Source organism: Moschus berezovskii, chromosome 6 (genome assembly GCF_049115385.1).
Source record: "Moschus berezovskii isolate FMDL1 chromosome 6, NW_MosBer_1.0, whole genome shotgun sequence".
Classification (NCBI taxonomy): Eukaryota; Metazoa; Chordata; class Mammalia; order Artiodactyla; family Moschidae; genus Moschus; species Moschus berezovskii.
This window is the reverse complement of record NC_142465.1, coordinates 113,990,435-114,102,045: the sequence shown is the minus strand read 5'-3', so window position 1 is coordinate 114,102,045 and position 111,611 is coordinate 113,990,435. Positions and strand designations below refer to the sequence as shown.

Below are 111,611 nucleotides of genomic sequence, written 5' to 3'. Positions count from 1 at the left end.
AGAGTCTAAGCAAGATCCAGAGCCCTGTCCCAGGCGGGTAACGGGCGTCCAGAAACAGCTGACCTCAGTAGCCATCCCCAGTCTAAAGCCTGGAGCTCCGTGTCCTGCCCCTAAGGCCTTCCCCTGGACTCTGGAAGCTGGACTCCCTCTTGCTGACTTTGGCTGGCTCCCTCCACCAGCCAGAGAAGCCCGGCTCCCTCTAAGGGTACAAACTCCCACTTGGGGAAGCCAGCTCTCTATCCCAAGCACTCAGTCCCTGCCAGGTCCAGGCGAGTCCCAACACCTGGAAAGAAGGCGGCAGAGTGACCGCTTTTGCTCCAGCTCAGCCTCTGCTGATGCCCAGGAAGCTGGAATGCTTCTCCTGTGAAGGGGACGTCCCCCCACCACCTCGAGGATGGCGCATCCCAGGGTTAGAACCCAGCCTCCGTCACTCAATTCCTTGGGAACTGCGGCTTCTTGTTTTCAGTCACTTTGGCCACAGAGAGATTAGATAACATAATTTAATTTTAAAGAGTAGGATAGAGAGGAAAATAGCACAAAAATACAGCGTTGCCGTGGAAGGCTGGCGCTGGCTGCCGAGATGCTGAAGCCAGAGGAGGTTGTGGATCTGGGGGAAATGAGCATTCTTTAAAGGAGCAAGAGGACGGGCTGGAGGGCACAGAACCAGGACAGCCTCTCATCTGAGACCCCCAACGAGAGGGCGCCACACCTCAAACAACGACGTGAGGGGACGATGGGATGACCTCCGTCCCAGGAGGGTGAGGCTGGGCCCTGGACATTTGGGTGTTAAGTGACTGGAGAAAACCCAAAGGCTTCCGTCACCCCCAGACCTCCCCTGCTGTGTAGCACAGGACTGGCCTGGAATCCACTACGGTCACCTTCCTACTGCCAACCCAAGGGGGCCTGTGCCTTCTGGCCCCATTATGTGATGCTCTCTCCCAGGACCTGATCCCTCTGTTTGGCTAAGAATACCCTCAGCCACATTCCCCTCTTCTGATGAATGGGGCTCCCCCTGTTCTCCAAACAGATGTCTTTGGGGGCCTTCATTTTCTCCGTCTGCTGACGCTCTTCAGTTCATCCAGCTCTTTCTCCATTAAGTGGGATTCAGCAGTGGTCTCCGAGAGCTGGAAGAAGAGCAGCAAACCATTAGAAGACACGGACGTTTCACAGCCATGACTCAGGTTGGCAAGGTCAGCCCTGTGCACTGGGAAAGGACCCCTGGCATTTCTCTAACGTTGCCAGCGCCTCCACAATGGGAACCCCTTTGAAACTGGGCAGAGAGTAACCTCTTGATGACCCAGGGCCTCAAGTGCTTGCGGAACATTCACCATCCATTCTCTCATCATTTTTGATCACCTAAGATTGTGTGGCACTCACTGTGTTAAGGACACCAGGTTTCAGGGGATGAAAAGTACAGATATTGGTGATTTCAAGGCTAAAGGACTAAGATGCCTCTGAGTCGTGGCTCACATAAAAATGGTTAAAAAAGAACGCCTCTGCCCTCATCAGGATCCCTCACTTGTCTCTGGAGGAGAGGGCGGAAGACGCTGCAGACAGGAATGGAGAGACACAGGCTCCAGAGGTCAGTGACTTCTGTGAAACAGAAGAGCTGTACTTCCCGAGCCAGATGCTATTCCCAGAGCTTTACGTGTATTATTAACTCAGTAATGAGGTGGATCCTCTTTTCGGGCCCATTTTACTGCTGAAGACACTAAGCTTCTTCACACAGAGTAGTTAAGTAACTTGTCTGAAGTCACACAGCCAGGGGCAAAGCTGGGTCAGGGACCCAGGCAGTTTAGCTACAGACACGTGCTCTTAACCACGACAGGCTGCTCTCCTGCCTCTCGGTGAACCTTCACAGATGCCTCTAGGTTCAACAGGCTGTTGGGTTTTAAAAGCCGCAAGAAACCAATGCCAACAGGCAGTGTGGCTCTCCACAGGTCTTCGCCGGGCTCTGGTTAATGGCTGCTTGGTGCAGGTCTCTGGAGCAGACTGTCCTTCACTCCTGAATGCCTTCCGACCGCCATTCCTCCCTTTATCTTTCCTTAAATATCCCTTCCCTTGATGGGCTCCTGACTGGACAGAATGAAGCTCTTCCCTTTTGCGGACGCCAGGCCTGGACAAGACTCTGATCTCTGTCCTTACCCTGAGGCACTGCCGCCATGTTTACTGTCCTTCTTAGACTCTGAGCCCTGGAGGGTGGGGACTGTGTCTGCCTTGGTTTCGTATCTTTGGATTCAGAGCAATGTGCCTGGGCAAGCTGGCACTCGAGAGCGTGGGCTGACTGAAATGACTCGTGGTGAAGCTGCCCAGGGAAAGCCAAGGCATCACCCCCCGGCCGCCCTCCTCACCATGTCCAGCAGGATGTCCACCTTCAGCCGCAAGAGGTTGTTCTCTTCTTCCAGCTGTTGGTTCCGTCTCCGCAGGCGCTGAGCCTCCCTCCGGTCCACACCTCCACTAACCCCCGTCTCTGGCAGAAGGGCACAACCAGCGGTCACCAAGTGTGGGTTGCCTTCCACCACCTTGCTGGGGCAAAATGGCAGGAAATGCAGCCCACCTGCTATCCACTGGCCATTTTCAAACTTCAGGCTCTGCCCGGCCAGGTTCATGGTGGGGGTTCCGTAGTCAAGGCCCAGTTCCACCTCCCGCGTTGACCGGTCCAACTGTGGGTGAGACATTCATGCCGGTGTCAGGCAGCCGGAGTACCCGGGCTTGTGTTCCAGCACCTCTTCTGCTAGCTGGGAGGCCCCCTGCATGCATTCAGTTGCATCAGACTCTTTGCGACCCCACCAACTGTAGCCTGCCAGACTCCTCTGTTCATGGGATTTTCCTGGCAAATACTGGAGTGGGTTGCCATTTCCTCCTCCAGAGGATCTTCCTGACCCAGGGATAGAACCTGGGTCTCCTGGATTGGAAGGCAGGTTCTTTACCCCTGTGCCACGTGGGAATCCCCGACTATGTGACCCCCAATAACTCATTTCTTTTTCTCTAATCATAACTCAACACATTTAATAATATTTTTTCAAATAAAGTCAGAAAATTAAATAAGGTACCAAAAAACTTTTAAACTATAAAAGTACTGCTTTATGTAACAGGTGTTTTCCAGAAAAATCTATATATGCTGAAATTTGCAAACTGAATTATTTCATATCTATAGGGCATTTGGCAGTTTAAGAAGTCTCACTGTAAATTTTTTTTCAAGTGAAAAATCCTTTTAAAATGTAAGCCTGAGCCATCACTTGCTTCCTATGGAGCTACATATGTCCTGGAAAAGGCATAAAATGCTAAGTCCCAATTAGTGGTAGCAGGTGTTCTTTAATGTGTTTTTCGATGTTTCTACAGCTCACTGAGTGCCCACTGTGGGCCAGGGCTGGTACTGGATATACAGAAATGAATGCAAACCCTTTACCCTGGAGGAGCTCAGACACTGCCTTTGGAGCTGTGGCAAATCCTTTTGAATGTTTTTAATGTTGGCAAAACATCATCCTTTGAGAATGAATTTGTCCCCACACGTGACTAAAAAACTGATTCCTGGCCAAGTCTTGGGAATCAACTGAAGTCAAATTGGATAAGATCGTTTGGTCCCCAAAATCATAATGAGAACGACTGTCTTTTAAGGTTCTTGAACAGCTCTGATAGATTTTCAAATTAAGACACGTTTTCGGCAATAGCAATGATATGAATTAAAAGGATACCCTCCCACGAGGATGCCTCTGGAGGACCACACTTCCCATAAGAGGCAAGGCTCGAGGCTCTGTTCACACTGCACACCACTGCTGATACTCACATTATGCAGGTTGGAGAGAGAAGCCGACTTCCGAGGGGGCGTCTTCTTTGGACTAAACGTACTTCCAAAGAGAGGCATCTTCAGCCTGATGAAGGAAAGGTCAATGCTCCCTTCTCCCAGGTTCAGAAAAAGTCAAGGGGTACAGAGTTGGATCAGTGACATTGTGCCCCTATCCTAAAATCATGTAAACACACATTCTATCACGTGACCATTAACTATCCTGGTGACAACTCCCCTGTGCTGAGTGCTCACGATGTACTAGGCAGCATGCTCAAACCTTGGCAACATCTCAGTCCTCACAATCGCCCTTGGTTCAGCTCCTCTGAGTATACCTATCTGACAGATGAGGTTTAGAAAGACTCAGGGCCTAAGTGGGAGCTGATATTTGAACAAAGGTCTGTGTATCTAGTCTATGTCAACCACAGGCAAGTGCCTAACTGGCTGGTCTTAAGTTTTGTTAAAAACTGGCATCACTAGATTTATAGTCCAGACCAAGGCCCTAGAAGGACTCTCAAGAGAGTCCTCTGGACAGCAAGGAGATCAAACCAGTCAATCCTAAATGATATCAACCCTAAATATTCATTGGAAGGACTGATGATGAAGCTCCAATACTTTGGCCACCTGATGAAAAGAGCTGACTCATTGGAAAAGACTCTGATGCTGGGAAAGATTGAGGGCAGGAAGAGAAGGGGGTGACAGAGGATGAGATGGTTGGATGGCATCATCAACTCAATGGACATGAGTTTGAGCAAATTCCGGGAGATGGTGAAGGACAGGCAAACCTGGCGTGCTATAGTTCATGGAGTCGCAAAGAGCTGGACATGTCTGAGCGACTGAACAGCAACAAAAGGTGTGAGACCCTTACTCCTGGACACTCACAGCTGGGGCAACAGCTTCCACACATACTCCATTTTAAAGAAATAATGACCTTTTTCTGGGAACTTGTCTTTTTGCTTTCTTATTGGTTTCTTTTTGATTAAAGAAGTTCTTAATTTTAATGGGATCTGACTTATTAAATTTTTTTAACGATTAGTGGTTTTTATTTCAGAAATTTTTGCCTACCCTAAGGTCATGATATTTTCCCATGTTAACTTTTGGAAGTTTTCTTCTTTCAGCTTTCACATTTAGGACAGCCATTCATCAGCAATTAACTTTTGTATGTGTTGCGTGTGTGTGATTTGCTCAGTGGTGTCCGACTCTTTGCAGCCCCATAGACTATAGCCCACCAGGCTCCTCTGTCCATGGAATTCTCCAGGCAAGAATACTGGAGTGGGTTGCCATTCTCTTCTCCAGGAGATCTTCCCAACCCAGGGATCGAACCCTGGTCTCCTGCATTGCAGGCAGTCTCTACCATATGGGCTACCAGAGAAGCCCAATTTTAATGTATAATACCCAGATAGCTTAACAAGATTCCCTCTAAGAACTGTAGAATGATGATAACAATAAAGAAGGCACAAGTGAGCAAAAACAAAGCAGCAGAGCTCTCACCTTCCTACTCCCAGGGATAAAATCTTCCTTTCCACATTACGAGATAAAATTGGTAATGAGTTTATCATATCTAGCAAGAAATTGGCCAAAAAGAGAGGGAACTTCTCAAGACTACTTGAAACAAGGCTTTATACCAACTATTATTAAAAAATAATTCATAGTAGGTTTTCATCACAATTAGCTAGACATATATTTAATAAGAACACAAAGAAAAAACTTTGTACTGTTTTCAGTGATGTAGAAATTAATATCAGTAAAATTAATGACAAAAGTTTAGAAGCTTTACAATATAGATATACATATATGCATAGAAGTATATGTACATATGACTTACAAATAAAATACATAAGACACTTGGGGTGTGTGCTCATGAGTTTTACTGGTGTGTGTTTGTGATTAAAAACACAGAGATAGGAAACAGACTTGTGGACACAGTGGAGGAAGGAGATGAGACAAATTGAGAGAGTGGCAAGAAACACATGCATTACCATATATAAGAAAGATAACTAGTGGGAAGTTGCTTTATAACAGGTCAACCCAGGGCTCTGTGACAACCTAGAGGGTTGAGATGGGGTAGGGGGTGGGAGGGAGGTTCGAGAGAGAGGGGAACATATGTATACTTATGGCTGATTCACAGTGCTGTGCAGAGACCAACACAACACTGTAAAGCAACAGTCCTCCAAAACCAGCGGTAGACCCGCAGCCTGAGAGATGGCATTTGGGCTGGGGCATAACACTTTAAGACATGGACAAACCAGAATGTTTCCATCTTGCTGGTGAGCGGGATAGCAGTGGGGACCGAGACGCTGAAGATGTTTGAAGCTGTGCTACTATGTCATCCGAAACACCGTGGAAGGCCCTGGCACTGTTTCTGTGGGAGAAAAGAAAAAGCACGGAGAGGGAAGACAATTACTCTTATGTCCACAGAGGGCAGAACAGCAAAGAAATAGGAATATCCAGGGAGAATGATTCTAACCCAAAAAAGAAAAGGTCATAACAAAAACTAACTAACTAATATCACTTCTTGAGTATCCATGAGAGGCTGGACCCAATGCTAGGGACACTGCATATATTTCTTTTATTCCTTGCAGGAATCCCATAAGGTAATTTTCCTGTCTATACCAGAAATGAGAAAACTAGGGCTCGAAGAAGTTATCCAGTTTTCCCAAGGTTCATAGCCACGGTCAGTTGGCTAAACATGTATACCAAATTATCCTTGTATTAATAACTGGTGGGGTACATCATAAAAAGAAGTATTTTCATCCATCACGGTGGCAACATTTAAGAGATCAATAATGCCATGTTGGTAAAGGTATGGAGACAAAGTACTCTTGGTGGAAACATAAGATGCTATCATTTTTTCCATTAGGCAAAACCTAGTAAAGTTTTTTCAGGTGCATAGTTTTTGGCCAGCAAATCTACTTGTAAAAATTTATCCTCCAGAAAGAACTGGACATGTTCACACAAATATTCTCTGTTGTTGGTAGCAGTCAAAAGAAAGAAACAATGCAAAAGGTCTACCAATGGTTGGTACAGCCAAATACATCACGGCACATTATTATAAGGGAGCACTAGATAGTAAGTAAAAACTAAGAGACAGTCACACTCTATCATTAAGAAAGCAAGTGATAGGGACCTCCCTGGTGGTCTGGTGGTTAAGACTACACACTTTCAATTCAGGGGGCATGAGTTCGATCCCTGATCGGGGAACAAAGATTCCATATGCCAATGGCATGACCAAAAAAAACCAAGCAAGTAACAGAACAATGTACATATTATAATCCCACATGAGAAGACAAAAAGAAAAAAAAAAGCAAGAATATAGGTCTCTAAATAAAAAAGATTTGGAAGGATAAACACCAAACTGCACACAGCGGTTAAATCTGGCAAAGGAAGAAGGATGGCTGACTTATCTGAATTTGCTATTTTTAAACAGATTTTTTAAATTTTAACTTTTTTAGCTGTGTTTGGATCTTACTTTCCCAACCAGGGATGGAACCCGGGCCTCTAGCAGTGAGAGCATGGAATCCTAACCCCTGTTCTGCCATCCTAATTCCTGAATTTGCCGTTCTAAAGGTTAAAAAAAAACCCAAAATGGCCAAATAGTGGCAATTTCATGTTATAATATAAAGTTATTGTAAAGAAATATGTTTGTGGATTTAATGAACTATTACAATGATAATATATTCACACGTAACTTACGAAAGCAAACCAACGTACAAAAATCCAGATAAGAAACAGTCCCTGCCCCTCCAAGCACCTGGAGACATCTGAAAAAGGAAAAATAAGCCAAGCTGTTCCTGCAAAGCCCACAGTGGTGCTAAGAACACTAAGGCTGAGCATGGCACCTAGGCACAACAGGCCGAGTTCTAGGCCCAGTTCTGCCTCTCAGCTGCCAGCTAAACTCTGGCCAAGCTACTTTAGTCTTCCAGGTTTTAACTTATTGCTAACTGGGTGGACTTTTGCAGAAGCTAATGCCTATGGCAGGCGATTTGTTATGTAAGTGAATACATCTCTGGTCAACAATATTCAGGAAACAAAACCTCTCTGGTAAATAATGTGTTCACAAGGGCACTTCACCCATGACCTCACTAATTCTTGTAACACTTAAGCCAATGCCCATCATCAGTATATTACAGACAAGGAAAAGGAAGGGTCTGGACTAACTTTTAAGTCAGATGCACTCATCCACAAACAACTCTGGCTGAGACCCTGAGATTCTGGAACATGAGTGTGAACCAGGAGGTACCAGCTCTACCCCTGGCCCCAGGCAGCCCTCTTTCCAGTGAGATTCCCTGAAGAGAGAAGGGTCAGCACAAAGGAAGTGAATGGACAGCATCTGGGTTCCATCGGTCACTCTGCTGTTCACCCCCAGTGGGCCCCTGCACTTACTTCTCTGGGCCCCAGGCTTCTTTATTTACAATCAGGGCTTCCCTGCTAGCTCAGTTGGTAAAGAATCTGCCTGCAACGCAGGAGAACCCGGTTGGATTCCACTGGAGAAGGGATAGGCTATCCGCTCCAGTATTGCGGCCTGGCGGAAGAAGATCAAGTAGTTTTTTCCCATCTACAGATCAGAAAACTGAGGCTTAGAGAAGTTAAGTAATGTGCCTCCAGTCACGCCGTGGGAAGGCGGTGGAACTGGGCTTCAAATAAGGTCTACGCCTCTGCGCTGATGATCGTAATCACTTCTTCACTATGCAATGCTTTACTGTTTGCAATGGGCCACAAAATAGAGTATCTTCTTTTAATCTAAGAAGAAAGTGAGAAAGAAGTCTCTAGCTTTCACCGGAATCTCAAAGACTTCAGAGCCAAGCAAGTACGTGCCACGCAGGTACATGGCCACCACGCAGGGCTGTTAACCGCAGAGCGTTCATTCGCGCGCTCTCGTTAATTACCTCCGTCGCTGAGCTACGAGGGGAATTACCACCCCAATCTACAAACGAGGAAACACACTACGAAGAATGCGTGCACGGCCTGCGGAGAACCCGGCCCCCGCCCGCTGCTCCGCGCCCTCCGGTCGCTCCAGCTGCCGGGAGGCCCTAGGTCCCCTGGGGAACGCCGGTGTACCACCCTTTCTCGGACCCTCGGGTGATGCCGGGCTCAGAGACGTACCTGACGTGCCCCAAAGTCGGGGGTTCCAAGCAAACCCCCGACCTCCCGCCTGGTACCCACCAGCGGCCGAGTCAACCGCGGCCAGAGCGAGCGCGGGTGTCGCCCGGCCGCCACGCGCATGCGCGGGCGCAGCCCCGCCGGGTTCTACCACCGAGAGATCTGGGGGTACCCGGTGCCGCGCGGTCCCCATCGCGAGCCCACGCCAAGCGCCAGAAACTCTTGAGGACGGCTCTTGACATACTTAATAGACTCCACAGAGGCAGTGTCTTCTGGAGTCACTTGGGCTATAGGCAAGGTCTAGAAACCACACTCACTCTCCCCGCAAACCCCTTGGTCTGGTCTCTCCCCCGCCTACGGGGACCGTCGCCATGGTAACGGCGTGTCACGGATGCAGGCGGAGCTCGCGTTGCCCCCCATTGTTGTGGGAAAAGGTGCAGGTACCGGCTGTGGCCCGCGTTGCCCGGAGAACGTCAGGACTTACAGCAGCAAAATGGGCCTCTCCCAGACGTCCCGCCTCCTCTTCCTCTTCCCAGATCACAAAACAAAGGGTACCCCTTCCTGGTGGATGTGGGGGGCAACAGGTCTCGGGTGTCCCATCCAGAACTTCACAGGGTCCCCTGAGGGCCCCGTGGCGGAATCGGCACCACCGAGTTCCGCGGATTCCGCCTGCAGTCTTCAGGTAAGATGAACATGACCGTGACCCTGCCTTCCCACGCCCCATCTCTAGTCGGCTTTGACAGGTGGGGGAGACTGAGGCCAGGGGCCGCTTCAAGGTCGCACCGTGAGCAGGGTGCAGAGAACTACTCGAGAATAGACTCCAGATCTCCTAAAATCCTAACTGTGTGTTTGATAAACAGTCCATTTGATAAGCGAAGAAACTCGGACTCAATTCAAGGGATATTTACTGTGTGCCTAGTGAAATGCACCAGGTCATCCAACCAATGAGGGGTGGGACCCATGGGTCTCTGGCTCCAAGTGCAATTTTCTTCCAACTACACTGGCAAGCCACTCCAGTACTCTTGCCTAGAAAATCCCATGGATGGAGGAGCCTGGTAGGCTGCAGTCCGTGGGGTCGCTAAGGGTCGGACACGACTGAGCGACTTCACTTTCACACATTGGAGAAGGAAATGGCAGCCCACTCCAGTGTTCTTGCCTGGAGAATCCCAGGGACGGGGGACCCTGGTGGGCTTCTGTCTATGGGGTCACACAGAGTCGGACACGACTGAAGTGACTTGACAGCAGCAGCATACCTTACTTCATTGAAAAGGGGAAAGTTCCATGTCCTGGAACCAAACTGCCTGGTCTAACCCAGCACCATTCAATGAAAACGTAATGTGGGCCGCATACATAATTTAGAATTTTCTCAGAGCCATATTTTTAAAAAATTCTTTTGAAAATCAGGTGCTATTACTATGAATAATGTTTATTTTCACTCATATGTCCCAAATATGATCACTTCAACGTACAATCAATATTTTTTAATTTATTCTGCTTTAGGTTTTAAATTTTAATTAACTAAAATTAAGATGTTAGGACTTCCCTGGTGGTCTAGTGGCTAAGACTCCACGCTCCCAATCCAGGGGGCCCAGGTTTGATCCCTGTTCAGGGAACTAGATCCCATGTGCCAAAGCAAAGAGTTCTCATGGTGCAGCTAAAAGGTCCCACGTGCCGCAAGGGACCACGTGCCACAAAGATTCCCTGGGCTGCAACTAAAACCTGGCACAGCCAGATAAATAGAATAATTTTTTTAAAGATTTTAGTAGTTTGGTCACACTGACCAAATTCCAAGGACTCAATTGTCACATGTGGCTAGTGGCTACTGTGATGCACAGGTCTAGACTTTTCCTGCCCTTCTACTCTGTGCCCCTCTGCTTGGATGGTATTTCCCTTCCTCATTTATCTGAGTAACTCCTGTTCTTCCTTCAAGTTGTGACCTTGACGAGGTCGATATCCACTATTATGTCATCTCTCACAGCACTGTGCCCCTCCCTTTGAAACAGCACGTGTGCTCAGTTGCTAAGTTGTGTCTGACTCCTTTGTGACCCCATGGGCTGTAGCCCACCAGGTTCCTGTGTCCGTGGGATTTTCCAGGCAAGAATACTGGAGTGGGTTGCCATTTGAAGCAGTGGTCAGTTATAATTCATGATTCTGAGGTGACACTAGTGGTAAAGAACCCGCCTGCCAATGCAGGAGACCAAAGAGACGCGGGTTGGGACGATCCCTGGAGAAGGAAATGGCAACCCACTCCAGTATTCTTGCCTGGAGAATCCCATGGATAGAGGAGCCTGGTGGGCTACAGTCCATGGGGTCACAAAGAGTCAGACACGACTGAAAGCAACTTAGCACTAGCACATAATTAATTAACGCTTGTCACCTCTAGTTGACATAAGCCCCATTAGGGCAGGGATCAAGTCTGGTTTAGTTCATCCTGTCCCCCAGTAAGAATGAATTGCTGGTTCTGTTGGACAATCAGTAGGTAGTCATTTAATGACTGAAGGCTAAACTGAACAAAAGTCTGCCTAACTACAACCTCAGCATTGTTTTAACTTAACATGTTTAAGTTAAAACATTTAACTTTAAACAAAGGACTTTCAAATCTCAAGTGCAAGAATATGTGCTCCATGAGGGCAGAATGCTTTTTTATTCTTCCACTCATCTGCCCCTAATATACAGCACAGTCCTGGACACAGGGTAGGTATTCAATGAAGTTAGTGTTCTCCCCAAGTAGTGACAGTAAAAACTTATCATGCTTCAGATAATACTTATCCTAAAATAGTATGATGAAAAATTCAGAAATGAACAGAGAATTTTAATTGTTTCTCTTAAGAAGCATAATATTCAGTTCTCCAGTTAGATGTGAGTCAGTCAGTTCAGTTGCTCAGTCATGTCCGACTCTTTGCGACCCCATGAACTGCAGCATGCCAGGCCTCCCTGTCCATCACCAACTCCCAGAGACTACCCAAACTCATGTCCATTGAGTCGGTGATGCTATCCAACCATCTCATCCTCTGTTGTCCCCTTCTCCTCCTACCCTCAATCCTTCCCAGCATCAGGGTCTTTTCAAATGAGTCAGCTCTTCACATCAGGTGGCCAAAGTATTGGAGTTTCAGCTTCAACATCAGCCCTTCCAATGAAAGGTTGAATGAAAGCAAGAGGCTTCTTCACAGAGTCCCCCTAAGACTGGCTTTTCAGAGAATGTGTTTAATTTTCCAGTTCATGTTTGGGCAGGGGCGTGGAAGAAAACTCAGAAGCGCTGTATGGCTAAAGGCTAGGAGAAGTGTATTGGCCTGGGCCAACCTTTCCTACAATCAAGCTGACTTGGGACAACCCAAATGGATAACCTCTTTGGCCCAAAAAGAAATGAGATCAGTTAGAAAGGGACTCCGGGAACTTCCCTGGTGGTCCAGTGGCTAAAACTCTGATCTCCCAATGGAGGGAGCCTGGGTTTGATCTCTGGTTGGAGAACTAGATCCCACTTGCTGCAGCTAAGAGTTTGCATGTCACGACCAAACCTCCCGCATGCTACGACTAAGACCCAGTGCACCTAAGTAAATAAAATTTAAAAAAAAGGAATCAAATATTGACTGAACCTACTTCCTAGAGGGTAATTTGCCTAATGAAGAAAGATGCGGAAGCAAATTCTTCTAGTTCAGGATTGTAAGTGCTGTAATAGTTGCAAGCAGAATCCTGACCTTCACAGAGAAGGTGTGGTACTAATGGCCTGGAGTAATTCAACAAGGTTTTCTAAAAGATATATCACCTGGGCTGATTGAATGGGGGCAGCAGCATGTACAGAGCCATAGAGCTCCCGGCATAGCTGGGACCAGGAAGAATCTGAGTGCAGCAGGCGTATAGGATGGCTGGCTGGGGGGAAGAGAGCAGAGCAGAAGGCAGGAACCAAAGGAGAGGAAAGGAGACTGTGGTGAAAGGGCACCTGATTAATTTTTTTTCATCAAACTATACCTTTTCTCTCTCTTTCCATTATGTACGAGCTTCTTGAGGGCAGAACTGAATCTTCATTATAACCAGGCCTATACCCCCAGGCTCTGGACAGGGAGGACCCACAGATGGTAGTGATAAATTCCTCCTGGCTAGTAAGCAAGGACCCCAGAGAGCAGTCTGGCCAGCATATTCCAAATCCAGGAGGAGAGGTAGTGACGGGGACAGCTTCTGGAGAGGGAGCAGAAAGCCTCAGGTCTATCAGGAGCCTCATGCTGAGGGAATGCACCGCCCACCCCAGCATCGTAGAAGCCCAATATCTGAGAGCTGAATAGGGTTCTAGCAACCTAATCCACATCTCTGACTTTATAGGTGAGGCTTAGGCAAAGAAATTTGACTGCATTTCTAGTTTGAAATCTGACTTGCTGGATGGTCTGGAGCCCCAGTCTTTTCAGCACTCTGGTCTCCTCTGGGCTTCCTGGGTGGCTCAGTGGTAAAGAATTCGCCTGCCAATCCAGGAGACGAGGGTTCGACCCCTGGGTTGGGAAGATCCCCTAGAGAAGGAAATGGCAACCCACTCCAGTATTCTTGCCTGGAGAATCCCATGAACAGAGGATCTTGGCAGGCTACAATTCATGAGGTCACAAAAGAGTCGGACATGACTTAGCAACTAAACAACAACAACAGTCTCCTTTTGTTTATTTATTTGGCCTTGCTGTGTTGCTTTCAGGATCTTAGTTCCCCAACCAGGGGTTGAACTTGGGCCCCTGGTAGTGAGAGCATTGAGACCTAACCACTGGACCACCAGGGAATTTCCAAGTCTCTTTATTTTTAAAATTAGGATAATTTTCATCAGAGGGTGATGGTGGGGATCAGCAGGTAGAAAGCAAAAGTGTGTATGCCTTGAAGTTTTCAGTTAGGAATGTGGTACATATATACAGTGGAATATGCGACACCCATAAGATAAAAAAATATGGTGGCACAGTGGTAAAGAATCCACCCGCTAAGGCAGGAAATGCAGGAGACTCAGGTTCGATCCCTGGCTCAGGAAGATACCCTGGAGAAGGAAATGGCAACCCACTCCAGTATTCTTGCCTGGAGAATCCCATGGGCAGAGGAGCCGGGCAGGCCTTAGTCCATGCGGTCACAAAGAGTCAAACGTGACTGAAGCAACTTAGCACGCACGCTCCAGGCATTTTGTGTTCAGCCTGAGGTTACAATGCTGCACCTGCCTGGGGACCTCAGTTCCTGCACAAATCAAAGGTTATGTGTATCTCTGGAGAAACATGCACACACACGTATGTAAGGATCTACTGTGTAGCCCAGGGAACTCTACTCAATACTCTGTAATGACCTATATGAGAAAATAATCTAAACAAGAACAGGTATAAAACCGATTCACTTTGCTGTACGGCAGAAACTAACACAACATTGTAACTCTGTTCAAATAAAAACAAAAGAAGCAAAGGAAAAAAATAAAAAGAATGGGTTTCTCTAACAAGTCTTTACTCCCCATGTTGCATGCAGCGTGTGCCTCGCCATCAGCCCTGCTTGCGAGATGAACGTGGTTGAGCTTTCAAAGTTGGTTCTGTGCTTATTTCTGATTTCCAGGAGGCTGGCTGAACAGAGAACAAGACCATAGGGGAGGAATGAGAGGCTCTTAAATGTGGAAGCTTAACTGTTGGTCAGTGTACAAGGAAGTGGACGATGGCACACTTCAGGAGGTTGGATGTCATCAACTTCACCGCTTTGCCAATGGTGCCACTGGATGAGCACCTGGGTGTTTCCATGACTGCGCAGAATGCACTGAAGGAGGCCATGACGAGGAATCTGAAGGCCAGTGTGCCCTGTATCCTTCCATGGTGCCGTCTGCAATGAGGACAGCACCCCTGCACAGAGGGTGACACGGGCTCCATCACACACCACTTACTGACTTGTCTGTTACCTGTTTGTTGATTTTCTTCCATTATTTAAGCCCCACCTATCCTCTAAAAGAATTTGAGGCAGCGAACGAGTGTTTGACTTGAGTTTATTTTCCTAAGATAGAGCAGAAAGAGAACCAAAGGAAGACATGCTAGAGATATTTGTTGAAAAGATGGGGAAGAAGAGGGGAAAAAATGCTCTTTTCCCCTCATTGTCTCCTTTCCTTTCTACCTTCCAAAGAATTGAACTTAGAGATAGAAACTAAGTTATAGTCCAAGCCTCTGCCCTCAGATGAGTTAGCTGAGTACTCAACTTTTCTTTTTAAAAAAATTTTATTTGTTTGTTTTCGGCTGTGCCATGTGACTTGCAGGGTCTTAGTTCCCCGACTAGGGATTGAAATTAGGCACACATGGCAGTGAAAGTGTGCCAAGTCCTAACCACTGGACTGCTAGGGAATTCCCTTTCTTTCTTTCTTTTTAAAACTCCATTTGGGGGCTTCCCTGGTGGTCTAGTGGTTGGGACTTCACCTTTCAGTGCAGGGGGTGCGGTTCAATCCCTGGTCGAGGAGCTAAAATCCCGCATGCCTCACAGCCAAAAACCAAAACAGAACACAGAAGCAATATTGCAGCAAATTCAATAAAAAATTAAAAAAAAACCAAATAACTCCATTTGACCTTCCTAACTTGCCAGCACCTCTACCTAGGCCAGACTTTGCCCCTTCTGGCATCATCCAGACACTACCAGAATGTTCCTTCTCTGACTCTGGCCTCATTGATCCAAATCTCACTTCTGACCCTGAACCTTGTGTCTCAGGGACTCACAGAGTCCCATCTCTGGGGGACCATAAAACTCATGCAGCAAATAGAGACCATCTTAGGTTATAAATAAGTCTGTCTTTCCATTTTCTATAGGGCTCACTTACCTTCGAGTCATGCTTCTGCCAGCCGAGCTACGTGTATCTTTCTGCATCATCTCACTTTCCAGGCCTCTCCGAAACCCTTCTCAAGATGAGCACAAATGATCCCATGAGCATCTGCTTCAAGATCTCACTTTCCTGGGCCTTTTTCTAATGTTCCCTCTCTCTTCTTAATCCCACACTCATCGCAACCTAAGCAATCCATTTCACTCCCTATGATTTGTCATGTCTCTCCTTGGCATCTTCATTTGTCAAGTGTCCTCCAATTTGTAAGAACTCTTGAGGGTAATGGAAGTAACAGTGAGCCTGGCTTTACGTGAAGGCTGTGAGGAGTGATGGATTATGGGGCTTTTACAAAGGATATATCCTGGACCACTTGAGACGACGACAGAAAAATGCAAACGTAGAGAGGGTAATAAGAAGGGCCGTCAAACTGAGCAGAGGCTTCAACAATGATAAACGAGATCGAGATGCCCTTGGACCCAGGCATCCTTCACCTGAAAAATCTCTCTTAAAGGAATAATCCCAAATAAGGAAACAGCTCTCGGTGTGACTGTGTGCATCACAGCGTGATTTATAGTTGCAAAAAATATAAACAGCTTAAATATTCAATAGCCAAGCGACAGTTGTCTATTAAAATGCATTCTCTAAATGAATTTGTATACTGCCATTTGAAATATTACAAATATTATGGAAAATGATCGTAATAATGAGTGGGAGAGAAGTCAGAGTAGTAACTAACATAGGCATACACTGATATTACAATTATGTAAAAAGGTATGTACGTAATAGTGCTAGAAGGAAGTCTCCCCAGATCCTAATAAGTTGTTAGGGTGGTAGCATAACGGGTGATTCTTTTTATGTTTTTCAAGATGTCTAGAATATGGTTAATTTTTGTTTACAATTTTTAAAGCAGCTCATATAAGGCAAGATAAAAGAAGTGTGAGTGTTTGCAGAGAAAATAATGGAGTGGGAAAAAGCACAGGAAGGAAGTGAACTGCTATCTTGGCCAGGCTCCCTCAGCCTATTCTGTTTGTGTGTAATCATTACCCAAAAAGTTTCCTTAACAGGCCCGCCTCCAGTGTGCCTGGTTGGCTCCATTCAGCAGGTGAACCAGATGATTGCTGACATAGATCTGAGTGCCAACCCGCTGGTGCACAGCCTGGTGAGTTTTGAGTGCCAAGGTAAGGCTTCCAGGAAGAAAGGACCCTAGGGACCCCTTTATTAATTTGAAAGCACATTTGCACAATAGAAGTCTTAAAGACATGTTTCTTTAAATTCATAAACTTTTATTTTTATCTATATAAAAGTCCTATTTTTTATATAGGATTTGGCTATGGCAAAATCAATTTGATTCTTCCCTAGTCCTTATTTCAGTGGCATTTGCATCATAGTAAACATGTGAATATTTTTCTACATGTATCTTGGGACTCATTTGCAAGTATTTCTGCCAGATAGAGCCCTGGAAGTGAAATTTAAAATTTTGATGGATACAGTCAAGTTGTCTTTCACAGAGGTTAAGCCACTCTTTACTGAAGCTGGAAGAAGACCATGAGCTTTAGTTCTCCCTTACCCCGTGTCGAGCAGAGCCTAGAATTGAACTGTGAATAAAAGCAAAATAAACACACACACTATTTGGAACAATTTTGTTTAAGTTCAAAAGCACTCTATCTCTATATGTGTGCTCTGTACATGTGCATGAGGGTGTGTGTAGCTCCAGAGGCTTAGAATAAGACTGTCAGAGCTTGAGTTCCTGCTGCTGTACTGTTCTCTCACATTCTGACATTAGGTAAACTATTGAGCCTCTGAGCCTCAGCGTCTTGTAAAATGATGATAACATTGATACTATATCTACTTCATAGATGTATTGTTATATATACAAGAATTAGATGAGTTAAGTAAGTTCGGTCAGTTGTGTCCAACTCTTTGTGACCCCATGGACTGCAGCACACCAGGCTTCCCTGTCCATCACCAATTCCCAGAGTTTACTCAAACTCATGTCCATCGTGTTGGTGATGCCATCCAACCATCTCATCCTCTGTCATCCCCTTATCCTCTTGCCTTCAATCTTCCCCAGCATCAGGGTCTTTCCCAATGTATCAGGTGGCCAAAGTATTGGAGTTTCAGCTTTAGCATCAGCCCTTCCAATGAACACCTAGGACTGATCTCCTTTAGGATGGACTGGTTGGATCTCCTTGCAGTCCAAGGGACTCTCAAGAGTCTTCTTCAACACCACAGTTCAAAAGTATCAATTCTTTGGTGCTCAGTTTTCTTTATGGTTCGACTCATCTTAATAGATGAGTTAAGACTCTCAAAAACCCTTAGCTGGTGCCTGGCTCTCAGGAAGGACATTATATGTGTGAATGTGTAGGGAAGAGTCTGAAAGGATACATGCCAAATGGAGTCAGTTCTGGAAAGGGAATGGGATGGAAGATGGGTAAAGTTATTACTCCAAGTATGTCTGTAATGTTTGGATATTTTACAATAAGACTGTATATGTCAGTTCTGTGGGGCTGTTCTGATAATTTTAGAGCCAGCAAAATGAATATTATCCTTCCAGTAGCAGGATCTGGTGACTTTTCAAGGCTGCCCAGCATCGGCACAGCTTCTCAGCGTTCTTCACTGCCAGTCAGAGCCAAGGTGGGGCTGGCAGGAGCAACTGTGGGTCCTTGCGTGACCTGGAGGAAGGAGGGCTTTGTCCTTCCTGCTCCTCTGTCCAGGCAGCCTATCAGACCTGGCAGGTGCTGACTGCCTGCTGCCACGAGAGCCCTCCCCCCCCAGCGACCCTGCCCAACCTCTGTTGACCGCAGTGTGCCCTGACCTTTATACATCAGCCTTGACCACGGGACCACTCCTCCCACGTCAGCATCTGAGCCAGACTGGTGTCTCCAGGCTCCACACTGCCCAACCAGAGGGCATCTGGCACAGTATCAGACGCATAAAAAGTGTTCAGTATATGGGTAGTCAGTGAACCATCTCCTCCTGAGATCCAGACCCGCTGCCTGCTTTACACCTAGCTATGTCCTGTTTCTGTTCCTTCTCCCACGCCCCGAGTATGGGTTTCCCCTCCAGTCTCTGGCGGTGAACTTGCCTAGCTCTTCTTTCCAGTCTCCTTCCCTCAGGAACTTGTACACTCACCACTGCAGCTTCACCATTCACTCCCACAGTAGAGAGCAGGGCATCCCTTCCTCTGCCTATAGGCCACAGCCTCTGAAACGGCCTTCCTTGCACCCTCCACCCCAAGACCAGTGTAGGTGCCCCTTCAGGGTGCACTCTTGACACCTGTCCCCCACCCTCAGTAGCACTGATTACCTTGGTCACCTCGCAGTCACTGGCTTCTCCTTGCTAGTCTCTGAGCCCTTGGAGCACAGAGACAGGCTTTGATGTTCATGGCTGCATCTTCAACACTGGCCCAGTGTCTGACTTTTAGTAGATGCTCAGGAAATATTTGTGGAATGAAGGGTATGTTTGCAAATTTGAGCTCCTCACCTGTATTTCAATCTCAGGTTCCTAGTTACCTAGAGCAGTGATACCTAAACCTAACTGATCATCAGACTCCCCTGGGAGCTTTTTGAAAAACTAAAAGTGAAAAGGGCCAGGTGCAGACCTGTGTGCCATGTGTGCGCTCATCTGAATCAATACAGAATACCTCTAGAAAACCTCTAGAAAGCTATGCAAGGAACTAAGAATCTTGAGTGAGCAGTAGGAAGGAGACTTCTTACTGTGTTTGATTTTGTACCATGTAAAATATTTATGGTTTTAAAATTTTATATAGAGAACAATTCAGAGCCACAATAAATAAACAGTTCAAAACCCAATAAGGAATGATATTTATTGCAATAAGGAATCAGTTCAGTTCAGTCTCTCTGTTGTGTCCAACTCTTTGTGACCCCATGGACTGCAGCATGCCAGGCTTCCCTGTCCATCACCAACTCCTAGAGCCTGCTCAGACTCATATCCATCGAGTCAGTGATGCTATCCGACCATCTCATCTTCTGTCATCCCCTTCTTCTGCCTTCAATCTTTCCCAGCATCAGGGTCTTTTTTAATGAGTCAGTTCACATCAGGTAGTCAAAGTATTGGAGCTTCATCTTCAGCATCAGTCCTTCCACTGAATTTTCAGGACTAAATAAATATCTGTAATAAATCCATGTATCTGAATAATTCCCCACTAAGGCTGGTCACTAACCATGTTTGGGAGTTGCTTCCTAGGGAACAGTCCTACCTGTAGGTCCTTCTGTCATCTCAAACGCAAACTCAGGTCTCATCATTTTTGCCCTGAAACTTACTTTTCCTCCAGGATTCAAAGTTCCTTTCTGTTCTTTCTCTGTGGAAATCTTGTGCATCCTTCCAGGCTCTGCCAGTGTCAGCTACAGTGACATCCTGGTGGGTGGCAGAGGCATGGCTGTATTGTCACGTTGACGCTCACCCATCCGATTCATTCATCCATCGTGCCTTCTCTGATGCACGGGACTGGGGCAACAGTGTTGGTGCAAAGACTTACCAGTGTGACCCCTTCCCCAACAGGCCCACACACCTGCACACATTCCAGTACCTTTAGCTCATCTCACAGGCCAGGGCTGCCAGTTCAGGAGGAAGGTAGCAGGAGGCTGGAGAAGCATTTCACGGTTTATCAAGCTAAGGAGAACTGCCTCCTCCCTTATCCCCAACACTCGTACGCGACCTTTTCTGGCTGGTCCTCTCTGCTCCAGCCCATACTGATCCCACTCATTTGAATTCTAAACGTTTAAGACTTGTTCCATGTGTGTTGATTTGGTTCTCTGAATAGACTGGAAATTCCTTGAGGTCACAGACACAGAATCATACTTGGTTAACTTCATTATCCCAGCTTAGTGCTGGGCTGGTTGACAGTCAATGCACCTTGTTGGGTCACTGACATTCATTTTTCCTTCCTCTCTTTTATCAGGGCTGGGGGAGTGGGGAGGAGGAATCAGAGATCAAGAGAAATCCCTTGAGAGGTCGGGGTATGGTGATGATTAATAATAATAATAGTTCCTCTTTATTAAGCAGCTCCTATCTGAACGCCTATGGGTGCTAGTGTTTAAAACGCACCCAATTCTTTGTAGTGGTACCTCAGCCCTATAAGAGCGCTGGGAGGGAGGGGTTATTACCCCCTGTGCAGAGGCTTGACAGCAGCTTGTCACCCTGGAAGCCTGCTCCAGACTCTGTGTTCCTCGGGAGTGTGGCCAGGAGGAGGGGCAGCGTGGGAGAAGGTGAGGGTGGGGGACATAGTGGTGGTGACCCTCCGGGGGATGAGGCCAGTGACACACATGGCCACCAAAGCCCTGCCACCTAGCGGGGAGACAGCAAAGCCCTGCCACAGACTTTGCTCCAGGCCTCTTGCGAACCGGCAGGAGAAATGGCCTAGTTCCCGACCCCTGCCCTCCCCTCAGGTTTGCACTAAAACCCTAAAACCCCTTTTCTCTTTTGGTTTTTGAAGGCAATTGAGAAATATGAGATGGAGAAGAAGGCTTTAAAAAGAGAGCGAAGTCGCGGCGGCTTGGCAGACAGAGGCAAAACCCCTTTCCTGTAGACTTGGTGTTTTTGTGGGGTTTGGATTTTTTTTAGTGTCTAAAACGTAATTGAGTAGGAATCCGGAGTTTCAGGTGAGAGTATCTTTGGCCTCTTCTGAGAGAGCCTTTAATCTCACTTCTTGGCATCAAGCAAGGAAGGAGGGTCAATAACATTTCGAGACGACCTGCTGGGGGACACCTTACGCTAGGTGTTTTCATATGGATCCCCTTGTTAAAGCTTCCTAAGACCCCCTACCTGTGAGGCAGGTGCCTTCGAACGTGTTTTATACTTGAGAGAAGGTAAGGGGACCACTTGCCGAGAACCAGAAGGCTTGTCCACCGCAGGTCTTAGATTTTCCCCAGACTGACTTCGAAACCCATATTTTATCTGCTCCTCCTGACTGCTTCTCTGAGCTCAAAAGCAGTCTTATCAAATAAGGAGGGGAGTCTTAGCAAGTCAGCAACCCAGGCAAACTAATAGTGCGTATGCCATCTGGCTGCTCAGGATGAATGAAAAATCACAGGTATGCTTACCACACAGCCGTGGGCAGACCCCGTGGTTACTCACATCCTGTTTCTCTTCTTTCATTCTCTTGCAGAAAAGAATGAAGGAAAATCACAGAATATTTGCAAGGGCTCAGAATTCAGGAATGTCAAATCTTTCATTATCAAAAGGGTAAGGGATCTCTTGCTGGGTTGGTTTGTGCTGGGCCTGAACTACATTTTAATTCCAGCGAAAGGTCCCTTGGCACCTGGATGGTGATCATGTAGGAAAATGGCAGAGTACCTGTTTTAGTACCTGTATCTTAACCTATCTTAACGTCCGATTCAATGGACATGAACTTGGGCAAACTCTAGGAGATGGTAAGGGACAGGGAGGCCTGGCAAGCTGCAGTCCATGGGATTGCAGAGAGTCGGACACGACTTGGTGACTGAACAATACAAATGTATTTTAATAACTTTAGAATTTCTCATAACACCTCAGAAAGGTAGAATCAAGAGGACTCCAGAGGTCAGTTGTCCGTTTATCTTTAGAACTTAGAAGCTGTTTACCCTTAGAAACAACGAGTTCAGCTTCAGTTCACACAGAGCCACCATGCCGCAGAGCTCCCGGGGGTGCATTCCCACAGCAGTGGGGGTTTTGTGGGTCACTGCAGACATCCCAGGGAGCTGGCAGTCAGGAGCAGACAGAGGACCCGTCCAGCGTCATGCAGCTTGCTGGTGACAGAGCCCCCTGCCTCTCGCTCAGATACCTGCGCCTGGGGTCTTGCTCTCTCAGCGGCCTCTCTAGTAGCACTCTAACCCCATCTCAGAGCCGCCCCAGTTAAGATCCTCCTAAGTGCTGTCGCGTTGGTTGTGTCTGACTCTCTGTGGCCCCATTGAGCCTGTAGCCTGCCAGGCTCCTCTGTCCTTGGGATTTCCCAGGCAAGAATACTGTAATCGGTTGTCTTTTCCTCCTCCAGGGGATCTTCCAGACCCAAGGATCAAACCTGTCTCTTGACGCCTACATTGGCAGGCGGGTTTTTTGTTTTTTTTTTACCACTAGCGCCCTCTGGGAGGCAAGATCCTCCTAAGCTCCCTCTTTAAACTACCCAGCTCATGTGTATTCAAGCCTTTAAATGCTAGAGAATATGTTACCCTTTTTTCACATTATAGCCTGGAAAATTCCCACACAGCATACAGCCCAATAGTTGCGGGTCTACATCGAAACTGTCACACTCCCCATGATGGTGGCCGAGCAGGTCTAAATGTCCTGCCCGGAGTGGCACAGCCAGTGCATGGGGAAGCTGACATCTGACTCAATCAATGTAGTCAGTCACTCGGGTCTCCCACTGTCAAGGCCACAGCTCAGTTACCAAGGAACTCAGTCCCTCAGAATGCTTCCAGGAGGTGCCTTTGGGTCATGGTTATTGATCTCTTCCTCCCCTTCCTTTCTGTATTTTTACATTTTTATAGTCATATTTTTATCCTAAATTCCATATGTTAAGAACCATAAATGTGGGGTGGTCATATCCTTTGACCCTAATAGTGCCATTTTGAGAAATTCATACCAAGTTAATAACATCAAAGAGGTGAACCATATGGTCCCAGTTAGTAATAATATTAATTTGAACTCATCTGTGAGTAGGTAATTAAATTATAGCACATCTTGACAAGATATACTACTTTATATGATAAATTTGAAGACAGTGAGACAATGTGAAAAATCTAAGGGGATAAAGCAAGACATAAAAGTGTGCATGCATATATGAATCGTAAAATGATTGAAGTAACACATACGTATTTGTATACATGTGCTCAAAGCCTGAAAGGAAAATAGAAATAATGTAAATATCTGTTGGATAAGAACTGCTGGGATCACTCACACACTCTCATTTTCTTCAACATTCTCTAAGATTGTTAATATTATCTCCATGATAAAAAGGAGAAGATACTGTGTTGTTTTAAACTGTCATATGAGGGACCCCATTTTCATGTTCTGTTTTTGTCTTTAGAAAACAGCAGATAAAAATCTCCTGGCAGAGCTGTACCAGTACCCATCCTTTGACGACTCTAGGCCAAACAATCTTCCAAATGGGGTGGACTTCTGTGACTTGGTGGGCAATGTGATCCTGGCTGAGAAAAACCCCGTTAGCGGCAAGGTAAGAAGAGAGAGCCCTCTGGGGCGCCCGCCTGCATGGGACACACCGCTGTCCCAGTCTTATACCCCAGGGAACTGAGTCGGGCAGGTAAGCTGCTGAGGGCCACATGGTTTGCAAGTAACTGAGCTGAGATCAGACCGACGACGAAACCAACACTCTTTCTCGCAGTGCTCTGGGCTCCTAACCACACTGATCCCGTGGCCCGTGAGCGTAGCATTTGGAGGCCACACCCTGTGATACATGGTAATTAATGAGGCATGTGTTCTGTTGTCATTCACTAAGAATTGATGCTTTTGAACTGTGGTGTTGGAGAAGACTCTTGAGAGTCCCTTGGACTGCAAGGAGATGAAACCAGTCCATCCTAAAGGAGACCAGTCCTGGGTGTTCATTGGAAGGATTGATGCTGAAGCTGAAACTCCAATCCTTTGGCCACCTCATGCGAAGAGTTGACCCTTTGGAAGAGACTCTGATGCTGGGAGGGATTGGGGGCAGGAGGAGAAGGGGATGACAGAGGACGAGATGGCTGGATAGCATCACCGACTCAATGGACATGAGTTTGAATGAACTCCAGGGGTTGGTGATGGACAGGGAGGCCTGGCATGCTGTGATTCATGGGGTCGCAAAGAGTTGGGCATGACTGAGCGACTGAACTGAACTGAAGTTGTATATGGGTAACCTTAATTTTTTTCTTAATTAGACAGTACTTAGAATATTTAATTCCCATGCCCCATGGTTACCCCTTGGGGTGAGTCACCAATTTGGAGAGCTGGGTTCCTCAGGAAGGAGAAAAGTAAAAGTGAAAGTCATTCAGTCGTGTCCGACTCTTTGCAAACCCATGGACTCTAAAGTCCATGGAATTCTCCAGGCCAGAATACTGAAGTGGGTAGCCATTCCCTTCTCCAGGGGATCTTCCCAACCCAGGGATTGAACCCAGGTCTCCCGCGTTGCCGGCAGATTCTTTCCCAGCTGAGCCACAGGGAAGGAGGAAAGGGAGTATTCTAAGGCCCAGAAGAACCCATGTGTGTGTGATAGACGGTGCTGGCCCCTCAGGAGCTGGGGGATAGTTGTAGGCAGGGGTTGAGAGGGGAGGAGGCCCAGAAAATTGTCTCAGCCATCTTCCAGCTGTGCCTCAATGCCCCTCACAACTGCACAGCCCCAGGGTCCCCAAAACAGCTATGACCATGACCCCCTCAGCTCCTCACTGGCTCGCCACCACCAGTCCTGGCACCCAGCTTCCCAGACAGTCTCTTCTGTCTGTGCTTCTCGCTGCTTCAGCCACACCCCCATCCCGCTCCGCCCTCCCCCTCTCTCCCGTCCTTTCTCTGCCGCCGCCGCCTCCTCTTGCCCTCCTCCTCGTGATTCTTGCCCTGCTTTTTCCCTCTCTCAGGCTGTGTCTCTACCTCTGTTCCATCCTGCATGCTGACTTCCTGAGGGCAGTGATCCATTTAGGCCAGTCACTGCCCAGCGTGACAGTGGCGCTTGCTGGCTTCCAGTGCCAGGCTCCAGCGTGGGCTGCGGTCACTGAGCAGAGGGCTGCCTGTCACCAGGTGCTGCTGCCCAGGGCAGGCAGTGGGCACCGGGGATCAGGTCCTGGATCCCCTGCATTCTTTAGCAGAGAGGTGCAGGAGCAGCAGGCACTCACAGCATCACATTCTCCAGGGCAGGGTAAAAAGATGTTCACTACACAGTGTTTGTGATAACGAGGACCTGGAAGGCAGCGCATCTTGGTGATTAAGTAGCTCTCCGCACTCTCATTTATTCTTCTGTAAGTAGCAATAACAGTAGCCTCTACCTTAAAGTATTATTGTAAAATTAAATAATGTGCATAAGCACACAGCACAGCACTTAGTAAGGCATAACTTCTCAAAAAATGATCGTTTTCATTATCAGTGTTATTAGAAAAGTTTAATGATGGAACAACAGTACAGTCATTTTTGGTTTATATATCATGGACTACTTTGCCACTATATGAGTATTTATGAAGAGTGTATTTTAACATACTATGCTATGACGTTGCTGCTGCTGCTGCTGCTAAGTCGCTTCAGTCGTGTCCAACTCTGTGCGACCCCATAGACGGCAGCCACCGGGCTCCACCGTCCCTGGGATTCTCCAGGCAAGAACACTGGAGTGGGTTGCCATATCCTTCTCCAATGCATGAAAGTGAAAAGAGAAAGTGAAATCACTCAGTCATATCCGACTCCATGGACTGCAGCCTGCCAGGCTCCTCCATCCGTGGGATTTTCCAGGCAAGAGTACTGGAGTGGGGTGCCATTGCCTTCTCTGATGCTATGACGTTAAATGACGTTAAATGATAAACATCAGTACGTAAAACCCTGCAGTACAATGTTATGTCAGCCCACAAGAAAATCTGGGGTGAAACCATTCAGAGATACCACCAGCATTCTCTGAGTGATAAGATGGTAGATTTTTTTCTTTCTTTATTGAAATAGAGTTGATTTACAATGTTGTGTTAGTTTCAGGTATACGAGACTGTAGTTTTTTCTTCTTCCTTTTTCTAAAATTTAAAAGAGGAAGAAAGACATGGAAAATGGATGGTGTGTTTCATGGATCCACTGTTCCTGTGCCACCTTCCCCCCAGCCTTGTGCCCCTGACAGGCCCACTGACCCTCTCTGGAACCTGAGCTCTCGTTCCACGTGCTGTGTGGGTACCCCCAGGATGGTGACTGCTGTGCTAACTAATGTCCCATTTCTCAGGTAGCCTGGGAAATGTTTTCCTTAGACCTTAATCCCAAGAAAAACAGCATTTCCTGGAATGCTTTTAGTCTTATATCTGATGATGGCTCCTGCTTTTCTTTGGCTTTCAGGAAACCCAAGACAGATTTGTACCCTGCCGTTAAAAGGACCTTCTTCCATCTTGCTCAGGGGCCATGCCATTTTGCTTGCCTCCTCAAATCTCCTCCATCCCCTCCCTCTGCCTTCATCCACCAGCTTTGCCTCTGGCTCAGAGAACCTGGTGGTCACCCCTAGACCATGAGTTCACTCACTGAACCCTCACAGTCGTTCTGGAGGTCAGGACTGTCATCACCATCTCCATTTCCCAGATGAGCACAGACAGATTCGATGCCATTGGTCAGGGCCCTGCAGCTAATTAGTGTAAGAGCTGGATGAGAATCCAGGCAGTGCGGTGTCAGTCTGTGCTCTCCACCGCTCTGACTGTCCTGCCTCTCCAAGGAGACCTGAGGAATGGCAGAGAGGACTAACCGAGAGCAGGGCTCAGAGCGCTCTTTTCTACCAAGGGTGGCTTGCTTATGCACTCTGCCCTCGGCTTCTGTAGGCTTGAAGGGACTGCCAAGGAGTCTTTCCCTTTGCATCCAGGACACACTCTGTTCCTCCAGACGGTAAAAGGAGAGGCAGCCCGTGCAGTATCTCTGGGGCCAGGCTGCGTGCTTTTTGCTTTTTTTTGGCCGTGATATGTGGCATGTGGGATTCTTAGTTCCCCAACCAGGGATTGAACCCGCGCCCCCTGTATTGGAAGCACCAGGGAAGTCCTAGGCTGCCTGCTTTTGAGCCTCCCTGTCTGTATAAGCTTAGGCAAGAATTCTCACCTTTCAATCTTCACTTCCCTCTTCTGTAAATTGGGGATGACAGTTTCATCATTGAGCAGCAACCACAGAGACAGACGGTGACAAAGTGAGATGAGGAGTGAATGGCACGGGACGCATGGCAGTGCCCCCTCCCTCTTGAGCCTCCCTGCTCCTCCTGCATCCCACCCCTGCAGGTTGTCATTGAGCACCAAGAGCTGCGCGCCGCACCCCGCACCCCGCCCCGTGCTGTGCAGCGGCTTCCTGCTCCCCCTTTCACACACGGCAGAGTGCATGTCAGTGCTGCTCTCTCAGCCCGTGCCCTCTTCCCCGACCCCTGTGTGTCCACACGTCTGCTCTCTACGTCCGTCTCCATTCCTGCCCTGCAAATAGGTTCATCAAGATCATTTTTCTAGGTTCCATATATATGCCTTAATATATGATATTTGTTTTTCTCTGACTTACTTCACTCTGTATAACAAGCTCTAGGGTTTGTTTTTTTATTTTTTTGCTGTTTTGTCTTGGTTTGTTTTTTCCAAAAGTATTTTGACTTCAAAGATGATTGGCCAGGAGGTGGTGTGATTAATAACAATAAGAAGCCATGGAACGTGGGCGGAAAGGAAGGGTTTGAGTGGAGATGATTACGAATCTGGCAGCAGCAGCAGTAGTTCCAGGTAAATTTCAAAGAATAAATAAGTAAATAAGCAATAACAACATGAATTGTGTTTCTTTTCCAGTCTTTCTGTTCAGGTAGAGAATTAGAGAAGTTTCTCTCTTCCCCTTCTGTAAGAGCTATATGGCTGGATAGCTTCTGGTGGATCTTTCATGAAAGGTACCAGGTAAATGCAAATCTGGTTGCTTCTCTTCCTTGCTTATTTTTCTGTGGGACAAACCCCAGCCTCTTTTTTTTTTTTTTAATTAATTTATTTTTTATTGAAGGATAATGCTTTACAGAATTTTGCTGTTTTCTCCTTTTTTTTGTTTTTAAACCCCAGCCTCTTTAACGTGGTTTAAGAGCCCCTCTGATTCCACAGACCACCCATGGACCATGCCTCATCTGTCACCATCATCCTTCCCCACCCATACTTTCTCCAGACACCTCTCACCATGCCTGCAGCAACCCTGAGCTTTAGGAACTGGCCCCTGTCACGTGGCTGGTCAAGGGCAGGGAAGAGATCAAAGTCAGGACCTCCTGGCTCAGAGTTTAGGGTGCTTTTCTCAACACCCTGCCTCTCTGTACGTGTTCTGTAGATCCTAAAGCAAATTAGTATAGCATTTCATAAATAATATGAGATTAAATACCTTGTGAATAAGATTCCTAAAAATGAGAGAAACACTTAGTTCTCAGCCCTTGACTGTTTCAACAAGTAATTCTTGTAATTCCTTCTCTATTTGTATTCCTGGTAGCCAAAGAAGGAGGTCCAGAGCAAGCTGTTCGACCGGATAGCCCAGAACTATGCTTTTCTTTTGTTTTGTGAATCCAGGACCCATTACGAAGAGGCTCTCTTGAAAGTGAGCATCAACCACTATTTAGGCAAAACAAATCATATTAGATAGCTATTCACTGCTCGTTCCAAGTTAATGCCCTTAACATTCTTTCCATAAGAAAATAATTAGTAAGTTGTGGTATCTTCATATGCATGCATGCTGCATGCTAAGTTGCTTCAGTTGAGTCTGGCTCTTTGCCACACAACACAAAGAAGTCTTACAAATCAGTAGGAAAAAAGGACCAACGGACAAAGTACATAAGCCAGAAATTCACTAGGGAAGAAATACAATGGGGAAAAAAGTTCATGTTTGACAACAATCAAAAATATAAATTAAAATAGTAATCCTTCGATTCCCCTTTTTACCTGCTAGATCACATAGATTGAAAAGTGTGACTCCCAGGATTATGAAGGATACAGGGATTTCCCTTGGACGGTCTGAGTGGAGAGTAGATTGATAAAGATGTGCTGAAAGGCACTTACACCGATGAAACGTCTGCTTAGCAAGTCACTTAGGCTGTCTGTGTCTGCTTCACCATCCATAAAGTGGGGGTAATATTTAATAATGCCTCTCTCACCAAGTCGTCCTAAGGATTAAATGAGATCGTGTTTGTAAGACATCTGACATATCACCCAGCACTTGATGCACCCCCAGTATATAATAGCTGCCATGATTACTATTATTATACCATCTAATGCAAGTCATAACCTAATAAATAGTAAAAACTGCTTTCATTCATGCGTTCAACAAATTTTTAACTGCCTAATATGTGCCAGATACTGAGCTAACTTCATAAATAAATATAATTACTCTGTATAATTTGTAATGCAAAGTCTTAGAAACATGACACTATCTTGTCATGTTTAAGTAAATTTTGAAATGGCCACTCACACAGTATTATGAAGGTCACTTTTGGAAAAAAATTCCAAAAAGTTCATAATAACCTGGGGAAGTATTTATGTTATGATGTTAAATGAATAAAGCCAGATATAAATGTATAATCTGAGCCTGAGCATAGCTGAAAAGAAACAGCAGTACCACTTGTGCACAAAAAAACTCAGTAAGTAAGACTTAATATTATCTCTGGGATGGAACAAGATGGGTATGTCAAATGTACTTGTCATCTTTGAGCTACTCTTTGACCAGGTGGTAGAAAGGGCTGAGCCACAGACCATGTTCAGAGGAACTGGAGGAGAGGAAGGTTGCTGGCCAACACAGCACGGTGTTTGAGGTGTGGTCCCCACGTAGGATAAGGGGTCCACCTAGATATCTGGCAGCTGCAGATGGAAATTGCTCCCCTCATGGGACTTCCCAGGTGGCACTACTGGTAAAGAACCCACTTTCCAATGCAGGAGACGTAAGAGATGTGGATTCGATCCCTGGGTCAGGAAGATCCCCTGGAAGGAGAAGGCAACCCACTCCAGTATTCTTGCCTGGAGAATCCCATGGACAGAGGAGCCTGGCAGGCTACAGTCCATGGAGTTGCAGATAGTCAGACAACTGAAGCGACTTAGCACGAACACTAAGCGTGTGATCAGGAAGGTAGCACAGTGTCAGGCAGAGTGTTTTATCACAGGTCCTTTCTAAAGTCAGGGGCTCTTTTCTGGGTGTGGAGATGTCCAGAACATTGCCCGGGCTCCTTTCGCCCCCTAGAGGTTGCCGTCGCTTCTGAGTAAAGCCCTGTACACCAGCTTCTGCTGCTGCTTCCCTCAGTCCTGGTTCAACACGCACGAGTTCAAGTCTGACATCTGTAACACGATGAGCCTGTGGATTTCAGGTGAGAGGGGGCTGCTTTCTCCTGGGAAAGCCATTCCAGATACACGTCTTCCACCAGAGCCCAGGTAGGCTCCTATTTGCCATCACACCTCCTCATTGAGGCAGTTGTCCTTTTCTCTCCTTGACAATCAGGAAAGTAAACTGTGCAGTTAGATCCCAAGGAGTACCCATGAACTTGCTTCCTCAAGCAGTCTGAGACAGTCCTTGTCCCACTTTGTCCCTGGCTGCATCTGCAGGGAGCAGGTTTCAGCACAATCCTGCCAGTTAACCATGTGTTGTAGATGAGTGGACCCAGGAACCCCCTGCCGTGTGCTGGCCAGATAGTCCTACCTTCCACCCCCAGTGTGACCCCACGTGACCAAGGGTTGTCTCTCTCCCTGCAGCACACCACAGTGCCAGCTTGATGTTTGCTTTTCAACTATTTTTCAGTCTCCTTCCTCACTCGCCCTATCTCAACCCAGATATCTTCTAAAGTCATTGAAAGCTGAGAAGTCCCCTGTGGACTGCGTGCTGTGCTCAGTAAGCACTTTTTACATTTCCTCCTGTGTTGAGGATCACTTCCACGTCAGGAGATGTGGTCGAACTCACAAATCTCAGCATACAGTTGTATTTATAGCTAAGATTTATTATTGCAATGGAGTGAGGATACATAACCAGATCCTAAGGGACAGACAGGCAGAGTTTGAAGGAATTCACGTGCAGGCTTCCTCCTCCCATTGATGCAGAGCCCCTCATCCCGATGCAATGAACATGTAGCCATACGTGTGTGATGGTTCTGCCCAGATGCCCATTAGAGAAACAGTGCCCAAGGTTGTTATTGGGGACTGCTCATGTAGGCACCTGTCTATCATGCACCAAAATTCCAGGGAAGGAGATGGTGAGCATCAGCTACATTGTTTGATAAGCAGTCTAGGCCCCCTGAGTCGTTAGTGTCAGGGAAGAAAATTTCCCCCAGCTTTATTGAGATATAATTGACATATGACATTGTGGAAGTCTGAGGTGTACAGCGTGAAGATTTGATGCATGGATGTGTTGTGAAGTTTTTACCACAAGCAGATTGGTTAACACACCCTTCACATCACACAATTCCCAGTCCTCTGAACACACGCAGCACTGAGAGCAGGCGTCAGACCCGGCCCCCCCACTGGGCAGCCGTCTTGGACCTCCGCGCCGTCTCACCTCCCATTCCGACTCTGTCCTTCCTGTTCTTTCTTCCGATTCCCGTTTTTGTCCAAGGCTGTGCCGCCTCACCCAGTTGACCCCCAGAAATAAACCTCCTGTCCGCTTACTTTGTCCAGTGGAGACAGGAGCTTCGTATAAGGGCTCAAATTTTTTTAAGTAGTCTTTGGGCTTTTCCTTCCTAAATCAAAGAACTGAAGGAGATAGTGGAATTTCTGTACTGTGAGGATTCAGACTCCAAGAAATCAAGACTCTGAAACATATGGTTTCCTTAAAAGAAAGGTATCAGCCCCCTAAGCATCACCATTCGACATTTCAGGCAAAGCCATTTCTGGTACTGAACAAAGTACAATAATATGTTGAACAAAGCTTTACTAAGTGCCTGTTTATCGTGTGCCAGATCCAATACTAAGCCCTGGAGGTGCAGAGATGAATCAGACCCAGCCCCTGCCTTCAAGGAGTTCCAGTAAGAGCAGAGGAGACAGACAGGAAAAACAATGACAGTGCCTTCACACCTACATAGCATGTGGCAGGTTCACGCATCTGTGGTGTGATCTGATCCTCACACTGTCGGGGGGGCAGGGTTGGCCTCACATCTCCATTCTCCAAATGAAGAAACCAGTCTCCCGGAGAGGAAGTGGCTCATGCCAGGCTGCAAGGCCAGCATGGGTAGGGCTCATGCTGGAAGCCCAGTCCCCCCAGGACCAGTAGGGGTATCTCAGGGGCCTCACTCTTCTGTTTCCTGCCTCCCTTCCTCTTCTGCAGCAGTTTTCATGATCACTCTTAACTCCTTCTCAGGTATATATCCTTGCCCACACAGCTATAACAGCTGGGACTACTCAAAACTGGATCCAGAGAGGTTCCGGAGAGAAGAATTAATGTCGCAGAGGAGAAGACTGCTGAAGGGTAAGGTGCCAGCTAGGGATTACCATCCCCAGTGCCCGCTGCCACATCCAGCTACCACCTAGTCCAGGCAGTTGCTGCGCTGTGCTCAGTCGCTTCAGTCGTGTCCACCTCTGTGCGACCCTGTGGACTGTAGCCCTCCAGGCTGCTCTGTCGATGGGATTCTCCAGGCAAGACTACTGGAGTGGATTGCCATTCCCTTCTCCAAGGGATCTTCCTGACCCAGGGATCGAACCGTTGTCTCTTACGTCTAACCTGCGTTGGCAGGCAGGTTCTTTACCACTAGTGCCACCTGGGAAGTCCCTAGTCTGGGCAGAGCGGGACCTTAATACTGAAATCCTCCGACCTGGTTCTCTGTCAAGGCTCGCTCTCACATACCCTAAACTAGCCTCCAGCAGACATCGTGAACACCCAGGAAGTTCAAAGTAAAAGGAAAAAAAAAATCTCACCTGGAAATTGTCTTCACATTTAATGACATTTCAGTGAATATTAAATTTAACATCTTAAGAATTTGATAGGTTGTTCCTCTTTTAAGTGTTTAGTTCAAGATTTATTCATTTCAATTTTGCAAGGTTCTGAGTTTTTGTTTGTCTTTTAAAGCCAATGCTTTCTTTCTTCTTCTTGTGCATTGAGTGCTTGCCCTGTTTACCCTCTGCAGACATTATTTCCTTTAATTGGCTCATCAGCCCTTTGAATAGTTAGTATTCACTCCCTTTTGCGGGATCAAACATATTAGGTCATTTGCCCAAGGTCACTCAGCAAGTAGAATGACAGAGGCTCTGGGTTGCCTGATGCCAGTCCTCTTGCTGCTGTTGTAGCTTCCAGGGCTTCCCTGATGGCTCAGAAAGAATCTGCCTGCAATGAGGGAGACCAGGATTTGATCCCTGGGTGGGGAAGATCCCTGGAGAAGGGAATGGCTACCCGCTCCAGTATTCTTGCCTGGAGAATCCCATGAACAGAGGAGCCTGGTGGGCTACAGTCCATGAAGTCACAGGCGTCGGACCCGAGTGACTCTTTCATAGCCTCCAGGGAGGGGGCTCTCTCAGAGCTCCTGCTCTGATGTCACCCTCAAGACAAGAAGGAACTGACGAACTAATTTTTTTCCTCTTCCCTAGGAAGAGACATGTCTTTCCTCACTGCTAGGAGGTACTCTGTCTGGAAAGCCACTCAGAACAGGAGGACCTGCTGCCGTCATGTAAGTGTGAGGCCCACATCCAGACCTTTGGAGCCCCCTAAGCTTCAGTGACTTCTGGTTGGTTGCACATCTCTGCACTCTTTGCCCTGTAGGGGCCCTGGATCTGGGTCCTCAGGTCTGCAGGGATGAGTGGGGGCACTAAAGGGCAGCCGGAAGTGCCAGGATTGGAAGGAGAGAGGATAGGAAGCCATCTTCAGTGTAGGCTGCAACACGCGTATCTTTATATCTCCTCCTCCCTGGTGAGCCTCATCTCATCCAATAGCCTGGACATCTCCCGACACCTCCTTGCTCCTCTCCTCCTGGTTCCTCTTGCCTCCTGTGTAGCGCCAGGCACCACCACCCCTCTGCCTTCCACTTACAACACCCCACTTTGAGCTCCCTTTGCTACTACAGGAGGCTCCCGTCTGCCTCAGACTTTCATACCCCTGCAAGTTTTTCAAAACACCAATCTAATTACATTATCCTGTCCCCACCAACCCTAAATGCCATCCTCCCTCTTAGCCTTCCAGGCCTCAGAAGGGGCAAGGGTTCGATCCCTGGTCAGGGAACTAAGATCCTGCATGCCTGCCACAGGGCCTAATCAGAAAAATAGAAGAAAAAAAAGCAGCAGCAGCAGTCAGTAGGAAGGCCCTCACCTGCCTGCCCTGAGACCACCTGCCCCTGTCTGTACCCTTGCAGTCTGCTGTCTAGGAGGAAGGGCCCTCGCCCTTGTGCTTGGACCTCACCCCTCAGCTTCCACTCCTGCGCTTGGCACCGTCTTTTTCGCAGCATCGTTCCCCCCTCAGCACCCCCCCACAACCCCCTCGCCACTGTCTGTTGGTTCACTCCCATCATTGAACAGTCCTCTAGCATCTGTTGCCTTTACAGAGAAAACCCACTTTGTCTCTGCACCCCCGTTTCTTGCTGCCTGTCCCACAGAATTTCCTGAAAGACTCGTCTGCCCCGCGTCTCTTCCTCAGCCACCCCATGGTTCCTGCCTGCTTTGCTCCTCTGCACCTGCTCTGGCCAGCTTGGCCTGGCCCCCAGTCTGATCCCTCTTCTGGTCTGTTTCATATGGCTGGTTGCTCTCATCTCCTTGAAATCCTTTTTTCTCTTAGCTTCTTTGTCATCAGACTTTTTGGGCGTCTTCCTCTCCAGCCGGCTGCCCCTCCTCTTGTCTCTTGCCAGCTCCCCATCTCATCAGTCAGCTCTGTCCTGGCCCCTTCCAGGTGATTTTGTCTGGCCTGGTGGCTTTCTTTTCTTTTTTAAAATGTATTTATGTTAATTGGATGGTAATTACTTTACAGTATTGTGATGGTTTTTGCCATATATTAATATGAAGCGGCCATAGGCATTCATGTGTCCCCTCCATCCTGAACACCCCCCCTCCCACCTCCCTCCCCACCCCATCCCTTCAGGCTGTCACAGAGCACTGGCTTTGGGTGCCCTGCGTCATATATCGCATAAACTCCCACTGGCAATCTATTATACATATGGTGATGTATATGTTTCAATGCTATCTGTTCTCTCAAATCATCCCACCTACCCTCCTCTTCTCCCACTGAGTCCAAAAGTCTGTTCTTTATGTCTGAAAAATATGGAATGCTTCATGAATTTGCATGTCATCCTTGCGCCAGGCCCATGCTAAGCTTCGCTGTATTGTTCCAACTTTAGTGTATATGCTGCTGAAGCGAGCACGGTCTGCTGGCTTCCTGTATGCCAGTAACACCCAAATCTCCTTCCATACCCTGGCCATGCTCAGGACTCATCTGGTCTGTCCAACTGCCCTGTTGACTTTCCCAGGAGGCCCTCAACTTAGCAAAGCAGGGCCCTGGGAAGAGGACCCCTGACTCCCAGCCCGCGCGACACTCCTCTCCTGGCCCATGGCCGTAGCCTCTTCCTGAGCTCTGCTCTTTCACTCTTAGCCCCAGCTGCTTGCCACACAACGACCAGAGTGACCTTTTTCAGACACACACTGGCTGAGGTTGTTCCTGGCTTAAACCTCCCCAGCTTCTCCAGTGCGCCCAGTCCCCTGAACCCAGCCTGAGCTGCTCTGCAGAATTCAGCCACCTCCTCCTCTCCCTCCTGCCTCCTCACCTCCATCCCCTTGCTGCACTTGCTTCTGCCTCTGGGACACTCCAGGCCTGTCACCTTTACTGGAACATGCTTCCCTCAGGGTTCCTGAGGGAGAGGGCTGGCTCCTTCTTGCCCTTCAGATTCCAGTTTCCTGTCATTACCTTAGCGGTGTCCCTGCCCCCCCAGTCACTCTCTGGTATCATATTGCCTATGATTCCCCATACAGCACATATCATGCTCCCTGCTATTCTTTTTTTTTTCTTGTCTGCATGACGTGTGATTCCTAGTTCCCCAGTAGGGGTCGAACTCAAACCTCCTGCATTGGAAATGCAGAGTCTTAACCACTGGACTGCCAGGGAAGCCCCCTGCTATTCTTCCTGCAGGATTTATATGTTGTTCAGTATCTGTCTCCCCCTATTAGGATATAAACTCTATGAGGACACGACCTCTTTTCCTTTATCCCTCTTCTATCTCAAGCTCCTGGAATAGACTGAGCACAACGAAGATACTCAACAATTATCTCTTGACTTCATAGAGGAGGTCATCTATGTCAACTCTTCACCCTCTGCTTAGCATATAATATGCTTAGTCATTCAGTTGTGTCTGACTCTTTGCAACCCCATGGACTGTAGCCTGCTAGACTCCTCTGTTTATGGGGATTCTCCAGGCAGGAATACTGGAGTGGATTGCCATGCCCTCCTCCAGGGAATCTTCCCAACCCAGGGATCGAACCCAGGTCTCCCACTGCTCTATAAATGTCAGGAGGCTTCCCAGGTGGCTCCGTGGTGAAGAATCTGCCTGCCAATGTGGGAGACACAGGAGACTCAGGTTCAATCCCTGAGTTGGGAAGATCCCCTGGAGGAGGAAATGACAACCCCCTCCAGTATTCTAGCCTGGGAAAGTCCATGGACAGAGGAGCCCGGCAGGCTACAGTCCATGGGGTAGCAAAGAGTCACGAAGAGTACAACTGAGCATGCACACATGGTAGAAATGTCAGCCTCCAGAAGTACAGGCAGAGCAGGCACTGTGGGGGGACAGCTGTCACTCCAGACCGAGAACAAAATATTATTCAGTGTTTTTGCACTGCCTGTCACAACTGTGTCAAGCAAATGTGTTTTCTTTGTACTGGAATACATAAATCCTTCCTACAGTTATTTCAGAAACCCAGCTAAGAGAGTCCATTTTCTGCCCCAGAAATAGAAATAATCAAAAGCTTTCCAGCCTTAAAAGCAGCTGAAGTTTTCCTGGGCAAACCAGAATGGAGGGAGTCATCGAGTTCCGCGGTGGGGACCGAGCTTCTCTCTTGCTTTTAGCAGACACGCTTTCCCATCTGCTCAGGGAGATAGTTGGCTGTGTTCAAAATGTGCTTTTCAGTGGCAGCAATCTGTCTGGGAGTCCACAGTTGAACGGATGAGCGGCAGGTTTTAAGTCTTACCCTGTGGTACGCCCTACTCCAGCTTCATGTTGCAAATTTGCAAAGTGGGAATAAAAAAGCATCTAACTGTGTATCTGGCTTCCCCTGTGAGGCTCAGCTATAAATAAGGGCTCCTACTTTTAGAGACTGAGTCACTTGTTCACTTAATAAATATGGGAGAATAGTCAAATAAGGCACTCTATCAATCAGATCTAGTCCCTTAAATCTATTTCTCACTTCCACTGCATAATCATAAGGGATTTGATTGAGGTCATATCTGAATGGTCTAGTGGTTTTCCCTACTTTCTTCAATTTAAGTCTGAACTTCGCAATAAGGAGTTCATGATCTGAGCCACAGTCAGCTCCTGGTCTTGTTTTCGCTAACTGTATACAGCTTCTCCATCTTTGGTTGCAAAGAATATAATCAATCTGATTTCGGTGTTGACCATCTGGTGATGTCCATGTGTAGAGTCTTCTCTTGTGTTGTTGGAAGAGGGTGTTTGCTATGACCAGTGCATTCTCTTGACAAAACTCTATTAGCCTTTGCCCTGCTTCATTCCGTGCTCCAAGGCCAAATTTGCCAGTTACTCCAGGTGTTTCTTGACTTCCTACTTTTGCATTCCAGTCCCCTATAATGAAAAGGACATCTTTTTTGGGTGTTAGTTCTAAAAGGTCTTGTAGGTCTTCATAGAACCGATTAACTTCGGCTTCTTCAGCATTACTGGTTGGGGCATAGGCCTGGATTACTGTAATATTGAATGGTTTGCCTTGGAAACGAACAGAAATCATCCTGTCATTTTTAAGATTGCATCCAAGTACTGCATTTCGGACTCTCTTGTTGACCATGATGGCTACTCCATTTCTTCTAAGGGATTCCTGCCCACAGTAGTAGATATAATGGTCATCCGAGTTAAATTCACCCATTCCAGTCCATTTTAGTTCACTGATTCCTAGAATGTCGACGTTCACTCTTGTCATCTCCTGTTTGACCACTTCCAATTTGCCTTGATTCATGGACCTAACATTCCAGGTTCCTATGCAATATTGCTCTTTACAGCACCGGACCTTGTTTCTATCATTGGTCACATCCACAACTGGGTATTGGTTTTGCTTTTGCTCCATCCCTTTATTCCTTCTATAGTTATTTCTCCACTGAGCTCCAGTAGCATACTGGGCACCTACCGACCTGGGGAATTCCTCATTCAGTATCCTATCATTTTGCCCTTTGTTACTGTTCATGGGGTTCTCAAGGCAAGTATACTGAAGTGGTTTGCCATTCCCTTCTCCAGGGGACCACATTCGGCTGTGGTCCATGTGATTAGATCAGCTAGTTTCCTGTGATTATGATTTCAGTTTGTCTGCCCTCTGGTGCCCCCTAGCAATACCTACCGTCTTATTTGGGTTTCTCTTACCTTGGTCGTGGAAAATCTCTTCACAGCCGCTCCAGCAAAGTGCAGCCGCTGTACCTTACCTTGGACGAGGGGTATCTCCTCAAGGCCGCCCCTCCTGACCTTGAACGCGGAGTAGCTCCTCTCGGCCCTCCTGCGCCCGCGCAGCCACCGCCTGTTGGACGTGAGGTAGCTCCTCTCGGCCGCCGGCCCTGGCCTCAGGCGTGGGGTAGCTCCTCACAGCCGCACCTCTTTGCGTGGTTCGTTGCGCCGGGGCCGGCGTCTCTCGCGTCGCGTCTGCAGTGGAAGTGAGAAATAGATTTAAGGGACTAGATCTGATTGATAGAGTGCCTGATGAGCTCTGGACGGAGGTTCGTGACATTGTACAGGAGACAGGGACCAAGACCATCCCCATGGAAAAGAAATGCAAAAGAGCGAAATGGCTGTCTGAGGAGGCCTTACAAATAGCTGTAAAAAGAAGAGAGGCGAAAAGCAAAGGAGAAAAGGAAAGATATAAGCATCTGAATGCAGAGTTCCAAAGAATAGCAAGGAGAGATAAGAAAGCCTTCCTCAGTGATCAATGCAAAGAAATAGAGGAAAACAACAGAATAGGAAAAACAAGAGACCTCTTCAAGAAAATTAGAGATTCCAAGGGAACATTTCATGCAAAGATGGACTCGATAAAGGACAGAAATGGTATGGACCTAACAGAAGCAGAAGATATTAAGAAGAGGTGGCAGGAATACACCGAAGAACTGTACAAAAAAGACCTTCACGACCAAGATAGTCACGATAATGTGATCACTGACCTAGAGCCAGACATCTTGGAATGTGAAGTCAAGTGGGCCTTAGAAAGCATCACTACGAACAAAGCTAGTGGAGGTGATGGAATTCCAGTTGAGCTATTTCAAGTCTTGAAAGATGATGCTGTGAAAGTGCTTCACTCAATATGCCAGCAGATTTGGAAAACTCAGCAGTGGCCACAGGACTGGAAGAGGTCAGTCTTCATTCCAATCCCAAAGAAAGGCAATGCCAAAGAATGCTCAAACTACCGCACAATTGCACTCATCTCACACGCTAGTAAAGTCATGCTCAAAATTCTCCAAGCCAGGCTTCAGCAGTATGTAAACCGTGAACTCCCAGATGTTCAAGCAGGTTTTAGAAAAGGCAGAGGCACCAGAGATCAAATTGCCAACATCCGCTGGATCATGGAGGAAGCAAGAGAGTTTCAGAAAAACATCTATTTCTGCTTCATTGACTATGCCAAAGCCTTTGACTGTGTGGATCACAATAAACTGTGGAACATTCTGAAAGAGATGGGAATACCAGACCACCTGACCTGCCTCTTGAGAAACCTGTATGCAGGTCAGGAAGCAACAGTTAGAACCGGTCATGGAACAACAGACTGGTTCCAAATAGGAAAAGGTGTACGTCAAGGTTGTATATTGTCACCTTGCTTATTTAACTTATATGCAGAGTACATCATGAGGAACGCTGGGCTGGAAGAACCACAAGCTGGAATCAAGATTGCTGGGAGAAATATCAATAACCTCAGATATGCAGATGACACTACCCTTATGGCAGAAAGTGAAGAGGAACTCAAAAGCCTCTTGATGAAAGTGAAAGAGGAGAGTGAAAAGGTTGGCTTGAAGCTCAACATTCAGAAAACAAAGATCATGGCATCTGGTCCCATCACTTCATGGGAAATAGATGGAAAAACAGTGGAAACAGTGTCAGACTTTGTTTTCTTGGGCTCCAAAATCACTGCAGATGCTGATTGCAGCCATGAAATTAAAAGACGCTTGCTCCTTGGAAGGAAAGTTATGACCAACCTTGATAGTATATTAAAAAGCAGAGACATTACTTTGCCGACCAAGGTCCGTCTAGTCAAGGCAATGGTTTTTCCCGTGGTCATGTATGGATGTGAGAGTTGGACTGTGAAGAAAGCTGATCGCCGAAGAATCGATGCTTTTGAACTGTGGTGTTGGAGAAGACTCTTGAGAGTCCCTTATACTGCAAGGAGATCCAACCAGTCCATTCTAAAGGAGATCAATCCTGGATGTTCATTGGAGGGACTGATGCTAAAGCTGAAACTCCAATACTTTGGCCACCTCATGAGACGAGTTGACTCACTGGAAAAGACTCTGATGCTGGGAAAGGTTGGGGGCGGGAGGAGAAGGGGACGACGGAGAATGAGATGGCTGGATGGCATCACCGACTCTGTGGACATGAGTTTGAGTGTACTCCGGGAGTTGGTGATGGACAGGGAGGCCTGGCGTGCTGTGATTCATGGGGTCGCGGAGAGTCGGACACGACTGAGCGACTGAACTGAACTGAACTGAACTGAGTCAAATAAGACCTTTATAAGGAGGAGTCATCATCGTTGTTCTTATTTGCAAACAATGGAAGCTAATCCAGCTGCTTTAAACAGGAAGAATATAATAAAGAGTGTTCGTGGTACACGGTCCCCCAGGATGGGCCCGGGCATTAGTTTCAGAGGCCGCACCGCCAAGAATGACGTGCACTGACCGATGGTAGTGGGACTAATGCTCGGAACTCCACTCTTCTTTCCTTGAAAGGCCAGTTGCTCCTGTTGCAGTCTTTCCAGAAGCTAAAGTCTGATTGGTTCCTCACTTCCTCACGGTGCCCATTTCCATCTTAAAGTCTCAGGCAGGTGCATTGCATCTGAGAGCGAGAGCCTAGGTAAAATGTCTGCGCTCAGCCACAGAAGAAGCTGGGAGAGTAGCTGAAGTCTTTCACTCACTTTGGGGCCTGGGTCTTATGTACATGGAGAAAAAAAAATGAAAGTGTTAGTGACTCAGTTGTGTCCAGTTAACTCTTTGCAACCCCATAGACGGTAGCCCGCCAGGCTCCCCTGTCCATGGAATTCTCAGGCAAGAATACTGGAGTGGGTTGCATTCCCTTCTCCAGGAGATCATCCCAACCCAGGGATCAAACCCAGGTCTCCCTCATTGAGGCGATTCTTTACAGTTTGAGCCACTAAGGAAGCTTACGGAGTGCATCGAGAACGTGTAACAAATAACACCTCCAGGATGTGCCATTTGAGTTGAGAACCAAAGGACGAGAAGGGGTCAGCCATTAGAAAATGAATGAAAGAACCTTCCAGGAAGTGGGAACAGCATGTGCAAAGGCCTTGAAGCCAAAGTGGGGAATTGATGTATTCAGGGAACAGGGAGAAGGCCAATGACCCTGTAGCCCAGTGTGAGTATGGAAGAGGGGCAGGAACTGATCCTGGAAAAGTAGCAAGGACTGTATCCTGCAGTGTTGGCTCAGCCACAGTATGGTGGATGAATATAATTTCACTGCTACAGGAATGCACTGAAATAGGGGAGTGACATCTGATTTCTATTTTTAAAAGATCACACTGTCTTCTGAAGATGGAGAATGTGATGAAGGGAGGAGACAGGACTCCAGTTAGGAGGCTTTTGTAGTTGTCTAGGGTCGCAAACAGTCAGTCACGACTGAGCAACTGAACGGAACTGAACTGAAGGGCTTCCCTTGTGGCTGCTGGTAAAGAATCCACCTGCAATGTGGGAGACCTGGGTTTGATCCCTGGGTTGGGAGGATCCTCTGGAGACGGGAAAGGCTACCCGCTCCAGTATTCTGGCCTGGAGAATTCCATGGACTAGTCCATGGGGTTGCAAAGAGTCGGACACAACTGAGCGACTTCCACTTTCAAGGAAGAGTCAGTGACAGCAGGAGGCAAGAAGCAGAGAGGCCTAGTGTGTGTTTTGGGGATATTGATCTTTCAGGATGTGCTAATGGATGGCTTTGTGAGTGGGGTGAATAAGAAGGAAAGGGAGGAGTCAAGGATGTGTCCCAGTGTGTGGCTTAAGCAGCTGAACGGTATGTGGGGTTTGTGAGATGGAAAGTGTAGGGTCTGGGGTAGGAGACTATCAAGAGTTGAGTTTTGAACTTGTTAACTTTAAGATGCCTATGAGAGGCGCAAGTGGAGATGTCACATAGGTAGTGAAACATACTAGGCTAGACTGAAGGAGAGGCCAGGGTTACAGGAAAAAACAATTTCTACCCAAGTTTTTATATATTTGTGACAAAATATGGAAACTACAAGTGAGTGACCACCATGGAGCCACAGGCCAAGGCGGGAAGACATAGTAGGCTTGGTTCAGAAGAGCTAATTTTCATCTGGGTGAGGCCGCCTATCAGGTAGATGGCTGTATCAGTTCCAGGGCAAATCTGAGCCTTTGTGTTCGTGTTTGTGAAATGGGCATCATGGCTGCTATTTTTTTAATTAATTAATTTTATTTGGGGCTGCACTGGGTTTTTGTTGCTCACAGGCTTTCTCTAGTTACTGTGAACTGGGACTCCTCTTGTTGTGGAGCACAGGCTCCGGGCTCAAGGGCTTCAGTTGTTGCGGCTCCTGGGCTCTAGAGCACAGGTTTAATAGTTGTGGCACACGGGTGTAGTTGCTCTTCAGCATGTGGGTTCTTCCTGGACCAGGGATTAAACCCGTGTCCCTTGCACTGGCAGGCAGTTTCTTAACCACTGGACCACCAGGGAAGCCCATGATTGGTACTAATTCTTAAAGATTCAATCCAGGGAGAGGTGCTGTCCCATAAATTGTTGTCTAGCTATGTCCTGTCAGAATGTTTTCTCATTTTAACCAGAATTTCCTCAAGTTCCAGAGCAGAGGTACATAATGGTCATTTAACAATAATGACCCAAATTCCTGAAGTTCATTCCTGTACCTGCTGCTACCAGATCTGCCAAGCCCACGTCCCTCACAGATGTTTCTGGGCCTCCCCAGATTGAGTGTCAACAGTGGCTCGAAAGCTGGTCTTGCTGCCGCTCTGTCCCATCACAGCTAGGCCTTCAGTGTGCGGAATCCGAGTGGCGGGTGACAGAGCGGAACAGTCCCATCTCCACCGTGCTGCGGTGGGAAGGGGGTCCCAGAGGGGTCTTAACTTACGCCCCCATCCCAACAGTGCCTCACATGCTCAGAGCGGGGGTTGCTGACCAGAACACATGAGGGTGGGTGGGGAGATGACTTGGAGAGTCCACCATGTGCAGATTTTCTTTGTGTGTATCCTCCTAGCGTTTACAGCATCCCTGTATGGTAGGTCATTATTATCTTTATCTGACAAAAGGAGAAATAGACTGAAACTGGTGAAAACTTGCCCCAGGCCACATGACTAACTTCAGCTGACATAGAAAGCTGTCATTCTGAGCTCTTTCTGCATCATCCTTCTGCCTCTCCAACAAATGCGAAGGTCTAATGACTTCAACCAAGACCATCTCCTTGTGACTATTCTCCGCTTCACGACAGAACTTTCTGAAACCTGTAATCAATGAGCGTGATGCTTCAATGAGCTCTGGGAGTGTCTTTTCTCTAACAAATCCGAGTAACCACTTGGACACTGTAAAACGCAGCTGCTGTTGGACAACCAGCTGCATGGTGGATGGGAAGTCCTTTCAGCTTTCTTCTTCCCATTCAAATATCATATTTATGTAAAAGCAAAGTGATGATTGTTGAGGCTGGAGGGCTGTTTGTCTGCCACTTGGTGGGCCATCTGTTTAAGACTGCCAAACTCCTACTCATCTTTAAAGACAGAACGAAAATGTCTTCTCTCCTTGGAAGCCCTCCAGCTCTGCCCCAAACAGAATCAAGCACTCCCACTGGGGCTTCCTAGAATACTCTGCTGGTACTGCTTGTTACAGATTATCAACTGTTTCCCAATATTTGTTGTTTCCTCCCCATGTAGAAAAGAGAGAGACTTACTGGGTGGTCCAGGGGCTAAAACTCTGCATTCCCAATGCAGGGGAGCCGTGTTTCAATCCCTGGTCAGGAAACTAGATCCCACATGCAGGAACTAAAGATCCCCCATGCTGCAACTAAGAACAGGTGCAGTCAAATACATAACACACATAACATAATTTTTTAAAAACAGAACCTGTAAAGAAAAGGTTACATTTCCTTACCTTCCTTCCATCCATGTGTGACTAAGATCCAGTTAATGAGATGTAAACAGATGTGCCATGTGGCAGTTTTTGGGAGCCTTCCTAGAAAAAAAAGGAAGATTCCTTCATCTCTTTGTCGTTTTCTCTATTCTGCTGCTTGGAATGTGAATGTGATGACTGGAGCTCTAGTTGCCATCTTGGACCCTAAGAATGAAGGTCGTATCTTAGGAAAAGTGGAACAGAGCTGGAAGAAGTCAAAGTCCCTAAGATTTATCACAGGAGAAATAATGTATAAACCCTGAATTGCCTACCTTCAGACTGTTATATGGGAGAGACATTGCTACCTCGTTTGAACCACTATTAATTTCAAGCCTCTGTCACTCATGTGCAAACCTAATCCCGAGTTATATTACCTCTGTAACAAATATGTGGTAATTTCCAATTACCTTAGCTAGTTGTGGTTTCCTGTTATCTTCCCTGCTAGACTTGTAGCTCCTCTCAGCAGGGAGTAGGTTTCAGGTTTGGCTCAGTGCCAGACACATTAGCAGTTGCTCAATGAAATGTCTTCGGAAGGAGGTGTGGTGAGTGATTGCATAAACAACCATGCAGTGTCTGCAGAGCACTTCGACCATGAGCAACAACTGCACGTTGTATTCATTAGCTGACTTAGTCCCCTTCAGAACTCCGTGAGGAAACCGAGGCAATCAAGATGTTCATTGACTTGTCCAAGATCACAGGCCATTGTGACAGGGCAGAGACTAGAACCCCAGTCTGCCTCAGGCCCCAGCTCACGTGTTTTCTGCATCTCTTTTCCCCATGCTCCCAGGATGGAGGGCTGAGGTATTGAGCTGTGCTGAAAGGTCTCCCTTACGTGCCTTTGCTGAGAACAATGAAAGATACCTAAGAAACTGCATGTATACTTTTTGTATTCCTCTCACTACCAGTTTTACTAAATTTGTTCTTCTGTGATTTTTGTGTGTTTTTTCTCTCTCCTGGAGTCTGGTGATATGAATTCAACCAATGAGAGAGCCAGTTCTGCCAAGAAGAATTTAGTGGATTGCCCAAAAGGTACATTAACCACCCAAAGGGGAAATGTAGGCTTTTGATTGTTATTATCCTCAAAACCCTAGTTTCTTGTTTTGTTTTAAACCTAATCTGCTGTCCTCATTTACACTTATGGTTCTAGCCTTAGGTCTTGGAAGAAGTTAACATCTTATGAGAAGACATAGTTGTCTTTTCATTTCAGTTATCACTAATTAAGTTCTACTTTTGTGATAATGAGTTCAGCACAGTGTTGATATCTGTGGGGAAGAGAGATTGACGGCACTGGAAGAAGAAACCTAAGATATGATTACTGCTCCTTTCCCCCATCAGAAAACAGAATTTATTGAGTTAGAAACCTGTTTGTGCCTGGGTGTTAATTTATTGGGTGGGCCAAAAAGTTCATTTGGGTTTTTCTGTAAGATGGTGCAGAAAAACCTAAACGAACCTTTCGGCCAACCCAACACAAAGGTGACTAAGTGACTACATAGGTCAGTGCCATTAAAAGAAACTTCGTTATTCTCAGTTCTAGAAATGGGAGGCATCGCTTGCCATGCAGGGCTATGGGAGGAAGCTCCATTGTTGTCAGGAGGCAGAAGGGAGTAAGGGGAAGGCATAGGCCACAGCCTTTACTGGAATTTCCTTGGGAAAGTCCAGACATGACAGTGTAAATAGCATAAGATTGGCTATATTGAATAAATCTGGTGGGCTTCATGGCATAAAGGCTGTCCCTAGTTGTATGACACCTGGACCGGGTTGATTTAAGTCAGGAGAAATATTGGCTTGGTGTGAGAGTTAGATGCCTGCTCCTTGGAAGAAAAGCTATGACCAACCTAGACAGCATATTAAAAAGCAGAGACATTACTTTGAAAACAAAGGTCCGTCTAGTCAAAGCTATGGTTTTCCAATAGTCATGTATAGATGTGAGAGCTGGACTATAAAGAAAGCTGAGTGTCGAAGAATTGACACTTTTGAACTGTGGTGTTGGAGGAGACTCTTGAGATTCCCTTGGACTACAAGGAGATCCAACCAGTTCATCCTAAATGAAATGTCCTGAATATTCATTGGAAGGATTGATGCTGAAGCTGAAACTCCAATACTTTGGCCACCTGATGGGAAGAACTGACTCATTTGAAAAGACCCTGATGCTGGGAAAGATTGAAGGCAGGAGGAGAGGGGACGACAGAGGATGAGATGGTTGGATGGCATCACTGACTTGGTGGACATGAATTTGAGTAAGCTCTGGGAGTTGGTGATAGACAGGGAAGCCTGGCGTCCATGGGGTCACAAAGAGTCGGACATGACTGAGCAACTGAACTGAACTGAACTGAACTGTGAGAGTTAGATAAAGAAGGTGGTTCAGAGTATGGTCTCTGATTCATGCGGGAGATGTAAACAACTTTGGCTATTAGTTTGGCCCTGTAATTAATGGATGCCAAATAGACAAATACAGAACCTAAAAAAACTGTGTTAGAGCATAAACTCTTAAGTGTCATTCTAGATTATTTCATACATCATCAGTATTCAAAAAGTTAAGCAATCTTTTTTCTTGATGGAGAAAGGGAGGCGCAAAGAGGTATGTAAATTATATCTCAGTAAAACCATTAAAAAATGCTGGAGAAGACTCTTGAGAGTCCCTTGGACTGCAAGGAGATCCAACCAGTCCATTCTAAAGGAGCTCAATCCTGGGTGTTCATTGGAAGGACTGATGCTAAAGCTGAAACTCCAATACTTTGGCCACCTCATGAGACGAGTTGACTCACTGGAAAAGACTCTGATGGTGGGAGGGGTTGGGGGAGAGAGGAGAAGGGGACGACAGAGAATGAGATGGCTGGATGGCATCACCGACTCGATGGACATGAGTTTGAGTGAACTCCGGGAGTTGGTGATGGACAGGGAGGCCTGGCGTGCTGTGATTCATGGGGTCGCAAAGAGTTGGACACGACTGAGTGACTGAACTGAACTGAACTGAACTGAAATTGTATCTCAGTAAAACCATTAAAGAAACCCTCAAACTTGGGGACCACTCATTGAGAGGTATAGCTGCTGCTGCTGCTGCTAAGTCACTTCAGTTGTGTCCGACTCTGTGTGACCCCATAGACGGCAGCCCACCAGGCTCGCCTGTCCCTGGGATTCTCCAGGCAAGAACACTGGAGTGGGTTGCCATTTCCTTCTCCAATGCATGAAAGTGAAAAGTGAAAGTGAAGTCGCTCAGTCCTATCTGACTCTTAGCGACCCCATGGACTGCAGCCCACCAGGCTCCTCCGTCCATGGGATTTTCCAGGCAAGAGTACTGGAGTGGATTGCCATTGCCTTCTCTGAAGAGGTATAGAGGGGGTTCCAAATAGAGGTAAATATTTGTGGGAGACTTTTCAAGTCCCCCAAATCTACATATATATTCAATTCATGTAAACCTATGAGTCAAACAGGAAGAATTAAAGGAAATTAGAAAATATTTTGAACTGAGTAGAAATGAAACCCTTTTATAGTATGAAAAATGCTGTACAGTTTCTTCTGAACACTAAGCATTCCACAACTGTTTTAGATATAGTGGTTTTATTTTTTTCTGTTTGAGTTATTTGCACTTTGTAACTATTATAAATAATGCTGCTGTGAACATTCACATGCAAGTTTTTTGTGTGGACATATGTTTTCATTTCTGTTGGGTATATGTATACCAAGGGTGGAATTGCTGGGTCATATGTTTAACATTTTGAGGAACTGCCATACAGCATTCCAAAGTGATCATCATACATGTTTTAAAGGGGAGGAAAATACAATATTATATATACTATATATAACCAGATAGGTTTACAGTATATATTCTATATTTATTATTTATATTCTATATTTACTATATATATATTGTAAAACCAGGTATTTACAGTTTCAGTTGCTTTTCCTTCATTTCTGAAGTTCCAGGTTTCCCTCTGGAATCATTTTCCTTCTTACATCCCCTCCCCCCACCAAAAAACTCCTCCATTTAAAACAGGCCTGCTGGCAATTAGTTCTCTTGCTTTTCTTTCTTCCGAGAAAGTCTTTATTTCACCTTCATTTTTTCTGGATATAGAATTCTGGGTTGACAGTTCTTTTCTTTCTGTCTTTTCAATGTTGTTCTACAGCCTCTGGTCTCAACGGTCTGATGAGAAATCCACAGTCATTTAAATTCTTGTTTCCTTTTCTCATCATAGCTGACAATTCTGTTGATCATTTTTTGCTAATATTGTACTGACAGAGCATACCAATCAGACTCTGGTTTTGAGGAGACCCACAAAACAAGTCAAGAGGATATCAGCAGCAAGAGAACTTGAGAATATGCTTCCTAAGCAGGTGAGCACTTGATTGCAAGTTTCATGGTAGAGATGGCTTAAAAGGTGCTAGGAATTCTGGCTAGAAAATTTAAGTCTGTGAAAATGTCAGAGTAAAAACTGGGGTGTTTCTGCTGTAGACTTGGTTAATACAGTAAGGAAATCTCCTGCAGATAATTACTGACTGAAATGGGCCCAAGTTTGAGTGAGCATTTAGCCTGGATTTCTCCAGATTTAAATTATTTGCTTGAAACTAAGGAGCCTGGGTGTAATGGAAAGAGAACCTTGGGCCTCCGTTTCCTACTCTATAAAACGTGGACAATAATTCCTAGGTCCTGGTGTTCTTATGAGGTTTATCTGAGGTAGTGATGGTAATTAACACATAATGAACTATATGTCAGGCATTATACTAAACCTGTGAAGAAGGAAATGGCAACCCACTCCAGTATTCTTGCTTGGAGAATCTCATGGACAGAGGAGCCTGTCAAGTTACTGTCCATGGGGTTGCAGGAGTCGGACACGACTTAGCAACTAAACCACCACCACCACCATACTAAACCTGTGCATACAATATATTTTATTTTACTGTCACAATCCTTTGAAACAATTACTCCTGCTATTCTTCAGTTTATTAGTGAGGAAATTGATGCTCAGAGCATGCTGAAACAAAGACCCAGCACAGCCAAATAAGTGTGCATGTGTGTGAAGTTGCTTGCGAACCTATGGACTGTAGCTCACCAGGCTCCTCGGTCCATGGAATTCTCCAGGCAAGTTACTGGAATACTGGGTTGCTATTTCATAATGGCACAGACTGGCCCTCACTGGGAGATGGGGCTTTAGGAATTATGGGACTAAATGATCTATGAGTTCCCTTCTGACTCCAAGTTTCTGTGATCCCAGTGGGATCTTACTAAAGAGTACTGATTCCCAACTGGGGGCAGTTTTGCCCCCCAGGAGACATTTGGCCATGTCTGAAGGCATTTCTGGTTGTCAAAACTGGGTGTGGGGGCAGAGTACTAGATTACATGGAGACCAAGGATGCCGTTCAGCATTCTACAGTGCCCAGAACAGTCTCCCGCAGCAAAGAATTATCTGGCTCCAAATGGCTAAGTGCCAAGGTGGAGAGAGCCTGCTATAGATAAAGGAAATCTCGTTAAGCAATTAAAATGAATAGGATTAGGGACTTCTCTGGTGGTCCAGTGGCTAAGACTCCACCCTCCAAATGCAGGGGGCCCAGGTCTGGTCCCTGGTTGGGGAACTAGATTCCACGTGCTGCAACTAAAGATCCCACATGCGACAGCTAAAAAAGATCCTGTATGCTGCAACTAAACTCAAAGAACATGCTTCAACTAAGACCCGATGCAGCCAAATAAATATTTAGTAAATAAATACATGTGTTTTTTTTAATTAAAAAATAAAGTAAAATAAAACAAAGTAAATAGGATTAGAGAATAATATGGTTAGGTGCTGCTACAGCATTTATTCATGAGACAGAATTTTTGTCTGGTTAAATTATAACCACTTCTTCAAAATAAAACGTGTTTAAAAAAATAACAAAAGTAGTACACAGTCGCTACAGACGTTTTGGAGGAAAGACAGAGGAATATAAGGAAAGGAAACAAATCACTGTCAGCCCCTGCCTGTTCTCTTTCTTGATCTCTATTTCAGGATCTCAAACACAGAACATCCCAAACAGACCTCTTGATTGTTCTTATTGTGTCAACCTTTTCTTCCCCAGACTTTCCCAGCTGGGCAACTGGCACCTAACCCTTTAGAGTCATCCTTGACTCCCCTCTTTCTCACACCTACTTTGACTCCATGAATAAATCCTGCCAATTCTGCTTTTACAGTATAATCACAAACTCCATCACTTCTCACCTCTCTCCCAAATACCCAGCCCCAGCCACCAGCCCTAACTGAACCACTGTACAGGCCTCCTAAGTGCTCTTCTTGTCTCCATGCTCACCCACTGCAGTCATTTCTCCACACATCAGTTAAAGGGATCTTTAGAAAAAAATTAATCAGATCATGTTGTAACCCAGCTCAAAACCTTCCCAGTGGCTTCAGTCACACTTCGAAAATCTAGCTCCTTTCGGTGGCCCGGAGACCCCACTCCTTCTTCAGCTTCATCCTTTGTTCTCTTTTGAGCCTTGCGGGCCTGTTTTCCATCCCTCAGCCACACCAAGCTCCTGTCTGTCTTGGGGTTCTCTTGCACTTGCTGTCCCCTTTGCCTGGAACATTGCACAGATTTTCCTTCCATTGTTCAGGGTCTGCCAGGATCACTCCTCCTCAAGGCAGCCCTTCCTGACCACCCCATGGAAAAGATTCCTGTCCTCCCCAGTCTCCCATACCACCACCCACACCCCTTGCTCTGCTTGATTCTTAAACCTGAAGCCCTTATTATTCCATAGTATCATGTACTCTCTTACTTGTTGATTAGTTTATTGTTTCTCTCTCAACTATAATACAAGCCTTTAGGGCTGGAATGTGTCTTATTATTGGCTGATATGCCAGTATCTAGATCAGTGTGTATACATAGTAGTCACCCAGTATATATTTGCTGAGTGAGTTGCTAACATTTTAGGAACTAGGCTTCTGGTCTCTCATCTTTTTTTGGTTCATTTATTTCATGTAATTATATTTATTTCATATAATATACATATTATCTACCTAATTTTGTATCTTGATTTTTAAAATTACTATTGCATCTGAAACTGTATTTTAGTACCAACTCTTAGTAAACATTTTAATAGTGGCATACTATTCCTTTGGGTAGAGATATCAACATCTCCTTGACATTTAGATTATTCTGATCTTCTGCTGTAGTAATTGTCACTGCAGTAAATATCATAGTGCCTAAATCTTTTTTGCTTGTGGGGAAACTCCAATACTTTGGCCACCTCATGCGACAAGTTGACTCACTGGAAAAGACTCTGATGCTAGGAAGGATTGGGGGCGGGAGGAGAAGGGGATGACAGAGAATGAGATGGCTGGATGGCATCACCAACTCTGTGGACATGAGTTTGAGTGAACTCCGGGAGTTGGTGATGGATAGGGAGGCCTGGCGTGCTGTGATTCATGGGGTTGCAAAGAGTTGGACACGACTGAGCGACTGAACTGAACTGAACTGAACTGAATTTTCCTTAGGATAGCATCCTAAAATGAGTTCCTAGATAAAAGATATGAGTACTTTTACATTTCTTAATAGGTACCGTAAAAATGACAGTACCCTTTATTTTACTCCTCTCTCTTTCCTACTCAGTCTTACCCTGCTTGCAAAAGCCCTCCGCTGACTCCAAACCTCTTCAACATTTATGGGAAGAGCCCTCTGATTGTGTACTTCCTCCTGAACTACTCCACCCTGCAGCAGCATGGCCAAGACCTGTTGATGGTCAGGAGAGAAAGAACCAAGACCATCTCATATCCTTTCCACCGTGGGTTAGACACACATCACTCCAGATCCCTACTTCCCCTTCCCCATCCAACCCTTAGCACGGCACCGGACACGTAGTGGGGACCTATCAAGGGTGACCACTGATACATGCCTATGGGTCAGAATCTTGCTCATTTTAATTCAAAACCTGCCTCATTCTGTGTGGGACGCTGGGCAAGGCAGATTTCCCTGTGTGCAAAATCTCTTCCTATTTACCACAAAGAATGGGCTACTTAGGGACTCTAACATTCTTTGCAATTTACTAATGCCTCCCAGATGCTCACTGACCCCACAGTATATATTGATCAGGAATCTTGGTGTCTAGGTGTGTGTTTCTTCTAGCATCCTCCTCACACACATACACCCATCCGCAAGACCCATTAGAAAATTCCTGGCCCCGCTGACATTTATCTAAAGATATGGTCAAAACCCAGATCTTAAGAAAATGGGGGTGATAATGTGTTAGCGTCTGAGTCTTAGCTGTTCCCATAGAGGGTCAGAACATGGGATCAAATAGACCCAGATTCAGGAACCAACTCGACTGCTTACCAGCTGAGTGATCTTAGACAAGTTCCAGCTTCTCTCTGAGCCTCATATTTTCACCTATAAAATGGGGATAACAGTACCTGCCTCATAGGATTGTAATGTAGAGGTACAGCGCCTGGCAGGTAACAAATGACTGAATGAATGTTACCTGTCAGCATAGTACTTTGTTATTTATAAAATGCTTTCCCTTATATCACCTCATTGTTCTGTAAGGACAGTGTGGTGTAGTAGAAGGAGCCTGGGTTGGGGATACCCAGCCCTGGATTTGAGTCCCAGTTCAGCAGCCCACTGGCTTCAAGATCTCATGTGCGCACCTTCAACTCTAAGCTCAGTATCTTTATCAACTCATTCCTAAAATGAGGATAGTCACACCAAATCAATAGTGTTGTGACCAGGATTAAATGGCATAGAGCTGGTACTAAAAAAAGTAGTAACTATCATTATTATCATTAACATCATCTGAAGTAGGTATTATTATCCCTATTTTATCGATATGGCAATGGAGGCATAGAGGGTGACATGCATTGTCTGATGTCCCACAGCTTGTGATGAGTGTAACTGAGATTCTGACCAATTCCCAGGAGGGGAGGGTAGAGAGAACTTTTCAACCTATTAACACAAACATGAGATAGGGAATCAGAATTGGGCCTTCTGAAAGGAAAGGAAAGTTGGAATCCCTTTCTATTCACCACTTTGATAATAGAGTAAGAATTTTAGATGATAGTCTAAAATAAGCACTTCTAGGCCTTCCAGGAGCTTCCTAGGTGGTGCAGTGGTAAAAAATAAATCAGCCTGCTTGTGCATCAGATGCAAGAGATGTGGTTTCAGTCCCTGGGTCAGGAAGATCCCCTGGAGAAGGAAATAGCAACCTGCTCCAGTCTTCTCACCTGGGAAATCCCATGGACAGAGGAGCCTGGCGGGCTACAGTCCATGGGGTTGCAAAAGATCAGACACAGCTTAGCGACTGAGCATAACACACTGCCCTTCCATCAGCAGGAGGAGAGAAGGACTTTATTAAAAATGGGAGAGTGGCCGAGCCATGGAGAGGTTAGGCTTTTTCTTTCCCAAGCAGGCCACGATGAAGGCCATGGAGGGTTTCCTGCTCAGATTTCTAGAAGTAGGTCAGTTTCCCCACTCTGGCACCTCACCTCCCTCCTCCCCATGCCCTGGACATATCCCACCAACAAAGCTGAGTCAATACCAACTGATGGTGTGGGGTTTTCCTTGACATGAAAGCCACTGAGTCCACCCTGACCTACGCTGAGGTCATCAACCTGACACTGAGCAACATGAAGAAGCGGAGGGAAAACTTCCACCAGCTGAACTGGCTTCACTGGAGCGAGTGGAATTATTTTGACGAGTACCTGAAGGAGCTGCAGGACAACTTCCTCAGGTATTTAAGGGGCCTTTGAGGGAAAGAGGTGTGGTTTCAGTATTTGTCTGTTGCAGCATGTCACACTAATTTGTAACTGGGGTCCAGCCCTGTAACCAGTGCATTCAGAATGTAAATTCCACAATAACAGATACCAGGTCTTTTTTTTACAAGTTATTTTTTTTCTGACTGCAAAAACATTTATGCTCAATGAAAACAAAGAACCTGGAAAAACACCTACAGGTATACGTTCACATTGCCAATATTTTTCTATAAATCCATCCAGTCTTTTTTCCTGGGCACACATATCTATATCTCCAGGGGTACAACTGGTGAATCTAGAATAAGAAATTCTATAGGACAAATAAACTGGTTTCTTCAGCACATAAAAAGCAAGGAAAATAGAAGAGGAGGGAGGAGGAGCTGTTGTTTAGAAGACACTGGAGAGAGATATTAATCAAAACATTGTTTGGATCCTGACTTAAATCAGCCAGTTGAGATAATTATCTCAATTATGAGATAACTGGGGAAATTTGAACATTGACCTGGTTTTAAGTGATATTTAGAAATTTATTTTATTAGAGTGTTCCTTTCTTAAAGATATTATAACAATTTTGTAGTTATTTTTTAAAGAGTTGTGTCTTAAAGAGATATATCATGAAGTATTTATGGCTGAAATGACACAGTGTGTAGGATTTGCCTTAAATTAACCCATTTGGCATGGGGACAGGAAAGCAAAGGAGATAATAGACAATAGATGAATCAAGATTGACTTCATATTGATAACTTTTGAAGCAAAATAATGGGTTCAGTTCAGTTCAGTCGCTCAGTCGTGTCCAACTCTCCGCAACCCCATGAATCACAGCACGCCAGGCCTCCCTGTCCATCACCAACTCCCGGAGTTCACTCAAACTCATGTCCACAGAGTCGGTGATGCCATCCAGCCATCTCATTCTCTGTCGTCCCCTTCTCCTCCCGCCCCCAACCTTTACTTTTATATATGTTTAAATTTTTGAACAGTCTTTATTGTTATTCCATAACAGTAATGGAAGATGACAAATGCCCATGTGGAATATTACTTGTAGGTGGGCTAGGACTCTTTGGGAATGTCAGTTACCACTTGTTCCCCTAATGTGCCTTCCTTGTGGCTCAGTCAGTAAAGAATCCGCCTGCAATGTGGGAGACCTGGATTCAGTCCCTGGGTTGGGAAGATCCCCTGGAGGGAAGGCATGGCAACCCACTGTAGTATTCTCGCCTGGAGAATTCCCAAGGACAGAGGAGCCTGGTGGGCTGCAGTCCATGGGGTTGCAAAGAGTCGTACATGAGTGAGTGACTAAGCACAGCATCTGTAATGTAGCATATCTGTTCAGAGCACTGGCATTGAAGGTGGACAGACTGAAGCTGCAGGTACAGCTCTGTCTCACCCTCTCTATGAATTAGGTCCATCATTTAGCCCATGTGAGTCTTGGATACCCCATCTGTAAAACAAGGACACTACTAATAGAGTAGTTGTGTGGGTTAAAGGAGATGTCTAGGTTGGTACCTGGCTCACAGGAAGTGCTCAGCAAATCTCAGCTTTTAGAGGTAATACATGTGACCTCATTCCCTGAAAACTGCAGGATCCAAAGCAGCACCAGGTCTCGGAGTTGGAAAGTTTGCTACTGGGGAGGCCTAGAGCAGTGTTACTTAGAAAAAGGCAATCCAGGGACTTCCCTGGGGTCCAGTGGTTTAGAATCTGCCTTGCAGTGCAGGGGATGCAGGTTTGATCCCTGGTCGGGGAACTAAGATCCCATATGCCTCAGAGCTACTAAGCCTGTGTGCTGCAACTACTGAGCACACGTGCCACAGCTAGGACCCAAGACAGCCAAACAAATAAAAATTAAATAAATATACAAAAAAAGTAAAGGCAATTCAGGAGCTGTCTTACAGGGATCTCTGCTCTAGGTGGAGGAAGAACCTAGTTAGCACATGCAGTTGGAGCTGCAATGAAAGAGCAGGATCAATTGCTGCTGCAGAACTTAGTTTCCTTGTGAGTCAGAGCCATGATCCTTAAACTTATATGGGGGCCAAGCACCCGCAATTCAAAACACCCTTTGCAGAATTTTATGAAATGTTTCGACATATGATCCTGTCATATAGCTAAAGAACCTCTTGCTAGTGGAAAATAGGCACCTAAGACAGGTATTGGAGAAGAAAATGGCAACCCACTCCAGTATTCTTGCTTGGGAAATCCCATGGACAGAGGAGTCTGACACGCTACAGTCCGTGGGATTGCAAAATTGTTGGACATGACTTAGCAACTCAACAACAAGACATGTATAGGCCTCAAAATCCCAAGAAGTGACAATATAGGAAATACTGCTCAGTTGTTCAGTAGTGTCCGACTCTTTGTGACCCCGTGGACTGTAGCCCGCCAGGCTCCTCTGTCCATGGAATCTTCCAGGCAAGAATAGTGGAGTGGGTTGCCATTTCTTTTCTCTGGTAGAAAATACTATCAAGGATTTATGTCCAAGTTTTCCTGTTAGAAAATGTCATCACAACAAAGACAAATGTGGTTTGCTGCTTGTCTGTCTCTCTACTGCAAGCAGAAGCTGGCTTCAGAAGGTTAGGAAAAGAGGATGCCAAAAGTGAGAATGTTGTGTCAACATGATTTTTTTCTTTTGACTTGGGGAAAGACGTTGGAATAACCACTGGTTCAGGCCAAGGTCAAGGGTAGTTTCTTAATACCAGTCTTTTTACATCTATTCCATAACAGCAGAGAAGTATATGACACCATCTTAATTCACTTGAATATATTTTTATTGCTATTTTGACTGCCTTGAATGTCCATAACTTGTTTCTTCATTGAATAGAGGTCTACTCACCTTTCAGAGGTCAGCTGGTATACTTCCCAATTCCACTGAAAACCTCCTCCTATCATAATAGCAGCAGCAGCAACTGACATTTTCTGAGCACTTCCTGTGTATTACTACCAGGCCCTGTGCTAATCGCTTGACCTATGGTAACTCAATTTATCCTCAACATTATACTCGGTTCTATTATTACCATGTTGAGATGAGTACACTGGCAAGGAGAGGTGAAGTAACTTGTTCAAGGACACAGAACAAATGGCAGAACCCCAAACTAAATTCCACTTGCCTCAAGTTCATGCTTCAGCTTTCTCTCAGATGGTTGGTTTTCCTCACCTGTCTTCCTAATTTGAGTACGTTCCTCTGAGTCAGGGACAATGTCTTATTTCTCTGTACCCACCAGGGCTGTATGACTCCCAGCACAGAGCAGAAGCTTGGTGACTGAGTTGCTGCTGTGTGGCCAACTTTCTGCTTCAGTCAGCTGCTCTTGACAGATGTAATGAATGAATTTGTAAATATCTGCCACTTTTTCATGTGAAGATAGAGTAAAGAATAAAAAGATAATGCTGACTCTTTAGTCTTTTTCTATGTGTCTTTGTGATTTCCCCACAGGGAGGTGAAGAATATTGATCAAAGAGCGAAAGACAAAAAAAAGGCAAACCACATGTTCATCCAGGCTTCAACCTTCCTTGAGGACACTCCTGAAAAGAGATCTAGAAGAAATTATCAGAGGGAGACTGAGTTTATTTTGAGGTTTGTTTGAACAAAGACCATAGGAAAAGTAGAAATGTGAACACTGTAGGAATTCTTAATACATAGAAATATATATATATAATATTTTTATATTATAAAAGTCCACTCACTTTTATGTGTTAATCATTCGGTTCTCACTTTATTTTTATTATTATTAATTGGTTGCAAAGAGTCGGACACGACTGAGAGACTGAACTGAACTGAAGGGCTACCAATGACCTTGTACTTCCTCTATGCCAAATACTTGTACTTTATGAACTGTTTAAGTCAGAGCTCTTAGGTTGCAAGTGCCACAAAACCAACTCAAACCAGCTTGAGTGGAAGGAAAATCTCATGGTTTTTGTAACTGGAAAGGCCACAGACAGTGTACTGGCTGCAGGCACGATAGACCTGAGGGCTCAAAGTTTTCAGATTCTTTTTCTTTAAAAATTTTTTAAATTTATTTATGTAGGCTTTACTGGGTCTTTGTTGCTGCACGTGGGCTTTCTCTAGTTGCAGTGAGCAGGGGCTACTCTTCATTGCAGTGCAAGGGCTTCTCACTGCAGTGGCTTCTTTAGTTGCAGAGCATGGGCTCTAGGGCACATGGGATTCATTGGTTGCGGTGCTTGCAGGCTCTAGAGCACAGGGGTAGGGGGCGGCTCAGTACTTGTGATAGTTGTGGCTCTTGGGCTTAGTTGCCCTGAGGCATGTGAGATCTTCCTGGACCAGAGATCCAACAGGAGTCACGTACATTGGCAGGCAGATTCTTGTCCACTGGATCACCAGGGAAGTCATCTCCCTTTCTTTTATGACCCTCTGTTCCTGTGTGTTGGCTTGCTTTTCAAGCTACCTCTGCCCTTGAAAGAAAAGACCCTGATGCTGGGAAAGATTGAGGGCAGGAGGAGAAGGGGACGACAGAGGATGAGATGGTTGGATGGCATCACCGATTCCATGGACATGAGTTTGGGTAAACTCCGGGAGTTGGTGATGGACAGGGAGGCCTGGCGTGCTGCAGTTAATGGGATCTCAAAGAGCTGGACACGACTGAGAGACTGAACTGAACTGCCCTTGAAAGAAAGAGCGCCAAGAACAGCCCCAAGCCTATGTCCTTATAGCATATGACCTGAAAGAAAGAGAGACACCCCCTCTCAGCTTCCATAAACTAAGCCTCATAAAAGTCTCTGATGGTGATGCTGAAAGCTCAGCCTCTGAACATCAGTGCTGAATTGAACCTCAGAGACAGAGTTTTGGATGAAGTAGAAAAGAAGTGACTTATTGTTTTGCCAGGTGAAGCGGGGACATGGTAGGCTCCTGCCCTCGAAACTGTGTGTCCTAACCCAGGAGGATTTGATGAGTTTTATAGTAATTTCTCTTGAGTTTTCTTTGACCTATGTGTTGTTTAGAAGTATGTTGTTAATCTCCAAGTATTTGGGGATTTTCCAGCTCTCTCTCTCTCTGTTACTGATTTCCAGTTTGATTCCATCTTGGTCTGAGAGTAGGCATAATGTGATTTATCTTTTTTCAGATTTATTTAGGTATATGTTTTTGGCCCAGAATTTGGTCTGTCTTAGTGAATGTTACATGTGAGCTTTCAGAGACTGTATAATCTGCTGTTTGGGGTGATGTAGTGTATAGATGTCAATTACATCCAGTTGATTATTGGTATTGTTGAGCTCAAGTATGTCCTTACCAATTATCTGCCTGCTGGATCTGTGCATTTCCGATTAGAGGAGTGTTGAAGTCTCTGACTATGATAGTGGAGTCACCTATTTGTCCTTGTTTTCAAGCAGTTTTCCCTTGTGTAGCTTGATGCTGCTTTGTTAGGAGCATACACATTAAGAATTGTTATGTCTTCTTGGAGAATTGACCGCTTTATCATTATATAACGTCCTTCTTTATCCCTGATAACTTTTTTTGCTTTTGAATCTGCTCTGTCTGAAATTAGTATAGTTACCCTTGCTCTCTTTTGATCAGTATTAGCATGGTGTATTTTTCTCCAGTCATTTACTTTTAATCTATAGCCACATTCTCTTTTAAGGAGCATTTCCAGAAGTCCCAAACAACATTTCCACTTACATCTCATTGCCAGAACGTGAATGCATGGCTACAGCAATTTCTTTCTTTTTAATAAATATTGTTTTAAAAATATTTAAAATGTTCTTTTATTAAAATAAAAATGATTATGATTTTATAATATTAATGAGGTACAACTTACCATAACATTTGCCCACTTTGCCAGTGCAATTCAGTGATTTTAGTAAATTTACAGAGATTTGCAACAATTACTGCAATTTAGCTTTAGAACTTTTTCATCACCCTAGAAAGATCCCTCATGCCCATGTGTAGTCAATTTCTTTTAACTTCTCACTTTTTAATAACCTCCTTGGAAATATCGTATAACATTACCAGTTTATTTCAAGGGCCAGACATTAGTCACATGGTGATGTTAACTTCAAAGGAGACTGGGAAATGTGTTGTTTTGTAAATCTGGGTACATTACCATCTTAAACAGAAACTGGCTGCATTGCTAAAGTGAAAAGGGAGAGTGGATGATGAGTTGTTAAATAACTATCTCTACCACAGATAGATGGTGTTATACTCTCCATTTCAGAGGTAAAGAAACCAAAGCATAATGATTTGGGAAATTTAATGAAGGAAAACTTTCAACCTTCTAGTTGAAATTTTCCTTCACACGGGGAAGGAAATTTTCCTTCCTTCCTCCACATTTTAAAAATAATAGCTTAGCTTGAGGCCCACTTGTTTGAGCCACGGAATCCTGTAAATTCAATGGTGACTCATTAGCAGTCTTTCTGATATCCAGATTAGATTCTCAGAAATACAAAAAGCCAACTAATCTAATTCACCAATATTATTGTTATTCCCTCAAACATGACTATCTTTCAACTACTTCTTTTTTTTTAATTGAAGTATAGTTGATTTACAATGTTGTGTTAATTTCCGCCGTACAGAAATGTGATTCAGTTATACATAAAACAAATTCTTTTTTATATTCTTTCCACTACAGTTTATCTCAGGATATTGAATATAGTTCCCTGTGCTATACAGTAAGACTTTGTCATTTATTCATTTTTATATGTAATAGCTTATATCTGCTAATCCCAAACTCCCATTCCATCCCTCCCCCACCCTTTCAGTTTACAGCTTTTCACCCTTCTTAATCTAGCTAACCCCTCAGTAACCCTTAAAATCCAGCTCAGACATCACCTCCAGGAAGTCTTCCCTGATTTACCCACTCAGGGTATTGTCCTGTGCTTTCCTGATGACATACCACAGAACATAGCGTATTCGAGTCACAGATTTGCTTGTCCATAGATTGAGATTTGTCCTTGAGGTCAGGAATACTGCCCTAGATGACCTTTTTTTTCCTCCAGCGCCTGGCATGCAACAGATCCTCAGACAATACTTAGAAGATGAATGAGGGAGTCATTGCCATGTGTTCAGCACTCTGCTTCAGTTATTTGCTATTGCCAGTATTTTGGCTGATTTATAAACTTTTTCTTTCAATACTTATCAAGATTCTAGTGAAACCTTTGAAGAGATCACACTGAAGTTTTGAGCCAATTTTTGTTAATGTCTTTTTTGTTTCCCCCAAGGAAGGAAAAGGAGGAGAGGGATGGAGAATGGAAACAGAATTCGACTGACTCTTCCTTCTCACCATCAAGCACTGATGAAGTCTCTTCCCTGTAGGAACTTGGAAGCTCCTACAAAATTTCTGACATTCCTGCTAGCAGGAGAACAAAAACAGGAGAAAATGAAACTTGTGGCCAAAGACTGAGAAAGAGAAATAAATATTCCCAGGATAGGGGAAAGATTCCACTGTAGTTTTTCCTAGGTTGAGTGAAAAGCAGGAGTGGGGAGATTTTTCCTTAGGTCCCTGCATTTACTCATGCAATTACTCTTTTACCCATTATTTTACTTAAAATATTATAGCTAACAATATTAAGTGGTGATTCAGATGGTAAAGAATCCACCTGCAATGTGGGAAACCTGGGTTCTATCCCTGGGTGAGGAAGACCCCTTGGAGAAAGGAATGGCGAACCACTCCAGTATTCTTGCCCAGAGAATCCGTGGACAGAGGAGCCTGGAGGACTACAGTTCATGGGGTTGCAAAGAGACAACTGAGCGACTAACACTTTCACTTTCTTTATAATAATGGCTACCAATTTACTGTTTACTCTGTGCCAAGCAGTAAGCTAAACACAATACAAACATGTACGTGCGTGTTCAGTTGCTAAGTCATGTCTTGATTCTTTGTGACCCCACGAACTGCAGCCCTCCAGGCTCCGCTGTCCATAGGATTTTCCAAGCAAGATAATGGAGTGGGTTGCCACTTCCTTCTCCAGGGGATTCCCAACCCAGTCGGGAGCAGCAGAGACAAAGACTCAGAGGCAGCCAGTAACATGGCAGGAGGTCAAGGAAGTATGTGAGGGGCTCTAGGAGAGATGAGTCTGGAGAAGATTCCTGGACAAACCATGAAGGAATTTTCTTTTCTAAGCAAAACCACTTTAGTATCTAAGTGGTGGGAATCCATGAACCATGTTAAACAGGGAACCACATGGCCACATTTGGACTTTTCAAGTCCTGGTGGCAGATGGTGGGCTACATGATGGAATTATGTATATACTTCAGGGGATTTGCAAAGTCTTCCACAAGCATCTACCTCTATGTGAAACCCTGGCTATCTTTTTGATCAGTAGTCTCCAAGCTTCCAGAGAAGGCAATGGCAACCCACTCCAGTACTCTTGCCTGGAAAGTCCCATGAACTGAGGAGCCTGGTAGGCTGCGGTCCATGGGGTTGCTAGGAATTGGACGCGACTGAGTGGCTTCACTTTCACTTTTCACTTTCATGTATTGGAGAAGGAAATGGCAACCTACTCCAGTGTTCTTGTCTGGAGAATCCTAGGGATGGGGGAGCCTGGTGGGCTACCGTCTATGGGGTCACACAGAGTCAGACACAACTGAAGCAACTTAGCAGCAGCAGCAGCTCTGAGCTTTCTTGATCTTGTATCTCTCTTAATAAAACATTTATGAGAACTCAGCTAACAGCTTGTTACAAAAATTGCACTATTCCAGACCCCCTTGCCTATTCCACAGCAACACTTTCCACTTTCTTAACTGATTGCTTTGTTATTTGTTTTCCTCCATATGTTTAAATACCCTGGTGCTCTTGATTTTCCAGTGTTAGGCATTATCTATTGAATTCTCACGATGAAAGGTGAGGACTAGACTCACACATGCACACACTTTCCCTCTCCCATCCTGCCAGTGTGTTTCTGTTGTGATTTTGGCTGGTTCCTTAATCAGTATTATTATACCATCAACACCATTGCCATGAGCTACAGAATATACTTCCGTTGTTTTTATTTCTTGCAAAACTCTTTGCTGTCACTGGAACTAAGTCTCTTTTTCAGTCTACTTGTTTTCTTTCTTTCCTTTTTTAATATACCTATCACAGTCTATCTCAAAATTCTCCCAGTACATTCAGACACTTTACATAATTTGTCAGTTTCACCTCCATTTCCCAGCCTTTTGATCTACTTCACTCTAGGTGGTTCATTTCCAGGCTGTTTATATAGTGTTGGGAATTCCTTTCTTCATTCTTTTGATCATATTGGTTTTTTAACCTACTTCTTTTTGTGTCTTTATGGTTCACCCACGGAAAGGTGATCAAGAAGTCAAATCCAATGCAGAAAAATGAAATAGTCTTTCTTATCCTCTCACCTTCCATCTCACCTGCATGAATCCTTGTCTAAGAATCAAAAGAACTTTTTGGATGAAATCTTCACGTGTTGTTGGATTTACTCTAGAATAGAAACAAGAAAACAAGAAAGACTACAATAATACATTTAGTCATTCCCATCCATAGGACAAAGAATATTAAAGTCCACTCCTGCCTGAGCCAAAGTCAGAATTTAAATTGGCATAAAGTGACCTCATTCATTCATGTTATTTGCTTACTAATTCTTTCATTCACTTGTTTATTAATAATAACACTATGGAATCTATATAGGTATGTACTATATGTATCATATAATAGTAATCATAGGAGACATCATTTCTTAAGTACTTACTAAGTGCTGAGTACTCTAAGTACTTTTCAGACATTATCTCAGATTTAACCCCTTTCCCTTCTTCGCCCCTAGGTGGGTGTTGGTACCTCCATTTCTTTTAGGAGGACACTGGGGCTTGAAAAGAGGTTGAGGAAGCATTCACTCGGTATCTATCTTATACCATGTTTGCACATACCAGGTCCTGTTGATACAGAGATGAATAAGACATGGTCCCTGACCTTAAAGAGTACACAGACTACAAGAGCGAGGAAGATGTGTAAACCAATAAATACATTAAGGCTGTGCTAGAGATCTGTGTGGAATCCAAGAAAAACCAAGCCCAGAGAGGCTTCACCAAGGCTCAGAAGTACAGGGACCACTGTGTAGAAGGACCTGCAGTTGGACTGAGGGGCTTGGCCTTTATCATATGGGTCTCAGGGCACAAGGGAGTAACCTGGTCTGTGTTAGAACAGTCTGCCCAACCCAGCCAAGAGGGGAAAAAATCAAGCAAATGACTGCCTGAACCAAGAAGCAATTAAGTACATTCTTGGAACAGATGGTGTCTCCCTTAGATAACATCTTCACTTGAACTTGAGCGTAATTCTAGGTGACCCCCTTGGAGAATATTAGCCAGGTAAAGAAATGGAAGAAGGGTAAAAGGGAAGAGTTCAAGCTTTGGACCCAGAAAATTCAGAACTTTGGATCCCTCTTCTGCGTCATAGTAGATTTATGACCTTAGGCCTAGTAGCTTTTGTGACTTTTCTGAACTTGTTTTCTTGAATGCAGAAAGGGAATGTCTGCCTAGGAAGGTAGTGTTGTGTTGGTTAAATGAGATAATTTATGCACAGTTCCTGGCTTGGCATATTTTACTTGATAATTGCCACCAGCTATTGTTTGTTATTATCATTACTGTTAAAAGGTATACTCTTCTCCTGAAACCAGGACATGTTGAACATGGAAGCTAGGACATGTCTTTCAGGATAATCCTTTGCACAGCTTGGATCCCAGATCATGCCTGCTAGGACCCCTTCCAGAAGTTACTGAGGACTCATAACCATAGGCTTCTTGGCAGTTCAAGATGAAAAGATCTGTCTCTACCCTTTGTAAATATTAGAAGGGAAAATTGTGGTGAAGAATTCTTCACACCCTTTATACAAGGGGGAGGGGATAAAGCGCCAAAGGGAACATTTAAGAAGCACTAGCTATAATATGGAATAAAGCAAATGAGTAATTATGTAATACCCCCATTCTGTCATTCCTACAGCATGAAAGTAAGGAAAATCAGATGTTAAGCTAGAAGAAATTAAGTTAAAATCCTATGGTCCTGAGTTTGATTATGAATTGAGGATATATTTTATCTTTAGTTAGTTACTGTTAGTTGCTCACTCCAACTCTTTGTGACCTGATGGACTATAACCTGCCAAATCCCTCTGTCCTTGGAATTCTCCAGGCAGGAATATTGGAGTGGGTAGCCATTCCCTTCTCCAGGGAATCTTCCTGATCCAAGGGTGGAACTTAGGTATCCTGCATTGTAGGCAAATTCTTTACCACCTGAATCACCAGGGAAGCCCTGTCGTTAAACAAATAGTTGCCTAAGGAATGAGTGCAGAAGTGGCTAAAGAGGGTAGAGAAGGAGAGGAGGAAGAAATTACAAAGGGGCCTGAGAAAACTTTTAGGGATGGTGGTTATGTTCACTGTCTTCATTGTGCTGAGGGATTCACAGACTTTAGATATGTTCAGTTTCTTGTATATCATTTATATCTCCTTAAAGCTTAAAAAAAACCCAACTAACTCTGTCCATTGAAATGACTTGGAAATGAAGACTAACCCAGTAGTAATGACCTAGACTGTGGTTTTGAAATACTATTTGCACTAAAAGGATACAGGGATCCTTGAAGAATGGTCTGGTTCCAGGTCTAGGGCAGAAAAATCATGAAATGAACTTGGAACATCACCATCCTAGATAGCAAGGAAGCTACCAAAGATGAGAGTCCTGTTAGAAAGCCTCGATAGCCAACTTAGAATCCCATTGGCTAAAGATGGGACAATCTAAGTATAATAATAATAGTCATGGACTGAAGCATGTCAAACATGTTTTCACCCACATATTCATATCATTACTTAAAATAATTGGTCACCATTGAAAGATGCTAGGGGACCAATTTGTTATTTTGAAAACTAGCAAATAAAGGAAACAAATCAGTATTTATCATGCTATTCCCATATGAACTGTCAGTTTCAGTTCAGTCGCTCAGGCCTGTCTGACTCTTTGCGACCCCATGGACTGCAGCACGCCAAGGCTCCCTGTCCATCACCAACTCCCGGAGCTTGCTCAAACTCATGTCCATTGAGTCAGTGATGCCATCCAACCATCTCATCCTCTGTCATCCCCTTCTGCCTTCAATCTTTTCCAGCATCAGGGTCTTTTCCAGTGAGTCAGTTCTTCGCATCAGGTAGCCAAAGTACTGGAATTTCAGCTTCAGCATCAGTCCTTCCAATGAATTTCAGGGTTAATTTCCTTTAGGATTGACTGGCTTGATCTCCTTTCTGTCCAAGGAACTCTCAAGAGTCTTCTCCAGCACCACAGTTTGAAAGCATCAGTTCTTTGGCACTCTGCCTTCATTGTAGTCCACATCAATACATTACTACTGGAAAAACCACAGCTTTGACTATACCGATCTTTGTCGGCAAAGTGATGTCTCTGCTTTTTAATATGCTGTCTAGTTTTGTCAGGGATTTCCAGGTGGTGCTAGTGGTAAAGAACCCGCTTGCCAGTGCAGGAAACATAAGAGACAGAGGTTCGATTCCTGGGTCAGGAAGATCCCCTGGAGAAGGGCATGACAACCCACTCCAGTATTCTTGCCTGGAGAATTCCATGGACAGAGGAGCCCAGCGGGCTACAGTCCACGGGGTCACAAAGAGTCAGACATGACTGAAGTGACTTTGCATGCATGCACGCTAGGTTTGTCATACCTTTTCTTTCAAGGAGCAAGCATCTTTTTAATTTCATGGTTGCAGTCACTGTCCACAGTGATTTTGGAGTCCGAGAAAATAAAATCTGCCAGTGTTTCCATTTTTTTCCCATTAGTTAGGTTCTCATTAGTTATCTCTTTTATACATAGTAGTGTATATATGCCAATCCCAATCTCCCAGTTCATCCCATCCATCCCCTTCCCCTCCTGGTATCCATACGTCCATTCTCTACATCTGTGTCTCTGTTTTGACAATTGGTTGTTTGAATGCTGTCTGGATATTTGATATTAAAAATTATTATTTTGGTGGTGTGATAATGGTGTAATGGATATGCATTTAATTTACAGATGAAATTATATGACATATAAAATTTCCTTAAAAACCATATGAAAGGGAGGAAGTGGATGGAAGTATAAGTGAAACAAGACTGGTCATATGTTGAAAATTGTTGAAGCTGAGTGATAGGGATGAAACATTTTACTTAAAAACAGTAAAGGCACTGTTGGGGACTTGTACTTTTCAGTGTATTTTTACAGGTTATGTTGTCTTCTCTCATGAAGTAAATGTGAATGAAGTAAAATTTTCCCCATTTTCACACTGAGGACTTTCTTGGTTGAAACCACCATTACCCCTGGTTTGGACTTTTACAGTACTCTGAAGCACTCACTTTGCCCTCCCTCCTAACTCCATTTCCCACATAGCAGCCCAAGTACTTCAAGTACATTAACCCACTAATTCTAATACCAACTCAGGACTAATACTATTCTTGGTTTTCAGATGAGGAAAATAAAGTACAAAGGTGTTTAAATAAATTTTCCCCAAGACCAGATATCTTGTAGATGACTGGACTGGACTGTAATTTGGGCTTAGTTACCATGCCTATGTGTGCTTACATCATACTTCTCTAAATGGAAAATAGAATCACATATATGAACATACAAGTCGGCCATATACTCATTTAGCGTATTGGCTGAGAGCCTGAACACAGGAGCCAGACGGTAAGCCTTGGGCTTGTTACTTAACCTTGTGATATCTCAGTTCCATCATCTGTAAATAGAGATAACAACAGTTCCTACCTCATGCTATCTCTGTAAGAAGTGGATATGTTCATCTGTGGAAAGCAGTTAAGTGATATGTTAGCTATCAACAAATGCTACCTTTGGTTTCTGAGAGTTCCTTTTCCCTAGTACCTTTCACTCCAGCAGAACAATTTGCAGCTCCCTAAATAAGCCTCTGTGTTCCCTGTGCCCTTACCCCTGCCCAGCTGGAAAATTATTCTTTCGGTCCCAAATAAAGGGTCACCACCTCTATGAGGATCTTCCACGGAGAGGTCTACATGGCTCCCATCTGTATCTATCCCTCTTACCTCACCCTGTTTGTTATTATCTCTTTCTTTATCTTCCCTACTAGACTCATTTCTCCTTGAGAGCAGAGACCTGTCTTTATCTTCATATCCAGCAGAGAGCTGTGTCCAAGCAGTGTTGAATAAATGTTGGTTAAATAAACGGTCACAAGCATACCTCTCTGGGCAGCTGTGTGCCAAAGTTGGAACCTTTTCAAATTTGGAAAGAAATGAGAAAGCCTCAAATGACTGATATGTATGTATGTGTATATATGCTACTGTAATTGCCTATAAACTTATCTATAACCCACAGTAGAGTTTTTGTTTGTTATTGAATCTCTGGCACCTAGCACCTAGCATAGTGTCTAACAAATTGTGTGTGTGTGTGTGCACGCACGTACATGTGCTTAGTTGCTCAGTAGTGTCCAACTCTGCGACTCCGTGAACTGTAGCCCACCAGGCTCCTCTGTCCATGGGATTTCCCAGGCAAGAATACTGCAGTGGGTTGCATTTCCTTCTCCAAGGGATCTTCCCAACCCAGGGATCGAATCCACATCTCCTGCATTGGCAGGCGGATTCTCTACTGCTGAGCCACCTGCGAAGCCTTTGTCAAATAGTAGGGATTCAATAAACATTTTTTTAAAATAAATGATCATTTAAAAGGAGATATACCCAATGAGATTCTCTTTTTGTAATGACCCTTTATTCTTTAATTCTCTACTAAAACATTTTTCAAATTTGAGCTCTTGAAACCAAGAATACACACATCTAGAGGCACCAGTTTGGAAAAACTTAACCATACATGGTGGAATTATAGGACTCTATTTGATTATAAGGTGGTTGTCCACAGAGGGGCAGTACAGTGTAATGGTTTAAAATTCAGGTTGCCCTGTAATTCCACTCTCTGTTCTCTGCTTCTTAGAGTATCATAAAATGACACAAATTTTTAAAATTTTGTGGAGAGCTCCTGGACTTGCTAAACAATTTGAAAAACTGGAAAAGCTAATTGACACAATTACTGTTTGGTTACTAATTGACACAAAGGCTTGGTCTGCCATGCTTTGTATCTAGGATAGGAAAGGAGCATTCTGCCATGAAGGATTTTTCTCTAATACAGTTTGTAAGTTTTTTTATGGCTTCTAAGTTTTATGTCATACTTAAAAAAAGACTTTTCTTACTCTGAGATAGTAACATTTTTTTTCTCATGCTTTCTTCTAGCATTTTTATTTTTCAGACTTAATTTCTTCATCCATCTAGAATTTATTTTAGTATGAGGGAAGGAAATGGCAACCCACTCCAGTGTTCTTGCCTGGAGAATCCCGGGGATGGGGGAGCCTGGTGGGCTGCCGTCTATGGGGTCACACAGAGTCGGACATGACTGAAGTGACTTAGCAGCAGCAGCAGCAAGGTGTGAAGCATGGTTCCAATTTTATTTTTCTTCCAGGTGACTACCTAGTTTGTTCCACCACCATTCACTGAATTCATTTCCTCACAAATTTGAAATACCACCTTCATTATATTCAGAATTTTTGTAAGATATTTAAGACTAGTCTTTTTTTGTTTGTTTTCTTGTCCTGATTTGAGTGAAAAGATTTTCAAGTTTACTTTTTAACCACCCCAGGGTTTTGGATTTTTTAAAAATAATTTTTTAGTTGTACATAGCCATCGATATCCTATTCAAACAAGATTTTTATACTCACTTCACCAATTTGTCATTACCAAGTTCATTTTAGTTTAAGTGTACTGCACACAACCTTCAAATATTATGAACATTTCTCTCTCCCAGCTGTCACTACACCAAACTACATATGTTATATTTCCCTAAATGATCTTGCTGTGCTCTTTGCAGCTCTTCTGTACAGTTGATGTCTCCATCTAACAAGTTGTTCAGAAGTTACTATAATTATATTAGGTGAGGCCCAAGGTGAAAGCCTATTATTGCCATCCAGTTCATCTAAAAAATTGGCATTAGTTTCCATTTAACCTGAACAGGTTATGTTTCTGGAAAATAACAGATTTTGAAAAACTATGGCAGTCATTTGTTAGCACTTTAAACAGCCCACCTGGATGGGGGTGGGGCGGTTAGTCCTACAAAATGCCAACTGCTATTGTGGAATTTTTTTGCTATTTATTCCAGCAAAGAATGATTCAGACAATGAAGAAAAAGGGTCACCCTGTACTAACTAGGTCTTGAACCCAAAGAACTATTTGTACGGATACTCATCCAAGACACATCACAGCCTGTACCTCAACAGATGCTCTTTCAAATGTTTCATGACTCTCCTCAACAGTCAGTCTCCATTTAAGGGGAGGAGTATGATGCTGCCACAGACAGCTCTGCTGGCATGAAGGCTGGCCTAAAATTTCTATTTAAAAGCTGGACCAAAATATGTTTGACTTCTGTTGGCTACTTAAAATTTCAAGTTAAGAGGAAGAAATATTACTCTCCGTCCTGAATGGGCCTTAGGTGCCTCACTCACAGACTAGAGTGGTAAATGGTATGAGAGTCACAGAGAAAGGAGCGAAATTAGGAACACTGAGGTATTAGGTACAGGTTATGAAGCCAGATATGAAAAACTTGGAGTGAAAAGCCTTGAGCAGAGAGAAACACCCCCCCGCCCCGGCCCCGCCATATTCGACCTCCTAACCCGAGTATCCCGATTAAGGTAAGTATTCTGCACGTCACCTGTCACCACGTCAGTAACCTCTGCTTAGCACCCCTCCCCTGCCTCACGGTCTTCCACCTCCTGATCCCTTTCCAGTGGCCTCTCCTCATCTCAGAACACGGCCACAGCTAAGGGCCTTCTCTCTCACTGCCCCTTGTTTTCACCTCAGCATCGCCTCAGCGTCCCCCTTCAGAGTCCTTTCCTGACCTCAGCATCTCCCTCCGCTCTAGAGACGCCCCAGCCTCCGCTCCAACCAAAGCGCCTCTCCTCTGCGCACTCTCTCCACCTCAGCGTCGCTCCCTCAGCCCAGCGCGCCACCCACACAGGTTCTTTTGCGGCTCCTGGAGGCCTTCCCGCAAGACTCCCCCACGGCCCCGCGCCCCCGGCCTTCTCCACGTCCAGGGCCCCGCCCCTCAATCTTCGCCCTGCCCTGCCTGGGGCCGCCCCCTACCGTCCTGGCCCCGCCCACCCCGGGCGCGAGCCCAGACTGGCGGTTGGGCGCCAGACCTCCTGGTCTCCGACGCGTCTGACGCCTGTCTAAGCGTTCTGGTTCCGAATCAGAATCCCTGAGGACTAGAAAGCCCTGGCAGGGGGCGGGATTCGAATACCTTGAGAACCGGGGGGAGACTGTGGGTACGAGTGGTGTGGCAAAAGGGGAAGGCGGGTGAAGAATGTGAGGGGAAATGGGGGCTTCCTTTCTTAGGTCGTGCTCGACGGTCGTTGCTGGGACCTAGGCTGATGGCTTTGTGCGTTTCGGCTCACATCCCTACCCCGTCGAGTGCTCTTGAGGGATTTCCAGAATCCTTGTTTTAAACCAAGTCGGACCTAAGTCTTGAAGAGGCCTCCTCGGGCCCCTTATGAGGGAGTCCTGTGTCAGGAAAATGGCTGGTGGGCGGGGAGGCGGAGAGGGTGACCTGAACCGTGCTCGCCAAGGTGAGGGACTGCTTCTGGCGCCTTAAGCCAAGATGTTTGGGAGCCCTACTTTAGATTCAACTGTTCATTCCATCAACTGCTATTCGAAAAAGATGGAGAACAATTTTTTATTAAGAAAGAAAGGACAGTCACGGAATTTGGGGTTACCATGTATATGATTAGCTATCTTGAGTGAGGGACCGCATTCCAGAAGATTCCGTTTACACTGTCTCCTCGTTTGCCTCTAATACGTTCTTGTACTAGATGGTAACGACCCTACTTCTGCCTCAGAAGTTTGTTCCCCACTGAGCTGGGCCCCAACTTAGTTTGGAATTCAGTGAGAAGATGAAACAGAGCAAAACTGATTATTTGGACCACATTTTCTAACAAACACAGTCATGCCTTGTAGATTCCTGACTTAAAGGCTTTATCTGCTTATTAGCCCTAATATTTTATCATTAGAAATATTAGATTATTGTTGTTTAGTTGCTAAGTCATGTCGGACTCTTTTGTATCCCCATGGACTATCCACCATAATTTTAAATCTTAAAATCATGAAGCTAGTTAATATTATAAAACGAAATACATCTAATGTTTTATGAAACAAAAAACTATGTTACAAGAGATCTCCTCATCATTCCAAAGCAGAAGGGATTCCTCATACATGAGAAAAATAGTATCTTTTTATTGAGGATAGACTTAAGTTCTAGGTGCCAGGGAGAATGCAAGGAAGACTTAAGGTCAAAGTTCTTAGACTGTTAACAAATATGAAAGTTTAATATCAATATTTAATTCTAAGATTCTACTTCTAAATAACCTTCCAAGACAACAAAAAAAGATATTGTTAGTCATGATTAACTGTGCTATAGGAAATCAAAAGATGATACAATGGGGCCGTTTTTGAGGAAATAAATGAAACTAGTCCCCTCATCCACACATACCACACCAGAAAAAAGAAATAATGCCACAGGCTTAGGAGAAATAAGATAGGCCAGCCTAGTTATGGAGAAGGCAATGGCACCCCACTCCTGGCACTCTTGCCTGGAAAATCCCATGGACGGAGGAGCCTGGTAGGCTGCAGTCCATGGGGTCCCTACGAGTTGGACACCACTGAGCGACTTCACTTTCACTTTTCACTTTCATGCATTGGAGAAGGAAATGGCAACCCAATCCAGTGTTCTTGCCTGGAGAATCGCAGGGACGGGGGAGCCTGGTGGGCTGTTGTCTATGGGGTCACACAGAGTCGGACATGACTGAAGTGACTTAGCAGCAGCAGCAGCAGCCTAATTATTCCAAACTAAATATTTTTTCTTGGGAAAAAAAAAGAATTTTTAAATTTAATTTTATTTATGTATGACTGCGCTGGGTCTTCCTTTTTGCCATCCTTCTCCAGTTGTGGCCAGCAGGGGCTACTCTAGTTGCTGTGGGCAAGCTTCTCATTTCAGTGGTTTCTTTTGTGTGAAGCCGAGCCCTGAGCGCATGGGCTTCAGTATTGTGGTGCTTGGGCTCAGTAGTTGTGGCTCCTGGGGCTCTAATATTTGTCTGATTATCTTTCTGGTCCTTGATGACTGAAATGAAATTTTAAAAAGTCTGTGGGCAAAGGATTTTGTCCTATATGATCTGTGACAACTTATATTTCTTGTTTTTCCAGAATTGATTATTTTTCTGCTTTTCACCCTTCAATATGAAGGAGGATCAAGTTGTGCTGGAAGAACCAGGATTCCAAGATGAAGAAGTATGCCTAGAATGTTGAAAGATACATAGATATTCAGTCATTCTACAAAAATGGAGTTCCTTCTCTGTTAACTACTACTTTTAGAAACTTAACTACTATTTTTATTTATTAGAAATAAAACATAGTTCTGGAGAGAGGCACTATTACAAATATGTAACAACTTGTTTGACAAGGGTTGCTAAGATTAGCTACTTAGCAGCTGGCATGAAAGTATTTTAATAATTTAACAATTGGTATGGCCATATTGGTACCAAATAACAGAGGAAGGAGTTCAAGGTCTGGTGGAGAAGACTGAGAAAACATATTTAAAAATAGCTTGTGTTGTTCCAGTCTTTTGGATTAAGATCTTAAAAAGTTTGGAGAGACTGTTGGAATTCCCCAGTGGTTTGGTGGTTAGGACCCTGTGCTTCCACTGCAGGGGGCTGGGTGCCGTATTGGGCTTCTGAGTGCTTTCAGTGTTGGCAGTGCTTTTAAGTATGCAACAATATGTTTGAAAAAGTATTATTGATCCTACCTCAATTTGTCTGCTGCTGCTGCTAAGTCACTTCAGTCGTGTCCGACTCTGTGTGACACCATAGACGGCAGCCCACCAGGCTCCCCCGTCCCTGGGATTCTCCAGGCAAGAACACTGGAGTGGTTTGCCATTTCCTTCTCCAATGTGTGAAAGTGGAAAGTGAAAAGTGAAAGTGAAGTCGCTCAGTCGTGTCCGACCCTTAGCGACCCCATGGACTGCAGCCTACAAGGCTCCTCCATCCATGGGATTTTCTAGGCAAGAGTACTGGAGTGGCTTGCCACTAGAGAAGCAGAATTTGAGGCATTTTTAAGTGACTCATAATGCTGAATTAAGTCTTTAAAATATATGAAACTGTTGGATATGAAGAATGAACACTCTTTTTTTTCTGTTCCATCTCCTTTAGGAATCTTTGTTTCAAGACATTGACCTGTTACAAAAACATGGAATTGTAAGTATTTTTTCAAGACTCTGTGAAATTGTCCCTTTGAGAGTTTCTCAGCCTTGACTCTATTGGCATTTGGGACCAGGCAATTCTTTCTTGTTGAGGCAACTGTCCTGTGCATTGTAGGGTGTTTAGTAGCATCCCTGATTTCTAACCACTTACTCTATGCCAGCAGCAACCCTCTGTTTGTGACAACCAAAAATTTCTCCAGACATTTTTAGGTGTCCCCAGGGGGCAAAATTGCCCACAGTTGAGAACCACTGGTCCAACGGAAGGCATTCAGAGCTATCTACTGAAAATTTACTTTCTGTGTCATGTGATTAGAGTAAATAATGTTGACAGAAATCCACACTTTAAGTAACAGCTAGATGAATTTCAGTAACAATCAGTTGACAGTAAAACTTCTCTGACATTACCCTTTGAAGCCCTCACATTTACTCTCTTTCAGTTGAATTTAGAAAATTAGAGCAAGGGAAAATGCTGGTTTTTTGGTTATGTAGTTATTTGCATTCTCCAAGGGTAAAGAAAAAAATCTTAAGAGATTTTTAAAGAACATACTGGTAATGAAGTTCTGTAGAAGAAGGAGCTGAACTGAGGGGGTGAATGTGTGATAAATTTTTTAGCTTTTCTATCAACAGATTCTTCTTTTGAATTCCTTGTTACATTGCCATGGTCTCACTAACATTCTTGGGAAATCAGGGCACAGCCAGAACATTTGGCAGCATGCTGGGTATGTTCTACTCAGATATTTCCAGAACATTTGGCTACATGGTGGGTGGGTTCCACCTGGCTGCTTGTGTAAAATTGGCATCGTAATAGAAGTAGATGGACATGAAAGCACATGACATAGTATGGGAGCCTTTCAGGCTGGCATTTTCTCAATCTGCTGTACCCATTCTTTTACTTACAGAATGTGGCTGACATTAAGAAACTGAAGTCAGTAGGCATCTGTACCATCAAAGGGATACAGATGACAACAAGAAGAGCCCTATGCAATGTCAAAGGACTCTCAGAAGCAAAAGTGGACAAGATTAAAGAAGCAGCCAACAAGCTTATTGTAAGCAAAATCCGTTCTTTGTTGTTTTAGCTTAAGCAGGCCCTTGGAATCTCTGTAGCCTTTCTCATTATGTACACTAGAAACTATTGTGAGAACTCTGAGTTCCTATGGATCACCATATATTATATGCCCCATGATACCTTTTCATCATGTAAGTTTCAAAGCAATAATTTCTGAAAAAAATGACACAGAGGTTAAGAGACCAGGAAAACTGTGAAGGCAATCATTTTTTACAAAACCTTTTATTTTTGTCTCCTTTTGTATCACTTTTTCCTTTTCTGTGCCTCTGCGTTTCCTTCTTTTCTTTTTCTTTTTTTGTCCAGCATTTGCTGCTTGCAAGATCTTAGTTTCATGACTTGGGATCAAACCCAGGCTCCCAGCAGTGAGAGTACCAAATCCCAACCACTGGACTACCAGGGATTCCTCCTTTTCATATTTTTTTACCTTCCTACTCCTTATTTTTTTGTATTATCTCCTCAAACATTGTATATATGGCTGTTGTGAAGCACTCAGCACTAAAGAAATTACTCTCTCCTGGTATAGGCATTTGATAAGAGAACATTGTATTTGAAAAAGACCAACAGTGGTTGGGTCTACATTTGTGCAGTTAAGATAGATATGACCAAGAATGTGCTCATTGCAGCACCTGAGCTCAAAGCTAAGTGAAACCTGTACTTCGTACCTGGGCCCATAGACTGTAAGAGACCTATGCCATGAAGAGGCTCCAAGCAAAAACACATGCCTTTGATCCAAGTTTTTGTGTAGCACTTTGGGGGCCACTGGAGGCAGCACCTCTGGGAAGAAGAATGTGTAGAAAGACCAAAGTGTCCCTCTTTGCAGAAGAGCAGGCTTCTCCTTTTCTCCATGTGTATAAGAGAGCCTCATTCTCACCAAGTCCTCTAAACTCTCTTCACCAACAGTTACCTGTTTCCTTCCAGATGCAAGTGTCAGTGTTGTCCTGAACTTGGAGAGGACACAACTGAACTGGTCTGAACACAACTCAGTTGCCCTATGTTCTGAGTACTCTTGGGCTGTATACCCACAAGGCAGTTCCGTAACTGCCAGGGTGTCTAATGAAGCCCTAGTGTAGTACCCAGGGTTTGGGATTTAAACTGCTCCCTTATAGCTCAAGGCATTAGTCTTCTTTCCTTTGGAAAGTAATTCTATTACCAAAGAGAAGAATCTTTCTCCTTCTCATGTACCCACTAATGCACCAACAGTCTAATCCTCTCTTAACTGAAACTGTTTATTCTTAGAGAAAGAGATTAAGATATAGAGGAAGAGACAGAGAAAGTTAATTTCATAGTACAGTGGTATGTATCCGAATTATCTGGAGTAGCTAATAAAGAACATAGAGGGCCAGCCTCATTGAATGAAATCAACTGAATCACTTAGTAAAGTACGAGTCTGCTTTATGCCATAAATGTATCTCATTTAACCTTTACAGCTTCCCTATGAGAGAGACACTATTATTATTATCCCATTTGACCCAAAAGAAGAAGCCAAAGTACAGCATGATTAAGTAGTTTACCCACATTACACAACTCACAAGTGTTAGAGACGTATTTTGAACCTTGGTAGGGTGGCTCTAGGGAGAAGGCAATGGCACCCCACTCCAGTGTTCTTGCCTGGAGAATCCCAGGGATGGGGGAGCCTGGTGAGCTGCCATCTGTGGGGTCGCACAGAGTCGGACACGACTGAAGCGACTTAGCAGCAGCAGCAGGGTGGCTCTAGAGCCTGTGTTCTTAACCATTATCTTGTGCTGCCTTCAAAGACAAATGAACTGTAACTTAGAGCAAATGATGACTCTGAGAATCAAATACATAGTTTTTGGCAGCATTTGAAATTAAGATATTCATCTTATATCTTTTTTGAACCTTTCCTTTTGTCTTTCTGTAGGAACCAGGATTCTTGACTGCATTTGAGTATAGTGAGAAGAGGAAGATGGTTTTCCATATCACCACTGGGAGCCAGGAATTTGAGTATGTATTCATATTTTTTATAACCACTAAGCACAGTCTTTGGAAAACTGCATTTCTTTTCCTCTATCTGAGTTGTTATTTTGACTATAAACAATAGAAATAGCTTCTTACTTTGCAGAATTTTTTTTTCCCTCAAACAGCAACTGAAGCAAATAAATTTTAGACTGCTTGTAAAAATGGGATTACCTTTCTTACACGAAATTCAGACCCAAAGTATAAGTAGTTTCTGAATCAGTCTGTATTAATCAATAAGTCATTAAAGAAATCAGTTTAACTTTTCATTTCCTTTTTATTCTCCATTGATCAAGGAAATTCCATTTCACTTTTGGTTTTCCTTAAAAATCAGTTGTTAGGGACTCCTCTGGTGGTCCAATGGCTATGACTGCGAACTCCCAATTCAGGGGAGCCACGGGTTCAGGTTCCACCCCTCCTCAGGGAATTAGATCGCATATGCCACAACCAATTAAAAGAACCTGCACTCTCCATTGAGGATCAAAGATCCTGCGTGCTGCAGTTGAGACCCAACACAACCAAATAAATATTTTTAAAAATTCACTTGTTAGAGTGAATATTTTAGAAGAAATAATCCAATGTTGTTTTTGCTTTTTAGCATCAGCAGTTTTAACTCCTCCCCACCTTTATTTTTTTACCATCTGATGATTCCTAAGACATCGCCACCATCTTCCCAATGCAAGTTGACTATAGTGTGTTTTATTTCCCTGCCTTAGTAGGCAGAATTACTATTTCATAAGTTAGAGAAGTTTTTAAGAGCAATTTGAACAAAGCAGTATTTCCCATTTCCTCAAAGTATTCCTCAAAACCTTGACCTCACAAAAATTACAAGAAAAAAAAGGAGTTTCACAGTCAAATATGCCTCCCAATTTGAATGTCTGCTAGGCAACTCAGACGTCACAGGTCCAAAACCAAATTTCTGATATTTGCCCCAGATTTGCTCCTCCTAAAATCTCCCTCAGCTCAGATCTCTTTCCTAATCCTCAGATCTGAAACCTTAGTGTCATCCTTGGTGCCTTTTTTACCCCCTCACACGCTAACTCTAATCTATTAATAAATCCTATCTGCTCTGTCTTCAAATATATTTAGAATAAACCAACCAGTTTCTTGAACAAATACATTATGAAGAATAGAAAAGAGGTGGAATCAGGGAGAAGACCTAGAGATTAAAAGGCCTTTAAAAGACATGTCACTTAATCTCAATACGTAGATCTTATTTTGGATCCTAATTCAAACACACTACAGGAAATAAGACATATAAGACTGAAAATTGAACACTTACTAGATAGTTGATATTAAAGAATTACTAATTTTTTAAATGTGATATGGTAATGCAGTTATATTAAGAGTCTTCATCTTGTAGAGATACCTACTGAAATATTTAGGATGAATTGATACGTTGCCTAATATCTGCTTAAAGTAATATGAAAAGGGAGGGAAGTGGTTGGCAGTTTATATGGGAAAAATTTTGGCCATGAGTTCAGGTTGATAATTGTTGAAGCTGAGGGATAGGTACATGATGGTTCATTATTATAATGTTTTTTGTCTACTTTTGTTTATGTTTGAAATTTTCCATAATACAAAGTTTATATGTATATTTTTCCTATTTGTATCTATATGTGTACAGAGAGGGAGAAAAAAATGTGAATTTAATTACTTCTCACAACCTTCACCTTTGTTACCTCACTGGTCTAAACCACCTGTTATCTCTTCTGGATTATTGATAATAACTTCTAAGTATCTTCCTTCCTTTAGACCTTGCCCCTACCATTTATTCTTCACATAGAAGGCAGGATAAATTTTTTTTTATAATTTTGTTTATTTATTTTTGGCTATGCTGGGTCTTCATTGCTGGGTGGGCTTTTCTCAAGTTTCTGGAAGCAGGGGCTACTCTTCATTGCAGTGCACAGGCTTCTCATTATGGTGATCTTTTTTGTTGCAGAGCACAGGCTCTAGGGCTCATGGGCTTCAGTAGTGGTGGCACGGGGGCTCAGTAGTTGCGCTTCCAAGGATCTAGAGCGTAGAGTAGGCTCAACAGTTGTGGCACCAGGGCTTAGTGGCTCTGCAGCATGTGGGATCTTTCTGGACCACGGATTAAACCCATCCATGTCTCCTACATTGGCAGGAGGATTCTTTTCCATTGAGCCATCAGGGAAGCCCCTGAATAATGTTTTTAAAACATAGGTCAGATCATAACACCCTTCTGTCCAAAACACCCTAATGACTCCCCAGGCTCATTCAGAGCAAAAGCCAAAAATCCTCTGTAATCTCAAATATAAGCTCTTATTTGTCTTCTGGTTTACTGTGTACCAACCATGCTAATTTTTTTGCTATTCCTAGAAAATGGCAGACACATTGCCACCTCAGGGCGTTTGCACTTAGCATTCCCTCTGCCTGGAACACTCTTTCCTCATTATGTACATGGCTTGCTGTAGGATTTTTCAGGTCTTTGCTAAAATGTCCATGTCTCACTAGGGCCTTCTGTGATCATTTTCTTTGAAAATTTATTTGAAAACTTCCTAACTTCATCCTCCGTGCCTTTTATCCCCTTTCCAGATCTAATTTTTATTCATACCATTTAATAACATCTGAAATACCACATATTTTACTTATGGTTATCGTCTGTTTTCTCATTAGAATGTAAGCTCCAGAAAGTGATGGATCTGTCTTTTTTGTTCACTGCTTTACTGCAGTTAGACACAGCTGAGCACTGAGCACATTCACACATTACTCCAAGTGCATAAAGCAATCTCTGGCACAAACTTGATGTTCAGTAAATATTTGTGGAATAGCTAATTGACTGAATAAGCAAATAGTGAGTAAAATATGTTGGGGAAGTACAATAAACTATGTATTTCTCTTGGAGATTTATACATTTTATTAAAGGGTCTGAATTCCTACAGTGAAGTAAAACACTTGTTTAACCTAGCATTGCCTCAAATTTTTAAAATCACAGAACCCTTTGTTCAAGTAACAGCTAAGGAAGAGTCTTTGAGAAATCTTGCTCCAAGACAAATTGATCAGGTACTTTCCTGGTGGTCCAGGGTTAAGAATACAACTTCCAAAGCAGGAGACATGGGTTTGATCCCTGGTTGGGGAACCAAGATCCCACATGCTGCCTGCATGCTGCGAGAAGAACCCACGTGCCACAGCTAAGACCTAACACAATCAAAATGAATAAATATTTTTTTAAAAAGACAAATTGGTCAAAGTCAGGTTGATCAAAATAATTTTATTCAAACGATGACTTGATATTCTCCAGTTGTTCTACCATATCATGGTTTAAGAATCATCTGGCTGGACTTCCTTGGTGGTCCAGTGGTTAGGAAACCTGCCAATCAGTGCAGGGAACACAGGTTTGATCCCTGGACCAGGAAGATCCTGTATGACACGGGTCAGCTAAGTCCATGCACCACAACTGCTGAGTCTGCATGCTCTAGAGCCAAAGCTTTGTGACAAGAAAGCCACTGCAATGAGAAGCCCGAGCATCAAAAATACTAGTGAGTAGCCCCACTCACTGCAACTGGAGAAAGCCCACGTGCAGCAGCGAAGACCCAGCGCAGCCAGAACAAACAAACAAATAAAAATTTTGAAATTTGGCTTAGAGAAATTATTACTCTATATATTACTTATATATTATTAAGTAATATATGTTGTTATTTATATATTATTGGAGCTTCCTTTGTGGCTCAGAGGTAAAGACTCTGCCTGCTGCAATGCAGGAGACCTGGATTCGATCCCTGGGTCAGGAAGATCCCCTGGAGGAGGGCATTCTCTAGTACTCTTGCCTAGGGACAGAGGAACCTGGCAGGCTGCAGTCCATAGGGTCGCACAAAGTTGGACACAGCTAAAGCGACTAAGCAGCAGCAGCAATATATATTACTACTTAATATATTTTTTCTTAAGCTGCAAGCCCACTTATAAATTTGGCAAATTTTAAGGAACTTTTCCAATATGGTTAACCAAATTTCCTTGAATATTTTAACTTATATTTATAAATTTATTATATTTCTCCTCAGAACTTTGCTTGTATAATTACTAAAATCTTTTCAATTACTTGAATGTCTTATAAATTTAAAGCATTGCAGGCAGATTCTTTATGATCTGAGCCACCAGGGAAGCCCCTATAAATTTAATAAATTAAACTTATAAGTATAGTGAGTCTTAGACACTCTTAAATATTCAAATACTGTGTATAAATTTAGCTATCAACTTAGAAACTGCAGCTCTATATCATTTAATCAATTACAGGCTAATGTGTTATAAATATCAAATTCTAACTATGAGAGTTTTCAAGTACCAAATATAATATGAAAATAGTAATCTGTGAGTTTGATTTTTGTCTCTATTTTAAAATCTTTCAAGATTTAAAAGCACTATTTCTATTCCTAATACTAAACTTTCCTCAGTTTCCCAAGGGAACAGTTATGCTATCCCAAGCAATTTGGGGTACACTTTCAGTTGAATTTGGGGTTCATTTTTTTCAGAATATTCACCAGAAATTTTGTCTTAGATTTTCCAGGACTATAGCCATTTCTCTAAAATTTCTCTAAGCCAAAGTTTTAGGGTGGTTTTTCTGAAGATGAAGAGGGACAAGTAAAGCTTCCTTTAATAGTTGGTAGACTTATAGAATCTCTAAATAAAAATCTAAATAAATTCTAAATATAGAATATGTAAATATGCCTTTCAAATGGAATGGTCTCTCCAGAATGTCCTTTAGATTTATGTGGGTCAGTATCTAGATTTTTTCTTTTTCTCATTGAAGTCCACAGCTCTCACTAAACTTGTGGACAACTTCCAACATTGCTTCAATTTACATTTAAGTTACTCTCAAACTATGTAAATGTACATCTGTTAAATTATCCATATCTCTTAGAGCTCTGTCTGATCTGTGACCATGTCCCAAAAGTCATGCTAATACAAACTACAAAGATTTTTAAAGTGCTCCTACCAGATCTTAGGGCAATTACTATAATTAATATTTGTTGTATTAAATGAATGAATGAGATTATTTAACTTTAGGTCTTTTCATATCAAGAATATATATCAAATGCACTAAATCACTGAGTTACCAATTAAGTACATGCTGTCAAAATCTGACAGTTATTTTTCTAACTGCTAGCAGTGCCTATCACATCTTTGAATATTTTCTATTATGACATGTTCTTCATAGAATTTGGCTTGTGTGAGATATGTCAATCATGGTGACAATCACTGGATTCTCCTAATATCTATTTTTCATGTTTCTCAGTACTTTAAAAAATTTGGATATTCGATTGACTTTTAGAAACAGTCCCAGCACAGTATGAAAAACCCAATTAATAACTAAAACCATTTATTCAAACCTCAGTTCAATTCTAAAGAATAATGAAATATAAGGCCTGCATAGCTCATTTCCTGTTGGTAGACAGGAGTGGGAACAGCAGGACTTATATAGATTGTTTAGTTGATCCCCCTACCCATGCTCAGTATAACCTGTGATCTAAGCAGGTGGGAAGCCATTTGTTCAGCCAAGAATGTGTGTTTATCTTGGATAGATAGAAAGATACATAGATCAGTTCAGTTCAGTTCAGTTGCTCAGTCGTGTCCAACTCTTTGGGACCCCATGGACTGCAGCATGCCAGGCTTCCTTATCCATCATCAACTCCCAGAGCGTACTCAAACTCATGTCCATTGCATCAGTGATGCCATCCAGCCATCTCATCCTCTGTTGTCCCCTTTTCCTCCTGCCCTCAATCTTTCCCAGCATCAGGGTCTTTTCCAATTAGTTGGTTCTTCGCATCAGATACATAGATAAAAATAATACCAATGATATTAGCACTTTCTCCTTTCTTGATATTTCTATTTCTGTTCCTGTTACTGAAGCTTACTTTCTATTTCTAGTAAGTTGCTCGGAGGTGGAATTGAAAGCATGGCAATCACAGAAGCTTTTGGAGGTAGGTAAAAGCTTAATATTTTGTTATATGAAAAATATATGTATGTATACACACCCATATCAATGGTAAATTGTATCTGTTTTGGCACTTATGATGAAATATCAGTTATCATAATGCAAGATCTTTCTGGGCTACAATTAAAATATTTTCCAACATTAACAGATGAGTTTTATTGACATTTTTCATCTTTTTATCTCTGATTCCTATAGAAGAAAATTTTTTCCTCTCATACCTTCAGAAAGTAGTTGTATAATGAGACTGATCTTATTAATATTTTTAAGAAATGCATATTTCAGGAACATAGAGAATAGATATTTCTCTTTGTTGTATCCTCTATTAAAAAAAAAAGTTGGGAATTCCTTGGCAGTCCAGAGGTCAGGACTGCATTCTCACTACTAGGGGCCAAGTTTGATCCCTGCTTGGGGAACTATAATCCCAAAGGCCTCGTGGTGCAGCCAAAAAGAAAAAAGAAATCCATGCATAGCTATTTTATGTACTGTTCCTGACAGTTCCATTATTTCCAGTCCTCAGAGAACCAAATCTGTTTTTTTGTTTGTTTGTTCAGTGTTGATGTTTCTGCTGACTTGGAGAAATAAATCTTTGTTTATTTCTTTTGACTCCCAGTCTTAATGGTTTGTTGTTTGGTCGCTAATTCATGTCCGACTCTTTGTTACCCCAAGGACTAAAACTTGCCAGGCTCCTTGGTCCATGGGAGTTCGCAGGCAAGAATACTGGAATGATTACCATTTCCTTCTCCAAGGGCTCTTCCCCACCCAGGGATTGAACTGCATTTCCTGCATTGCAGGCAGATTCTTTACCACTGAGCCACCTGGGAAACCCATTTGAATGACTTACCTTCTTGTGTGTTTATTAATATTTATGAACATATTTCTTGATTTTAATCTGTTGACAATCAGTAGGCCTAAACTGGTATAGTGGGGATGTTTTCCTCTAGAGAGTATTTGCTTTTGTTGGTAGCTCGGAGATACCACCAATTTGAGGATCACCCTGGGATTCCCCTTGAGGATCTCAGATCAGTGAGAAAACCCCAGGCTTTCTTTCCTGTGGTGGAGCCTTACACTTTCATTTATATGATTATTCCTAAGAAAAATTTGGGTTTTACTATCATCTAAAGGACAGTTCTGAAAAAGAAAACCTTTAAACAGTTCTTTTTATTACTGGTATTCATATATGCAGAATCCATTCATGACGTAGAGGCACTTCGTGTATGAGATTTGACAGTTAGAAAAGGAAACCATACTCTGAGACCATATCTAGTCTTTATGAAAATAATCTAAAAATTAACTATTTTTTTTCCTATGTTTCACAGAATTTCGAACTGGAAAAACCCAACTCTCTCATACCCTCTGTGGTAAGGATATATAACAACAATGATAGCAATAACAGTAATAATCATAGCCATTACTTACTAATCTACTTTGTGCCTGGTACTTTATATAATCTCATGTAATTGGAACAAACTTGCAAGGAAACTAAAACTCAGAGAGATTACTTAATTCCCCACGGTTATACAGATACCAGAGCTGGTCTGTGAATGTGTGATATGTGAGGTCATGTTGTATGTACTGTACTCTGAACACCTGAATGGAAATAGGGAGGAGGTAAATGGATATATGAATGTATATTGGTGGAGAGAGGTATTTGTTCATGGCCTCGATTTTTCTTATTCTGTCTTTTGTATATCATGTTTTTAAGAATATCACAGAATCTATTAAGGCTTTAGAATTCCTTACTTTCCATAGAGTAAGGGTGGAACTAAAAAAGACTTAAAATAAGAAGAAATATCTCCTTTTACATAAAGTCATTGTACTGCATTTCTTAGACCTAAGTAGAAGGAATATGGTAAGTGTTTAGTAAGGGGATTTTGGAATCCAAATAGCTCTACCCTTAATAGCTGCATGACCTTGGTTAAGTTGCTTCACCTTTCAGATTTTCCCCATCAGTAAAATAGAAATAATGATAGGGCCATTTTAGGATTGATTTGAAAAATAAATGAAATAATGGTGTGCTTAATGTAAAATAATTCCTTAGTGTTAATACTACATATAAAGAAAATGCATTTAAAATTATGCATACATTAATTGAAAAGTTACTTAAATGAGTTACATAGCGTAAATTATATTTGTGATTATTTCTTATAGGAAGAAAGTAATATTTAAATTCTACCTCTGTTATTTTTTTAAAAATATTTTATTAAAGTATGGTTGATTTACTATTTTGTACCAATCTCTGCTGTACAGCAAAGTGACTCATTTATGCACCTATATACCTTCTTTTCTATCATGGTTTATTGCAGGATGTTAAATGTAGTTTCCTGTGCTATACATTAGGACCTTGTTATTCTATTTCTGTTCTTTCAGTTCAGTTCAGTTCAGTCGCTCAGTCCTGTCCAACTCTTTGCGACCCCATAAATCGCAGCATGCCAGGCCTCCCTGTCCATCACCAACTCCCGGAGTTCACTCAAACTCATGTCCATCGAGTCGGTGATGCCATCCAGCCATCTCATTCTCTGTCGTCCCCGTCTCCTCCTGCCCCCAATCCCTCCCAGCATCAGAGTCTTTTCCAGTGAGTTACCTCTTTGCATGAGGTGGCCAAAGTATTGGAGTTTCAACTTTAGCATCAGTCCTTCCAATGAACACCCAGGACTGATCTCCTTTCGAATGGACTGGTTGGATCTCCTTGCAGTCCAAGGGACTCTCAAGAGTCTTCTCCAACACCACAGTTCAAAAGCATCAATTCTTCGGTGATCAGCTTTCTTCACAGTCCAACTCTCACATCCACACATGACCACTGGAAAAACAATAGCCTTGACTAGATGGACCTTTGTTGGCAAAGTAATGTCTCTGCTTTTTAATATACTATCTAGGTTGGTCATAACTTTCCTTCCAAGGAGTAAGCGTCTTTTAATTTCATGGCTGCAGTCAGCATCTGCAGTGGTTTTGGAGCCCAAAAAAATAAAGTCTGACACTGTTCCCACTGTTTCCCCATCTGTTTCCCATGAGGTGATGGGACCAGATGCCATGATCTTAGTTTTCTGAATGTTGAGCTTTAAGCCAACGTTTTCACTCTCCTCTTTCACTGTCATCAAAAGGCTTTTTAGTTCCTGTTCACTTTCTGCCATAAGGGTGGCGTCATCTGCATATCTGAGGTTATTGATATTTCTCCTGGCAATCTTGATTCCAGCTTGTGGTTCTTCCAGCCCAGTGTTCCTCATGATGTACTCTGCATATAAGTTAAATAAGCAGGGTGACAATATACAGCCTTGACGTACTCTTTTTCCTATTTGGAACCAGTCTATTGTTCCATGTTGAGTTCTAACTGTTGCTTTCTGACCTGCATATAGGTTTCTCAAGGGGCAGGGTATTCCCATCTCTCTCAGAATTTTGCACAATTTATTGTGATCTACACAGTCAAAGGCTTTGGCATAATCAGTAACGCAGAAATGGATGTTTTTCTGGAACTCTCTTGCTTTTTTGATGATCCAGCGGATGTTGGCAATTTGATCTCTGGTTCCTCTGCCTTTTCTAAAACCAGCTTGAACGTCTGGAAGTTCATGGTTCACGTATTGCTGAAGCCTGGCTTGGAGAATTTTAGGAGAACTAAATTTCATGAATATCTCCCATTGTGAAAGATACTGACATTCTTTGCTGAATTACTGTTATGCTGAAAGAATACTTATAATTTTACCACTGACTATAATATAAAAATATAGCATGCTATTTAGAAACTATTATTTGCTAGTTGGCTAGAGAGTTGCAACCAGAATAAATCCCGTGTTAATTTGTATATCCATTTGTACAGAGTTTATTCACTCTTGTTAATATTAATTAATTTTTAATTGCTTCCTAGTGACAGCTCAACTTCCAGGAGCAGGTGGCTACTCAGGAGGAAAGATTATTTTCATCGATACAGAAAATACTTTGTAACCCTTTTATTTATGCAATTGCAGACATAATAGTGTGATATAGTACTATTACTATAAAAGAGAATTTGTTTGAAATATGTCATTTTTATAACTATCCTGTAAACCAATAATAATGAAAAAAAAAAAACAAGGGCAAACAGTTGCTAGTTGAGTTCTCAAATCACTTGTTTCCTCTTAAATCTTTTTAAGAATTATGTATTTTTTTTGTTGACATAGAGTTGATTTACAATGTCATGTTAGTTTCAGGTATACAGGAAAGTGACCCAGTTATATATATATATGTACGTATATACACACACGTATATTGTTGTGACTGTTTAGTCACTAAGTTGTGTCCAACTCTTGTGACCCCGTGGTTTATAGCCCAGCAGACTCCTCTGCCCATGGGATTTCCCAGGCAAGAATCCTGGAGTGGCTTGCCATTTCCTTCTCCAGGGGATCTTTCCAGCCCAGGGATCAAACCTGCATCTCCCACATTAGCAGGTGGATTCTTTACCACTAAGCTACCAGGGAAGCCCATATACATACATATGTACACACGTGTGTGTGTTAATCACTTAGTTGTGTCCGATTCTTTGTGATTGCATAGACTGTAGCCTGCCAGGCTCCTCTGTCCATGGAGTTCTCCAGGCAAGAATACTGGAGTGGGTAGCCATTTCCTTCTGCAGGGGATTTTCCCACCCAGGGATTGAACCTAGGTCTCCTGTTTTGCAGGCAGATTCTTTACTGTCTGAGCCACCAGGGAAGCCCATATGTATGTGTACACATATATATATATATGTTCTTTTTCAGATTCTTTCCCCTTATAGGTTATCATAAAATACTGAATATAGTTCTCTGTGCTATACAGTAGGCAGTAGGTTCTTATTGGTTATCTGTTTTATATAGTGTATATATGGTAATTCCAAACTCCTAATTTATCCCTTCCCACCACTTTTTCATTTTTGGTAACCATGATTTTGTTTTCTATGATCAAATAATGTTTTATTTAAAAAGATTTCACTTCTCTAAGTGGGTTTGGTATAAAATTAACAAAACAAATACATGAGAGGAAATTATATCTTACTTGTTCTTAATCCTCCTACTTCTCCAAAGATTTAGCTTAATAATTAGAAGATTGTTGACTCATTTAAAGTCATGGTCTCAAATAAAGGAAAGGTCTGAACTGAACAGAAATACGAAAGGAAAAAGAAAAGAACCTTTTTAAGTAACAAAAAGACTTGCAGTTTCGTTGAAGTATTAAGTTATTTCAGAATGCAAGGCTGGAAATGTGGCTGTTAGACATGAAGGGCCTTAAAGCTGGAGGATGGTTGTAAATTGGACACTTTTGCAGTATTCTAGGAAAATAATGAGATTTGATGACTGTACTTGATAGACAAAGGGAAGAAAGGTTTGGGAAACCATTCATAGGTTTGTCTACATACTCAGAGTAATGATGACAGAACTGAGAAAGCTCATGTTTCACAGGAAAAAATGATGTTTCATTTTAATATGTTGAATATGAGGTACAGAAGGACATTCATATGGCAGTTGAAAATGTTGGACTCAGCTTGATATGAGAGCATAACAATAAACTGTGGAACATTCTGAAAGAGATGGGAATCCCAGACCACCTGACCTGCCTCTTGAGAAACCTGTATGCAGGTCAGGAAGCAACAGTTAGAACTGGACATGAAACAACAGACTGGTTCCAAATAGGAAAAGGTGTACATCAAGGTTGTATATTGTCACCTTGCTTATTTAACTTATATGCAGAGTACATCATGAGGAACGCTGGGCTGGAAGAAGCACAAGCTGGAATCAAGATTGCTGGGAGAAATATCAATAACCTCAGATATGCAGATGACACTACCCTTATGGCAGAAAGTGAAGAGGAACTCAAAAGCCTCTTGATGAAAGTGAAAAAGGAGAGTGAAAAGGTTGGCTTGAAGCTCAACATTCAGAAAACAAAGATCATGGCATCTGGTCCCATCACTTCATGGGAAATAGATGGAAAAACAGTGGAAACAGTGTCAGACTTTATTTTTTTGGGCTCCAAAACCACTGCAGATGCTGACTGCAGCCATGAAATTAAAAGACGCTTACTCCTTGGAAAGAAAGTTATGACCAACCTTGATAGTATATTAAAAAGCAGAGACATTACTTTGCCAACCAAGGTCCGTCTAGTCAAGGCAATGGTTTTTCCTGTGGTCATGTATGGATGTGAGAGTTGGACTGTGAAGAAAGCTGATCGCCGAAGAATTGATGCTTTTGAATTGTGGTGTTGGAGAAGACTCTTGAGAGTCCCTTCTACCGCAAGGAGACCCAACCAGTCCATTCTAAGGGAGATCAATACTGGGTGTTCATTGGAAGGACTGATGCTAAAGCTGAAACTGCAATACTTTGGCCACCTCATGCGACGAGTTGACTCACTGGAAAAGACTCTGATGCTGGGAAAGGTTGGGGGCAGGAGGAGAAGGGGACGACGGAGAATGAGATGGCTGGATGGCATCACCGACTCTGTGGACATGAGTTTGAGTGTACTCCGGGAGTTGGTGATGGACAGGGAGGCCTGGCATGCTGTGATTCATGGGGTTGCGGAGAGTCGGACACGACTGAGTGACTGAACTGAACTGAACTGATGTCTAGGAAGAGGGGATAGACAAGAAACCTGGTTGTGGACGCCAAGCATAAGGAAAGTTCCAAAAAGGATTGGGACTTTCCCAGTGGTCCAGTGGTTAAGAATCTGCCTTTCAAGGCAGAGGATGTGGGTTCCATCCCCGGTCAGGGAACTAAGATCCCACATGTCCTGGGGCAACTAAGCCCTCGCCACAACAAAAGAACCTGCCTGCCACAACTAAGACCCCATGAAGCCAAAAAAAAATTTTTTTTAAAGAAGAAAAAGGGTTCCACACAGAGAGAGGATGTAAACTGAGAAAGATTACTGAGATTTGCAATTAAGAGTCCAAGAGACCATTTGCAGTAAAGAAAGATGATGGAAGCTTGTTGCAAATAAACAGTAAGGAATTGAGGTAGTGTGTAATTAACCAATAAATAGAAGAAGAAATAACGATAGTTTGAGGAGCTATCAGGTTTGGAAGACATTACTTTTAGCAATAGGACTGTAGCAAGTGTTGCTCAGCAGGAGTTCAGCTAGTTTCAGAAATAGTTGATTAAATATGGTTCTTTGAGAGGGAGGAGTTGTTCTTTAAGAATATCTGCCACTGTTTGGCAATTTGGATTTTATCCAGAATGGTAGAAACAGCTAAGAGCCAGGTCGACATGTGTAAGAGGGAATGCAGGGGAACAAGGATGTGCAAGGGCCCAAGTGGTATGTTCTCATTCTTTCAGTGTCTCTTACATGTATACTGCTCTATCTTGATATTTTTTTCATGTGCTTATATTTTGCCTGCATAATTATATTTTACACTTACTTATGGCATAAATTTTCTTATGACTCCTTAAATCCTCCATAGTGCCTTGCACTGGTAATTGGTTAATATGCTGATAATTCCATATGCTGATCTGCTAAAAAACATATGTAAATTGGTTTGAACTTCCCTTTAGCGTAAGCCCAACTTTATATTCCTGGTTATATAGTCACCCGGTTTTATAAAAACTGACATAGTGAAAAAATTTGTTTTATCTCTTCCAATTCCTTGTCTTCTTTGACTTGTCTGCCAATAACATCTGAGTATACTCAGCAGCAGTAGAAGATTTTAGTGGCTGTCATTGTAGCTCTGAAGAAAACATATATAGTGCTGTAGGATGACTGGGAAATACTAAAGACAGTTCAACATTTACTGAACTAGTTCCAAGTGTCACAGATAAGGTTATAAATGGTCCTTGCTTTATAGTTACTTATAAGCTTCCCTGGTAGCTCAGCTGGTAAAGAATCCACCTACAATGCAGGAGACCACAGTTCAATCCCTGGGTAGGGAAGATCCCCTGGCGAAGGGATAAGCTGCCCACTCCAGTATTTTGGGGCTTCCCTGGTGGCTCAGATGGTAAAGAAACTGCGTGAATTGCAGGAGACCTGGGTTTGATCCCTGAGTTGGGAAGATTCCCTGGAGGAAGCCATGGCAACCCACTCCAGTATTCTTGCCTGGAGAATCCCCATGGACATAGGAGCCTGGTGGGCTGTAGTCCATGGAGTCACAAAGAGTCAGACATGACTGAGCGACTAAGGACAGCACAGCATAATATGATCAGTATTAACACAAATACTGTAAACAAAGTGAAATGAATCCATGGACATACATTTTATCTAATGTCATTTTAGAAAATATTGGGATCACCAAAGACCTAAAAAGATGTTTATTAATACTCTTTATAGTCTAGATAGATGTAAGTGATTATTAGCATCTTCCAGAATACCTTTCCAGGTACACCGAATTTGTCCCCTCTATGAATTTACTAATTTCAGAATGCTATTACAACTCCTTTAGAAGAAAGTGGATTTTAAACCCGAAATAAATGAGAAACTATATGATGATAATTCCTTTGTGTACCCTTAAAGTGACTTTTTGATCCTTTGTTTCATGTAGTCAAATTTATCATTCATTGGCAACACGTAATTAGTGGTATATTAAACTGTTGCCTGTTGAACAAGTGAGGAACATGAGTGAATTAATTCACTTTGAAGTGACTTGAATTATAATTCAGTGATATTATCTTCATAGAAGAGATCTATTTTTATAGAACTGAGAACAAAAGAAGTTCACAAATCTTAATTTCTGGTTTTTCTCTTATAGCTGATTTGCTGCCTACCCCTGAGTCATTTGCCTAATCTCTGTCAGTGTCCTCATTTGTAAAATGTAATATAGGCCGTAACAACTCACTTCCAAGGTTGTTGTTTAGATTAGATAATTTAATATTTAAATTCATTACTGTCTCATATTTCTATCACTGTTATTACTACCTAATTAAGGCACTTAGGAAAAATAAAGTCTGATATAGATTTTAGGTGATTATTAACATCCTCAGAATACCTATGCAGGTAGAGTGTTTTGCCTCTCACTTACTTAGAGCATTATTGTTTGTAGTTGTTGTCTAAACTTTTTGGAATTGATTTATTGGATCCTTAATCTGGCATATTCCAGCCGTCCAGATCGCCTTCGGGACATTGCTGATCGCTTCAATGTAGACCATAATGCAGTCCTGGACAATGTACTTTATGCACGTGCATATACTAGTAAGAACCCCATGCAATTGAATGTTTAGGCTGTTTTAAGGTTGGCAGCATTGATGTATTATTTGAGTGATACTTTATTTTGACATTATTCTTTTCTCTTTCTATTTTTCTCCAGATTTATTTAGTCAGTCCACAGATTTTATTATCTAAGTCCTTAGACATTGAAATGCTCTCAAATTATTTTTTATTCTATGTCTTTGAAATGAAGAGTAATATTCTTTTGGATAAGGTATCATTTGGTATGTATGCTACCATATTTAATAAAGTCATAATTAAGAAATCCTTCAGGGGCTCTCTTTTGCCAAGTTCCAAGGACATATATAATCTTAGTCTATGCTGCTTCTAGCTTTTATAACATTTTCCCACTGCATTTCCCATCAGGTGAACATCAGATGGAGCTACTTGATTATGTAGCAGCAAAGTTCCATGAAGAAGCTGGCATCTTTAAGCTACTGGTACAAGCTTTTAAATACTGTTCAGTCTGCATCTATTTATCATATTGTCTTTCTTCTGTTGATTCCAGTTCAAATTAACTTCCATTTCCAAATGCATTATTTATTTTTACATTAATTTTGCACAGATCATTGATTCAATAATGGCACTTTTCCGAGTGGATTTCAGTGGTCGTGGGGAGTTGGCTGAACGGCAGCAGAAACTGGCCCAGATGTTGTCACGACTCCAAAAAATCTCAGAAGGTAGATGTTTAAAATAAACGGTGATATCAGAATAGCATCTGTGACTGTTTGCTGGATAAGCTTTGCAGAGAAGCTCAGAATAATGTCAGGTGACAATCTATTTTTGAAAAAATAAAATTTCCTTCATGGGGATACAACACTTTTTTAAAACCAGAAATACTGATTCTAAAACAATAAGGTACCTAAATAATATAACAATAACTTTATGTTAACAGTGAAAAAACAGGAATTCTTGTTTATCAAAGAAATTCATGGCACAGTGTTTCTAAACTCTGAAATCTAAGCAATGAACTTTTAATATTTATATTGCCATTCTCTTAGTTTCTTAATTTTATTTCTTGATGCAGAATATAATGTAGCTGTGTTTGTGACCAATCAAATGACTGCTGACCCAGGAGCAACTATGACGTAAGCCCCAATATTCTGCTTTGTATTTCACAAAAGTTAATATCAAAAGGGTAAGAGTGGGAAAAAAAAGGGTTTAGAGTGTAGAATAGGAAATAATTCCAAAATGATCACTCTTGATATGGGCACATATCTGTCACAAATCATGTTTTGCACAATGCATATTACTTCATAATTGCAAATATCACTTATTTGTTATCCAGATCTATTTGTCTCTACTTCTTTATTAAACAAAGCAATATTTTAACTATTTTCAGAGATATTTGGGGTTCTTTTTTGTCTAAGATTAAAAGGATATTGGAGAACAATAAGAAAAAATCTTGGAAATAAAAAGTATCTTATATACAAGATACATGAATGGTTTCTTACGGGGGAGGGGTGGAGGTGACATTTATTATGTGCAGGAAGTGATGTGGAGACTTCTCTCACCAAAGATACATGAATGGTTTTTGTTGCACCGATAAGCTGTTAGTCTAAAAACAAAAAAACAGGCTCTCTACAGGATATACATGGGATATATTTGTAAGAGGTCCTGTGAGAGAAGTCTCATATTTGAAGAAACAGAATTTCAGGCCGTGCTAATCCATGCTAGAAATATTCATTTTTTGTTGAAGTATTGTGCACATAACATACATATTGATGCCTCTTCTTGAAAGATGGCAGTGAAAGAAAGAAATAGAAAGATAAGTAGAGTAAAAGTAGGCTAGTGAAACAGAGAATTCTAAGAAAGGTTAATTGCCACCATCAAAAATTTTGAGCAGTATGTATCTGGATAAGCAATCAAAATAACGCTGAATCTATGTATTGCCTTTTTTAAAGATCTTTTCAATGACTTTTTATTTATAATAATTTTTAGCCAGAGAAAAGTTGCAAGACTAGAACAATGAATACATAAATAATATCATTTGCCTAGGTTCATCAGTTGTTAACATTTTGTCATATTTTGTCTATGTGTTTGCGTGTGTGCATGTGTATGTAAAATGTATGTACTACATACATACACAGGCTTATTATATATGTATAATATATACATATTATATATGAGTTTTTTTCATGAATTATTGAGAATTATTTGCAGACATCATAACACCTCACTTCTTAAACTTCAGCATATCTCTTCTAAGAAGAAGAACATTCCTGTACATAACTGCAACATAATTAGCACAGTCAGGGTGCTAATTTAATACTGGCGCACTGGTTGTCTAATATACAGTTATATTCAGGTGTCTCCAGTTGTTCCAATAATAGCCTTCGTAGTTTGGCAGGTTTCCTGTTTTGTTTTTGATTCAGGATCAATTAAGGAACATGTATTCCATGTACTTGTCACATCTCTTTGCTGCTGCTGCTGCTAAGTCGCTTCAGTCATGTCCGACTCTATGTGACCTCATAGACGGCAGCCCACCAGGCTCCCCCGTCTCCAGGCAAGAACACAGGAGTAGGTTGCCATTTCCTTGTTTCCGTTAATCAGAACAGCTCCTCAACCTTTGTTTTTCGTGACATTGATGTTTTTTTGTTGCACCATGCGGCACACAGGATCATCAAGCCCATGCTGCCTGCTTTGGGAGCATGTGACATTTTTGAAGAGCATGGGCCAGTTGTTTTTCAGAATGTCTCTCAATGTGGAGTTTATTTTTTTCTCATTATTTAAAACATTAAACACATTTGGCAGGAAAACTATATGAGTGATGTTATGACCTTTTCCATATATCATATCAAGAGGCACACTCCTTTAGTTTGTCCCATTATTACTGATGTTAAGTTTGATCATGTGATTAAGATGGTGTTCACAAGATTTCTCCATTGTAAAAAACCTTTTCCCCTTGGTAATTAATAAGTAATTTCTGGCGTGATACTTTGAGACTTATGTGAGTATCATGTTCTGCACCCACTGATTTTAGCATCTATTGGAGATTCTTTTGTTTTTGATTATTTATTGATTTATTCGCTGCACTGGGTCTTAGTTGAGGCACACAGGATCTTCCATCTTCACTGGGCATGTGAGCTCTTAGTTGCAACATATGGGATCTAGTTCCCTAATCAGAGATCAAACCCAGGCTCCCTGAGTTAAGAGCACAGAGTCCTAGTCACTGGACCACCAGAGAAGTCCCTATTGGAGATTCTTGTTTAAATCAATTATTACTGTGATGGCTGCAATACAAAGTTCTGTTACTTTAAAACTGAGTCAGTATGTCATTTGTTAGCAGATAAATCAATCATTGATATATGTATTAGAAGATATTTGATCAGTTCAGTTCAGTCGCTCAGTCGTGTCCGACTCTCCGCGACCCCATGAATCACAGCACGCCAGGCCTCCCTGTCCATCACCAACTCCCGGAGTACACTCAAACTCATGTCCACAGAGTCGGTGATGCCATCCAGCCATCTCATTCTCCGTTGTCCCCTTCTCCTCCCGCCCCCAACCTTTCCCAGCATCAGAGTCTTTTCCAGTGAGTCAACTCGTCGCATGAGGTGGCCAAAGTATTGCAGTTTCAGCTTTAGCATCAGTCCTTCCAATGAACACCCAGTATCGATCTCCCTTAGAATGGACTGGTTGGGTCTCCTTGCGGTACAAGGGACTCTCAAGAGTCTTCTCCAACACCACAATTCAAAAGCATCAATTCTTCGGCGATCAGCTTTCTTCACAGTCCAACTCTCACATCCATACATGACCACAGGAAAAACCATAGCCTTGACTAGACGGACCTTGGTTGGCAAAGTAATGTCTCTGCTTTTTAATATATTATCTAGGTTGGTCATAACTTTCCTTCCAAGGAGCAACCGTCTTTTAATTTCATGGCTGCAATCAGCATCTGCAGTGATTTTGGAGCCCAAAAAAATAAAGTCTGACACTGTTTCCACTGTTTTTCCATCTATTTCCCATGAAGTGATGGGACCAGATGCCATGATCTTTGTTTTCTGAATGTTGAGCTTCAAGCCAACCTTTTCACTCTCCTCTTTCACTTTCATCAAGAGGCTTTTGAGTTCCTCTTCACTTTCTACCATAAGAGTAGTGTCATCTGCATATCTGAGGTTATTGATATTTCTCCCAGCAATCTTGATTCCAGCTTGTGCTTCTTCCAGCCCAGCGTTCCTCATGATGTACTCTGCATATAAGTTAAATAAGCAAGGTGACAGTATACAGCCTTGACATACTCCTTTTCCTATTTGGAACCAGTCTGTTGTTCCATGTACAGTTCTGCCTTTTGCTTCCTGACCTGCATACAGGTTTCTCAAGAGGCAGGTCAGGTGATCTGGTATTCCCATCTCTTTCAGAATTTTCCACAGTTTATTGTGATCCACACAGGCAAAGGCTTTGGCATAGTCAATGAAGCAGAAATAGATGCTCTTCTGGAACTCTCTTGCTTTTTTGATGATCCAGCGGATGTTGGCAATTTGATCTCTGGTGCCTCTGCCTTTTCTAAAACCTGCTTGAACATCTGGGAGTTCATGGTTCACGTATTGCTGAAGCCTGGCTTGGAGAATTTTGAGCATGAGTTTACTAGCGTGTGAGATGAGTGCAACTGTGCGGTAGTTTGAGCATTCTTTGGCATTGCCTTTCTTTGGGATTGGAATGAAGACTGACCTTTTCCAGTCCTGTGGCCACTGCTGAGTTTTCCAAATTTGCTGGCATATTGAGCGCAGCACTTTCACAGCATCATCTCTCAAGATTTGAAATAGCTCAACTGGAATTCCATCACCTCCACTAGCTTTGTTCGTAGTGATGCTTTCTAAGGCCCACTTGACTTCACATTCCAAAATGTCTGGCTCTAGGTCAGTGATCACGTTATCATGACTATCTTGGTCGTGAAGCTCTTTTTTGTATAGTTCTTCTGTGTATTCTTGCCACCTCTTCTTAATATCTTCTGCTTCTGTTAGGTCCATACCATTTCTGTCCTTTATCGAGCCCATCTTTGCATGAAATGCTTCCTTGGACTCTCTAATTTTCTTGAAGAGATCTCTTGTTTTTCCTATTCTGTTGTTTTCCTCTATTTCTTTGCGTTGATCACTGAGGAACGCTTTCTTATCTCTCCTTGCTATTCTTTGGAACTCTGCATTCAGATGCTTATATCTTTCCTTTTCTCCTTTGCTTTTCGCTTCTCTTCTTTTCCCAGCTATTTGCAAGGCCTCCTCAGACAGCCATTTTGCTTTTTTGCATTTCTTTTCCATGGGGATGGTCTTGGTCCCTGTCTCCTGTACAATGTCACGAACCTCCGTCCAGAGTTCATCAGGCACTCTATCTATCAGATCTAGTCCCTTAAATCTATTCCTCACTTCCACTGTATAATCATAAGAGATTTGATTTAGGTCATATCTGAATGGTCGAGTGGTTTTCCCTACTTTCTTCAGTTTCAGTCTGAATTTGGCAATAAGGAGTTCATGATCTGAGCCACAGTCAGCTCCTGGTCTTGTTTTTGCTAACTGTATACAGCTTCTCCATCTTTGGCTGCAAAGAATATAATCAATCTGATTTCGGTGTTGACCATCTGGTGATGTCCATGTGTAGAGTCTTCTCTTGTGTTGTTGGAAGAGGGTGTTTGCTATGACCAGTGCGTTATCTTGACAAAACTCTACTAGCCTTTGCCCTGTATCATTCCGTGCTCCAAGGCCAAATTTGCCTGTTACTCCAGGTGTTTCTTGACTTCCTACTTTTGCATTCCAGTCCCCTATAATGAAAAGGACATCTTTTTTGGGTGTTAGTTCTAAAAGGTCTTGTAGGTCTTCATAGAACTTTTCAACTTCGGCTTCTTCAGCATTACTGGTTGGGGCATAGGCCTGGATTACTGTAATATTGAACGGTTTGCCTTGGAAACGAACAGAAATCATTCTGTCGTTTTTAAGATTGCATCCAAGTACTGCATTTCGGACTCTTTTGTTGACCATGATGGCTACTCCATTTCTTCTAAGAGATTCCTGCCCACAGTAGATATAATGGTATTGAGTTAAATTCACCCATTCCAGTCCATTTTAATTCACTGATTCCTAGAATGTCTATGTTCACTCTTGCCATCTCCTGTTTGACCACTTCCAATTTGCCTTGATTCATGGACCTAACATTCCAGGTTCCTATGCAATATTGCTCTTTATAGTCTCGGACCTTGCTTCTATCATCGGTCACATCCACAACTGGGTATTGGTTTTGCTTTCCCTCCATCCCTTCATTCCTTCTAGAGTTACTTCTCCACTGATCTCCAGTAGCATACTGGGCACCTACCGACCTGGGGAATTCCTCATTCAGTATCCTATCAGTTTGCCCTTTGATACTGTTCATGGGGTTCTCAAGGCATGACGCCGGGTTGAGGGGGAGGGGCTGGCATCTCTCGCGTAAATTCTGAAAATTGTTCTGAAATGAATGTATCTCTCTTTAGGCATTTTCTGAACTCATCCTAAGAGTATTGCTGCATCTTTTGCAGTTTGATATAGCTCTCACTTTTCAGTACCATTTTATGAATATTTTCTACTTAATTACAAGAGATTCCAACGTGAAAAGCTTTAACTACACGAAAGGTTTTAAGCAAATTTTTTTTTTTTTCGGTTTGGTCATTTTCTTTGGCCTCACCTTGAGGCATGCCGGGTCTTGGCTGCCTAACAAGGGACTGAACCTGAGCCCCCTGCAGGGGATGTGTGGAGTCCTAACCACTGGACCACCAGGAAAGTCCAAGCACGTTAAAATGACTGGGGAGGGAGAAATAATTTATTCATTCAATATATATTTATTGAAAATATACTATGTAACAAGATTCTGGGAATTCACTAGTGAACAAACGAGACTGTGTGCCTTGCCTCCTTAGGGAAAAACAAAATACATGATGTCCATTTAATTTAAAAGTCTTGATAGGTCATGCAGAGTCTGTAGTCCTTGAGTGGTTAGGGCAATCTCTGTTTTATGTGGTGTCTTTCATACACAGGACATGAAGTACTTCACAAAAGGAATAATTTTAAGCTGAAGAGAAATGGAAGATTTTTAAGGCTCACTTTAAAAAGAGAAAATGACTCATTGGCTCAGAAGGAGGAAGTGGGTTGCATTCAGATAAAACAGTACAAGTTAAAGAGCAATGTTCTTTCTTCAGGTGTTGGGAGGGAACATTGAAGAGGCCAAAACTGTCGATCTAGAGTTAGAAGGCAAAAGAAGTCTGTGGAAATTAGGTCAGATAGGATTCTTTTTCTTATATTTGTAAAAAGTTTCAAAGAGAATCAAATCATTTTGAATTGACTCCAGTAAGAGAAAAATAGAGAGGTGATGGAAAGGAAATAATTGAAGAGTCAGAGAGCAGAGGAGATTTGTAATGAAGGAAGCTAGATAAAGAGCCAAAGAAAGTAACAAAGGCTAGTATTTTTGCTTGGTGAATCTGCTTTGAAATAGCATCTCCTCCACCTCGCCAGGTTATACAGAAACAAGTTTCACTATAAATGCATGTGCTGTAGAGCACATAAATTGCCACAACTAAATTAAAAAACAGATTTTAAACTAAAGAATTCCAAATGCTATTAGAATACTTTCCATAAAGAAAATATCTTTGTTTCTCAGCATTAAGGAACTCCAAGCTGCAGCTCTCCTGGAGCCTGTCAGAGAAATATCACTATAATTGGTATGAGTCCCCAAGTACACTGACAATAATTGAGGCTTATATCCCATGCATTATACTCGATGGCACTTCGTATTAAAAAGGAACAAAATTATAGAGGCAAGGAGCTGCCATATGATACAGTAGAACAGTAATTCCTAGATAAGGCTCACAGATACAGACTTTAGGACTAGAATGATCCAGTTGATAAAGGCCTGGAAATAGTCAAAGTATCAGCCTGTGAAGCTCCATACCACAGCAAATAATCAGATAAGCAACAAATAAGACCTTGATGTCCTCCTACTTCATTTGTGTATTTGTTTCCCTAAAACAAAAAGTCATCTTAGAATGTTTGTAGTGCTGTAAATGTGCAGTTTATTCTTTAAGGATGTCACTTACTGATTCTACATCATTAGTATAAATGATTGAGGGCAGGAGGAGAAGGGGACGACAGAGGATGAGATGTGGATGGCATCACCAACTCAATGGACATGGGGTTGGGTGGACTCCGGGAGTTGGTGATGAACAGGGAGGCCTAGCATGCTGCGGTTCATGGGGTCGCAAGGAGTCGGACACGACTGAAGGACTGAACTGAAGAGGCAATATGATAGAGAAAAAACAGTAAGCCAAGATCATTAGCATGCTGACCTTGGCAACATTTAAATTATTTGAATTTTACTTTCCTCTCCCTCAAAATTAAGAGCACTTTTATTTATTGGTTGCTTACCATGTGCCAAATGCTTTCACTTACCAGCTCATATAATTCTCATATCACCCCTTCAAAGTTCACCTACTGTGCTATGGTTAGTCCCTCAGTCATGTCTGACTCTTTGTGACCCCGTGGACTGTGACCCGCCAGGCTCCTCTGTCCATGGGGGTTTTCCAGGCAAGAATATTGGAGTGGGTTGCCATGCCCTCCCCCAGGGGATCTTCCCAACCCAGGGATCAAACCCAGGTCTTCCGCACTGCAGACGGATTCTTTACTGTCTGAGCCACCAGGGAAGCCCAAGAATACTAGAGTGGGTAGCCTATCCCTTCTCCAGGGAATCCTCCCAACCCGGGAATTGAACCAGGGTCTCCTGCATTATAGGTAGATTCTTTACCAGCTGAGCTACCAAGGAAGCCCTAGTTCGCCTCCTAGACTTCCCTATTCTATGAAGCCAGTCTCAGAATATTGACACATTTGTCCCCATTGCACCACCCAAAACCCAGAATTCTGTCTTCAAAGGTTTTTTAAATGTGTAGATTTTTCTGCATAGTTTGAGAGGAAATAGTGGGTGGGGTTATTTAACAAAACTTCTTATACATACTGTATTTTTTAAAGCCATCCCCCCCTTTTTTTTTGCCAAAATTCCGCTCTTTTGGCAGTACTCTTCTTTATCTTCCTCTAATCTCAAAACATCCTTGTCACTTTTGGACATGTTCACTCAGTCTCTCAATGGACCCCTTCTAAAAAATTCCATCTTTAAGCTTGCCCCTTAGCAAGTCAAAAGTACCAGGAGTACCAATTTTCTCTCACGTTTGCCCTTGCCCGGACCCCTCAAGGTCTCCACTCCAGCCAGTATTTGAGGTAGACACTGTTGTTATTCATAATTTATAAAGGAGGAAACCAAGGCTTAGAGTGCCTACTTGGTCAATCACACAGTTAAAAAGCAGGAGCCAGAATTTAAACCCAGGTATCTAACTGCAACACTGATGCTTTTTTAGCCTCACTGTGCTATTTTTCCTATTTCACCCCAGAAAAATACCACCTGCCCTGCTGCTGCTGCTGCTAAGTCACTTCAGTCATGTCCTACTCTGTGTGACCCCATAGACGGAAGCCCACCAGGCTCCCCCATCCCTGGGATTCTCCAGGCAAGAACACTGGAGTCGGTTGCTATTTCCTTCTCCAATGTGTGAAAGTGAAAAGTGAAACTGAAGTTGTTCAGTCGTGTTCAACCCTTAGCGACCCCAAGGACTGCAGCCTACCGGGCTCCTCCATCCATGGGATTTTCTAGGCAAGAGTACTGGAGTGGCTTGCCATTGCCTTCTCCAACCTGCCCTACCATCACCATAATCTTATGCTCCCTGCACCCTGATTTGAGGTTGAAAGATCAGGAGATTCTTTGTCTTGCCGTCAACAATATAACATGCTGTATCCTGTTCAACCAGAGCAGGATAAATGAAACAATTTTTCTTGGACTCTCTATTCCTAATATCTACCCCTGCCTCTTCCTCCTTCTCATCATATTCCCCATCCCCTGAGAAAGGGAGAAAAGAAGAAAAGATAATATAGAAGAAGGGGAAATAAGAGAATAAGCTAAAGGAAGGATGTGGGTGGCTTTCTGAAGCTGTTTTTACTTGGTCAGAAATAGAAGTAAATTAAAGCCCTCTGAATGAATGTGGAATGATATTATACCTTCTTGCACTTTACCTCAAGACATGTTTATAATTGCTAGAACACTCGAGAAGTTCAAGGAAACTTGAAGAAAAATTTCTTAATTTACATGTCACTGAGCGAGTGACTCTTTTAACAGAATCATTTAGTTAAATAATAATAGTCTCCATTTATTGAGTGTCTTTTGTGTGCCGAGATTACTGGAAGGGTAAAGCTAATGCTTTATAAATGATCTAGCACTGTTTCTGGCATGTAGTTGGCTCCTCATGAGTTGTATTAAATACATCTTGAATCTTCACAACCGCCCTAAAAAGTAAGAGGCTTTTTTGGTTCTCATTTTACAGTTAAAGAAACAAATTCATAAAGGTAAATAATTAGCCCAAGGTAACATAGATAGTGAGTCAGGATTAGGAAAGCAGATAATAATTTCAGTTACTGGGTTACTGCCTTATCTAAATTATTTCATTTTATTCTTACAACTACTGTACCAGTTATGTACAGTTATTATTCTCCATTTAAAATCAAGAAACAGACATTGAGAATGAATAACAGGTTTCCTGAAGTCATATGGCTGGCTGGTAAGCCAAAATTTGAACTCAGGTCTAACTCTAAATCTCTTATGCCACATAGAACATTAAAGCTGTATATGCCAGGGAAATATTAGCGTGCTGTCACTTGATAGGCTTTGGAAGGATATGTCCATCACCCTGTTGAGTTGGCCAGAGTTCAGGGCCCTTACCCTTACAGAAGATTGATTTGGTCATCTACTGAGAACAAATCCATTTCTTAGGGGCAGACTCACATTAATCACATTTATGAGACTCAGTGAAAGATCAGAGGGCCAGTTTACTGATAAAGAAAAATGTAACTTCATTTGAGGTTCTTATGACCAGGGTATTCTCTCTGTGGGCAGACCTACAGACCTTGAATTCTGTAGGCAGAATCCAAATTTTAATCCAAAATTATTTACTAAATATGGAATCCCAACAAAGGGAAATAATTAGATGAGCTAGAAGAGTGTCTGCCACAGAGTAAGGACTCAATAAATCTTGGTTGTTACTATTATTGTTAATACCTGTCCATGCCAGAGCAGGAAGGAACTATGAATCTCCTAAACTTACATGAAAATTTTTGTATGTGTACATTTGTGCATTTTTCTGGGGAAGAGTTTATATCTTTTATTAAATTATTAAAGTGTTGTTAACTTACAAGAAAAATCAAGAGTCATAAATTCCCCATGAAATTCTACACAGAATCCTGAACACTTTGATGGAACAAGTAAAATTTGAATTGGTTTGATATTCTCTAGAGCTAAGGCTATTTATTGTGCTGTGTTGCACTTTGTTTTAAATAAGTATAACCTCTTACATTATGAGTTATTTTTAGGACATTTTCTCCCCATGTTATCTTTCCTATGTGATTTCTTAGCACTTTTGCAGATCGTATCATTTATTTCCCATTTAGTTCATTCAAAATCATCTCTCTTTGGAAATGAGTGTTTGTCCCCTAGTATCTCTTTTTGGGTATTTCTTATTTATCCCTTGCCATTCTCCATAGAAAGTTGCCTTGTAATCACAGGTATTTTTGTATATAGTTCATATGATGAAACCTGAAAAATGTTCTGTTAATTCAGTTTTCAAGCAGACCCCAAAAAACCCATTGGGGGACACATTCTGGCTCACGCTTCAACAACAAGAATAAGCTTGCGAAAAGGAAGAGGAGAGCTGAGAATTGCCAAGATTTATGACAGGTAAATATTTTTTTATTCTTAATTAGATTCTTATGCATATAATGTTATATAGAATTACTTCTCCAGAGAGGCTATAATTATTCCAAGGGCAGACCCTACATGCTTGAATTTCCTTCTCAAAAAGTATTAAATTCATTGGGAAGTCCCTAATATGTACTAGGTTCTAGGGATTCGGGGATTTTGTTGATAAATAGGCTTGGTCCCTGACCTTCCAAATCTTACAGTAAAGCTAGGTAATGAAATAATTGATTTCCACTTTAAGTGAAGTAAATGCAGGAAAAGTACACCATGTTATAGGGATGTTCTTCTTTCTGCTAGTTTTCTTTTCAGGTTTCAGTTGAAACAGCACTTCCTCATGGAACTTTTCCCTGACTCTTACAGTCTAGGCTAATACTCTATGTTACACCTTATATTCTTTCACAGTACTTAATTATTTAATTAATAGTTATAAGCTTAGATTTTACCAGTAGTAAACCTAAAGCGATTTGAATTGAGGAGGCATTGCTCACCCCTTCCTGAGCATTGCTGCTGACCCTTCTCTGTGGACCTCCCCCATTTTTGCCTATCTGTTGTGTTATCTCTGAAGGGTTGGCAGGGGAGGGGACCTTTACACTTCCTGCAACTGTTCCTCAGTAGACATACCTTTGACTGGGTCTGGAAAGGCTGAGCTGGAAGGAGCAGCCCTTGGTTCTGAGCATTTGTTTCAGCCCTGAGGCTGGTGGGCATGGGGCTGCTGTTGGAGCTGGGCTTCAACATCTAGGATGCTGTCGCCCAGCTGGTAGGGTTGCTGGGCTTCAGGACTCCAGCTCCAGCTCTTGCCCCTCTCTGACCTGAGAGAACTCCTTGAGCCCCTGAAGCCAATAAACGGAGCCCCTAAAGCCAATCTTTAGAGTGAGAAAACTAATATTTCGGCCACTTAGAGATGAACTGCAAAACAAGAGCCTGGCGTGGGGCTGGGTCTAGAGATTTTTATGGAATTTTTCAAGATTTGCAAGTATGTAGCATGGAAGGAGACTGGGGCTTTTGTTGTTGAAAAGCAACAACCTGTCATTTCCTGTAATGTTTGCATAGTACATCTTATCCCTCTCCTGTCTCTCCCTGCAAAGATGGTGCTGGAATGTTCTGGAGGGTCATGTCACCTTCAGCTTCTCCTATGGAGACTGAAGCCATTGGGGTTTTCTGTCCAAATTCAAAAGGAGTCATACATGAGTATGTATGTATATGCATATGAGTTGATGTGCATATATTTTTGTTGTTGTTCAGTTGCTAAGTCATGTACCAATCTTTGTGACCACATGGACTGTAGCACCCCAGGCTTCTCTGTCTTCCACTGTCTCCTGGAGTTTGCTCAAATTCATGTCCATTGAGTCATATTCATGTCCATTGAGTCATATTCATGTCCATTGCTATCTCACCATCTCATCCTCTGCTGCCGCCTTGTCCTTTTGTCTTCAGTCTTTCCCAGTATCAGGTTCTTTTCCAGTGAGTCAGCTCTTCACATGTATGTACATATGTACATGCATGTGTTTTATATATATATACATACACACACATATATATCATGGGCTTCCCTGATAACTCAATTGGAAAAGAATCTGCCTGTAGTGCAGGAGACCCCGGTTCGATTCCTGGGTCGGGAAGATCCCCTGGAGAAGGGAAAGGCTACCTACTCCAGTATTCTTGGGCTTCCCTGCTGGCTTAGCTGGTAAAGAATCTGCCTGCAATATGGAAGACCTGGGTTCGATCCCTGGGTTGGGAAGATCCCTTGGTGAAGGGAAAGGCTACCCACTCCAGTATTCTGGCCTGGAGAATTCCATGGATTATATAGTCCATGGGGTCACAAAGAGTTGGACACAACTGTGTGACTTTTACTTTCATGTATATAATATATGAATATATTGCAAATATATGAATAAACTTTGACAAGGTAATTGATGTACATGGTAAAAAAAAATAAAATCAAACAGTACAAGAAAACAGTTACAAGCTTAGTGGGTTTTTACAGAGAAGCGTATTACACTTCAGCTGTTCTCCATTCTGGGGACAGAGCAGTGAACCAAACGAAAAGACAAGGCTCTGCCTTTATGAAGCTTACATTCCATTGGTAATGATTTATGTATATCATCCCCACTAGACAGTAAATACCCTGAGGACAGGGACACTATTCTCTTGCTTACCACTGTATTCTTAGTGCCTCAGATATAACAGAGGCACAATATTTGTGACTGACTGATTAGCCAGTCTTGGGCAACAAGATAAAGATTTGTAATAACTCTTAACCCTAAGGAGGAAAAAATCAGCCAAAAGAAATGAGCTCTTAATCTGGTTTTGCCTATGAATCATAGTACTTATTATGTATTATAATTAAAAATATTAAATATTAAGTAATCAGTTCCCCTATCTATCTGGGTTTTTTTTTTTTTTTTTGGCTGCACTGTGTCTTCATGGCTGCACACGGGCTTTCTCTAGTTGCAGCAAGCAGGGGCTACTCTTTGTCATGGTGCTCTGGCTCCTCATGTGGTGAGGAGCTCTCTTGTATGTGGGATCTCTTGTAGTGGAGCTCAGCCTCTAGGGCACTCGAGCTTCAGGAGCTGCGGCTCATCGGCTCTAGAGCATGGGCTCAGAAGTTGTGGTGCACGGGCTTAGTTGCTCTGTGGCATGAATAGTCCCAGACTCGGGATTGAACTCTTGTCCCCTGTATTGGCAGGTGGATTTTTATCCACTGCACCACCAGGGAAGTCCCTCTATCTGGTTTTTATTCAGACCATTTCACTTTTCATCACTGGTCCTCATAGAGTATGATACATATGCAAGTGCTATATTTTGTGGAGCTTCAGCAATCTCTAGAAATTTGTTACAAATGAACTTTGTCGAATTAAGTGGAGAGTAGGATTGTTTCATCTTTTTACTAAAATTTCTTGGTCTATATCTTGGACAGATTGCTGTGCTTAGAACTTTCCCAACTATTTTTTGCTCTGAATTGTAATCAGCCAATTACATGTACATCTCCCTCACTACAATGATTGAGTCTGGTTCACTAATGTCCCAAGCATTTAGCATGGTACTTGGCATCTAGCAAGAGCTCAATAACTATTTGTTGAATTAAAAAATGAATGAACTCTGTCTACAGGTTCAATCATTTGTATATTTTATCAAATCTTCTAAACTTTTAAGAATAAATAACCCCTGTGGTTTTTACAGTCCTAAGAGAACTCTAGGGTTCTGCAGACTCAACAAAGGATAATTAAAATTATCATAGAAGTTAATTATGTCAAATATCCATAAGTTTGAATAAAAATAGCAAAACCAGATCAGAACTTAAAATGTCAAAATAGTTTTCTGTGCAGCTTGTACTTCCTTCTTTATTATTCCTAAAGATTTCTCACAAAGAGTTCTCCTTGGCTTTAGAAAAAGCATTTTGATAGAGAAGATCATGAAGCTAAAAATGATAGCTAACACTTACTAGCTAACACTTACTGAGTGGGTTCTATGTGCTAGGCCTTGTGCCAAATGGAGATTCAGTTCAGTTCAGTTCAGTTCAGTCGCTCAGTCGTGTCCGAGAAAAATTATCTCCATTTACACATGAGGAAGGGCTTCCCTGGTAGCTCAGTGGTAGAGAACCCGCCTGCCAATGCAGGAGACAGAGGTTTGATCCCTGGGTTGGGAAGGTCTCCTGGAGAAGGAAATGGCAACCTACTCCCAATATTCTTGTCTGTGAAATCCCATGGACAGAGAAGCCTGGCTAGCTACAGTCCATGGATTCCCAAAAGAGTTGGACACAGTGACTAAACAACAATAACAACACATGAGAAAACCAAGGTCCCAGGTAGTTAGGTTACCATTGCCCCTCTAGAGGCTATTTTAAACATAAATGCCAGAATAATCCTTTATAACACCAAGCCAGGTCATATCTATTCTCTGTTTAAAACCCTCCAGTGGCTCCCCATCTTGAGTCAGGATAAAAACCCATCTCTCCACTGCTTTACAGAGCACTACATGAATGGCCCTGTTCTTAATTCATGCTAGAAATGGAATACCCCCATTTCTGCCTCACAGGCCTCTATGAAGTCCTTTATAATCTATGAAACCTTTCCCGAGTAACCTAGCCTGCATAACTTCTTCTTTCCTTAGAGTTCTGTAACATATACTGACTTTAAGGAACTTAGCTTACTTTGCATACTTGTTATATCGTAGTTCACCTTTTAGGCTTCTTGAGAGTAATGCACGTATCCATTCTAAGTCACTTCAGTCATGTCCAACTCTTTACAACCCCATTGACTGTAGCCTCCTAGGCTCCTCTGTCCTTGGGATTCTCCAGGCAACAATACTAGAGTGGATTGCCATTTCCTTCTCCATCTTGAGAGTAAAGGCTGTCTCAATTTTATAAATTCTGTGGGGTCTAGGACTTGCTAAAGTCTGATTTTCAAAGAGTTAAAAAAATTAAAAACATCGCTTTCTGTAAATCAACAAAAGATGGACATGTGTTAAAGATTTTCTTCATCTCAGTTAATGAAGAAACCACTCATTTAAAGGATAATTTGAGGAACAGAGATTTATGTAATTGGTCAGTTCAATGAAGAAATAAATTTGCTAACAGATGCAAAACTGGTTAATATCCTACCAGGCAATAAGTTATAACATTTGAAGTTGTCTTTTCTACTGGAGAGAAACCTATTGTTTCTCTACACAGTGAAATTCATTTCTATTGTTATAGACTGGCATCATAAGAATAATTTTCACTGCTATCGGTTTTCTACAAATAAATCTCTACTCCTGTAGAGCTGTAAAATAAAATGTAAAATTTAAAAGAGCATGTAATGGGGGGGTAAAAAAATAAAGAGCTTCTAATCATGACTTGTACAAATATAAAATGTCAAAGATCATATTTAACTCAGTAAGTCATGCAGAAACCAGTAAGATTTTATAACCAGATCAAAGGAAAAGTCAAATTAACACACAGATGTAGTCATATAAGTAATTCTGAAATGAATTCTAAATTGATAAAAATGGGTCAGTATCCATAGGACAATAATCAATTGCATTCCTCTTCACATAATTTACATTTCTATGGACAAGAATAATTTGTATTACTCATAGTTTTCTGCAGCTCATGGAGTTGTAAAATAGCTCAAAGACAACGAAAACCATGGAATCCTCATAGATTTGTATAACCTAGAAGGATGTGTTAGGCAAACTATTTTTCCACTGAAGGTACTCAGTAATCTTTTAGTTCATTTCAAAGTCTTTCACGGTTTTTCCCTTCATTAGTCATGGAAAGATGCACACGGATATATTTTATTATTTTTAAAAAATTTTATTGAAGTATTGGTGATTGACAGTATTACATTAATTTTTGCTGTAAAAGTGATTCAGGTATACATATATATGTATTCTTTTTCATATTCATTTCCATCATAGTTCATCACAGGATATTGAATATAGTTCCCTGTGCTATGAGGAAGAACTTTGTTGTTTATCCATTCTAGATATAATAGTTTGCATCTGTTAATCCCAAACTTTCAATCCTTCCCTTCCCCACCTGCCTTTGCAGCCACAAGCTGTTCTTTCTGTGGGTATGTTTACCCGTGTCTTATTTTAGTTTCCACATATAAGTGATATCATGGTGTTTGTCTTTCTCTTTTTGATTTACTTTGCTTAGTGTGATGGTCTCTAAATCCACCCATGTTGCTGCAAATGGCATTTATTTTTTTATGTGAGTAATATTCCAATGTGTGTATATATATGACATAAACATATATATACACACACATATATACATTCATTTGTCAATAGCCTTTGGGTTGTTTCCATGTCTAGACTATCGTAAATAATGCTGCCATGAACGTAGAGGTGCATGTCTCTTTTTGAATTATGGTATTGTCTGGATATATGCCTGGGATTGGGATTACACGATCATATGGCAACTCTGTTTTTTAGTTTTTCAAGGAACCTCCAGAAAACAAAGGAACCTCCATACTGTTTTCCATAGTGACTGTACCAATTTACATTCCCACCAACAATGTAGGAGGGAACCCTTTTCTCCAAATCCCCTCCAGCATTTGTTATTTGTAGATTTTTTAATGATGGACATTTCAACCACTGTGAGGTGGTACCTCAATGTAGTTTTGATTTGCATTTCTTTGATAATTAGCGATGATGAGCATCTTTTCATGTGCCTATTGGTCATATCTATATGTCTTCTTTGGAGAAATGTCTATTTAGGTCTCCTGCCCATTTTTCAGTTGGGTTGTTTTTTGTTATTGAGCTGTATGAGGTACATACCATTTAGAATCAGTAAACCTCTCTTTAGAGGTTCTATTCTCTTCTGCAGAATGTCTGATAGTGCACTCTAAGAATACCCAGTTATCCCTGTTGCCTATTTCCAAGTTTAGGGTAATTTTTCTTGACATCCAGAACCTTAGAAGTTATTATTTAGAAATTATTCTATAAATGTTTGTGACAGTTGATAATACTTGTAGATAAAGTTTGCAATCCACATTTAGCTGTACCAACTCACATGTCTCAGACTTGGACTAATAGGAATATGATGCCTGTGACATGAATACAGTATTTATAGCAATAGAGCTTTTTATAAATGTCTGTTCCCTTGTATTCTGTTAGCCCTGAGATGCCTGAAAATGAAGCCACCTTCGCAATAACTGCTGGAGGAATTGGGGATGCCAAGGAGTAGGTGGCGAATTGATGCAGATTGCTTCTTAGTGCTTATTAGGAGCTGAAGAAATGGAAAAGCAGTCTTAAATTTCAGATCTTGAAGTAAGAGTTTGGGTTTTTTTCATGTGTTACTAATGGAAAGCCAGCAAAAGAGATTTAACTCATATTTATTTTAAAAGTCTCTGATTTATAATAACTATACATTATATGTCAGTTCAGGAATATAAATATATATATGAATGAATAAACGTTTTGAGAATTAGTTAGGGAGGGATTACCTCACTTTAGCTTTCCAAAGTGAGCCACTAAGCAGATGGAAAGTCTAAGAGCTCAGAAATGTCCCCTTCTCCTGCAGCTTCTCCATGAACACAGAAGTGAATAAACTT

General features: G+C 42.9%; 3 protein-coding genes and 1 non-coding gene across 10 annotated transcripts; 2 read left to right on the top strand and 2 right to left on the bottom strand.

Annotated features, from left to right (window-relative positions):
- Positions 1 to 486: 486 nt before the first annotated feature.
- On the bottom strand, positions 487 to 9,013 carry CBY1 (chibby 1, beta catenin antagonist). Of its 6 annotated transcripts, XM_088837492.1 has the most exons (8): positions 8,888 to 8,954; positions 7,496 to 7,545; positions 6,031 to 6,146; positions 5,276 to 5,345; positions 3,788 to 3,872; positions 2,558 to 2,663; positions 2,352 to 2,470; positions 487 to 1,124 (listed from the first exon to the last, which is right to left on the bottom strand). In XM_088837492.1, exons 2-8 carry the CDS (start codon positions 7,543 to 7,545, stop codon positions 1,044 to 1,046), a joined length of 627 nt encoding a protein of 208 aa, XP_088693618.1. In that variant the 5' UTR covers positions 8,888 to 8,954; the 3' UTR covers positions 487 to 1,043. The 6 variants fall into 6 exon arrangements, with proteins under 6 accessions (XP_088693618.1, XP_055252055.1, XP_055252057.1 ...); XM_055396080.2 differs by lacking the exon at positions 5,276 to 5,345 and having other exon boundaries at positions 3,788 to 3,897; positions 7,478 to 7,545; positions 8,888 to 8,941; XM_055396082.2 differs by lacking the exons at positions 5,276 to 5,345; positions 7,496 to 7,545 and having other exon boundaries at positions 8,888 to 9,006.
- A 320-nt stretch (positions 9,014 to 9,333) lies between these two features.
- FAM227A (family with sequence similarity 227 member A) lies at positions 9,334 to 68,632 on the top strand. The gene is made up of 17 exons (XM_055396047.2): positions 9,334 to 9,566; positions 14,438 to 14,675; positions 16,748 to 16,830; positions 21,127 to 21,199; positions 21,799 to 21,875; positions 23,695 to 23,841; positions 28,121 to 28,222; positions 28,791 to 28,895; positions 30,525 to 30,648; positions 32,625 to 32,732; positions 33,845 to 33,924; positions 45,720 to 45,789; positions 48,998 to 49,092; positions 52,333 to 52,490; positions 54,290 to 54,442; positions 57,883 to 58,023; positions 61,617 to 68,632. Exons 2-17 carry the CDS (start codon positions 14,534 to 14,536, stop codon positions 61,708 to 61,710), a joined length of 1,752 nt encoding a protein of 583 aa, XP_055252022.2. The 5' UTR covers positions 9,334 to 9,566; positions 14,438 to 14,533; the 3' UTR covers positions 61,711 to 68,632.
- LOC129537361 (U6 spliceosomal RNA) lies at positions 35,495 to 35,601 on the bottom strand. The gene has a single exon (XR_008682014.1). It is a non-coding gene; the product is annotated as a U6 spliceosomal RNA (small nuclear RNA).
- Positions 68,633 to 73,650: 5,018 nt separating the features above from the next.
- On the top strand, positions 73,651 to 111,244 carry DMC1 (DNA meiotic recombinase 1). 2 transcript variants are annotated; one of them, XM_055395865.1, is made up of 13 exons: positions 73,651 to 73,701; positions 74,619 to 74,663; positions 75,568 to 75,714; positions 77,614 to 77,696; positions 83,592 to 83,644; positions 84,975 to 85,016; positions 87,515 to 87,587; positions 92,672 to 92,763; positions 93,145 to 93,218; positions 93,344 to 93,458; positions 93,806 to 93,866; positions 104,437 to 104,553; positions 111,175 to 111,244. In XM_055395865.1, exons 1-13 carry the CDS (start codon positions 73,651 to 73,653, stop codon positions 111,242 to 111,244), a joined length of 1,023 nt encoding a protein of 340 aa, XP_055251840.1. The 2 variants fall into 2 exon arrangements, with proteins under 2 accessions (XP_055251840.1, XP_088692888.1); XM_088836762.1 differs by lacking the exons at positions 87,515 to 87,587; positions 92,672 to 92,763.
- Positions 111,245 to 111,611: the final 367 nt, after the last annotated feature.

Excerpts from the sequence above, each read along its gene's own strand:
- CBY1 (XM_088837492.1), bottom strand. The coding sequence starts at position 7,545 with ATGTCTCCAGGTGCTTGGAGGGGCAGGGACTGTTTCTTATCTGGATTT. Across the intron at positions 6,147-7,495 it reads TGTTTCTTATCTGGATTTTT|AAACAGTGCCAGGGCCTTCC; the intron begins GTACGTTGGTTT and ends TTTCTCCCACAG. Across the intron at positions 1,125-2,351 it reads TGGACATCCTGCTGGACATG|CTCTCGGAGACCACTGCTGA; the intron begins GTGAGGAGGGCG and ends CTCTTCTTCCAG.
- DMC1 (XM_055395865.1), top strand. The coding sequence starts at position 73,651 with ATGAAGGAGGATCAAGTTGTGCTGGAAGAACCAGGATTCCAAGATGAA. Across the intron at positions 83,645-84,974 it reads AATCACAGAAGCTTTTGGAG|AATTTCGAACTGGAAAAACC; the intron begins GTAGGTAAAAGC and ends TATGTTTCACAG. Across the intron at positions 93,219-93,343 it reads CTGGCATCTTTAAGCTACTG|ATCATTGATTCAATAATGGC; the intron begins GTACAAGCTTTT and ends AATTTTGCACAG.
- FAM227A (XM_055396047.2), top strand. The coding sequence starts at position 14,534 with ATGGCACACTTCAGGAGGTTGGATGTCATCAACTTCACCGCTTTGCCA. Across the intron at positions 21,200-21,798 it reads CGGCGGCTTGGCAGACAGAG|AAAAGAATGAAGGAAAATCA; the intron begins GCAAAACCCCTT and ends ATTCTCTTGCAG. Across the intron at positions 33,925-45,719 it reads GGAGGACCTGCTGCCGTCAT|TCTGGTGATATGAATTCAAC; the intron begins GTAAGTGTGAGG and ends TCTCTCCTGGAG.